At 44.8% G+C, this 144,179-nt stretch overlaps 1 protein-coding gene across 1 annotated transcript; it reads right to left on the bottom strand.

The window, feature by feature from the left end:
- Nucleotides 1-916: 916 nt before the first annotated feature.
- On the bottom strand, nucleotides 917-62,242 carry LOC141147310 (protein mono-ADP-ribosyltransferase PARP14-like). The gene is made up of 11 exons (XM_073634522.1): nucleotides 61,905-62,242; nucleotides 58,277-58,389; nucleotides 50,690-50,735; nucleotides 44,623-44,817; nucleotides 39,508-39,744; nucleotides 34,743-37,003; nucleotides 30,340-30,421; nucleotides 26,401-27,003; nucleotides 17,754-17,896; nucleotides 10,796-10,970; nucleotides 917-1,619 (listed from the first exon to the last, which is right to left on the bottom strand). The coding sequence occupies exons 1-11, from the start codon at nucleotides 62,092-62,094 to the stop codon at nucleotides 1,345-1,347; spliced, it is 4,320 nt and encodes a 1,439-aa protein (XP_073490623.1). The 5' UTR covers nucleotides 62,095-62,242; the 3' UTR covers nucleotides 917-1,344.
- Nucleotides 62,243-144,179: the final 81,937 nt, after the last annotated feature.

Below are 144,179 nucleotides of genomic sequence, written 5' to 3' on the forward strand. Positions count from 1 at the left end.
CCGATGTGATCTGAGAGCGATCCTGTCTCATGTGCTGCATGGACGAGCGATGTTCTGGACAGGAGGGGCGAGCACAACACAGCGCACCTCCACCTGGCATTGCAGCGGCTTCCCCTGTAAGTTGGGGGTGGGGAAGGTTTCAAACTTACAGGCAAATTGTACACAGAGGGGGAAATAGTAGTTTGTGCTTTCGATGTTTGTGGAGGAGGGGGGGATGGGAAGTTATCTGTGCTGGGAAATGTAGTGGGGATTTGGGGGGGATTAAGAGATATTTGCTAGGAGGAATGGGGGTGATTTGTGCTGGGAGGGGGGTTTGGGAGATTTGAGCCAGGAGAGGGTATTGAGGGGGGGGGATTTGTGCTTGGAGGGGAGAATGGGGGGAATGTTTGTGCTAGGAGGAGGGTATTTGTACTGGGAGGGGGATTAGAGGGGTGCTTTGAGCTGGGAGGGGGGTTTGGGAGATTTAAGCCAGGAGGGGGGATCGGGGAATGTTTGTGCTATGAGGAGGGTATTTGTGTTGGGAGGGCTAAATGAAGGGAGGGATTTGTGCTGGGAGGGCGGATTGAAGGGGGGATTTGTGCTGGGGGGGTGTATTTGTGCTAGGAGGGGGGTTTCGGAGATTTTAGGCAGGAGGGGGGGATTGGGGGAATGTTTGTGTTAGGAGGAGGGTATTTGTACTGAGAGGGGGATTAGAGGGGTGGTTTGTGCTGGGAGGGGGGGGGGGGTTGGGATATTTAAGCCAGGAGGGGGGATCAGGGAATCTTTGTGCTATGAGGAGGGTATTTGTGCTGGGAGGGCGGATTGAAGGGGGGGATTTGTGTTGGGAGGGCGGATTCAAGTGGGGGATTTGTACTGGGTTGGAAGATTTAGGAAGAAAGAGGATGTGTTCTAGATGGGCGATTTTTATTTAGGGGGGGGGGGGGTGAGGGAGATTTCTGCTAGGAGGGGGAATTTGGGTGGGATTTGAGCTTGGAGGCAGATTTTGTCATCTTCACCCTGGGATCAATAGCCACATTTGAAAAAAAACAAAACCAACACAGATTATTCACCTCTGTACAGGACACAGAGCCCATGTGAGCTTTATTTATTACACAATACAGATTTATCTTTTGCATTTATCAGGAACTTTGTAAGTTATGTTTGTGTCCTCTAATGATGATTTTCATGTATTTTTAGTAAAACTATTGATATTTTTGCGGGGGGGGGGGGGCCTGACAGGTAGGCTGTACAGGACCCCAAGATGTCTAACAGTCCTGCTAATAAGACCAAATGACACCAAAACAGATATTTTCAGGAGTCTCTGTCCTGGAGATTTGTGTGATCCCCGGACACAGTCATAGATCATCACTGGAAGATGATGTGATATTCGGGGTAGGCCTGGATGTCATTAAATATCAAAAACATTGAAGGATTCTGGACGTCATCCGTCACGCTGTCATACAGGTTGGTGGGGTTGGCTGTATTTTTGGCTGGAGGTGTTTCCATCCCTTGGTGTCCAGCACAGTAGAGTCCGGTGAGAACCCGGGCCAGGTACATGTGTCTCTGTCCATCTACATCAGGTTTGGGGAATGTGTTATTTGCATCTACTGCGAAGTAAGTTCTATTTCCATGAGCAGCCGCTGTTCAAAAAAGAAAGAAAAGTCAAACATTAATATCACTTAAAAGGGAGAATTCCAGAGAAGAGGTGCAGCAGGACAGAAGGTGCGAGTGGAGACTGGAATCCCACCGTGTTAGACAGCATTAAAAATTCAGAATGTTCCATTTTCATGTAGAACATTGGTGGGGAAGAATTGGAAACAATAGATTTCAGTCTGGTATAGTGTCGGTCCTGTGTTGGGAAATGCAGCTCTATGGACTTGGTGTGAATGGGCCTTAGGTTACACCTCACAACACACAGGACATGATAAGGAGGTCTTACTGTACTACACTCGGTGTTAACTCCCGGTATTAGAGAGATAATAAAGCCCAGCTCAGTTATGGATGGAGTGTGGGGATAGTAATAGCCTCTGTCTGGTTTTTAATACCTGATAGGGTAACAAGGTTGTGAGGTCCCGCACTCTTTTATAGGTAGGAATACCAGTTGGGTGTGGGAAACCTTACTGGATCCAGGCAGTACTCAAGTGGCCAAAGGCTAATTTATTGGGGTAGAGTCTTTATAAAGAAAAATAAGAGAGAGCCACAAGATTTTTGATAGTCCAGATGGAGTTTTATTTTCTAATGAACTCTTATGCCGCGTACACACAATCGGAATTTCGGCCCGTAAAAGACCGATGAGAGTTTTTGGTCGGAAAATGCGACCGTGTGTACGCTCCATCGGACTTTTGCTGGCCGAATTCCAGCCAGCAAAAGACTGAGAGCATATTCTCAATTTTTCGGTCGGGAAAAGTTCCTATCCGAAAATGCGATCGTCTGTGGCAATTCCGACGCGCAAAATTCCTACACATGCTCGGAAACAATTCGACGCGTGCTCGGAAGCATTGAATTTCATTTTCTCAACTCGTCGTAGTGTTGTATGTCACTGCGTTCTTGGCGGTCGTAAGTCCAGCGAACTTTTGGCGTGACCGTGTGTATGCAAGGCAAGCTTGAGTGGAATTCCGTCAGAAAAGCCGTCATATCTTTTTCCAACAAGAAGTCCGATCGTGTGTACGCAGCATAACATGTTTTGGGGGTTTAAAGAACCCCTTTATCAAGGCTTTAGACTTTTAGCTGAAGTGAATCTGAATCCAAAACAAAATTAATAAAATATAAATATGCTCCAATCACTGATAACAGGATTTTATCTTGGAGCCAGATTCCCTTTAGCTAAAAGTATAAAGTCTTGATAAAGTGGGTCTTTACACTGCTAAAATGAGTTTGAGTTTTCTTAAAACTCTACAACTCATAAACTCTATCTGGACTATTAGAGGTCTCATGGTGCTCTTTTCTCCTTCCCTAATTCAAAGGTTTTTATTACTGTCTGCACCACTGCAGATTTCCCACCATACCCTCATTTGGTGAAAACCTATGTGTCTGAGGAGTGATAGGGTGTCTTGGGTATCATGCTTGGAAGTGAGACAGAATCCCCCCAACAGGGACTCAGATAAAGACAAAACCTGGTGGAGATATATGTTATGGAATGCATATGGAAGAGTCAGCTATGGTGCCCAGCATGAAGTCATCTACAGAGTTACCTATGTCTAAAAAAAAAAAAGACAACTCCACTGAGTTCAACCAATAGACAAAAATAAATAAATGAAGATCCTGCATCCTCAGAACCTGCAGAAGATCCACAGAAAGGTCTTATACAGCTTAATCCAATTTGCTGCAACAGGGAAAATCCTTTCCGATCCCCTGAGGCTCTCTGCAACTCCCTGGATCATCAGTCTACCATCTTATTTCTTATTGATATTAACAGCCACTAGGGATGGGCCGAACGGACCCCTGTTGGGATTCGGACCAGAACTTCCGAATGTAGTGATCTAATATATTAACATGTATATTGGGTGTATAGATAATGAATAAGTACTCTTCCGCAGCAACCCAATTCTTCCAGAGAGATGCACTTTATTGACTTCCAACACAGAACAAAGTCCAAAGTCCACAGATGACAAAGAAATCCGACAGAGGAGATATAATTCAAAGTCCCATATCTTAGGTCCGAGTGTGCATACACAGACAAGCCTCTCCCAAAACCTATAGACTGAATGCCGTGTTATATTCACCAGGCATTGAATAGCTGAGCAATTTGATTGGCCTTTCAATTCAGGACTTTAGTCTTTCAAACAGACAACAACCCCCAGCCGTGAACAGCTGTAGTCATAAACCACCCCAATTTGCACTCCCGCATATCAACATTAACAAGTCCCCTTTAGATATATGTAATTAGATTAGATTAACATACCACCTGAATACCCTTTGAAATGTTCAAATAGACTAACAGCCCATACCTCACACCCCTAGGTAGACTTGCATGAGATTAGCACATCAAAGGATCTTCAACTGTTATCTTAAAATTGAGTTGGCTTGGACAATTTCTGCTCAACCCATACTCCAATACAATATTATACATTGGCCAATATTATACATTATAAATTGGCCAACATATTACAACATATACCCCCACTTGGGTCGGTTCTATCTACTAGAACTGACCCATAAATCAAACAACAAAAAATATCATTATGATTTAAGGTACTGGATGCTTTACAATGGCTCATATAAAATATGAAGTTGAAACTGGTTACATCTCTCTTCGCCAGCCTCTAAAATATCCCCATGAAACAGTTATTAGATAATATAACTTTTAGACCATGACTGGAAAAGGATTTGGTAAACGTCAGTGGCCCATACAGAGGTTAGGCCTTATTATATCACATCAAGATCTTGAATATTGCGCAAAGACGAGCTGATGTCACAGTCCATTCTTCGGTCTGACTTCATCACATCTCTCACCATCTCACTGAAAGTAAACTTGGTATGCTCTGGGAACTCCAATCCACAAGTCCAGGATTCTCTCATCTCCAGGCTCAAGCTTTTCATTTTTAAAGATGCTTTTACGCAAACACTCTACTTTCATCTTTATAGTAAGAAGAACTATCAATGTACCAGCACTCACTTTCAAGGTCAAAAGGTTTGGATATGGCAGTAAAAACTGTGCTTCAAACTATTTTCTTGCACTTGACATTCATGAGTCCATCTTGCAAGCATTTTACAATTCACATCTGCTTCTTTCCATTTCCACAATTTGAACAAAGATGACCGGGTTGTGTACCTGTCAAGTACCAGAATTTGTTGATTGCCAGCCACAATTTGCTTTTGTAATTTGCTGTAGGCCGACCCCTCATTGCCTTCAATAGAGCAGTTACTTGGATCATTCAGTCCACAATTACACTTGAATGGTATACCAACATATACATATACCCCCACACGATGGTTCAGATAGAATCAACTTGACATCAGTGTTTATCAGATCTTCTATCCAGACAAAGCGGCAGTGGAAATTCTTGCTAGTATCTTCACCATGAAAGGTAGAAAGAATTTTTTCATCCATATATGTCATAGCCTTTAGCATATTATAAACAACTGAATCAACAAAGTTTCAAATCATGACTAGAGTGATGAATTTCACTCACCCCTCTTATAAATTTAGAAAAACCACCCAACATACTAAAATTTATGCTATGCCAAGCCATTGTGCAGCATCTCACCTTAGATGTCAAATATATTGATCAATACGCATTATGTAATATGTACAGTTGTCATGAAAATTATTTTAGGTTTAAATGCTTCTCTTTGGTTTTAAGATAAAGTTCAAGAAATAAAACATAAAGAAAATAAAAAAATGAAAAGCAAAATATATCAGGAAAAGGAAGAAAAATTAAAAATTAGGGCGTTGAAGAAAAAAGAAAAAAAAAAAGGTCCATTGCTTGATGAATTTCGAGAGAGTCCATGAATGCTTTATAATTCCTTGTTGTCTTTTCAGCATTTCTCCCATAATTCTCCCTCACCAGCCAGCAATTTCAGACTGCTATTCACCGTCATTTAAATGTCAATATCTGAAAGACAAAAAAACTCTCCAACAAAACTCATTAGCGAGGTCCTTAAACATTGTTTGAAGTTAAAACAAAACACTATTTACATGTTTACAGTTTGGAGCTAATTCACCCCCACTGCTAGAGAAGTGTCATCTGCATTCAAAAACAGATCTGGAGAATATACATCTTGTACATTCATGACACCCTGTACCCCCTTCAACTGCTGTAATAATTTATCACGTTCCCCTCTCATCTTGTCATACTCAATTTTCAGCTGGTCATATTTCTGTTTTAACTGAGAAAACGGTATCCAAGTCTTGGACCTTTTCTTATTATTATTTTGGTCAGCTCTGTTTTTCATATTAATATCACCTATGTTTGACCCGGAGTGTCCTCTCTGGGTGTTATCATAGGATATTATCTTCTGATCTTTATGCTCAGTATTTGTCCTAAACAATGTGGCTAAATCAATTTTGACAGCCTGCTCATTTGACTTTCTCCATAAATGGTCTGCTCTCAACAATATGTCTTTTAAATCATGAGGATTTGGGGTAACTAATAAAATATTTTGTTTGATATCTTCATGCAATGCATCTAGAAACATACTCATATGTATCAAGCCACCACGCTCAAATGCAAGATTATTACCGACCAATAATTCCATAATAGTTGCTATCCTGTGTGACAATTCATAGGGAGATTCATTTTGCATTTGTTGGATCTTCCCATGAATAGTAACATCAGAACGTACACCATACAAAACACATAATAATTCCAGTAATATGTCCCTTGTCCTCAGAGGCTGAATACAGATTTGTTTAATTCTCATCCAAAGACCACTTCCTACAGAATGTTGCAAAACTCTTTCTAAGTCAGATGGGTTGAGATTGTACATATCTCTGACTTGCTGCACGTCACAAAACCATTTTAAAAATCTGTTTAAATCATGGTATGGAACCATTCCTATTTCTTTAAGAATTGCGTCTAATTCTTTTGGTTTGAATGGCTTCATTACAAGCTGAACTTCACCTGTATTATTATTATTGTTATAAACTGTGGTAGTCACAGTGGGGGCGGCTGGTAATGAATTATCAGATTTAATATGAGGTTCTGTTTGCTGCAGATTGCTGAATCCAAGATTTGATGCATATCTGCATTCCTGAGATCTCTTCTCTAATTCCATAATTCTTAATTTTAATCTCTCATTTTCCTCTGATAATTCATCACAACGTTTAGATTTCTCAATTAAGGCTTCACCAATGGTAACCGCATGCAACTTTAAATTTACAGTCTCAGTGTCTGATTGGTTTTGTAACCTCTCACAAACATTGTTGCTATTATCAACTGCCTTCTGTAACTGGGTAATTTCCTCAACCTTATAATTCAAAGAACTTTCCATTGTTAGACAGCAAGATAACAAGCCCTGTATAATACAACCTTTTCTTTTACTTTCTGAAATTTTGCTATCAAAAACATTTTTCTCTAAAAATTCCTTCATCATCGTCCACGTCTGCTTACATTTTTCTGGAATTTCATAAGGACCGCCATGGCGCTTAATACATTTTACTACCCATCTGTTAACTTTATCAGAACTGACACTAGCTTCACACTGAGTAAGCATTTTGACTATATTACTAATAATTAAAAAAAAGAAAATATTTTACTCACCGCATTAGTTACTCCTTTGGCTTCCACTTCAGGTCTTCTGGTACACGACACAGTCCTTTTTTTGTTGTTGTTTCCGGTCTCCAGAGAATAATTCTGGGGTTCCCAACTTGTTTAAATTTGTAGATCAGACTCTCTTATGTCACAACCAGACATTCCAGACATTAGAGTCACAGCACAGCTCTTGGTTCTTCATCAGACTTCTGTCCACCTCACAGGATTGTTGTCACCACCGACTTCTGTTACTAAGTCCGAAAATGCTCTTCTGGTCACATGAACGGCACCAGTGTAGTGATCGAATATATGTTCAAAGAACGGGTCACGGCACCAGTGTAGTGATATAGTATATTAATAATATTGGGTGTATAGATAATTAATAAGTAAGTATTATTATAATGATGATGATGTAAGTACTCTTCCGCAGCAACCCAATTCTTCCAGAGAGATGCACTTTATTGACTTCCAACACAGAACAAAGTCCAAAGTCCACAGATGACAAAGAAATCCGACAGAGGAGATATAATTCAAAGTCCCATATCTTAGGTCCGAGTGTGCATACACAGACAAGCCTCTCCCAAAACCTATAGACTGAATGCCGTGTTATATTCACCAGGCATTGAATGGCTGAGCAATTTGATTGGCCTTTCAATTCAGGACTTTAGTCTTTCAAACAGACAACAACCCCCAGCCGTGAACAGCTGTAGTCATAAACCACCCCAATTTGCACTCCCGCATATCAACATTAACAAGTCCCCTTTAGATATATGTAATTAGATTAGATTAACATACCACCTGAATACCCTTTGAAATGTTCAAATAGACTAACAGCCCATACCTCACACCCCTAGGTAGACTTGCATGAGATTAGCACATCAAAGGATCTTCAACTGTTATCTTAAAATTGAGTTGGCTTGGACAATTTCTGCTCAACCCATACTCCAATACAATATTATACATTGGCCAATATTATACATTATAAATTGGCCAACATATTACAACACCGAACACCGCGAACGTTCGGATCCGAATAACGATTCCCAATAAAGTCAATGGGACCCGAACGTCAAATATCAAAAGTGCCCATTTTGAAGGATTACATGCAAGTAATTGGGCATACAATGGTTATAGGGGTCCGGGTCCTGGCCTGGGGGACATGGATCAATAAAAAAAAAAAAAGTTTGTGAAAAACGTCATTTTTAAATGAGCAGTGATTTTTTTGATTTTTAAAGTGAAAGCCTAAAAATGAAAAATTCCTTCCAATATAGTGCCTGGGGGTCCCCTTAGTCTACCTGAAAAGTGGCAGATCTGTATCGTGTCTAGAATCTGCTGCAGCAATAATTGCATTTATAAAGCCAAAAAAAAAAAATGACATTTTCCCTGCAAGCTGCCTTTATTTTGCTCAACAACAGCTGGGGCGCCAGTGTGTATGATGAGGCCACAATGTAGTGCACTGGGAACAAGATTAGAGATATTTTGGATACATTCTGGTGTCACTTTGACTTTGTATAGAAGTAACAGGTGCATAAAAATTGGTCTTTGGGTGTCGGTGGTGCCTTCCCACCATAATCCTATAGAGATGATCTTGATGAAAGCAAGAATTGGCCTTGCTGTAAAAAATTGCAATGATATTCGCCTGTCAAACAGGTGCAGAAAAATTACTCTTTGGGTGTCGGGGGCGGATTCCCACCTTAACCCTATAGAGGTGCTCTTGATGAAGGCAAAAAAAATTGCAATGATATGTATATGGTTGGTGTTTTTGCCACGTTTGATGAGCCTGAGACACAGTTTGCAGATAGCAACAGTGCGATCTGCTGCAGATATGCTGAAAAAGGCCCAGACAGCTGAGGTTTGGGGAGTGGGCCAGGAGATAACAGAATGTGATGAATAGGGTGGCTGCTCTCTACTCTTTCTTGATGCCGACCTCCTTGGGGTTGTGCCACCTCACCTTTAGTTTCCTCCTCTGCTCTATCTGGCACCCAAGTTGCATCAGTGACCTCATCATCATCATCATCATCATCTCCATCTCCATCTCCTCCATCTTCATTTTTACCACTGGAGACAACTTGGCAATACGCTGCGGCTTGGGGAACATGAATGCCAATTTGTCTACCAGTGTTCTTCCCTCTCTCTAGGCTCATATTCCTGTCATCCTCAATCTCAGAACCAAGATCTGAATCCAGTAATGGCTGGGCATCATCAAGGGGCAAGTGGCTGACGCTGTGATCAAATAACTCAGCTGACTCCTCAATGACTGATGTTGGGGCTATGGCAGGAATAGATGTGGACAAGGAGGCAGGTTTATCCACTCTGGCAACTGCAGGGGACTGCACACTTGTCTGCTTGTGTGACAGAGGATGAGGAGGATGAGGAAGGTTTAGTAAGCAAGTCCACCACCTCCTCTACATGCTGTGGCTGGATAGCATGGGCATACACACTAAACAGAGGAAATGATGCCCTGCCTGAGGACTGACCATCACGTCCACCTTTGCCTGTGGACACATTTGTTGCTGGCCCCCTTACAGTGCCAAGGGATCGTCTGCCCCTCCTTGTTGTCCTCCCAGACATTGGGAGGGAGGGGGCGGTGCTTATAAGCAAATGTAAAGGAGAAGTTGAAATCTGTACGTAGATGCACTTTAATCAATGTAAAGAGGTGTTTGGTGCACTTTAATTTGAATAATCCCACTACACAGACACACTCCATGGATACAATATAATATACTGCAATATAATGCGCCAAACGTACAGTGACGCACAGAACTATATGGCGTTAAACTGGCAGTAACTAACACAGAAGTAAATGGCGTTAAACTGGCAGTAACGCACAAAACTATATGGCGTTAAACTTGTAGTAACACACACAGAACTATATGACGTTAAACTGGCAGTAACACACGCAAAATGATATGGCGTTAAACTGGCAGTAACGCAAATCAAATAGACGCTATCTGATCTGTCCCTACTCTAGATATACACTAATGTCAAGATTACTGACACGGTCTCACTACACTGAAACTATCTGAGCTGTCCCTACTCTAGCTGCACACTATGCAAAGCTGAATGATGGTCCTCCTCACTACACTCACACTATCCCTAGACTGACACTAAACTAATATTCTACACTGACAACTGAAGCAAAATAGCACAGTATAGCACACTAACTGATAGCACTGAACAGAGTCCTGTTCTATCTCTCTCCACACCAAAATCACACTGAAAATGGCTGCCATTGAAAGAATACTTTTAAACTGTGGGGTAGGAATGAGCCATGATTGGATAAAGTCACGATGACAGTGTCCAATCATGACTCCGACAGTGCTCTGTGCCCTGATTGGCTGAAGCTTTCACTGCTTCAGCCAATCAGGGCTTGCAATGCACTGCTCAACGCCACAATGCAATGGTTGGTTCGGGGGGGGGGGGACGAACAAACAGTCGAACGACCAGTTTGTTCAGCTGTTCGCCGAACAACAAAAGTTCAGCCCGAACTAATGCTCGGCCCGTACTGTTCGCCTATCTCTAACAGCTACTTACATTCTTTGTATTTAGAAAGACATCCAGATTTTTTTTAACCTTACAGAGTTGGCCAGTAATCTTTAATTGTTCCTCCTGAAATCTCTCACCATTTCTCCCTGCGTAGCTCCGGTGGAATCCATATTGATTGACATGTTTGATGGAGGCAAAGTCAGTCCCATGGAAAAGATCTTTCTCATTGGTGGTGGAACTGTTCTTGGAGTCGATGTTCTGCTTCTTTATCTGGTAGTTGAGCCAGAGATTTCTGTTCTGTACACGCAGAATCTGGGAGGACATACAAAGGCTCAGATGTATACAATGTTCTACCAGCTAAACTCCAGAGTGTTCCACCCACTATACAGGACATCTTCTATGAAGAATACAGTTGTGCTCATAAGTTTACATACCCTGGCAGAATTTATGATTTCTTGGCCATTTTTCAGAGAATATGAAATGATAACACGAAAACATTTCTCTCACTCATGGTTAGTGTTTGGCTGAAGCCATTTATTATCAATCAACTGTGTTTACCCTTTTTAACCCTGTCATGACTAAGCCTATTTTTGAAATTTGGTGTTTACAAGTTAAAATCCGTATTTTTTGCTAGAAAATTACTTAGAACCCCCAAACATATATATTTTTTTAGCAGAGAATCTAGAGAATAAAATGGAGATTGTTGCAATATTTTATATCACACGGTGTTTGTGCAGCGGTGTTTTAACGCAAATTTTTGGGAAAAGGGACACTTTCAAGAATTTAAAAAAGATCCAAACAGTAAAGTTAGCCCAATTTTTTTTGTATAATGTGAAAGATGATGTTACGCCGAGTAAATAGATACCAAACATGTCACGCTTTATAATTGCACGCACTTGTGGAATGGCGACAAACTACAGTACCTAAGAATTTCCATAGGCGACGTTTTACATTTTTTTTACGGTTACCAGGTTAGAGTTACAGAGGAGGTCTAGTGCTAGAATTATTGCTCTTGCTCTGACGATCGTGACAATACCTCAAATGTGTGATTTGAACACCATTTACATATGCGGGCGCAACTTCCGTATGCGTTTCCTTTGCTGCGAGAGCTCGCGGAGACAGGGGTGCTTTAAAAAAAAAATTTTTCTTATTTATTTTTATATTTATAAATTGTGTTTAAAAAAAAAAAAAAAAAAAACTTTTTTGATGACTTTTATTGCTGTCACAAGGAATGTAAACATCCCTTGTGACAGTAATAGGTGGTGACAGGTACTCTTTATGGAGACCTCCCATCCCTCCTTTGCACTTCAAACTATTCAGATCGCCAAAAACAGCGATTCTGAATACTGTGTATTTTTTTAAAACCGGCGCCATTGGCAGCCGAACAGGAAGTGACGTCGCTTCCATGTTTACGATTAGGAGGTTGGAACGAAGCCACCCACGGCTTTGTTCCAGCCCGCCCCCAGCCGCCGGAGGTGGTCGATTGGTCATCGGGCCTCCCGATGGAACAGGAGGCCCGGTAAGAGTGGCGGGAGGGGGGATGTCCCCTCCCGCTCCCCCGGTATAACAGCCGAGCGGCTTTTAGCCGCATCGGTTGTTATACTCGGATAGCCGATCGCCCGCTCTAAACAACGGTACCTGGATGATGCCTGCAGCTGCGGGCATCCCGGTATAACCCCGGAAAGCCGAGTACGCACATAGGCAGGAAGGGGTTAAAGCATAATGGCAACAGAAACTACCCAAATGGCCCTGGTCAAAAGTTTACATACCCCAGTTCTTAATACTGTGTATTGTCCCCTTTAACATCAATGACAGCTTGAAGTCTTTTGTGGTATTTGTGGATGAGGCTCTTTATCTTCTCAGATGGTTCCTCTTGGTAAAAAGCCTCCAGTTCCTGTAAATTCTTGGTCTGTCTTGCATGAACGGCACGTTTGAGATCTCCCCAGAGTGGCTCAATGATATTGAGGTCAGGAGACTGAGATGACCACTCCAGAACCTTCACTTTATTCTGCTGTAGCCAATGACAGGTCAACTTGGCCTTGTGTTTTGGATCATTGTCATCTTGGAATGTCCAAATACATCCCATGTGCAACTTCCTGGCTGATAAATGCAAATGTTCCTCCAGTATTTTTTGATAACATACTACATTCATCTTGCCATCAATTTTGACCAAATTTCCTGTGCCTTTGTAGCTCACACATCCCCAAAACATCAGCGATCCACCTCCGTGTTTCACAGTAGGAATGGTGGACCTTTCATCATAGGCCTTGTTGACTCCTCTCCAAATGTAGCATTTATGGTTGTAGCCAAAAAGCTCAATTTTGGTCTCATCACTCCAAATGACTTTGTGCCGGAAGGTTTGAGGCTTGTCTCTGTGCTGTTTGGGGTATTGTAAGCGGGATACTTTGTGACATTTGCGTAGTAATGACTTTCTTCTGGCATCTCGACCATGCAGCCCATCTTTCTTCAAGTACCTCCTTATTGTGCATCTTGAAACAGCCACACCACATGTTTTCAGAGAGTCCTGTATTTCACCTGAAGTTATTTGTGGGTTTTCTTTGCATCCCAAACTATTTTTCTGGCAGTTGTGGCTGAAATTTTAGTTGGTCTACCTGACCGTGGTTTGGTTTCAACAGAACCCCTCATTTTCCACTTCTTGATTAGAGTTTGTACACTGCTGATTGGCATTTTCAATTCCTTGGATATCTTTTTATATCCCTTTCCAGTTTTATACAGTTCAACTACCTTTTCCCGCAGATCCTTTGACAATGCTTTTGCTTTCCCCATGACTCAGAATCCAGAAATATCAGTGCAGCACTGGATGAAAGTTGCAAGGGTCTGTCAGGAGTCCAGAAACTCATTGACCTTTTATACACACACACTAATTACAAGCAAACAGATCACAGGGGAGGATGGTTACCTTGCCACTTAAGGACCGAGCCTCTTTTGAGATTTGTTACAAACTTTTTTTGCTAGAAAATTACTTAGAACCCCCAAACATTATACATTTTTTTTCTAACACCCTAGAGAATAAAATGGCGGTCGTTGCAATACTTTGTCACACCGTATTTGCGCAGCAGTCTTACAAGCGCACCTTTTTTGGAAAAAATACACTTTTTTTAATTAAAAAATAAGACAACAGTAAAGTTAGCTCACTTTTTTTTATATTGTGAAAGTTAATGTTACGCTGAGTAAATTGATACACAACATGTCACGCTTCAAAACTGCGCCTGCTCGTGGAATGGTGACAAACCTTTACCCTTAAAAATCTCCATAAGCGACGTTTAAAAAATTCTACAGGTTGCATATTTTGGGTTACAGAGGAGGTCTAGGGCTAGAATTATTGCTCTCGCTCTACCGATCACGCCAATACCTCACATGTGTGGTTTGAACACCATTTTCATATGCGGGTGCTACTCATGTATGCGCTCGCTTCTGCATGCAAGCTCAGCAGGATGGGGCGCGTTTAAAATTTAAATTTTTTTTTTATTTATTCTATTTTTTATTTTTACACTGTTCTTTGAAAAAAAAAAAAAAAATTAAAACATCCCTCGTAATAGAAAAAAAAGCATGACAGGACCTCTTAAATATGAGACCTGGGGTCAAAAAGACCTCACATCTCATATTTACATTAAAATGCAATAAAAACATTTTTTTGTCATTTAAGAAAAAAAAAATGTCCCTTTAAGTAAGAGCTAAGGGGCGGAAGTGACGTTTTGACGTGGCTTCCACCCTGCAATGATCTGGAGACGGGTGCGGGCCATCTTCCCCTCACTCATCTCCATGCCCAACAAGAAAGAGGGTTCCGATCGCCTCCGCTGCTGCCGACGGCTCCGGGAAGCGGCGGAGGGCACCGGTAAGCGTCGGGAAGGGGGGGGGGACCCTCTCCCACTGCCCATAAAAGTGATCTCGCTGCCAATCCACCACAGAGACCACTATTATCGGAAAACAGACCGCAGGCCGAAAAAAAGGATACCGGGGTCATGGCAGCTGGCTGCTGCCATAACAACGATATTCCTCTTCAAAGTTATTGCCTGTACACACGATCCGAATATCGTACGACAGATCGTACAACCTTTTTTCGCTTAATAGTCGCATGGGGATTGAACAGGTAAAGTCACGAAAATTCTCGTACAACAGAAAAAAAAAAAAAAAAAAAAAAAAATCGGAAGTGATGTCATGGGTTGTAATGTATTTGTGTTGTATTTTCGGACGACAACTATACTGACCAAACGAAAATCGTACGATCTGGTATCGTATGAGGAAACATTTCGTGCTTGTCCGATCGAATAATAAATCGGATGAACTGTCGTGATCGGCTCACCAAAAGTAGCGCACACACGATCCGTAAATCGTACGATTCTTGCTCGGACGACAGTTTTTTCGTACGATATACGGATCGTGTGTACGGACCATTAGGACGTATATCGGCGTGCGGCGGTCCGGAAGTGGTTAATAGCCATTCAAACCCCTTTGTGTCAACTTGTGTGCATGTTATCAGGCCAAAATCACCAGGGTATGTAAACTTTTGATCAGGGTCATTTGGGTTGTTTCTGTTGTGATTATGATATAAAGAGTGAACACAGATGATTGATAATAAATGGCTTCAGCCAAACACTAACCATGAGTGAGAGAAATGTTTGTGTTATTCATATTCTCTGAAAAATGACCAAGAAACCATAAATTCTGCCAGGGTATGTAAACTTATGAGAACTGAACAAGGACAGGCCGAGAGAAATGAAGTTCAATAGCCAGTGCGGCTCTTCTGCTTGATTCCGAGCATGCGTGGCACTTTTGTGCGTCGGAATTGTGTACACGCGCTCAGAATTTCTGACAACAAGTTTTGTTGTCGGAAAATTTGAGAACCTGCTCTCAAAACATTTGTTGGCGGAAATTCCGACAACAAATGTTCTATGGGAGCATACACAGGGTCCAACTTTCCGACAACAAGCTCACATCCAACATTTGTTGTCGGAAAATCCTATCGTGTGTACAGGGCATGTGAGTACATACGATCGGATTTCAAACAAACTTTTCCGTGGATTTCTGTCCAAAGGGTGTTGGCCGTGAACTTGGTATGCATACACACGGCAGGACTTTTTCAGCCAACTTTCACCAAATCACGTGGTTTTTCAGCTCATTACCGCCACCCTTTGGACAACTTCTGTATTGTTGTCTGATCTTGTGCATTGGTTCTGAGCATGCGTGTTTGTACTTTGGACTAAAGTCCGATAGATTTGAGTACACACGATCGGACTAGCCGACGTAGGACTTTTGTTGCAGGAAAGTTTGTCTGTTCGCTCAGCCAACATTTGAGAACCGAAAAAGTTTGTCCGATGGAGCGTACACACGGTCGCATGTTGCCTTAAAACAGGTCATTTGCATGTTTGTTGTCAAAAAGTCAGATCGCGTGTATGGGCCTTTATGGTCTTTGTTGTCTGTGTATACAGCTGACACGAGCTTAAGCCTCGTACACACGATCGGACTTTATACAAACTTTTCCATGGATTTCTGTACAAAGGGCGTTGGCCATGAACTTGTTAAGCATACACACGGCAGGACTTTTTTAGCCAACAAACGCGAACGGAGTGAGGTTTCAACGTACCGACGACACTTCAAAAGAGGACGTTCAATTCTCCGACGCCACCCTTTGGTCAACTTCTGTATTGTTGTCTGATCTTTTGCATTGGTTCTGAGCATGCGTGTTTGTACTTTGTACTAAAGTCCGATGGTTTTGCGTACACACGTTCAGACTTGCCGATGTAGGACTTTTGTTGCCACCAAGTTTTTTTGTTCGCACAGCCAACATTTGTCCGATGAAAACCAAAAAAGTTTGTCCGATGGAGCGTACACACGGTCGGACGTTGCCTTATAACAGCTAATTTGCATGTTTGTTGTCAAAAAGTCCGATCGAGTGTATGAGGCTTTAAGTTAGCAGGTGTTTCAACAACATTTAGAACAGGACGTCAAGCTGCAGGGTGTGTGGATTGCTACAGAAATCCCATGCCAACACCTGACCTGATTTTCCTTCTGCTGTCATCTATTGAGCATGTAACGGTGGACTCTTTATTTTTTTGCGTTATGTAACCAAAGACTCATCAACTGTCTATAAAAACTTGTACACATCTATCATACATTGGAATAACACTTATCTGGGTTTGTTTGTCTATTCTTTCGCAATTGCAGTAATGAGATCATAATTTCGGTCCACCGGCTAACGTTATAATGAAGTATTCCCTCCTACTGTCATAACCAAAGCCAAACCTAAACCCTGATTATGCGTCCTCTTGTGGATTCCTCCAGTCTGTTTGCCCTCTTTGCTGTCCCCTGCTGGAGACGCGGCATACTACATGCACTAGACCAGTGGTTCCTAAACCCAGTCCTCAAGTACCCCCAACGGGCCACGTTTTCAGGTTTTCCTTTACTTTGCACAATAATGAATATCAATGACATGGTATTGCTAAGAGCTATTTTATCTAAGGGAAGTTACCAAAACATGGCCCGTTGGGGGTACTTGAGGACTGAGGCTGAGAACCACTGCACTAGACTACAGGGAGTGGATGTGGCCTACAGGCCTGGCTACTAAGTGTGAGTTTTACCTCCAGCTTATTGCCTAATAATAGTTACTCTTTGACTAAGTATTTGAATACTGAGCTTTGTCTGATTACTTGACTATTTAACTGTGCATCCTGTCTGATTCTGTTCCCATATTGTCTATTGTTTCCCTGAGAGATGACTGAAGTGCCCTCCATTCCTTTGTTTGCAGATGTGTCTCGGGACCTCTGGCAACTTTCTAACAGCTCAGTACTGTACAAATGTTCAGTCTGTATCAGAAGTCACCAGAGGAGCTTCTTCCAGGGGATTTATCTGGCAACATCCAGCAGTGGCATGACCCTGTGACCCTGCTTCTCCAGGTAAGTCAAATATTTTCCCCCTGGTGGCACTGGGGGTCCACTTACTACATGACACTTATTCATCACCAATCTCCAGTGCCATGTTGGTATTTCCAGTCCCCACACAGTGAGCAGACCACTATCTCTCCCACTCGAAATTCTATCACTGACAACAATTACCACAAGGTATTGGAGATGTTACCTTCAGTATTTGGTTACTGCAGGTTCTCTGGAATTTCTGCTGTACAGTTGAGTATTCATCAGTTCCCTGAGCAACATCCACTTCCATCACAAGAGTTTTATCCATCGGCTTCCAGTGTGATGGTAATTTATGAGATTTCCCATCTGAAAGATAAGATCTGCAGTCAGGACCCAAAGAGAAACCCGACAAGTAAAACCTTGGTGCACAATCTCCTATAGACCGCCTGCTATAAGCTAAAGAATATGCCCATTGCCTGCTGTCAATCATGAATATTTTTTTGCCTTGGCTAATCACCGAGAGTGTTATTCCAGAGATTTGAGTTGAGGGGAGAAGATAAATATTTGGGCAACTGTAATCTCGCGTACACATGGTCGGATTTTCCAATGGGAAATGCTCAAGGAGCTTTTTGTTGGAAATTCCGACCGTGTGTAGGCTTCATCGGACATTTTCCGTCGGAATTTCCGACAAACAAAATTTGAGATCTGTTGTCGGAAAATCTGTTGTCGGAAATTCCGATCGTTTGTATACAATTCTGACGCACAAAATTCCACGCATGCTCGGAATCAAGCAAAAGAGCCGCACTGGCTATTGAACTTCATTTTTCTCGGTTTGTTATACATGTTGAATGTCACCGCGTTCTTGACGGAATTTCCGACAAGATTTGTGTGACCGTGTGTATGCAAGACAAGTTTGAACCAACATCCGTCGGAAAAAAAACATGGATTTTGTTGTCGGAATGTGCGATCGTGTGTACGCGGCATAAGGGTCCAGGGCTTACTACACATTCACCTATGGCGCATTGCCGCAAGAGGAAATCCGTGCCAACTGAGCATGCGCCAAAGACCCCTCGGTGCGTCAACCTGCACTTGCGCAGAAGACTTGATGGAAAAGGGCAGGAAAATGCCCAGGACGTGCACGGGAAGTGACCTCAACCTGATGGAAAAAGGTGGGAAAATACCCAGGAGGCGCACAGGAAATTACATCAACCTGATGGAAAAAGGTGGGAAAATCCCCAGGAGGCACACAGGACGTGACCTCAAACTTACCTATATAAGCCCAGCCCAGACACTGCCAAATTGCTGAATTATATTCAGCCCCCCTTGTTCCTGTGCTAGTGTGTGATCTGTCTGAACTTGTTGTGACCTGGAAACCTATCTGACTACTCTTGATTGCTGCTTGCCATTGACCTCGGATTTGTACCTTAACCATTCTACTGCTTTGCCCCTTTTGTGCTCAGCTGCCAGATTGGAACAGACCCCGGCTTGGATTGCGACCATTCTTCTTTGGATTAACCCTTAGGGCAACCCTTCATTGCCCAACTGGACTTCACCTCGGCTCGGATCTCGGACCAAGGCTTGCACGGTGCTCCGCACCCCTGCCACTCGGTGTCCACCAAGTCTCTGTCTCCATCTCCAGAGGCTTTAGGGACCCGAGGTGCAAGGGAGACCTCCCCACTACTTCGGTCTCACATCAGGTACGTGGCCTTCATGACAGAATATTCCAGCCATGTCTGAGACTGTGGGGAGTGTTTCTGCCTTCGAGGCCCTGTGCCAACAAGTGGCCTCTGTGTCTCAGGACCTGGCGTCCATACAAGAGGGGTACTTTCAACTGGAAGGTCAGCTGACTGCAATGGTCAATCCCTCAGTTCTGAGCCCTGTGGAACCACCTGTTATGGCTATGGAGCAGCCCATCTCTACTCCAGCTCCTGAACCACGGGTTCCTATGCCTGAAGGCTTTTCAGGGGTTCGCCACAACTTTCGGGCTTTCAGGAACACCTGTTGGCTATACTTTACCTTACAGCCTAGGACCTTCTGTTCAGAGGATACACAGGTCGGGTTCGTAGTAGCCTTACTTTCAGAAGAACCTCAAGCATGGGCTCATCAGCTATTGGAAAGGGAGAGTCCTATACTGCACTCACTGTGTTCTTTCTTTAAATTCCATGGCAATCCCCTATGATGACCCACATCGAACCACCACGGCTGAAACAGTGTTGACCTCTCTACAACAGGGGAAACGCCCTGTTGAGGACTACTTAATGGAATTCCGCAATTGGGCTGCAGACAATGCATGGAACAACTCTGCCTTGCGCCATCAGTTTAGCTTGGGCCTGTCCGAGCCCCTCAAAGACGAATTAGCAAGAGTGGAGCTCCCTGATACATTGGAACCTACAATTCAGTTGGCTATTCAACTTGATTGCAGACTCAGAGAACGTCGTAGGAAACGATACGGTATGGCCCGTCCCACATGGATGCTCCCACGAGTACTTATGGCTCCGCACCTGAGAACCCCTGAGACCCATACATCAACCCCAATTCATGACGCAGAACCGATGCAACTCGGCTTAGTTTGTGCACCCCTCACACCCGAAGAGCGTCAACGCCGTCGCTTGAACAATTTATGCCTGTATTGTGGTGGAGCGGGTCACTTTCTTCAGGGATTTCCCATTAGGCCGAGTAAGTGGATCGAACCCCCATCTGTTGCACCATACCTTGTTAAATCCTCACATCTCACTCTCTGTGCCTCTCTTTGTAGATACCGGGAAGGATAATCCGAGTAGCAGCCAATATTGACTTTGGGGCTTGCAGCTGCTTTATTGAAATCCACTTCTCCAAAAAGTATGGAATCCCACTATGCAAGAAGCCCCAGCCATTTACCGTTCATCAGGCAGATGGCTCCACACCAACCTTGGGTCCCATAACCCATGAGACCACCCTCATATTGGCCACCACCGAAGCAGACCATCGGGAATATCTTCGGCTGGACGTGATTTCTTCCCCCATTTTTCTGGTTATTTTGGGGTTACCGTGGCTTCGACAGCACCAGCCACAGATTGATTGGTCCACTGAAGTTGCGTCTTTCAGCTCACCCTATTGCTTACACCACCGTTTCCCACAATGAGCCTGTTTGGTGGCTCAACCCCTTTCCACAGATGACAACACTCTTCTCTCCCAGGTTTACAGAGACTTCCTGGACGGTTTCGACAAAAAGGGGGCTTAATCCCTGCCGTCTCGCCGGCCGTATGATTGCCCCATTGAGCTTTTTCCTGGTTCTGCAATACCATTTGGGAGGCTCTTCCCACTCTCTGAGCCTGAATTAGAAGTCCTCCGAAAATACATTGATGACAATCTTAGGAAAGGGTTCATCTGGCCCTCTACCTCTCCTGCTGGCGCTGGACTCTTCTTTGTGGAAAACAAGGACCATTCTTTAAGACCATGTATCGACTACAGAGAATTAAACAGTATCACAATCAAGAATCGATACCCATTGCCTCTAGTCCCTGAGCTCATTCAGAGGTTACTAAGGCTAAGGTCTTCTCTGGACCTATGGGGGGCCTACAATTTAATACGGATAAGAGAGGGCGATGAATGGAAAATGGCCTTTCGTACTAGGTTTCACCATTTTGAGTATTTGGTCATGCCATTTGGGCTGTAACGCCCCAGCAACCTTCCAACACTTGGTGAATGACATCTTTCGGGATTTTCTTGACCTCTTTATAATAGTGCACTTAGATGACATCCTTGTTTTTTCACCTTCCCTCAAGGCACATCAAATCCACATATGAAAAGTCCTTTTTCACCTTTGAGCCCATAAATTCTACGCCAAGCTTAAAAAATGTGAGTTTGAGAAAGATACCATACAATTCCTTGGCCTCATTATTTCAACTTCTGGAATCTCTATGGACCCCCAGAAGGTAATTGCAGTTCTTGAATGGCCAGTACCTTCGGACCATAAGAGCATCCAGAGGTTTGTGGGATTCGCCAATTTTTATAGAAGATTCATCAAAGGCTTCTCATCAATAATTTCACCTACCACACAACTCACCAAGCAAAACAGCCATTTTCTGTGGTCCCCCTCAGCACAAATGGCTTTCGACAAACTCAAGAAGCAATTCACCTCTGCTCCGGTCCTTCGTCATCACGACCCAGCCCTGCCTTACGTTTTGGAGGTCGATGCTTCAGAGATTGCGGTGGGGCAGTCCTTTCTCAGCGCCACGAAACCAAAGCCATCTTGCATCCTGTTGCCTTCTTTTCCAGGAAGTTGTCCCCAGCCGAAAGGCATTATGATATAGGGGACTGGGAACTCCTTGCTTTTAAACTGGCCCTGGAAGAAGTAGCCTCGCACCCTATACTAGTCTACACTGATCATAGGAATTTGGAATACCTCCATACAGCTAAACGTCTCAGACCTAGACAAGTCAGATGGGCTCTCTTCTTCATCCGATTTCAAATGCATATCACGTACCATCCGGGATCCAAGAATTGTAAACCTGATGCTCTATCCCACATGTATCCCACATCAGATAACTCGCCAACAACGAACGCGATATTCCCTGCCTGCAATTTCTTCCTAATTACAGATGACCTCTTGTCCAGGATAAAACAGGCCTCCTGTCTAGACCAACTGCCCTCAGCAGAACATCTGCAAGAAAAGGACGGACTTTTCTTCCACGACCATGCTGTGTTTGTGCCCCTTCAACTGAGATTTCCTGTGCTCAAACTCTGCCATGACAACAAGTTAGCAGGGCATTTCGGGGTGACCAAAACCACCGATCTGCTTTTGTGAACCTTTTGTTGGCCTACCCTCAAGGCAGACTGCCACGCTTACGTCAATTCCTGCCCGGTATGCAATCACAGCAAAACAAAAAAGAATAAATCATGGGGTCTCCTACGTCCCCTGCCTGTTCCCTCCAGACCCTGGGAACAGATCAGCTTGGATTACATAGTAGGAGGAGTAGGAGCTACCACCCTCTGATGGGTTTACATTCATATTTGTTGTTGTGGACCACCTTACAAAAATGGCTAATTTTATTCCTATGATTGCCACTTGTCAGTACTAGGATCCCTTTAGGACCCAGCACAACTCACCTGACACAGCCTTTACCTGGGAAACAACAATGATTGGCCAGCTCACCTTTAAATAACTTGCATCAGCATTCAATCATTGCTCGTGTTAGAGTTTACCTTGTGTTTGATCCAGTTGATATCTGCTCTGTGTATTTCTTGTATGACCCGGCTCGTTTGACCCTGTTTGCTTGCTTCTGATTCGGTACCGTTTGGACTCTGATCTTCCTGTGTATGACCCAGCTTGCCTAGACTACGTTTTGCCTTATTCTACTAGTACCTTCATCTGCAGCGGTGAACTACAAGCACCAGACATCTATCTTCATCTGCAGCGGTGAACTACAAGCACCAGACATCTACCTACATCTACAGCGGTGAACTACAAGTCCCAGCTGACCTGCTCTGCTCAGACCTGCTCATGGTATGTGCTTTTGTTCTTTGAACTCTGCATAATCAGAACACCTGAACTGTCACCTGTTATATGCTCCTAGCCTGACACCACTCCTTCCGCCCCAGAAACAGCTCAGGCTTTTATCAAGATCATACGCCTCCATGGGGTCCCCAGCAATATTGTATCAGATCGTATCAGATCGTGGGGTCTAATTCACCTCTAAATTCTGGAAGGAGCTCTGTCCTGCTCTAGACATCGAGAACCACTACTCTTCAGCCTACCACCCTCAGACCAATGGACAAATGGAGCGCACGAACCAAACTCTTGAACTCTTGAACAGTACCTTTGTTACTTATCCACCTTTGTCCAAGACAATTGGGCGTCCCTACTTCCTTGCACAGAATTTGTGTACAACGCAATACATTCTACCACTAAGCAATCACCGTTCTACGCCAACCTGGGGTACCATCCTTCTTTTTCTCCTGTCCTACCCACTTCCGCTTCGGTCCCGGCTGTCTGGAACAGAGTGGAGTTTCTACACAACAACTTAGAGTTCCTAAAGGATACCATGGCCAAGGCACAGCTGGATTACAGGACCATCTATGATCGAAGGTGGTGGGGAAACCTGGATCTTCAACCGGGAGACAAGGTTTGGCTGTCTACCAGGCATTTAATGTTGGCCTGTCCCTCCAAGAAATTGGGCCCTAAGTTCATTGGGCCCTTCCCTGGCCTGTCCCGATTCAACCCTGTCGTCTACAAACTGAAACTGCTCTCATCTTACCGGATCCACCCTGTCTTCCATGCCTCCCTCCTGAAGCCCGTGGCCCTGAACCCCTTTGGGGAATGTGGGGCCAGTCCTCCGCCTCCCTCTATGATTAAAGGGATTGAGGAGTACGAGGTGGAAGCCATCCTGGACTGCCATAGAAGGGGGCGCGGACGCCAATTTCTGGTACAGTGGAGGGGTTACGGCCCTGAAGAGAAATCTTGGGAACCTGAGTCGCATATACATGCTCCAGATCTTCTTCGGCAGTTCGTTCAGCAAGCTTTATCCTGGACGGGCTTCCGGAGGCTGCCCCTTCGGGGGGGCTCAGTAAGAGTCCAGGGCTTACTACGCATGCACCAATGGCACGCTACATCAAGAGGAAATCCATGCCAACTGAGCATGCACCAAAGACCCCTCAGGTCCCCAACCTGCACATGGAAAAGGGCAGGAAAATGCCCAGGACATGCACAGGAAGGGACCTCAACCTGATGTAAAAAGGCGGGAAAATACCCAGGAGACGCACAGGAAGTGACCTCAAACTTCCCTATATAAGTCCAGCCCAGACACTGCCAAATTGCTGCATTATCTTCAGCCCCCCCTTGTTCCTGTGCTAGTGTGTGATCTGTCTGAATCTGTTGTGACCTGGAAACCTATTTGACTACTCTTAAATGATGCTTGCCATGGACCTCGGATTTGTACCTTAACCATTCTACTTCTTTGCCCCTTTTGTACTCAGCTGCCAGATTGGAACTGACCCCGGCTTGGATCTCGACCATTCTTCTTTGTGTTAACCCTTTTATGCTTCGTTGTCCAACTGGACTTGACCTCGGCTCGGATCTCAGACTAAGTCTTACACGGTGCTCCGCACCCCTGCCACTCGGTGTCCACCAAGTCTCTGTCTCTATCTCCAGAGGCTTTAAGGACCCGGGGTGCAAGGGAGGCCTCCCCACTACTTCGGTCTCACATCAGGTACATGGCCCTTGTGACAGCAACCTTCTAGAAAGGCCTTCCATGCTCGGCTGCTGCCTATAGAGGATTTCACTGAGGAGGGCTCAAGTTCTTGGGGCCCGAGTCAAAGTCCTAGGAATCTACACCAGACCAGTGTTAGGACTTGAAGGATAAGGGAGATGGGTGCCTGCTGGAGCATCTTCAGAGTGTAGGTGGGGTGCAGCGGCAATAACACACACACTGAGAACACTCACGAATTCCAACCACGTGTAGAGAGCTTCAAAGTTTCAGCTAAACTAACAGTGCCTATTAAGAGTGGCAGAGTGCAGCCTGGCCGTCTCATGCCCAAGTGGGAAGATGTCCAGAGAAGCTGCAAACCCTAAGTTTTCCCTCCTTGTCAAGAACCTATCCCTGCCGCTAGTACCATCCCTCACAGACAGGGTACTAGTCCCTACGCTACCCACTCACATAAAGTGCGCCAAGCCTGGGAGCCAGGGCCTTAAAATAGGCTCTGCCTGACACAAGATGGCTGGCAGAGTCATAGGTGGCAGCAACATCCAATTGGATAGCTTCCCCTTGACTTTCTCTCCACCTGCTATGCCACTGCGACCGAGCACCACCTGCAGTGGAGAAAGTAGACTGCACCTGCCCCCACTCCCCCCCTTTAACAGATGCTGTATTTGGCACAATTCAGGGAGGATAAGGCAGAACAGCACTGCCACTCATCCCATTCCCCCCCACCAAGGAGTAAGAGAAGGAATAAGAATAGAGAATACATGGAAGGGAGAGGAAAAGAGGGGGAGGAACAAAGAAAAAGGGAGAGAAAGAATAAGAGAAAGAACAAGAAAGACAGCTAGAGAGAGGGATGGGGGGACAAGAAATTAGGATAGAGAGGGATAAAAGGGAAAGAAAGGAGAACAAAGAGAAAGAGTGGTACATCCTAAAATGTACCATAAGGGGTATTAATACTGTACAAGTGGAAGGGACTCAGGGAGCACTAAATGTCTGTGGGTTAGGGGCACAAATTACTTGTCTTGCCTTTGGAGCTGACAACCTACGCTACGAAAATAATTTTACTGTTAGCAGTCCCGACAACTTGGGAAATTTGATCAAGGGGTCACAGCACTAGAGAGGTCGAGAACCACTGGTCTAGTGTCTTTGGGAGGGCGCTACTGAAGGAATTAGCTTTACCAATAGCTGCTGTTCCTTTTGTTACTAGGAGCCTGAGACATTAGGGCCACCATCAACTTTAATATTACTAGGTGGCTGCAACTTAACCACCATCCGCTTTTGTTGATGACATTGGAAGGTTTGGGATATTTTGCTGTCTGTGGGTATTCTGTACCTCTAATCCTCTCTGCACGGGTGGTTGAGCAAATAAACTTCAGAAAGACTAAAGTGACTGAAACCCAATTCTCTTCCTTGCTGTTGGGTGCAGCTATAGGCCATGACAGTCCACTATTTCCTGTGGAAGTAACACTACAGCTGTCTTGGTTGAGGTGACTCTTTCAAGCAATGCCAGCTGTTGTTTTTAGGTGAATTTATATAATATAATGCATGAACTAACACAGAATCTCCTTTTAGAAGATGCTGCACCCAATATACCATATCTGTCTTGATTATTTCTGATCCTTCTCCCTAGGATGAAGCACATTGCTATGGAATATGTTGGTGCAATTAAATAAACTATAAAAGTCATATTACCATGTTTAACAACACGTTGGATCTGAATTTCTTTTCCATAATTGTCTATGGCCTTTTCTCTTTTTAAACTGACAGTATACTGGCTTCCTCGGATCTGGATATTGATCTGGGCCTTGTCCTCATTTTTTGCCTCTTCCAGCTCCAGGTTTGTCATCTTGTCGAAGGGAATCCTAGTTCCTCCATTACCATATCGCCATTCCACCAGATTCCCAGTGAGCTCCGCTGCCCACTCCCTGTTCCTTCTGTCTTTTACCCGGTTTATAATTGTTTCGATCTCCCCGGACATAGATAGGACATCCCTGGTGAGGCCCACAATCCGGATGGAGGGGTCAGGTGGTTTGTAAATGACAGAAACCTGAAACTTTTTCTGGAGGTCGGAGATCTTCTGCACATCGGCTTCTTCTAATACGGAGATACATTCCTCTGTGATCACCTTCTCTCCCTGCTCATTGTCGATCAGCTGCTGTAGCCAAGCCTTCGTCTTGTCCACATTACTTTTATCTTCGGCACACAAGCTGAACACCACAGGCTCAATGCCGTCCACAAACTGAAAGGCGGTGAGCTTCTGAGCTGGCTTCGGTGCTTTTGGTGATGTAAAATATTCTACAGAGAAAGAAAATAGAAAATGATGTCACAAACTCCTCTAAAAGTGGAAAAATAAATTGTCTACAAATAGTTTGTGATGAAGACCAGGTTTTTGTAACATGGATTTCAGCTCAGTAAGGATGTTCTGTATAAAGTCCATTTGATATTTAATGAAATGCTTCACTGATTACATCAGATGTAATCCCAATCACCGAAAGACCAAATTGTGCCCCTGTGTTTGTTTTCTTTTGTTGGCATTCAATGGTATGGCAATAAATACAAATAATGTGAATATGGAAGCTGGCATCTTCTGCACACCGAAGGGCTTCCATGATGACCTTGGGTTGTGATTGGGATAAGTGAGTTTAGAATAGAAGTGCAAACTGTGATTTCCTATTGCAATAATAGAGTGTTTGCAAAGTCAACACATTTCAGAAGTTGTAACTCCTTCATCAGGGCTTAGGAGAAGGAAGCAAAGATAGATAGTGTATGTGGACTCCATAATCAGTATATAGTTGGATGTTGTTGGGAGTGTTAGGAGTTAGCAGTTGATTCTAACTCATTATTGAAACTACATACACCTTATTTTTGTTTTATTCTTTTAAAGAAGTCTCACCATATATATCTTCTCTTCCCTCAGGAGGCAAAGTGCATGTCGCACTGCTAGACAGAAAAAAAGAACAAAAAGGCAAAGGAGTGGCTGGCTTGCCATTTGACAGTTCTTATATAGATAAGAGTGAGGACAGCTGACACCGCCTCCCCTTGTGAGGCCACGGACCGGTGCATGCTGGGCCGGTTCTGTCACAAGGGATGGTGCCACTAGGTGACGTCGCCAGATGGTCCCTCCCTTACCTATATAAGAACTGTCAAATGGTGGAGGAGGCATTCGCCAGTCAGCCATCAGATTTTTTTCCACTTTTTCAGGTTCTGGCGGTGCGGCGGCATCGTGATTGACAATGGATTTGCATCGGAGGGACAATGTTTTTTTTTTAAATAAAGGAATTGTCAAAAAATGTCTGTGTTTTTATTACTTTTTGACACTTTTTTCAGTGAATGGGTAGGAGTACTACATACCCCATACTCATTCACATGATGAACATTTTTGGGATAAATGGAAATGATGGTGAGCCAGGTCTTTTTTTGGCACCCAACGTGAGGCCCAACCAGGTCTTATTCAACATCAGTACCTGACCAGACAAATGGCCTCAAATTCCCACAGATACCCTCCAAAATCTTATGGAAAGTCTTCTTTCTTCTTTATAATAATAATAATAATAATAAAAAAAGAAAATTATATAGCGCCATAAGACTGGGTTCACACCATTGCGAATTGGATGCATCCAATTCGCAATAGCAGGAGATTTTGACCGGCTCTCTATGGAGCCGGTTCACATATCTCCGCAGCGGGTCCGGTGCGTTTTTTGGTCCGTTCCAGGTCTGAATTCGGCCCAAAATTCGGGCTGAAATCGGACCTGAAAAGGTGAACCAGCACGCACCGGACCCCTGCTGTGAGCCGAGACTTAAAGGTGGCTTCTCAAAGTGCTTTACAAGGAATACACAGGATAACAAAGGAAAAAGGGACAATTAAATTAAAGCTTGTCTAAAGAAATTTTTTTTTTAGATTTGATTTGAATGAGTTTAGAAAAAAATTACTCTCTGATGTTCTTTGGAAGTGAATTCCACAGTTTTGGAGCCTAGTAGGTAAAGCCATCAAGAGTAGGTGAGTTGAGGAGCAGAGGTTACGAGGGGGGGGGGGGAGGTAAGTTGATAAAAGATCAGAGAGATAATGGGGTGTCAAGCCATGAAGAGCCTTATAGGTGAGCAAGAGGATCTTAAAGTCTATGCGAAAACCTGACGCGTAGCCAGTGCAAGGACTCCAGGATCGGGGTAATATGGTCACTTGTACCGGACCTAGACAGGATTCTGGCTGCAGAATTTTTAACATATTGAAGGCGATTAATAGTGGATTTGACCAGGGAGTAAAGCATTTGGAGTAGACAAGTAGGGGGAACACAAATGTATGGATCAGCTTTTCAGCTACAGTGTATGATAGCATAGGACGCAACCCAGCAATGTTTCTTAAGTGGAAAAAATATGTTCTGACAACATTTTGTACATGCATCAAATTTCACCCCTAGAGTTTTCAATTTAAACTGAAGCTCAAGTACAGCGCCATCTATAGATAGGCTATCAGGACTGACCTTACGTAATTGATGGGGGGGGGGGGGACCTATAAGCATGACTTCAGTCTTGTCACAGTTTAATTGAAGGAAATTATGGGCCATCCAAGTTTTTATATCATAAATCAGTTAGATAGGAGAGAAGCAGCCAAAGTAGAATCTGGTTTAGTGTGGATGTATGTCGGAGTGTCGTCAGCATGGGAGGGATAATTGAGTCCATGTGATCTAAGCAGTTGGTCAAGTGGAAACATGTAGATGCTAAAAAGTAAGAGACCCAAGATTGAGCCCTGAGGAACATTACACTCAACTGGACCAACTTCAGACTGGAATCGGCCAAGAGAAACAAAGTGACAGCAATCAGTAAGATATGACTCCATTTCATAGCCAATTCTGAGACTCCAAATATGGTTTCAAGGTGTGGTCTACAGTATCAAAGGCAGAACTACGATCCAGTAGAATAAGAATAGTTAGTGAGCCGGAATCAGAAGCTAACAGAAGGTCAACGGGTTTCTTTACTGTGCAGTTGCCGAAAACCAGATTGAAGGGTTTCAAATAGTTTATTTAAAGTCAGGTGATTATGTAACCGAGATATTACAGCCCACTTAAGGATCTTGGCAAGGAAGAGTAAGTTAGATATTGGGTGAAAGTTGTTTAAATTGTCCAGAGCCATGTTGATTTTTTTTTTGGGTACCAGGTGATGGCAGCAATTTTGAGGATTGTTGGTACAAAACTGGTGCTAAAGGAGTCATTTATGATATTGAGAAAATGGGGCATAGAGAACTAAAACAGGATTTAAATAAATGGGTGGGAATAAGATCAAGTATAAAGGTGGAGGATTTCAAATTAGAGACCGATTTAGTTAGAGATGCTGAGTCAAGTAGAGAGTAGTGGGAGAGAGAAATTTTTGAGGAGAAAAAAAATCCAGGAATGCGTTGCAGAGCTGTGTTGAAGCTGGTTATGTGGATGGACTGTGAGGTTTTAATAATCTGTCAATGGGGCAGAAGAGCTGTCTAGGGTTGCTAAGATTTTTTTCAATAGCATGGGAGAAAAAGTGGGGTACACTGACTTTTGGTCATCTGATATGAAGCTTTCTTTGTACATTATAACATATGTAGAATAGTCTGGCGGCATAAACTCTCTATAGCAGAAATAGATTCATATTACATAAACCTACTTGATCCAGTCCCCGCTGATTGTATGTTGGTGGCCCAGTTAATTGCAGCAACAGTGTTGACTGCCGGTTGACTTGTAGATGCCTATAAATACATAACACAAGAAAATGTCCATTATACAGCAAAAAAAACATTTATGAGATACAACTAATGTGACTTTGAAAGTGAGGTAGCCGGGGTCTAGTAGGATGATGGAGAGGCTTTCTATAATCCTATGTCCCACAAGGATACCTTCTATAAAGAGTCTCTCATAATCCAGGTTTCTTCTGGTAACATTCCAGTTTGTAACCAACAAGTGTATCATCCTGTCTGTGTATCCTGTCCAAGTAAAGCTCGCTGTTTGCTATCACATCACTCATTCTTTGTAAACTGACATTCCCGAAGGGTACAAGGTTCAAAATCCTCACCTCTTTATTGCTATTCAGATGGAACTCTTCCCAACGCAGCTTCAGCACCATCTCCATGCACCCAAAAATGGCTCTGTGCATTCTGGGGATGAGGAGCTGGATAATTCACCACCTCAATGGCCATGTAGGAATATTCAACCTCCAGAGCAGTCATTTTCAGCCAGGGTTCCATGGAGCCTTGGAGCTCCTTCAAATGTTACTAGAAGTTCCCTGAGCTGTGGCTGATTGACCTCCCATATTTGATGTTGACTGCACAGTTCCAAAGCCAACACCACTTTTCAGAGCCAGTTGCATGACACCATTGATCTTTATAACCTTGTGTAAAAGAGGCACTCACCACTGGCCACCAATGTAAAGGACATTTTCCCACTGCCCCCCAACTAATCCATTTTCAAAGGGGTTACTCAAAATCTAAAAATTATTATAAGGGTTCCTCAGTGGTAAAAAGGGGAACTCTAGACTAACAACATCGCCATAAACATGAGATTTCCATTACCTTGATGGTGTCCCTGTCACTAGGATGAAGGACCAAATTAACTTCTTAAAGACTCTGTACTTTGTTTTTGGAACGAAACTGGAAACTCTCAAACGTCACAAATGCCACCATATCTTATGAAAGTCAAGACTGCTGGTTCCAACAGATGGGAATGATATTGACGTCCATTGGTTCAGCTCTGCCAGCGGCAAACAGTTTTCAACACCTTCCCGCCACTGCCTCCCAGCCCTCAAAGAACTTCTAGATGGCGGGAGGAGGGCATTCAGGTCATGTGACCACTGTGATTGGCTGTCACAATGGTCACATGACCGGAAAGCTCCCGATTGCAAGTATGCTTTAAGTGTTTAAGTGGTTGGGATTCAAACTTAGAACCCCAGTGGTGCAATGTACTTTTTAAAACACAAAAAGGAACTCCAGCAAATCTTTTTTGAATATAGTAGGAAAGGGCTAGAACCTCTGGAGTTTGGATCCACACGAAAAATTCCTTTGTATGCCTTTATTATGGCTCAATATAGTTATGTTTTGGAAAATATAATGCATCAACAACTAGCCAAAATTCGAACCATGTATGGGCAGGCTGAATGTATCTGAATCAAACTTGGGTACAACCAGCCTGCTGGATTTTACATACGGTTATCGCTAGTGGCTGGTATAGCCACTAGCAATACTCACGGTCTTCTCCTGGCGGGCTTCCCTCGCTTCCCCACCAGGAGAATACAATAGCTCAGCGGGAGGGATTCCCCTGTTAACACTGTCAACGCCGTGGTTGCAGATAAAAAATGTGCTCAGTGTATGGCCTGCCTAACGCTTGAGCTATCCGTTCTTGCCAGGAACCTTTCCCCTATGCTAGGCAAGTCCCTATCCTGTGGGTTCCTAGCCCTAACTGGCCACTTGCTCAAAGTACGTCCAAATGATGAGGGATCCCTAATTTAAAATCTCCCTCAGTAAGATGTCACCTAAACTCTTGTGGGAATTTGGCATTAAATCTGGCACCAACCTTCCCAGAGAGACTGACGAAGTCTACAAGACTCTGGTCCGCCCGCACCTGGAGTATGCTGTCCAGTTCTGGGCACCAGTCCTCAGGAGGGACGTACTGGAAATGGAGCGAGTACAAAGAAGGGCAACAAAGCTAATAAAGGGTCTGGAGGATCTTAGTTATGAGGAAAGGTTGTGAGCACTGAACTTATTCTCTCTGGAGAAGAGACGCTTGAGAGGGGATATGATTTCAATTTACAAATACTGTACTGGTGACCCCACAATGTACAAATACCGGACTGGTGACCCCACAATAGGGATAAAACTTTTTCGCAGAAGAGAGTTTAATAAGACTTGTGGCCACTCATTACAATTAGAAGAAAAGAGGTTTAACCTTAAACTACGTAGAGGGTTCTTTACTGTAAGAGCGGCAAGGATGTGGAATTCCCTTCCACAGGCGGTGGTCTCAGCGGGGAGCATTGATAGCTTCAAGAAACTATTAGATAATCACCTGAATGACCGCAATATACAGGGATATGTAATACTGACATATAATCACACACATAGGTTGGACTTGATGGACTTGTGTCTTTTTTCAACCTCACCTACTATGTAACTATGTAACTATATATAATAGGACAATTTCCCTCATCATATTCCTTTTTCCTTGTAGCATTGGCACAGTGCCACCTACAGGCAGGAAGAATGTTTGCACTCATCCTCCCCTATTTCCACACTTGCTCCCCCGCCCACTGTACCATCCACAACCCCATACAACTGCCCCTTACCAAATGCCCCCCACCCTTCCCATCTTCCTATCCACCCCACCCCCCCCAATCTTCTACTTTTTTATTGTCTTTTTTTTACCCTTTCCACTATCTAATAATAAGGAAAAATGTGTTCAGCCCAACTAAACACATGAAATATATAAATCCTGACAGCGAATAGCATTTTGTTATATCTATGCACCAAGTGCCAAAAATCTGTCGACCCTTTGTGATAGAGCAGTACATGGAGGATTCTGGCTCTAAAGTCAACCATGAGAAGAGTGAAGTTTTCTGGATGGTTGAGGAGAGTGAACGCTTCGAACTTCCGGATGCCTTCCCAGAACCCCAGCAGGAAATAACAGTGTTGGGCATCAAATCTGGTCCTGGTGACTAAGGTCTTCAAAATTGGGAAAGCAGGTTGGTGGATGCCAATGCCAAGGTAGCTAGCTGAAAGAAATGGAAGCTTTCCTTGAGGGGGTTGACCTGATCAAAACTTACCTGATCCCGAACGTTTTATATGTCAGCTTCATCTGTATCTTTCTGGAATCTCTCTATGCAAGGGTCTACAGCTGGTTTTTCAAACTGTTATGGGGAAATAGGCTGAGCCTGATCAAATGCAATGTAACTTACTTGTCCAGGCCAGCAGGGTGGCCTAGGAATGATCAACCTAATGGTTTTCTGTTCTCTGATATAAAAGTACAATCTTGGTAATATGTTAGCAGAGGCACTGCTGGGATGAGGAGGGGGATATTTTTTTAATCTTGATTTAGGTCTTTTCTGTGATGCTGGGAAAATGGAGGGCTGGTGAAAAGTCTGCAAAAAGTGCTCCTTACAGTGAAAAAAAAATGTCCTTTACATTGGTGGTCAATGGGAAGAATCTCCTTCATACATATAGCTAAAAAGTTCACTGGTGTCAGTGGTTACTTGTCTGAGAGGAAGAAATTGCTCATCAGTCAATGAACCCCTAGCAACTTGAGCACTAGAGATCCACTGAATCCTGGTTGAAAAAGGCTGATATACAGCTTGTAACAGCAGCAGTTTATTATTTTATCTTTCTAAGTTGGGAAATTGTAACATTTTTGTCAGGTTTCCTCTGCTGTCTGGGTCCAGCTGTGGAGATAGTCTTGGTATTCAGTGTGGTCACCACAATCAGAGAATATCTTCAAAAGAAGGTACCGACAGCATGTAAAACTGCTTTGGAAAGGGTTAAAAGATAAGTTAACCTTTTAAAAAAAATTAATAAATGCACAGGTTAAAGAAATTTGCATTATTTTTATTTTTTATTTTTTTAGGAGCCTGGAAAGCATTGAACCAGCGATCAGCAGATCTCTAGTGCCATGCAGGACTCCTGCAGACTGTCAGTGTAATCTGTCTGTACTTATAGTTCATTCATTCACAGAGACACTTTTTTCAAAAAGTGACAGCTGGTACCGGGAACTTCTCCCTGTACTGCTGTCACACAGAGGCCGTGGCTCAACGAGCCGCCGCAGGAGTGGGAACCTGTTACATGTTCTTCCTGATTTTAGGGTGGAACATGTAACACGTTCCCGAAGGTGAACTTAGTCTTTAAAATTTACTGTATGATATAGTTTATAGCTGTCTGTGTCCCTGTTAGGCAGATTCCCCTTACTTACCATCAAACTTGGACAGTAAGCAAAGTGAATTTTCCCAAATGGGGGATGTAAGCAACAATAAAGAAAGACTCAACAAAAGTTTGTGAAGTTCCACATTAGAAGGAAAATGTTAGGATATCTACGTACCGAACTGTCCTCAATGTTTTTCTGAAGCAGCTTGGTCTTCAGTCCTTCCTCCGTCCTCACGGTGTTGTCATTACCTCTATTCACTGGCGCTGGTGGGTTCTGTGTCACTCTTGTGACCGGCTGGGGTGCCATTGCTGTAGATGGCACAGCACCCATTTGGTTACCAAATTTGGCCTTTGCAACTTCAGAGAAAGCTTTGACGGTTTCCTCCTTCATGTCCACAAGATGGATTCTCTGTAAAGTGCTCTGTTGTCCCGGTGTCTCTACATAGTCCCATATGGCTTCCACTATGTTTTCAGCACATAATTTTATGGGAAATCCAAAAATACCAGAACTAACAGCTGGAATTGCTATTGAACTGAGACTCTTCTCAGAGGCCAGCTGTAAACTGGTGGTAATCGCCTTCTGTAGAAGCTGTGCACATTTGGGGGGTGAATGTGATTTCCATCGGGGACCAACTGTATGTATTATTCGATTGCACGGCAAATTCCCTGCATCAGTAATTACTGACTCTCCAGTGGATAATTTACCATATTTTCTGATAATCTGATCGCAGTCATCTTGGAGTTTACGTCCTGCTGCATCCAGAATAGCTTTTGCCAAACCCCCACCATGTTTCAGCTGTTCATTGGCTGCATTAACAATGACATCTACCTTGTGACGGCACATGTTATCTTTATATACAGAGAGGATCATTCCATTTGGAAGAGTTACTTGGTATCGGGATTTACCAAATGGATCATTTTCTACACCAGCCTCCTCTAAGCGTATCACACAATGGTAATTTGTCCTTGCGGTTGTAGCATGAACTTCTTCATTGGCCTTACAAAACTTTTTGGCTCCCGGTTTTTCAATACGCAGAGTATCACTATGAAGTGACTGCAGAATGTCCTTAATGGTATTTGCTGCCTCTTGAACCTTCACCCGTGGTCCTGACAGACATATGCTGTTCTGATTCTTTGTTACATTTACATTTTTCTTTATCTTCTCCAACACCTCCTTCCTTTCCTCCCAGAGGAACGTCATCTTTACTGCAGTTTTAACTGGAATTTCTGTCTCTATAGTAGTGTCCTCCAGAAATTCGCTGATTTGTTGGTAACACTTTAGAACATTTGAAGTCAGGCCGGCGATGACCATGTTGTCCTCCGTTCCAGAAGATGATTTCTCTATCAGGACTGTGATTTTCTCTGCATTAAATACCTGAAGCAGATGTGAGTGGAGACTTCTCCACTCAGGAGATTTTAGAAGATTTTTGTCATTAACTAAAATTTGTCTATGAAGCAGTTTTACCTTAATTAGGTTTTCTGCCACAGTCAAGTCTTCCTTTGAATAAGCCATCAGTTTAACATCACCATCATCAATTTCCAGCATTGCGTTGATGTTGTGACGTACAAAGAGCAGAGAGGACAGGTCCTCATTATCAGGTAATTTCAGGAACTTGATAAGGTGTGGATTCATCTGGATGGGTTTGTTTTCCATTTGTTGTGTGATGTTGAGTATCTCATTTTTGGCGGCGAGCACTTCATCTCTCAGTCCCGATAGACGGGCTTTCTTTGTTGGCACATCATAGTCAATTGTCAGCTCTGGAACCTGGTCCAGGATCTTTTTCTTTAGGCCACTGTTACACATAATCTGATAGAGGGCTGGAGACATGGATATGGTCTCAGTCTTGGTTTGCGTCTTTCTTTCCACCTGTTTGGTGGTTTGCTCTATCAGTTGTCTGAATGTCGGGTCAATTTCTGTAACATCATTGGACAATCCAACCAGGAAAACCTTTTCTCCACCAAAGTCAGGTTTGATGAGTACTCCTTCATAGGTAGAGCTGCTGACATGTTCTTTAATAGCTTCCCAGTCCGACTCATCCATTTTATATTCTATTTCTGTGAACTTTGATACAAAATGTGAGAATTCATTAGAAACCTCTTCCTTCCATCTCGGTACAATCTTTTTCACAGACCTGAGATGGGTGGACAAGGTGGGAGAGAAGATGAGTTGAAGGACAGGATCCTGGCAGTCTTTATCTGGCCATTTGATCTCACAGTGTTTATTCTTCATCTTCACATCTATGTTGTTCTTTAATTCTTCATTACTACAGATATGTTGCAATTTGTATGGACTGATATTAAACTCTATAGGCTTTGGTATTTCTATACAAGGTCCGTCCTTCCCATACAGTGCTATACCCAACAATGGGTAGTAAGGGTATACGGATATCTTTTCCTTGGAAAACACATGATCCTTCTTCAAAACTCTTTTAACATCTGGAAGAGAAGGAAACAAGCAGATGGTTCACAGTGATGTTTCAATCATAACTCATATTATGTATAATGCTTGTATATTCTCTGCATGGTTTTGTGAAGACAGTCCAAAATATATTACTAATTGACTTTACTGCAAATTTGGTTCATTTTGTGTGCACATGTATGTGATTGTGGTGGGGGCAGGTATTGATGTAAATGATGTATGTACTCTATAATGTGCTGCTAAATATGCCGGTCATAAATATACAGTATATACTTCAGCAGTAGAGAGCGCTTGAAGTGAAAGAAACACCAAGGATTTTGTACTATGGTGGCCAAAAAACAAATATTACACATTTTTGATAAGTAAATAAAATGTGCTGTTAAGCCGAGGCCGATCATAAATGATTTAATGGGACGATTGTCACCCTCTTATTGAGATCCACATACTGGAAACATTTCCTACATGGATTAGGAATTTGGTGTTAAGCAAAAATAATTCCGGTCCACCCTATTATGAGCCTTTGGACAAATTCAGGCCATTTAGAGGTATTTCTAAGGCCCCATGTACACTGAGGCTGTTAAAACGGACGTTCAGAGGCAGTTGGACGTTTTTTTCGACTGTCACTGAACTCATCCAATGTTATCCTATGTGACCATCTACACAGTTCCGTTTACAATCGTTTTTAGGCCGTTGTGTTTAACAGCCTTTCTTTGAAGGCAAAAAAATGAGTTCAGGAGCCAAAGATTTCCACATTTAGCCGCGTTTTCATTTATAAGCGTTTTTTAAAGGTGTCCTATTTTTTTGACATTAAAAATCTCAAAAAATGATAGCAAATGATGAAAAACCATTAAAAAAATATTTTAAAAACTTGTAATTGCTTGCAATGATTCATAGACTATTTATATACCCCTAATGAGCCACAATCCAATCCAATACACCACGAGCATTGCTGTTATCTGAAGTATAATTTGAATTTGACCTAATAGATTGTTAGATTTGAACAAGCAACTTGTAGCAGGTGATGTGGCAAGTGGACAATCCACAACTTGTGGCAGGTGATGTAGTAAGTGACTATCCGCAACATGTGGCAGGTGACGTGGCAAGTGACTATCCGCAACATGTGGCAGGTGACGTGGCAAGTGACTATCCGCAACGTGTGGCAGGTGACGTGGCAAGTGACAATCGGCAACGTGTGGCAGGTGACGTGGCAAGTGACAATCGGCAACGTGTGGCAGGTGACGTGGCAAGTGACAATCGGCAACGTGTGGCAGGTGACGTGGCAAGTGACAATCGGCAACGTGTGGCAGGTGACGTGGCAAGAGGACAATCCACAACTTGTGGCAGGTGACGTGGCAAGTGTCAGTCCACAACTTGTGGTAGGTGATGTGGCAAATGACAATCCACAACTGGTGGCAGGTGACGTGGCAAGTGACAATCCACAACTGGTGGCAGGTGACGTGGCAAGTGACAATCCGCAACATGTGGCAGGTGACGTGGCAAGTGACTATCCGCAACTTGTGGCAGGTGACGTGGCAAGTGACAATCCACAGCTTGTGGCTGATGACGTGGCAAGTGACAATCCGCAACTTGTGGCAGGTGACGTGGCAAGTGGACAATACGCAACTTGTGGCAGGTGGACAATCCACAACCTGTGGCAGGTGATGTGGCAAATGACAATCCACAACTTGTGGCAGGCAACGTGGCAAGTGACATGCTAAATACAAGTACACTGCTGCTCTCTCAGCTGCTGCTACTCACTCTGGTCTCACAAAATGGTGGAAATAGTTAAAGCGGGGGTCCACCTATCTATCGTTTGTTTTTTTTTTAGTTCATTCACAAACTTTTCTTCTCAGCATTACATACTCACATATTGTGTGTAATATGTCCGCCTGTGTCAGATTTCGTCGGAAAGAATAACTTATATTATTCACTGCAGGCGGTTTCCATCTTCATTGTGGGCATTTGAAGCCCACAAGCATTTATTTCCTGGATGTGGTGAATGCTGTGCTCCCAGCATTCACCGCTCGTTCCCGCACATGCTCAGTGGCATCCTGGGAAGCCTGAGACTAGCTCACAGGAGTCTGGGAGAGGCTAGAGACACGCCTACTCCCACGGGAGGAGAACCAGGAAGTGCAAAGAAGTATAGAAAAATAAAAAGGTAATTACGGCGATTTAAATTTTTTTAAACAGCATGTCAGCATCTAGGCAAGGAAGAGAATACATACAGATATTGTTCGAAATTTGGGTGGAACCCCGCTTTAATACTTTTTTTTGATCTTGGGGAGGGTCTTATGATGTTATCTTAACTAAATGCTTCTAGACGCAAACGCGGTAAAACGCAGCTAAACGCGGCATGCAAACGCAGCTAAACAGGCATTTTAAACACCGGTTTCAAGGTGTCAAAAAAAATCGTTCAGAGGACTTTGCCTCAGCGTCCTGTGTACATGGAGCCTTAGAGGCACCAATAAGAACTCTGATGTAAGAAGGTTCAATCTGCTCTGTACTCGGTCTGTGAACTCACCTCGTGTGTCATAAAATTTGATCACTGCGGCTCTTTCCTCAGGTACCATCACAATGTCTTCTACTCTTTCTCCTCCCTGTTCTGGGTCCTCAAAGAAAGCTCTCAGATGTGCCTCAGATGTGTTCTCCGGGACATTCTCCACCCTGACACTTCGGGATTCTTCCAGAGGCCTCGCTGTCAGCTTGGTGTGACCCGCTCCGAGCTCAATAGAGAACGTATTGATGAATTTCAGAAGATCTGCAAAAAAAAAAAAAAAAGGATCACGAAAATATAATAACCAATTATACTTCCACTTGAGTTAAAGAAACACTGCAATCAAACAGAAAAGTTCTACATATAAACTAAAGGAACAGAGAGTCCACCTGTTGAGAGTGTCTCATTTTCATCCTGGCATTTATTCTGTACAGCTGGCTGTCCCACTAGATATACACCGGGGTTGCCAATATTTGTGTCTTTTGAATTTTCAAGTGTCTGCATCTCACAGCCTGATGCCTAGGTCAGAAACTATAGCTGACTGGTGGTTATTCTGTGTAGGAGTCCAGGGCTTACTACGCATGCTCCAATGATGCGTTGCCGCAAGAGAAAAACCGTGCCAACTGAGCATGCGCCAAAGATACCTCAGTGCGCCAACCCGCACCTGCGCAGAAGACCTGCCTGGAAAATGGCTAGGAGGCACACAGAAAGTGACCTCAACCCGATGGAAAAAGGCAGGAAAATGCACAGGAGGCGCACAGGAAGTGACCTCAACCTGATGGAAAAAGGCAGGAAAATACACAGGAGGCGCACAGGAAGTGACCTTAACCTGATGGAAAAAAGGTGGGAAAATGCACAGGAGGCGCACAGAAAGTGACCTCAACCTGATGGAAAAAGGCGGGAAAATACACAGGAGGCGCACAGTAAGTGACCTCAAACTTCCCAATATAAGCCCAGCCCTGACACTTCCAAACATGCAGGATTATCTTCAGTCCCCCCTTGTTCCTGTGCTACTGTGTGATCTGTCTGAACTTGTTGTGACCCGAAAACCTAATTGATTACTCTTGATTGCTGCTTGCCATTAACCTTGGATTTGTACCTTGACCATTCTAATTCTTTGCCCCTTTTGTACTCAGCTGCCAGATTGGAACCGACCCCGGCTTGGATCTCGACCATTCTTCTTCTTCTGATTAACCCTTTTGTACTTCGTTGACAGAGTGGACTTGACCTCGGTTAGGATATCGGACTAAGGCTTGCAACAGTGCTCTGCACCCCTGGTAACCCGTGCCACTCAGTGTCCACCAAGTCTCTGTCTCCATCTCCAGAGGCTTCAAGAACCCGAGGTGCAAGGAAGGCCTCCCCACTACTTCGGTCTCACCTCAGGTATGTGGCCCTCATGACATTTTGTCTATAGATGCCCCTGTTTCCCTGTTAAGGCAAGTAGGCACGTGGTTACCCCCAGGTCTTAGAACACAATACTGTAGTTTCTGGCCAGATAGCACCAGAACTGAGCAACTGAGATAAAGAATGGTACTTGCAGTCCTGAGGCTGACCAGGCAGTGGACAGAGGCTAGTAGTGGAATCCAGGTACAGTTCAATTTCAGGGCAGATAGCGGATAAGCTTAGTCCAGTTAACAATCTGAGATCAAGTTCAGGTGGCAGTCTAAAGAGTAATCTGGGTACAGGGCAAAGGTCGGCAAAAGGGAATCCAAAACTCACAAAAGATGTCATTGACAAACTCCTGAAAGACAGCTAGGGCATTACATAGGTCAAATGGCATGACTAGTGTAACACTAACTCTAGGTGGAGCTGCTGGTTTAAGCGGGTCTGTTCCCTTCACTCTCCTTCCCTCTGTTTCACCGGCACCGGGTCTAGGGGTTCTGTTGAGTTTACTCCTGGACCACACACGCACCAACACTGGAGTGCGTTTTCAATGCTTTATTAATCAAAACGACTTAGGAAGTAGCAGGAAAGAGGTAGAAAGGAAACTTGCAGAAGAAACTCAAATATTCTGTGGTAGGGTTCTCTTGACAAAATGTCCTGGTAGAATTCAAGTACTATTTGAAATGCGCTCCCCTAGTGGGACACACTCCTTGCTCGTCTGGATAGGCCTCTCTCACCGGTCTAGCAGCCAGTACGCAGCATGAATCAAAGTCTCTGCCACAGACTTGTTTGGGAATAAAATCCATACAATCCTCTGCCACAGGTTGTATAGATTTACTGTAGTGAAAGTCGGTCACAGTGCTTGAACCTTTAAGCCGAGCCGGCAACACTATGCTGTATAGTTACTTTTGGATACGTCCTCCAACCGAGTCACCAGGCCCCTCTATAGACCAGCACGCTGCATGATCCCTCCAAGACGGGTCCTCCCCTGGGATCTCCTCGGTTGTCCAGCTTTGTCACACAGGACCGACAGCTCAGGACCATTCCTCGGCCGCGGTGGTAGGCCCCAGACAAGCCTCTGGACCCACCCCTGCGCCGCTGTATCGTGGGCCTTCCGAACGGAGGACCACGAGGTAGCTCCCTAAAGCATACCTGTCAGCCAGGAGGGCCAGCAGGTGGCTGTAAAACAAACCCCAAAACATTGCGTCTGTCCCATAAATACCCTCGCCCAGAATGCAACTCGGAGGACCACCTTCACCGAGCTTGTCTCCGAGACAGAGGAGCATCCATACGCTTCAACACGTTGCCTTTCCAACCCTGACCAGTGGCAACAGCGACACCCACCGGTCAGCATGGAAACGCACACAACCTCAGCCAAGCTGGAAGAGAGGCAATCTTAACCTTCCTAACGCACAATTTACTAAATTTACCTACCATGCGGTAGATTGCAAATCTACCAGCGCTACACTAGTTACTCGTAATGTCCTTCCCAAGTGTTGAAGACTTCTTTCAGAAGTCTGTCATTCTTCATCTTTTCAAATATGTATGAGGTTGTGGGCCCAACTCCCAGACCGACAGTTGGTGAGACGGGGAATCTGGAGTAAGTTGGACATAAACAAAAAAGCTTATTCTGACCTGGGCTAGGTACTGGGTTGTCTAGGGAAAGACATTTAGGTCTCCCCAGACTTTTGCCATTTCCAAGTTTGTTGGGACATTAGCAGGGAAGTTGACTTGGGATGCTGCCTTCTCTGAATGTCTCTCGCAGACTTCTGTCTACCATAATGGCAAGTTGCATGGCCTCTTCTAAAGTCTTGGACGAAGAGTAATGCAACAAGGAATCTTTACTGAATCGGCCAACCCCAACCTGAAATGACTCCTAAGAGCCGGGTCATTCAACGGGGGCCAATGATGGAACTCCGAGCAGTACACTTCCACCATACTCCTACCTTGCCATAAAGCTCTAAGACAGGATTCAGCAGGGTGGGTGCAATCAGGGTCATTGTGGAGGAGGCCAAAGGCTTTGAAGAACCCATCCACTGAGGTCAGAACATGATTATTCGGATATAAGCTGAATGTCCAGGACTATGGGTCTCCCTGTAACAGGATTATGATTATCCATACTCACTGGAAAGTCTGATTACACACTTCCTGAGCAAACAAGCAAGCCTGAGAAGAGTCTATGACTGCCCAGGTAGTAGCATTGGGTGAGCTTGTGATTATGTAATGCACAGTCCGATCCCTAGGTCAGGAGCTATAGCTGGCTGGTGTTTCTTCTGCCTATAGCAGCCCCCGTTCCCTTAAGGCAAGCAATCCTACAAGAAGTTGGCTGTGCCCAGGTCTTATAACGCAAAACAATGGCCAGAAGGGCCCAGGACTTAGTGACTTGGACAAGGAAGGATACCTGTAACTCCGAGACTAGTCAGAATTGTTACCCTGCAGCTGATGGGAGAAGTTGGAAAGCTGAATAACAGTATCTAACCAGATGAACATGCAGCCAGATTGTTCCTTAATCCTGGCACTGCCCTCTTGCTGTGCCCACTGAAGCACTTTCCAGAAACACTGGAACATGAGATGAGGTGTACACCAAATAATCTTGTGACTAGAAGATGTAGTACCACTCAGGACAACAAGTGAGGAGAATGATGGAACTTAGACGTTTTATATAACTAAAAATTAATTTAGTGAGTTTTGCACTTTAAATCAATGTACCTGCCTATAATTAATAGTATTTTAACTTTTTTAAGTGGCAAGTGTATCTATACATTGATGCTTTTCCCTCCATTGCTCTTGAGTACTTAGTAGATAAAGATGTCAGTGATTCTGTAGAGCTTGGTCCTTACAGTAGCGCTACCCCCGGAGGGGCCACTGTATCTAACTGGTTCTTCCCCAACAGTGCAGAGGCCACCTGTCCACCTGGAAATGATTTCACTCACTCTGCCTCCAATGAAAAGTCTGGGGGATGTCTTTTTTTCGTATTTATTTCTTGAAGAACCTTGTAACAATAAAGGACGATGGGGTGGGTGTGGGATACTCCAAACATTAAACACAATCAGCAGAGGACACTTCTCTCTTAGTAATAGCAGAACAGTCTACCACTCGTAGCTGGGGACCATGAGGTAGATTTTAGCACAGGTAAGAGCAGACTGGTGTAAGTAGACTGGAACAGTCTGTAGATTCATGGCTGGGGACCATGAGTACATTTTTTAAGCATAGATAAGGTCTCTACTCACAAATCCTGAAGCAGGATAAGTTCATAGGTTCAGTCCCTTGGAGAATAGTCTGGCATCCAGTCCAAAAGGTGCTTCAGGGGCAAACAGCCCCTTGAACCTCACTGACCCATCTCTGATGGAGAAGAGACAGTCTCCCCAGACTATTTAACAGCATCCCAGCCACCATCTGGGCACACCTTCTCAGGGATTGGCCAGGTCCTGCTCAATATTCAAGCTGGTCATTTAAATTCTCCCTCCCTAAACTTCTTCTAGAGGCAGGGGGAAGCAATCAAACTCCCAGCCTGTGAAACCCCAAACAGACCAGACCAAACAATCACTGCTACCCCGATTAGAGAAGGCACCCAAAACAAAATTTAATTAGAAGCCTAACTAAGAGGGCACTACATGGGGCAAATGGCACACAACATTCCCCTACAAGGGCCATTGGATGATAGCATGCAATGGAACTTGTAGGCCCGTATTAGAAGCTGTGGGTCTCCTTCCAGGTAAGTTATCTAAATAATGAGCAAATCACAAAGATTGGACTCACCGATATCACATGTGAAGGTGACAACAGCAGATTGGATCTCCGGAATTATCTCCACATAGAAGTCCGTGTCCTCAATCTTCTCACTGATATTCTTCACCAGGCGGTTTAACAACTCAGGAGTGCAGCTGTCCTGGACGTTCTCGATCAGAACCAGAGAGGACAGGGGGGCCAGAGTCACCTCATCGTCTGGTGTGTCTGTAAAAGAGTAAAACATATTCTTGGAGGAAGTTGTTTCTGTTCTCTTACTCCTGTCCCTGTGACCTCTGCTCCAGTTTCTGATACTTTTAAAGAATATATCTCCATCCCAGGACTGACCCTGAACACACTGGAGGGAATATATCTCCATCCCAGGACTGATCCTGAACACACTGGAGGGAATATATCTCCATCCCAGGACTGACCCTGAACACACTGGAGGGAATATATCTCCATCCCAGGACTGATCCTGAACACACTGGAGGTAATATATCTCCACCCCAGGACTGATCCTGAACACACTGGAGGTAATATATTTCCATCCCAGGACTGACCCTGAACACACTGGAGGTAATATATCTCCATCCCAGAACTGACCATGAACACACTGGAGATAATATATCTCCATCCCAGGACTGACCCTGAGCACACTGGGAGTAATATATCTCAATCCCAGGACTGACCCTGAACACACTGGAGGTAATATATCTCCATCCCAGGACTGACCCTGAACACACTGGAGGTAATATATCTCCATCTCAGGACTGACCCTGAACACACTGGAGGTAATATATCTCCATCCTAGGACTGACCCTGAACACACTGGAGGTAATATATCTCCATCCCAGGACTGACCCTGAACACACTGGAGGTAATATATCTCCATCATAGGACTGACCCTGTACACACTGGAGGGAATATATCTCCATCCCATAACTGACCCTGAACACACTGGAGGTAATATATCTCCATCCCAGGACTGACCCTGAACACACTTTTACCCATCATGAGATGTTTCTATTAGTGACACCTTGGTAATGAGACAACTTTTTATAGGCCATCAGGTGAGTCTGAACCGGCTGATATTAATTTACACTGACAAGTAGGGATGAGCCGAACACCCCCCTGTTCGGTTCGCACCAGAACATGCGAACAGGAAAAAAGTTTGTTCGAACACACGAACACCATTAAAGTCTATGGGACACGAACATGAATAATCAAAAGTGCTAATTTTAAAGGCTAATATGCAAGTTATTGTCATAAAAAGTGTTTGGGGACCCGGGTCCTGCCCCAGGGGACATGGATCAATGCAAAAAAAAGTTTTAAAAACGGCCGTTTTTTCAGGAGCAGTGATTTTAATAATGCTTAAAGTCAAACAATAAAAGTGTAATATCCCTTTAAATTTCGTACCTGGGGGGTGTCTATAGTATGCCTGTAAAGGGGCCCATGTTTCCCGTGTTTAGAACAGTCTGACAGCAAAATGACATTTTGAAGGAAAAAACCCATTTAAAACTACCCGCGGCTATTGCACTGCCGACAATACACATAGAAGTTCATTGATAAAAACGGCATGGGAATTCCCCACAGGGCAACCCCGAACCAAAATTAAAAAAAAAAGACGTGGGAGTCCCCCTAAATTCCATACCAGGCCCTTCAGGTCTGGTATGGATATTAAGGGGAACCCTGGCCAAAATTTTAAAAAAAAATGATGTGGGGTTCCCCCTAAATTCCATACCAGACCCTTCAGGTCTGGTATGGATTTTAAGGGGAACCCCTCGCCAAAAAAAAAAAAAAAACGGCGTGGGGTCCCCCCAAAAATCCATACCAGACCCTTATCCGAGTATGCAACCTGGCAGGCCGCAGGAAAAGAGGGGGGGGCGAGAGTGCGGCCCCCCCCATCCTGAACCGTACCAGGCCACATGCCCTCAACATTGGGAGGGTGCTTTGGGGTAGCCCCCCAAAACACCTTGTCCCCATGTTGATGAGGACAAGGGCCTCTTCCCCACAACCCAGGCCGGTGGTTGTGGGGGTCTGCGGGTGGGGGACTTATCGGAATCTGGAAGCCCCCTTTAACAAGGGGACCCCCAGATCCAGGCCCCCCCGTGTGAAATGGTAAGGGGGTACTTACCCCTACCATTTCACTAAAAAACTGTCAAAAATGTTAAAAATGACAAGAGACAGTTTTTGACAATTCCTTTATTTAAATGCTTCTTCTTTCTTCTATCTTCCTTCATCTTCTGGTTCTTCTGGTTCTTCCTCCAGGGTTCTCGTCCAGCATCTCCTCCGCGGCGTCTTCTATCTTCTCCTCGGGCCGCTCCACACCCATGGCATGGAGGGAGGCTCCCGCTCTTCTTCTCTTCTTCATTTTCTTCTCTGGGCTGCTCCGCACCCATGCTGGCATGGAGGGAGGCTTCCGCTGTGTGACGACGCTCCTCGTCTGACAGTTCTTAAATAACGGGGGGCCTGGCCACCTGGTGACCCCGCCCCCCTCTGACGCACAGTGACTTGACGGGACTTCCCTGTGACGTCACAGGGAATGCCACAGGGAAGTTCCGTCATGTCCCGAGCGTCAGAGGGGGGCGGGGTCACCGGGTGGCCCCGCCCCCCGTTATTTAAGAACCATCAGATGAGGAGACGCCGTCACACAGCGGGAGCCTCCCTCCATGCCAGCATGGGTGCGGAGCGGCCTGGAGAAGAAAATGAAGAAGAGAAGAAGAGAAAAAGAGAAGAAGGAAGAAGAGAAGAGCGGGAGCCTCCCCCCATGCCATGGGTGCGGAGCGGCCCGAGAAGAAGAAGATAGAAGACGCCGCGGAGGAGATGCTGGACGAGAACGCCAGAGGAAGAACCAGAAGAACCAGAAGATGAAGGAAGATAGAAGAAAGAAGAAGCATTTAAATAAAGGAATTGTCAAAAACTGTCTCTTGTCATTTTTAACATTTTTGACAGTTTTTTAGTGAAATGGTAGGGGTAAGTACCCCTTACCATTTCACACGGGGGGGGCGGGATCTGAAGGTCCCCTTGTTAAAGGGGGCTTCCAGATTCCGATAAGCCCCCCGCCCGCAGACCCCCACAACCACCGGCCAGGGTTGTGGGGATGAGGCCCTTGTCCTCATCAACATGGGGACAAGGTGTTTTGGGGGGCTACCCCAAAGCACCCTCCCAATGTTGAGGGCATGTGGCCTGGTACGGTTCAGGAGGGGGGGGTCGCACTCTCGTCCCCCCCTGTTTTCCTGCGGCCTGCCAGGTTGCGTGCTCGGATAAAGGGTCTGGTATGGATTTTTGGGGGGACCCCACGCTGTTTTTTTTTGGTGCGGGGTTCCCCTTAAAATCCATACCAGACCTGAAGGGTCTGGTATGGAATTTAGGGGGAACCCCACGTCATTTTTTAAAAAAATTTTGGCCGGGGTTCCCCTTAATATCCATACCAGACCTGAAGGGCCTGGTATGGAATTTAGGGGGACTCCTACGTCTTTTTTTTAAAATTTTGGTTCAGGGTTCCCCTTTGGGGAATTCCCATGCCGTTTTTATCAATGAACTTCTATGTGTATTGTCGGCAATGCAATAGCCGCGAGTAGTTTTAATTGTGTTTTTTTCTTCGAAATGTAATTTTGCTGTCAGACTGTTCTAAACACGGGAAACATGCGCCCCTTTACAGGCATACTATAGACACCCCCCAGGTACGAAATTTAACCACTTCAATACAAGGCACTTAGACACCTTCCCGCCCAGCCCAATTTTCACCTTTCAGTGCTGTCGCAATTTGAATGACAATTGCGCGGTCTTGCTACACTGTACCCAAACAAATTTTTATCATTTTGTTCCCACAAATAGAGCTTTCTTTTGGTGGTATTTGATCACCTCTGCGGTTTTTATTTTTTGCGCAACAAATAAAAAAAGACTGAAAATTTTGAAAAAAAACAAGTTTTTCTTTGTTTCTGTTAAAACTTTTTGTAAATAAGTATGTTTTCTTCTTCAATGACGGGCACTGATATGGCTGCACTGACGGGCACCAATGAGGTGGCACCGATGAGGTGGCACTGATGAGGTGGCACTGATAATGGGCACTGATAGGCGGCACTGATGGGCACTGATAGGTGGCACTGGTATGCGGCACGGATGGGCACTCATAGGTGGCACGGATGGGCACTTATAGGCAGCACTGATGGGTACTCATAGGTGGCATTGATGGGCACTCATAGGTGGCACTGATAGTTGGCACAGATGGGCACGGATATATGGGCACTGATGGGCACGGATGGGCACTGACAGGTGGCATGAATGGACACTGATGGGTGGCACTGATGGCACTGCTTGTTTGCAGTGATGCCCCTAAGGGTGGCATTGCTGGGCATCACTGCAACATGATGGTGCCAATCAGTGCCCATTTGTGGGCACTGATTGGCACAGATTTGGCACACTGGGCACATGTGGATGGCCATGGGGTACATACCTGGCCATCCACATGTTGCCCCTTCCCTGGTGGTCATAGTGGCGATCCCTTGTGGTCCAGTGTGGTGATCTGCGGGGGGGCTGCGCTGATAAACAATCAGCGCAGACCCCCCCTGCCAGGAGAGCCGCCGATCGGCTCTCCTCTACTCGCGTCTGTCAGACACGAGTGAGGAAGAGCCGATCAACGGCTCTTCCTATTGACAGCGTGATCAGCCGTTATTGGACACGGCTGATCACGTGGTAAAGAGCCTCCGCCGGAGGCTCTTTACCAAGATCGGTGTAGCGGTGTGTCAGCCTGACACACCGCTCCACCGATCGCCGCGATGCGCGCCCCCGGGGGCGCGCTGCGGCATGTTATCCTGCTGGACGTCATATGACGTCCAGTCAGGATAACAGAACCACTTCCCGGACGTCAATCCGCCATAGGGCGGGCGGAAAGTGGTTAAAGGGATATTACACTTTTATTGTTTGACTTTAAGCATCATTAAAATCACTGCTTCCGAAAAAACGGTCGTTTTTAAAGCTTTTTTTTGCATTGATCCATGTCCCCTGGGGCAGGACCTGGGTCCCCAAACACTTTTTATGACAATAACTTGTATATAAGCCTTTAAAATTAGCACTTTTGATTTCTCCCATAGACTTTTAAAGGGTGTTCCGCTGCATTCGAATTTGCCGCGAACACCCCAAATTGTTCGCTGTTCGGCGAACTTGCGAACAGCCAATGTTCGAGTCGAACATGAGTTCGACTTGAACTCGAAGCTCATCCCTACTGTCAAGGGGCAGGATTGCTTTTTAATTGCTGAGAAATTTCAGCTGGTGTCTTGGCTTTCCATGCCTTTTTGCACCTCCCTTTCTTAATGTGTTCTATACTTTTTCCCCGTGTCCTTCCATTTTATTACACAGAACTTCATTTCTGAATGGATTTGTTTTGGTGTCTTTGTATGTATGGATTGGATGGGTTGTTACCGAAATTTCATGTCAATATCACCTTTACCAATATATTTACCTATAAAAATGGTGACGTGTTCAATATCAGACATGTGCAAGTCGTTTCATTCCGAATTATTTATTTTTTGTTTTTTATTCGTAAATTCGAATATTCTAAAATCTGAAATAACTAATAGTAACTAACTATTAAATTATAGGTATTGGAGTTTCCTTTCAAATTTGGCTGTTAGTGAACGTAACGAATACAAATTATCCGAAATATCGAATGTCGTGTCTAAATGAATGGAACGTAACAAATTAATAATAATAAATAATAATAAAAACATATTATTATTAATTAGTTCCGTTCCATTTGTTTAGATGCAGCGTTCATATAATTTGAAACTTCTAATACATTTGTATTCGTTACGTTCACTAACAGCCAACTTAGAAAGGAAATTCCAATACCTATAATTTAATAGTTATTATTAGTTAGTTATTCTTTCGAATTTTCGAATTTAAAAAATTTCCGAATTTACAAATTGACCCTAAAAACGAAAAAAAAATACCCCCCAAAAACAATGAAACGAAAACAAACAAATTTTTCAGCAGTGCACATGTCTATTCAATACTTATTTTACCCGCTGTACATTTTTTTTTCTCATGTTTTTATTGGAGGAGAGATATTAGTGTTGCTCAATAAATGATTTCTTACCTTTGTCTCCAGAGTTTTTCTTCTCCGCCTGGATGGACTGTGAGCCCTGAAAACAGAAATCACTATCAATCATTTCCAGATAATCTCTCAGGTTCTCTATCACAGTTCTTGTTTGTTACAACAGCTAGCCCCTCCCCATTTCTTCCATGTTCCCTCGGTAAGTGTTGGATTTTCCTAATGGCTTAGAAAAGTCATTGTCTTCTTACACTTCAAAAGACTGGAAAGCCTCCTCTGTACTGCAGTTACAGATAAAATTGTGTTGGATCCAGCTTCTGTGTTTTATTAGCCCCGGAAGGATTTACCCCCTTCCTAACCAGGCCATTTTTTGTGATGCGGCACTGCGTCGCTTTAACTGACAATTGCGCGGTCGTGCAACGCTGTACCCAAACATAATGTACGTCCTTTTTTTTTCCACAAATAGAGCTTTCTTTTGGTGGTATTTGATCACCTCTAAACTCTTTTTTGTTTGTTTTGCGCTATAAACAAAAAAAGAGCGACAATTTTGAAAAAAAACAAAACAAAAAAAAAAAAAAAAAAGTGAAAACCAGGTATCCTATATGTTCACGCCCTCTACACGAGAAATACCTCCACCGCGCCAATAGCTCCCTGATTATCCTCAAAAGTATCTACATAAATGTATACATACACTTGTGAGAATAATTAAAAAAATTTTTCACAACACCAGTGACAGTGATTCAATAATAAGTAAATAGGTGAACAAAAAGAATGTTGAGCAAAACAAAAAAACAAACAAAATATTTTGTACTTTTTGCTATAATAAATATCCAAAAATAAAAAAATGTTTTCATCAGTTTAGGCCGATATGTATGCTTCTACATATTTTTAGTAAAAAAAAAAAAAAAAAAAAAAATAAAAAAATCGCAATAAGTGTATATTGATTGATTTTCGCAAAAGTTATAGCATCTACAAAATAGGGAATAGAATTATGGCATTTTGATTATTATTTTTTTTACTAGTAATGGTGTCAATCTGCAATTTTTATCAGGACTGCGACAATGTGGTGGACAGATCGGACACTTTTGACACTTTTTTGGGACCATTGACATTTTTTACAGCGATAGCCACTGATTACTGTGTAAATGTCACTGGCAGGAAAGGGGTTAACACTAGAGGGTGATCAAGGGGTTAAATGTGTTCCCTCACTGTGTGTTCACAGTTAGAGTGGGGGGGATGGGAGTGACTAAAGGAGGAGACATATTTTTGTTCCTACTAAGTAAGGTTGAGCTCCAGCGTGTTCGCACACTCCACGTGGAGAGCCCCCCAGGAAGTCGGCACTGCGCTGCGCTAACCACAGGCAGTGAGACATTTCCCGATCTCTGCAGCCGCACAGCAGGATGAAGTCTCACTGCCTGTGATAAGCGCAGTGCCGACTTCCTGGCGGGCTCGGCACGTGGGCTGTGCGAACACCCCGGAGCTCATCCTTACTACTTAGTAGGAACACACGATCTGTCTCCTCTCCCCTGGCAGAATCGTGATTTGTTTGTTTACACACACACATATCCCCGTTCTTGTTCTGTCACGAGCGATCGCGGGAGGCCAGCGGACATTGCGCCCGCCGGGTATACGCATTGGCTCAGGGGGCGCGCGCCTGCAATAACGTCTTAAAGAGCTGACGTATACCTACGCCGATTTGTGCAGCCGTGCCAACCTGCCGCAGTATAACTGCGGCGGCTGGTCGGCTAGCGGTTAAGGAGTTGAGCTGCCTGTAGATGGTGTCAAGTCAGCAGGTGACCATACTGTCTGAACAGACCAAGTCTAAGGAGGTGTGTCAATGTATAAACAGCATTTGAAACAGAACAACCGCCTCCCCCCTTATATCTCTTCTAGATGTGTCCTCTGTAGGGTTGGAGATCGCGCTGGACTGACTCGGTCGGTTGTGAGTCGATGACGAGGTGATGGTAGTGGAAGGACAGAAGAGTTCTCTTCCAATGCTTTCTGCCTCACTACACCTGGAAGGGGATGGGGAGCCCTTTTTAGGTCTGGGCTGCGGCCTTTGGGTACGGCCTCGAGGTTGTTTCTGCATGTAATGTAATTGGGGGGGGGGGGGGGGGAGGGGGGCCCAATATCCAAAGGAATGCAAAAAAAAAAAAATGAAAAAGGGGGTTATATTTTGTGGTCATTTATTGAAAGCCGGCGCATTTCGGGGGAAAAGACTCCTCCTTCCTCAGGGCTGCCACTGTTTGAAGGTTGGTGAACAGGGAAAGCGGCAGCTGCCAACACAGCGATCCTCGATCAATTCCGATTCTGGTATTACAGACACACCCGTGTGAGATTTTCCCTGTTCACCAACCTACAAACAGGAGCAGCCTAGATCCCTTTACCGGAGATGGCGGCGGCAGCACGCAACAGCCGATTAAAAAATCAGCATGGGTGAGGACACCTCGCGGGATCCCTGGACAGGTAAGAGCCCTGATATTAAAAGTCAGCAGCTACAGGATTTGTACAGGAATTGTAGCTGCTGACTTTTTATTTTTTTTTAGAAGAAGCCGGGACCTCCCCTTTAAAAAGGTTCTAATGGACACACATACGGGTAGTGGTAGATCTTTTAGTTGTTTAAGGCCGGGTCCACATATATGTGGCTGCGGTTTGCAGTCCGGTGCCTTTCTTTTCTCCGGTTCAGGTGCGATTCAGGTGCAAATTATTCCCTGACTTTGAACCAGACCCAAAAGCGCACAGGACCCTTTGAAAAGACCACCCTGCGGCCGCCCCACACATGTGAACCCGATCCATTCAAAGCCGGTCACATTCACATGTTATGCGAATTGAACGCTGTTAAAAATTCATCCAATTGGCATACATGTGAACCTATTCTAAATTATTATTTTTTGTATGTTTTGTAACCTGCACTATATTGGTGGATGTTTGTGGACTGCCAGTTTTAGCCCCTGTGTGGGCGTTATTTATTTGTAACGTTTTTGAAAATTGACAAAAAAAAATTTAAAAAAAAGATACTAAAATAGTTGAGAAAAGGTTGAACTTTGCTGGATCTGATTAGCGGCACAATAGTATATTCCAGTGGTGGCTGGTGCTCAGTTTTCTTGGCTGCTTTTGCACCATGCGACTTACGTGCAGTTCCTGCGCACACAAAAGGCACCGTGTTTTTAAAAGTGTGGCCTAAACATCTAAAAATGCAGCAAGTTTGCCGGTGCAGGAACTGCAGGCAAGTCACATGGTGCAAAAGCAGAATGGACAGACAGGGCCGTATTTCATTGCTTGATGGGCAGAGGTGTGTGCAGCCTATTACATGAAGCATGCACCTTTTTTTTTTTTGCAGGAAACGCAGGCATGGCAGTCCATTCAAATGAGTGGGCTGCTGTGCCTGTGCAAATGTGGGCCGCCAAAACACCTACATGTGAACCAGCCAGGCCCAAAATAAGCCCATCAAGCAGTTAAATACAGACAGTAAGGCCATGTGCTGTAAATTATGCTGTGTGCTCTGTAATAAAAAATACAGCCACAGCCTCACTCAGCCTGGACTGCAGGTACGGTCAGCGTTTTCAGTGGTGGCCCATCCATAGGGGCGACTGGGCGCCGCCCCCCCCCCCCCCCCCCCCCCAAGGCAGCAAAAAAAAAAAAAAATTTTATTACTGGCCCTTAAAAAAAAAAAAAAAAAAGGAAAAAAAAGGTCCTTAAGTGCACTGTGTGACGCCGGACACAGTGCACTTATGGGAAGCGCCACGTCTATGCAATCATGAGATTGCAGACGTCGTGCTGCATTTGCGGGCGTTTAGCCCGCCTCGTGGCGTTTTCTGCAGCGCCGAGTAGCTTCCGCCCGGCCATAGTAATAGATACTACAGGCTACATTTGTGGGGGACAGAGGCTGCATGTGGGGGGGGGGCAGGCAGCATTTTGGGGGGGGAATAGAGGCTGTATTGGGGGGGGGACAGAGGCTGCATTTGGGGGGGGGGACAGAGGCTGCATTTAATGGGACACAGGCATGCTGCATTTGGGGGGGGGCGGAGGCTGCATTTAATGGGACACAGGCATGCTGCATTTGGGGGGGACAGAGGCTGCATTTGGGGGGGGGGACAGAGGCTGCATTTGGGGGGGGGGGACAGAGGCTGCATTTGGGGGGGGGGCAGAGGCTGCATTTGGGGGGGGGACAGAGGCTGCATTTGGGGGGGGGACAGAGGCTGCATTTGGGGGGGGGGGCAGAGGCTGCATTTGGGGGGGGGGGCAGAGGCTGCATTTGGGGGGGGGACAGAGGCTGCATTTGGGGGGGGGGACAGAGGCTGCATTTGGGGGGGGGACAGAGGCTGCATTTGGGGGGGGGACAGAGGCTGCATTTGGGGGGGGGGCAGAGGCTGCATTTGGGGGGGGACAGAGGCTGCATTTGGGAGAACAGAGGCTGCATTTAATGGGACATAGGCATGCTGCATGTAATGGGACACAGGCATGCTGCATTTGGGGGGGGGGGACAGAGGCTGCATTTGGGGAGACAGAGGCTGCATTTGGGGGGACAGAGGCTGCATTTGGGGGGACAGAGGCTGCATTTGATGTGACACAGGCTGTATGTAAGGAGGGACTCCGCTGGGGGCACCTGATGTAAGGACGGACTGCTGGGGACGCCTGATGGCATCTGGTTGAGGGCGACGTGGCTAGTGACACACTCGGGGGTCCCACTGATTCTGCATTATGGTGAGTTGAATGATTTAATTTTATATTACAATTTAATAATAGAAATAATGCGCTTCAATCATCCTGACACCATAACAACCATGGTGCTGGGACGATTGAAGTGCTAACACCAGGTGTTTGGAGTATCTTTATCTGCTGATTGGTAAACTTTCTAGAATACACACATTTCTATTGAAATAGGGATCTGGGCCTGCTGTCCCTCTCTCTGTCCCTCTCTCCCTCTCCCTTCATCCCTCGTTCATCTCAGACGCTAACCACACCACCTTAGAGCCATGCCCACTAATTCGCTGAAGCCACGCCCATTTTTACCAAGTGGGAGGGGTCAAAAAGGAAGGGCGGGGTCTGCCCCCCCCCCCATCCTAAAACTTCACCAGCCGCCACTGGGTCTGACTCCTACTACCGCTCCTCCGATCAGGTACACTGTGCACGCATAGCAAGCGGCGGGGCCAGAGCGTCAGTGAAGCTCAATGACCCCCCCACCAGCGGCCCGCTCCTCGATCGAGAAAATGCAGCACTCTGTACTGCTGCACTGTGCGCACGCCGCTGGTGACAGTGACAGACTGTGTGTAGGGATTTTCAACACCGATGTGCGGGCAGCACACAGGCTTAATGGGCAGCTCTGCTTTGGGCCCCAAACAGTGACAGGGCCCTGGGCAGCTGCCCCGTTTGCCCTGCGGTAAAGACGGCCCTGCTCCAACCAATCCCAGGGAGGGTGGCCCTAGAGGATGCTGGGAGATGGTATTTATTCTTTGGATGCACTGAGCACGGGGGTCTTTCCCAGTAGTGGCCTGCACCAGCCTGGGGAGAGACTGCTACCATGCGGGTTTAGGTGGGCAACCTGAGGGGAGAAAGAGAGAAAGAAAGAGAGAAAGAGAAAGAGAAGCCATGTGGCCTCAGATGGGCGACCTGAAGTAGGAGAGAGAGAGAGAGTGTGAGTGAGTGTGCTGACATGTGGCCTCAGGTGGGAGACCAGAGGGCCTGGATTGCTGACATGTGGCCTCAGGTGGGAGACCAGAGGGCCTGGATTGCTGACATGTGGCCTCAGGTGGGAGACCAGAGGGCCTGGATTGCTGACATGTGGCCTCAGGTGGGAGACCAGAGGGCCTGGATTGCTGACATGTGGCCTCAGGTGGGAGACCAGAGGACATGGATTGCTGACATGTGGCCTCATGTGGGCAACTTGAGGGCCCAAAGTTAGTGAGAGTGACCCTGGGTCTATATAGAGATGGCAGAAGGCTGTCTATTGAAGATCTGGTCTGGTATCACCTGTATAGCGCGTCGCTTGGAAGTTGGATGGAGGCTACCAGTTGTCCCTGGACATTTTGTGAGTACAGACGGCATAAAGGATCTACAAACTTGTGCTTTTAACCCCTTCTGGTGTGCTATATATAGTCAGCTAAGGGTTCAGACAAGGGAACCCTGGCTAGTGTTCTGAAGAGCTTTGTCCATGTGCTGCTCCTGCATAGGACTTTGCACGGCTTCTGCTACCTTTGGACTGCCAGATAAGGGCCCTTTCACACCGAACGCAGTTGAATGCAGTTGGGTGAAGCTGGATGCATTTTGAACGCCAACATAGACAGCCCAAAACCAAGGTACTCCTATGGGCAAAGTTCACAGCGCAGTTACCAACTTCCCACAAAATCACGTACCGGCATGTCATCTTGTTGAAGTTGTTGTACCCGAGTGATGCCTGTAGCTACACACTTCACCCCGGCACCGTTTTTTTTTTTTTAGAGCTGACGGTCGGCTTTCTTGTAATGACAACCAATGCGGCTAAGCAGCAGCTCGACTGTTATTACAAGAAATGGGAAGGGATGCCCCCCTTCTGCCACCTTCCTCCGCTCTGCCTGGGTCCTCTGTCTGCCCGGGAGACCCGAGCCACCAGCCGGCACGTCCACCAGCTGGCCAGAGTCCCGAACATCACTTCCGGTTTACTCGGCAGCCAATGGCGCCCATTAAAAAAAAAAAAAAAAGTATTCAAAAACACCGATCTTGGCGTTTTGAATACAGTGCAGAAGTGCAGTGGAGGGGTTTGGGGTATTTTAGACCCCCGATCCCTCCATAAAGAGTACCTGTCACCGCCTATTACCATCATAAGGGATGGTTACATTGCTTATGACAGTAATAAAAGTGACCTGAATTTTTTTTTTTAAGGGACAGTGTAAAAATTAAAAAAAAAATGAATAAGAAAAAAATATTTTTTTCTAAAGCGTCCCATTCCTCCGAACTCGCGCACCAAATCAAACACACACGTAAGTCGCGCCCACAAATGTAAGCGGTGTTCAAACCACACATGTGAGGTATCGCCGCGATCGTTAGAGTGAGAGCAATAATTCTAGCACCAGACCTCCTCTGTAGCTCTAAACAGGTAACCGGTAATAATTTTTAAAGCGTCACCTATAGAGATTTTTAGGTATCGTAGTTCGTTGCTATTCCACGAGCGTGTGCAATTTTAAAGCGTGACATTTTAGGTATCTATTTATTCGACATAACATCATCTTTCACGTTATATATTAAAAAATTGCGCTAACTTTACTGGGTTTTTTTTTTCATTGAAGTGTATTTTATCAAAAAAAACTGTGACATAAAATATTGCAACGACCACCATTTTATTCTAGAGGGTCTCTGCTAAAAAAAATATGTAGCAAGGTCCCGAGAGAGAGAGAGAGAGAGAGAGAGAGAGAGAGAGAGAGAGAATGTTTGGGGGTTCTAAGTAATTTTCTAGCAAAACATATGGATTTTAACTTGTAAACAACAAATGTCAGAAACAGGCCGGGTCTTGAAGTGGTTCAAAAAAGTAGAGCGTGCTGTAAGAGCCGATCCACACCAGAAACTGCACAGAACTGTGAGAAGTGTGGAAGCCACAATTGTAAATTAGGTTTAGTTATGGTGGAGGGCTGTACTCAGCACAGCACTAATAACACTTACCACTAGAGGGCTCCACTCACTATCCACCCCCACTGACTGAACGTCCAGATTCATCTTCTTCCCTCCTGATAATATCAGTTCATGGGAATCTTTCTGCAGAACCCCATCCCGATCTGCAATGTAAGTAGAATGGAGTGAGGAATGTGAGACAGAAATTCCCCTCCAGTCCTCAGTACTTACCTCCCTCCTCCTTGTAGTGTATGAGGATCTCCCTCCAGTCCTCAGTACTTACCTCCCTCCTCCTTGTAGTGTATGAGGATCTCCTCCAGTCCTCAGTACTTACCTCCCTCCTCCTTGTAGTGTATGAGGATCTCCCTCCAGTCCTCAGTACTTACCTCCCTCCTCCTTGTAGTGTATGAGGATCTCCCTCCAGTCCTCAGTACTTACCTCCCTCCTCCTTGTAGTGTATGAGGATCTCCTCCAGTCCTCAGTACTTACCTCCCTCCTCCTTGTAGTGTATGAGGATCCCCCTCCAGTCCTCAGTACTTACCTCCCTCCTCCTTGTAGTGTATGAGGATCTCCCTCCAGTCCTCAGTACTTACCTCCCTCCTCCTTGTAGTGTATGAGGATCTCCTCCAGTCCTCAGTACTTACCTCCCTCCTCCTTGTAGTGTATGAGGATCTCCCTCCAGTCCTCAGTACTTACCTCCCTCCTCCTTGTAGTGTATGAGGATCCCCCTCCAGTCCTCAGTACTTACCTCCCTCCTCCTTGTAGTGTATGAGGAACCCCTCCAGTCCTCAGTACTTACCTCCCTCCTCCTTGTAGTGTATGAGGATCCCCTCCAGTCCTCAGTACTTACCTCCCTCCTCCTTGTAGTGTATGAGGATCCCCTCCAGTCCTCAGTACTTACCTCCCTCCTCCTTGTAGTGTATGAGGATCACCCTCCAGTCCTCAGTACTTACCTCCCTCCTCCTTGTAGTGTATGAGGATCTCCTCCAGTCCTCAGTACTTACCTCCCTCCTCCTTGTAGTGTATGAGGATCCCCTCCAGTCCTCAGTACTTACCTCCCTCCTCCTTGTAGTGTATGAGGATCTCCTCCAGTCCTCAGTACTTACCTCCCTCCTCCTTGTAGTGTATGAGGATCCCCCTCCAGTCCTCAGTACTTACCTCCCTCCTCCTAGTAGTGTATGAGGATCACCCTCCAGTCCTCAGTACTTACCTCCCTCCTCCTTGTAGTGTATGAGGATCTCCTCCAGTCCTCAGTACTTACCTCCCTCCTCCTTGTAGTGTATGAGGATCTCCTCCAGTCCTCAGTACTTACCTCCCTTCTCCTTGTAGTGTATGAGGATCTCCCTCCAGTCCTCAGTACTTACCTCCCTCCTCCTTGTAGTGTATGAGGATCTCCCTCCAGTCCTCAGTACTTACCTCCCTCCTCCTTGTAGTGTATGAGGATCACCCTCCAGTCCTCAGTACTTACCTCCCTCCTCCTTGTAGTGTATGAGGATCTCCCTCCAGTCCTCAGTACTTACCTCCCTCCTCCTTGTAGTGTATGAGGATCCCCTCCAGTCCTCAGTACTTACCTCCCTCCTCCTTGTAGTGTATGAGGATCTCCTCCAGTCCTCAGTACTTACCTCCCTCCTCCTTGTAGTGTATGAGGATCTCCTCCAGTCCTCAGTACTTACCTCCCTCCTCCTTGTAGTGTATGAGGATCTCCCTCCAGTCCTCAGTACTTACCTCCCTCCTCCTAGTAGTGTATGAGGATCCCCCTCCAGTCCTCAGTACTTACCTCCCTCCTCCTAGTAGTGTATGAGGATCACCCTCCAGTCCTCAGTACTTACCTCCCTCCTCCTTGTAGTGTATGAGGATCTCCTCCAGTCCTCAGTACTTACCTCCCTCCTCCTTGTAGTGTATGAGGATCACCCTCCAGTCCTCAGTACTTACCTCCCTCCTCCTTGTAGTGTATGAGGATCTCCTCCAGTCCTCAGTACTTACCTCCCTCCTCCTTGTAGTGTATGAGGATCTCCCTCCAGTCCTCAGTACTTACCTCCCTCCTCCTTGTAGTGTATGAGGATCTCCCTCCAGTCCTCAGTACTTACCTCCCTCCTCCTTGTAGTGTATGAGGATCTCCCTCCAGTCCTCAGTACTTACCTCCCTCCTCCTTGTAGTGTATGAGGATCTCCCTCCAGTCCTCAGTACTTACCTCCCTCCTCCTTGTAGTGTATGAGGATCTCCTCCAGTCCTCAGTACTTACCCCCCTCCTCCTTGTAGTGTATGAGAATCCCCTCCAGTCCTCAGTACTTACCTCCCTCCTCCTTGTAGTGTATGAGGATCCCCTCCAGTCCTCAGTACTTACCTCCCTCCTCCTTGTAGTGTATGAGAATCCCCTCCAGTCCTCAGTACTTACCTGTCTCCTTCTTGTAGTGTATGAGGATCTCCTCCAGTCCTCAGTACTTACCTCCCTCCTCCTTGTAGTGTATGAGGATCTCCTCCAGTCCTCAGTACTTACCTCCCTCCTCCTTGTAGTGTATGAGGATCTCCTCCAGTCCTCAGTACTTACCTCCCTCCTCCTTGTAGTGTATGAGGATCCCCTCCAGTCCTCAGTACTTACCTCCCTCCTCCTTGTAGTGTATGAGGATCCCCTCCAATCCTCAGTACTTACCTCCCTCCTCCTTGTAGTGTATGAGGATCTCCTCCAGTCCTCAGTACTTACCTCCCTCCTCCTTGTAATGTATGAGGATCCCCTCCAGTCCTCAGTACTTACCTCCCTCCTCCTTGTAGTGTATGAGGATCTCCCTCCAGTCCTCAGTACTTACCTCCCTCCAGCTTGTAGTGTATGAGGATCTCCTCCAGTCCTCAGTACTTACCTCCCTCCTCCTTGTAGTGTATGAGGATCCCCTCCAGTCCTCAGTACTTACCTCCCTCCTCCTTGTAGTGTATAAGGATCTCCCTCCAGTCCTCAGTACTTACCTCCCTCCTCCTTGTAGTGTATGAGGATCCCCTCCAGTCCTCAGTACTTACCTCCCTCCTCCTTGTAGTGTATGAGGATCCCCTCCAGTCCTCAGTACTTACCTTCCTCCTCCTTGTAGTGTATGAGGATCCCCCTCCAGTCCTCAGTACTTACCTCCCTCCTCCTTGTAGTGTATGAGGATCCCCTCCAGTCCTCAGTACTTACCTTCCTCCTCCTTGTAGTGTATGAGGATCCCCCTCCAGTCCTCAGTACTTACCTCCCTCCTCCTTGTAGTGTATGAGGATCCCCTCCAGTCCTCAGTACTTACCTCCCTCCTCCTTGTAGTGTATGAGGATCTCCTCCAGTCCTCAGTACTTACCTCCCTCCTCCTTGTAGTGTATGAGGATCTCCTCCAGTCCTCAGTACTTACCTCCCTCCTCCTTGTAGTGTATGAGGATCTCCTCCAGTCCTCAGTACTTACCTCCCTCCTCCTTGTAGTGTATGAGGATCCCCCTCCAGTCCTCAGTACTTACCTCCCTCCTCCTTGTAGTGTATAAGGATCTCCCTCCAGTCCTCAGTACTTACCTCCCTCCTCCTTGTAGTGTATAAGGATCTCCCTCCAGTCCTCAGTACTTACCTCCCTCCTCCTTGTAGTGTATAAGGATCTCCCTCCAGTCCTCAGTACTTACCTGCTGCCTCCTTGTAGTACAATATAATACCCCCTACCCCTCCAGTACCTACCTCTCTCCTCCTTGAAGTGTATGAGGATGAATCCCCGGCTGCAGTCGGTGTCTCGGATCTCACACTCTCCTCCATTAGATTTGCTCCTCTCCTGGAAATACAGCAGAAGTTCATTCTTTAGTGTTTTTAGTTTCTCGGGGTCCTCCTTCCACTGTAGGGTCACAGGGTAGGGGTACTGGGTGTCCCCCATGGTGAAGGGGTCCCGGGGCAGTGAGGAATGAGTGTTGTTCGGTGTCTCAGATTAAGGTGTCTGACAAATACTCTTTCACTTTCATTTCTTCTTTTCTCCTGACGGTGTCTCGGAATAGACTGAACTCACAACCTGTGACCAGGGGGCGGATCCCGAGTCTCGGGAGGGGCACTGCCAGAAAATAAGGTGTGGCTTACAGAACTGTCACTCAGTCCTAACCTCGTTTAAAACAGCGACACATTTATCATTCCTAAATGTCAACCGTCCCAAAAAAGTGTCAAAAGTGTCTGATCTGCCCGCCACAATGTTGCAGTCCCGCTAAAAATCGCTGATCGCCGCCATTACTAGTAAAAAAAACAAAACAAAAACAATTTGTAGACACTATAACTATATAACTCTTCATATCACAGTTCATGCAGAGAAAACAAAAGTGCATGTGCAGAAAATGATCGCTTTCAGATTCCTCCAATCATCGACAATCCGTGGTGCGCCACACGATTCTCCCAGCCTCTCACCTCTATTAAAGACCCCTACGGGAATCGTGTGGCGCACCACGGATTGTCGATGATTGGAGGAATTTGAAAGCGATCATTTTCTGCACATGCACTTTTGTTTTCTCTGCATGAACTGTGATATGAAGATTTGTTTTTTCCGACTATGTTGGAAATGTATTGCACTTGTTGGACTATGCACTTTAATTCATTTAATTAGCGACTTTCTTGCACTCTTTTGCACTTTATGCGTTTTTTTTATTTATGCGACTTTTTTCATTTTATGCAATTTTTTTACATTTTATGTGATTTCCTTCACTTTTATGCACTTTATGAGTTTTATTGGATTCACTGACTGTATTTTTACACTTTTTGACTTATTCATTCGATTTTTTTCTATCCATGCGACTTTTTTCACTTTATGCAATTTTTTTTCTATTCATGTGATTTTTTTCACTTCTATGCACTTTATGAGTTTTATGGGATCAACTGACTTTATTTTTACACTATTGGTTATATTATCCTGTTAGCCATTTGATGTCACATTGTAGAATTGTCATTAGCTACACATCTCAGTCACATTATATTTGTGATATTTGGTTTATTTTCACACTCAAAATTGTGGCTCTTTTTTTTGTTTATAGTGCAAAAAATAAAAATCGCAGAGGTGATCAAATACCACCAAACGAAAACTCTATTTGTGGGAAAAAAAAGGACTTCAATTTGTCAGTTAAAGCGACGCAGTGCCGAATCGCAAAAAATGGCCTGGTCATTAATCATTAACCACTTACCGACCGGCTCCTGTACATATAAGTCGGCACTTTGAAGGTGGATATCTCGGTAACGGCAGCAGCTGCTGCCACAACCAGAGGTATCCATCTTTTCAGGAGCCGTTGCGTTTCTGACAATGGTGGTCTCTGCGGCGGATTCGCAGCAAGATCACCGTTATCGGTGGCGGGAGAGGTGCCACCCCCCTCCCGACGTTCTCCCTGAGCCGTCGGTAGCGGCGGAGGTGATCAGGACCTGTCATGTCCGTGGTATGGAGATGAGTGAGGGGAAGATGGCCCCCACCCGTCTTCCATACCATAGGAGGGCGGAAGCGACGTCATAACGTCAGCTCCGCCCACACGTCTTAAAGGCATATTTGTTTGTTGTCATTTTTTCAAATGACAGTTTTTTTTTGTTTTTTTTGCATTTAAGTCCAAATATGAGATCTGAGGACTTTTTAACCCCCAGATCTCATATTTAAGAGGTCCTGTCATGCTTTTTTCTATTACAAGGGATGTTTACATTCCTTGTAATAGGAATAAAAGTGATACAATTTTTTTTTTTTTTTTTTAAACTGTGAAAAAATAAATAAAATAAAGTAAAATAAATAATTAAAAAAAATTTTTTTTTTAAAGCGCCCTGTCCCGAGCTCGCGCGTAGAAGCAAACGCATATGTGAGTAGCGCCCACATATGAAAACGGTGGTCAAACCACACATGTGAGGTATCGCCGCGACCGGTAGAGCGAGAGCAATAATTCTAGCCCTAGACCTCCTTTGTAACACAAAACATGCAACCTGTAGAATTTTTTTAAACGTCGCCTATGGAGATTTTTAAGGGTAAAAGTTGGACGCCATTCCACAAGCGGGTGCAATTTTGAAGCGTGACATGTTGGGTATCAATTTACTTGGCGTAACATTATCTTTCACAATATAAAAAAAATTGGGCTAACTTTACTGTTGTCTTATTTTTTTATTCAAAAAAGTGAATTTTTTCCCAAAAAAAGTGCGCTTATAAGACCGCTGTGCAAATACGGTGCGAAAAAAGTATTGCATTGACTGCCATTTTATTCTCTGGGGTGTTAGAAAAAAAACAATATATAATGTTTGGGTGGTTCTAAGTAATTTTCTAGCAAAAAAAAAAAACTTTTAAACATGTAAACACCTAAAATCCAAAACGAGGCTGGTCCTTAAGTGGTTAAAGGGGGCAAATCTCCTGGGGCTGAAGTAGTTAAGATTAAACAAGATGAAAATGTCAATACTAAAAGGGCAGTTTTTTTTCTTCATAAATAATGGCATACATGTATTCTGTGATTTTACACAATCATTATTTTTTGTACTTACTTTAATTCCTATACTTTGGTGCTCTGGTGGGGGGAGGGGCTTCCAAGGAGCAATAGAGATGAGCAGGATCCGGGATGGCAGGCGGCATCGCCATCACTTCACATGACACACGGCCACTGCTTCATGCCTTCTTCCTCCTGAGTGTCTTCACGTTCATGCTGCGCTGGAGACTTGGAGAAGATCATGGAGGGAGGAGGTGGGTGGAGCCAACACTCTCACACTAGGCGCGGAGGAGGAGGAAGAAGGCTCTGAATGCGGCTCCTCGCTCTGCTCCTCCTCAGTAGCGGTTGGGACAATCTTTTCCAGGCTCCAGTGCGGCATGAAGAGAACAGGGTCTCTCTCTGGGTGCCGCTGCTGGCCTTTTGCTGATGTGAGAGAGACTCGGGAGTCAATAATATTTTCAATATTTTTTGGGGGGGTGGGGGGGCAATTGCCCCATTGCCCCTCCTGGATCCACCCTTACATGTGACACTGTTACCATCTCTGGTGGATGATGGGGGGATGTCCATCTAGACTAGTCCCGGTGGCAGTTGGCTAACCCAACGTTGTGTGTATATCTAGCTACTTCACCTCTCCGACACGGACTGGACCCAGGTGTGGGCTGTGAGCGCCTCTTTACCAACTCCTCCAGGTTGTAAGCCCATGGGGTTCTTGGACTACGCCGGGCATTGGGTGGGGTCACTCATTCTGTACAGGGGGTACCTTGGAGACTGGACAGGAGAGAGGCCGTGTGTGTGTTGTAAGTGAATGCACATCCCATGTCACTACATACCCCGCTGTAACTTGTTACATTTAGGAGGGACACCGCTGAGCCCATTCCCTCTCCACCTCTCCAGTGTATCACCTCTACCTCACTCCAAGTGCCAGAATGGGGTCCCACTGAGCACATTGTGCAGACCTCATGCATCCTCTCATTTAACTCCTTACTTTCTGTCTCATACAGTGTGGCTAGGCTACGGGTCTCCACAGGGCTGGCACAAGACATTGTGCTCCCTGGGTCCAAGAATAAAATACGCCCCCCCACCTCCCCCAAAAAAATCACGCCCACCAAAAGGCCCCCACATCCATTATTTTATATCATGATAATTAAAACTAAAATGAAATGTATCAGGAAGTCAGATTTGCATGCAACAGAATTTTGTCTATATGCAAAATTATATGACATACCATTATTATGTTCAATTCCAAGAGGAGGGCTAGAGTAGTATATAGACAGGCTAGGGTAGTATATGGACAGGCTAGGGTAGTATATGGACAGGCTAGGGTGGTATATAGACAGACTAGGGTAGTATACAGACAGGCTAGGGTAGGATCTTGACAGGCTAGAGTGGTATATGGACAAGCTAGGGTGGTATATGGACAGGCTAGGGTAGTATATAGGGCTTTATGTTCGGGTTGAACATGAGTTTGACTCGAACACCGGGTGTTTGCCCGTTCTTCCAAAAACGAACATTATGGGGAATTTGCGGCAAATTAAAGCACAGCGTAATGCCCCATAATACACTGCGAGATCGCAGTGCATTGCTGTATGATGATTGGTCAAAGCATGCAGGTCATGGTGCATGGTGCATTTTTGGCTCTGGGCACCACCACCGGTGCCTAAAGCCCAATTTTCTGCCCCTGTTTAACAGGGGCGTGTAATTAACATGTTTGCTGTAATATTTTGCAGCAGGGCTCGATCCTGCGCTCAACTAGAGCATCTGTGAGGGGTTGCAGTGTTGTGGCACCACCACCACCGCTGCCTAAGGCCCAATTTTTCTGCCCCTGTTTAACAGGGACATGTAATTACAATTCTCGTTATAATATTTCACAGCAGGGCCCGTTCCAGCCCCCACCAAGAGTAACTGTGAGGGCTTACAGTGTTCTGGTACCACCAACACCTAAGGCTCAAACTTCTGCAGAGTATATAGGGCAGGCCGTATAGTATATGATGATAACCCTTCCCTATGTTATCCAAAAAGCTTAAAAATAGATTTTTTATCCTTGTAAACTTACTTTATGTATCTTTATAACATTGTATACTCAATAAACTTCTTTTGACAAGGAAAAATAGATTTTTTGGCTGGAGCTACACTTATAAAATGTACCTGTTCCAAATTACAAACAGATTCAACTTAAGAACAAACCTACAGTCCCTGTCTTGTTTGCACCGCCTGTATACTGCTGTTCAGAGTATATAGGGCCTGGGGGCCCCACGCCTTTTATTTTTTAATTTGGGTGCGGGGTTCCCCTTAATATCCATATAAGACCCAAAGGGCCTGGTAATGGACTGGGGGGTACCCATGCCGTTTGTCTCACTGATTTTCATCCATATTGCCAGGACCCGACATTACATTAAAGCCGCAAGCAGTTTTAAATGACTTTTATTACTTTAGAAATGTCATTTTGTGCAGGGACTGTTCTAAACACGGGAAACACGCGCCACTTTACAGGCATACTATAGACACCCCCCAGGTACGATATGTAAAGGAATATTTCACTTTTATTTTTTCACTTTAAGCATCATTAAAATCACTGCTCCCGAAAAAACGGCCGTTTTTAAAAGTTTTTTTTGCATTGATCCATGTCCCCTGGGGCAGGACCCGGGTCCCTAAACACTTTTTAGGACAATACCATGCAAATTAGCCTTTAAAATGAGCACTTTTGATTTCTCACGTTGAAGTCCCATAGACTTTAACGTTGTTCGAATGTTCGCATAAACTTTCGGTCCGTTCACAGGTTCTGGATGTGAACCGAACCGGGGGGTATTCGGCTCATGCCTAGCCACAACAGATGTATTGCAATACATTGCAATATGGAAAGATGTACATTCTCTAGGCTATATTTATATGGGCATCATGGACTGGTATGCCTTAGAGACAGAGTAACTTCCATACAAAGTGAAGAAGATATTATAACACACAACACAAATATATTTTTCCACCAATAGCTCAGCTGTCCAACTTTCCAAGCAATATATATATATTTTCCTCTTAACTGGCACAGTGGCACTGCAGTGCTATTACCTGTGGTCCTTCGGTGATGTGATAGCACTGGCAGCGTATTCTCTCTCGGCCACAGCAATGCACCTGTGGGAGGAGCCGGCGCCGCGCCGGCCGGATCGGCATAGCGACGTTACACAGGCAGGCTGAGGCAACCAATCACGTTCCGGAACAGCTGAGATGTTGAGCAGAGGCCTGAGCTGCAGTCAGAGCCAATCCGATGATCGGGCCGGGGGTGAGGGAGGGAGGGACGGATGTCTGTATCAATCTGTGATAGGTCGGAACAGACTGAGAGCAGCCCCAGGCCAGCAGACGTAGAGAAAAAACTCCATCGCTGCTGCGGCAACTGTCTTCACTCTTCAACACCTTCTTATGAGGGGGGGGGGCAATTGTCCCCCTTGCCCTATTCTAATCTAACATCTTATTTCAATAAGAAATAAGATGTTAGATTGATGATCCAAAGAGTCGCAGAGAGCCTTAGGGGATCAGAAAGAGAAGCCCGGAGTAATGCCTAAAAGAAAATAAACGTAGGGCTTACATGACTGGGTGAACAGGGGTACAATGGGATTTGTAAAAGTAGATAGGATTGGTGACTAAAGGGGAAGAGGAGGAGTTGGAAGGAAAGTAAGGGATAGGAGGTCCCTCCCCAGCATCAGTGTGAAAATAGGAAGCAGCTTGGAAGCATGTCATCCCTAGAGGAGCTGATGGGACAATTGCAGGCTGCAGCGGCGGTGAAAGGTGAACAATGGCTGCAGGACCAGGTCGCCAAGGTACTGGGGGCGAAGACACCTACAGACAGCACCGGGAGGAGGGAGTCGGCCCGGGTGCAGCGGTCCCGTCCGCCGGATCGATTCTCCCCTGACTCCCCACCCAGAGCGCAGAGACAGGGGAGTAGCCCCCCTCACGTCCCTTCAGAGCCCCTGCGAAAAGAGTGGCGGTTCCGGTGCGGGGGGGCTCTGGGAGGTTACAAAACCTGGAGGCCAGGATCGACAGGAGGGCCCTCCGGGATATCGGGGTCCCATGACGGACCAGCCATGCGGCCCAACACAGAGTTTTCGGGCTCCTCCCCTGGCTCAGTCTCAGCGGGGGCGGGGCTTCGGCGGGGGACGGTCGCAGTCACGGCCGCCGGGCCAGCTTATTCCTCAGCCGGCGGCTCCCAGGGCTCAAGCAGGATGCGGGGGACGAAGGAAACGGCAGGCGCACCGGGTCTGCGTAAGCGAGACAGCACAAAAGGCCCAGGAAAAGCAGCAAGCAAGTAGCCAGGGGGGAGGAGGCGTGGCAAAACGGGATGCAGATCTCCAGCATCCAGGGCAGGATCCCCTGGAGGGCCATCTATTGCAGCGGAGGAGCAGATCGCGGATCGGTCGGAAGGGGAACTTTCCCTGTCAGAGGAGGAAGAACCACGCAGAACCAGGTTAGCGAGGGAGGCGGGACCATCGGCTGGTAGGACGTCTTCCAGGCAGCCCGGTAAGTCCACTGCTACTTTGGGGTATTTAGAGGATGAGGGGATTGAGCAGTTAGAAAGGGGGGGCACGGGGGGTGGGACACGGGGCCCTTCACAGCAGGGGGGTTCCCCCGCTGTTCCACCTCTGGCTACGAGGGTCCATGACCACGCCCCGGCGGAGGGTGGATTGCAGGGGTTCCTGTTGGGTCTGAAGGAACTAGTTAATAGGTTTGAGTCCGGAGTTAGCGGAGCTGTCACGCCCTCAATGGCTTGGGTGGCTCCTAGTGGGGGGGTTCAGCGTCGGGGGAGGTGGTACCACAGTCACTGCCAGAACCATCGACAGGAAATCCGTCGCCCGCGGTGGTGGCTGCTCCTAATACGGATGTGGAACAGGCAGCGGGGGACAAAACAGGGGGGTCAGAGGGGGCAGCTAAAAAACAAGACTTGATTAGGTTGGCAGACGCGTCCCGGTGTGAAGTCTATGTGTGCTTTGAGGGCCCGTTGGGCGCTCATTTGAAACAGGAGGTAAGAGATAAGATTTGGAAGGGGGAATATGTGGAGATATTTTCCCTTCTACCCCTTGAGAAGTTCAACTTGGATAGGGTAAAACTGGAGGACAATAAGAAAGAGGATGAGGAGAAGAGGAGGTACAGGCTCATACCTAGGACGTTTCAGAACTGGCTGCAGGCGTTTGCTATTTTGGCCAGCGTAATAGGGGAGAAAAACCCGGAGCACTGCTCCGCGCTTTTCTGTTATTTGGGTGCGATAGGAGAAGCTCACAGAGTCTACGGGGGAGTGGCATGGTTGAGGTATGACGAGCAGTTTCGTCAGCGGAGGGCGATACGCCCGGCCCTGCAGTGGGATCACAAGGATATCAGTCTATGGATGCGGCTGATGACATCTGCGAGGGCACCTAATCAGTTTTTTTCCAGGTGGGGCCGGTGGGTCAGCTACTCCTGGATAATCAGCCGCAAGGAAAAAGGGAGTCTGTTGGCAATATAACGAGGGCACATGCAAATTCGGGGGAAACTGCAAGTTCAAGCATGAATGCTCGGGCTGCGGAGGAGCCCACCCGGTGTCCCGGTGCTTTAAACAAGGCAAAGGAAGGCCTGGAGAGTCTGCGAACAAAAGGGAGGACGCCGGTGAGGGTGGAAAAGATGCTTCCGTTTCTAGATAGATACCCCAATAGGGAGGCAGCGCAGGTTCTGGGCCAGGGGTCTTTGGAGGGTTTTAGGATACCGGCAAGTCTGGGGGTATTTCCCCCTATGGCCAGGAACTTACGTTCAGCGCTGCAACATCCCGAGGTGGTTTCAGAGAAACTATGGAAGGAAGTTGCTTTAGGGTGGATGGCAGGGCCTTTCTCGGAGTTGCCGATGCCCGAGTTGGTGGTCTCGCCTTTGGGAGTAGTCCCCAAAAAAGAGCCGCTGAAATATCTGCTGATTCACCACCTTTCTTTCCCCAAGGGAGGCTCGGTTAACGATGCTATTGATCCAAAGATGTGCGCAGTTTCATACACATCGTTTGATGCGGCAGTTTTTTGGGTAAGACGTTATGGGTGTGGGGCTAAGATGGAGAAAACAGACATTGAGGCTGCTTTCAGATTACTTCCTGTCCACCCAGACAGTTTTCACCTCCTGGGTTGTCACTGGCAAGAGGAGTATTATGTGGATCGATGCTTGCCAATGGGCTGCTCTATTTCATGTACACTGTTTGAACGTTTCAGTTCATTTGTAGAATGGGTGGTCCGGGACGTCGCGGGGGTAAATTCCATCATCCATTAGCTGGATGATTTTTTGTGTGTAGGCCCGCCTTCATCCGAAGTGTGTACGATGCTATTGACAACGCTGGAACACATAGCGCAATGCTTTGGGATTTCACAATGTATCGGCATTATTGAAGAGAAAAAACAAAAAAACAAAAACCACAAATTATCAATCTTGCCTATATCCTAAAAATTGTGGATGTATATTTAGAAATCAAGATGGTGCACCAATAGATTATGCCCTTCAGCCCAGACTTCCTGGTATGGTATGCAGAGAGGGGTAATAAAGGATCGCAATGTGTGGAGTAAATGAAACTCTCTGTGATAAAGAGAAGATGTCAGATACATAAGGCATCATAGGGTCAATATCAAGGGATCGGTATTACTGAGAATACACATAATAAAGCTGACTAAGGATGGTGAGTAGTAATTAGATAATTAATTGTAAGTACCTTAAAAGGTGAATAGAATCAATAGGTTGTCAAAATCACATCCAGAGGATGGTTAAAAGCAATATAGTCTCTTAGTGGAAGGTTCCAAACAGCGGAAAACAAGCGCGACTGAGCAAGGTGTAATAATGAGCCTGCATGGATCCTGCGTGTCAACTGGCATTGGGAGTCGCTATGTTTCCTATGGCTGGAGAGCTGAAAGGTTAAGGGATGTGCAATTATATTTAATAAAAGAAACTAAAAATATGGAGCTGATTCATCAGAGGGACAATGTAAAAAAACTTACTTGCAAGTATTGCTATATTGCTTTTAACCATCCTCTGGATGTGATTTTGACAACCTATTGATTCTATTCACCTTTTGAGGTACTTACAATTAATTATCTAATTACTACTCACCATCCTTAGTCAGCTTTATTATGTGTATTCTCAGTAATACCGTTCCCTTGATATTGACCCTATGATGCCTTATGTATCCGACATCTTCTCTTTATCACAGAGAGTTTCATTTACTCCACACATTGCGATCCTTTATTACCCCTCTCTGCATACCATACCAGGAAGTCTGGGCTGAAGGGCATAATCTATTGGTGCACCATCTCGATTTCTAAATATACATCCACAATTTTTAGGATATAGATAAGATGGATAATTTGTGGTTTTTTTTTTTTTTCTCTTCAATTATGCCGATACATTATATACTGATATCTACACCATGTAATAATTCATACTCCAAAAAATGCTTTTCTTGTATATTTTTATGTATCTTACTATACTAATTTAATACAACTTGGTTGTTATATCTTTGGACATGAATGTTTATGGTTTATTTTTCATTTTATAGTTGATCAGATGCCACATTATATCTCCTGAAGAAGCTTAAGAAAGCGAAACATGTTGAGAAAGTGGTATCAAGCTCTGTATCACACTTTTATCAAAATTGTTTTGTAAAGATTTATTTATGTTTTGTCTCATGTCTGTTTTTTAAAGGATTTATGAATAAAATATATTTTCCCTTTGCATCATTTCAGGACAGCCACAATAGAGAGATAGTCTCCTCCTCTTCCTCTGGAAACACTGCGCCAGCCCATAAATTCTCTCCTCCCCTGCCGGACTTCAGTGTTTATTGTGTCTATTAGTGTTTCCTCTGGTGGGGAGACACTGTGCAGAGGAACCAGGCCGGGTGCAATCAGGGAGATTGTGGCCTTTCTTTCTAAAAACATCCCTAGGGAAGCAGGGGCTTCCAGGATGAAGAGTGGTGGTACATACCACAGCTGAAGCCACCCCTTCCTTGCCGAGCACGGCATCAGGTCGTGGGGGACCCCTATCGCGTCCACAGGGCCGCAGCATGGAGACAGTCCGCTCTCCCTGTATTTTTTACAGGCCGCAAAATTTGGAACCAGCCGGCCAGACGATGGGTGGAGGAGGTAACCACCTGCAGTCATGTCTGAGGCAGATGCTGCAACTCATACGGACGCTGTCTCCAGCCTTCCAAAGGTAAGAGTTCCCTGGGGAGGGGTCCTCTCTATCTAAGGTGCTCTCCCTCATGTATGGTTCCTTACTTAGAGGGGGGGCACAACCCCTGGGTGGTCAGGGGGTGGGGGGTGAGCGCAGTTCCCTTAAGGTGGATCTGGTACACCCCCAGGGTTGTTTCCACTTAAACATGCTGAAGGTAATATGTGGTTTTTGTATGTAATTTCAGAAATCTACAGAAAAGACAAAGTCCACTCATGTCTCTAAAAGGAAGTGTGCCTCTTGTAGAGACAGTTTAGGGGAAGCATGGACCAAGGTGTTGTGTAAAGAATGCATAGACTCCCTGGTTAAGGAAAGGGAATCTGAACAGCAGTCTTGGTTGGCAGCTTCTGTGAAAGAGCTGTCATCCACATTTTCATCTTTTAAAATGTTTTTTGAGACGTTCAAGCTTCCCTCTAAACCCATTCAGCAGGACACAACCCCGCCTCATGCTCAGGGCTCTGCACCTGCCAGATCTACTAATATAGTTATGGCAGAGGAGATGTCAGGCCCTTCCGGGGTGGAGCTGAGGCAACCGGACAGTGGCACGTCTGACTCCCATGAGGAATCAGAAGGGGAGGACCAGGACGGGGAGTCCAGGAAAATCTCCAGGTATAAATTGTCCCTGGATGAGGTGGAAGATCTCTTAGGGGCAATATATACAACCCTCGGTATACACGAGGATAAAAAACCCCTATCTCTCCATGACCTTATGTATAAGGGCTTGGGAGATCAAAAAAGAAAAGTTTTTCCAGTACAAGACGTTATGGTGGAAACAATTAAAAAGGAGTGGCAGGATCCTGAGAGGAAACCCTTTTTTTCTAGCTCCCTTAAAAGAAGGTTCCCATTTTCAGAGGATCCAGCGTCCATTTGGAATAAAAATCCCAAATTGGACGCCGCCTTCTCTCAGGTCTCTAGACACACAGACCTGGCATTCGAGGATATGGGGGCCTTGTCGGATGTCATGGACAAGAGGATAGACTCACTTCTAAAAAAGACGTGGGACTCAACTGTGGGTAATTTAAAGCCAGAAATGGCTGTTACTGTGGTAGCCCGCAATTTAGAACATTGGCTTTTCCAGATTCAGGAGCATATTGAAGCTGGCACAGCCAAGGAAACTATCCTAGCTTCGTTCCCCACGATTCTGCGAGGAATCACATACATTGCAGACGCCTCCGCAGAATCAGTCCGTATGTCGGCCAGATCAGCGGCGCTGGCAAATTCGTCCAGAAGAGCGCTCTGGCTGAAAACTTGGCCGGGGGACACCGCCTCTAAGTTCAAATTGTGCGGGATACCTCTGACAGGTGATCTACTCTTTGGCCCTGGGTTAGAGACGGTCTTAGACCGTACAGCGGACAAAAAGAAGTCCTTTCCGCTTAAACGGAAAGCCCCAGCTCAGGCAAGGAAGGGGTTTCGTCCGAAAAAAGGCAAGGAATCTCCCAACCAAGGGAAGAAAACTTGGGGCTAAAGAGACAAGGGCAGAGGAGGGGCGATTTTTCGCCCTCCTGAGAAAGCCCGTAAAGATCAATGACTCTCTAGGGATGGTGGGAGGAAGACTGGGGGCCTTCCTTCCACAGTGGGAGACCCTCTTACCCAATTGATTTTTCCTGGGGGTCATAAGAAGGGGGTATCTCTTGGAATTCTCAAAGCCCCCCCCGCAAAGGTTCCTTGTTACGCAGCTTTCCACCTGCACAGCAAAGGCCGAAGCTTTGGTAGATGTCCTGAAGGAACTGGAGATTCAGAACGTAGTTCACAGAGTACCAAAGGGGCAGGAAGAAGAGGGGTTCTATTCCCACGTATTTGTGGTGAAAAAACCCTCAGGGAAATTCAGATTGATTCTGAATTTAAAACCCTTAAACGGGTCAATTTGCTACAAAAGATTCTGCATGGAGTCAATTTTTACGGTCAGGGCCCTGCTGCCACACAACTGTTACATGGTGTCTCTGGACCTCAGAGACGCGTATTTACACGTCCCTATCGCAGAAACCTCCCAAAAGTTTCTCCGGTTAGCAATAGACCTGAAAGGTACGATACTGCATCTACAGTTTCAAGCACTGCCTTTCGGGCTATCCTCCTCGCCCCGCATATTCACCAAGGTACTGGCAGAGGCGTTGGCCTTCCTGCGACTCCAGGGGGTGTCAGTCATAGCCTATCTGGACGACCTGCTCCTATTTGCAGTATCCCCAGAACAGTTGATCAAGGACCTCGATCTAACAAAGCGGGTGCTAACAGGGTTGGGGTGGCTGCTGAACTTAGAAAAGTCCAGTCTCATTCCCTCACAGCGCATTGTGTACCTGGGATACCTGCTGGACACTACGCTTTTGAGAGTTTTCCTTCCAAGGGAAAAGATTCTAAAGCTGGACAGAGCAGTTTTCTCCCTCCAGTGCAACCATCTGGTGTCAAAAAGGTCCATAATGTCAACGTTAGGCCTTCTAACAGAATAGGATATAAATCAGGATATCGCGTGTATGACAATAAGCAGCTGAACACCAGGGTCAATCAATCAAATCCCTTAAATAAAATGTAAAAGATGGTGCAGCGCTGAGTAAACTAAACTAAACATCAAGGGATATTAAATGCAGTTGAAAGAGAAAATCCCCATACAACATAAAATAGAAGCGTATAAGATGTAAATCAGAAAGTCCAGAAAGTCCATGAAAATCCAAAAAAAACTATTAAGAAATTCCACCAAGTGATCATGATATCAAGCTGATATAGGTGACTGATGTGCCCTTCACCGGTATCTGAAATAGCCTCTCACCTGACGACCAGGACCCTTTAATTACAGAGGGTCATGCAAGCCTTCCCTTACGGGTCATATAAATGGATGGTAATCAGAATCAGGGACCAAGGGCTCCGTCACACACCGGGTGGGATAATTCCGGATGTTCCAATGGTGTATATAATAGAAGAGTGACAACATATAGTGCTCTCCGTTTGCAAAACAATTTATTTAAAATGCTAATAAAATACACTTACATAGCTAGCACTTCTCAAGTGCCAGTAAAACAGCAACAAGCGGTAGTGTGTAAACACAGATGGAATGGAGCATGCGCGGTGGCCGCGGGTGACGTCACGACGTCTCGTTCTGGACGCGTTGCGTCCCAGTGGGCGGGGACTTCTTCAGCAGATGAATGGACTACGTGGGCACCCGCGCTTTATAGAGGTAAGTAACCATGGTAATGGAAAACAACCTAAAACGGCGCACTCGCAAAACAGGAAGGAGAATCCGGAAGTGTCTCCATAAGAGACATATACTAAAACGGGACTCATTGTGAGTACACTGATAGAACCAAATTGATTTATACATATAATGGAACACAAAAAAGGGGACACTATATGAACAAACATAATTGCTCACTATACATATTAAAATATGCTTTCCAATTGGATCATAAAAAGAATATATAATTAATATTCAAATGTCATCCGCGGCCATCGACTGCTCTTATAAAAACAAGACGACAACAAATATGTCAGATAGTAAAACATCATTAAATTCATTATAATTGATCAAAATTGATAAAAAGTATTTTTTCATTATAAAATTACCACATATATTACCGATCAGATATAAAACAGTTAGTGTCAAATTCTACATTTAACCCTTCAGGGCAGAGTACTTTTGTCTCATATATCCAATAAGACTCTCTCTTACTCAGTTGTCTAATGAAGTTACCTCCTCTCCAGTGCTTCGTGACCCTTTCTATGCCCCAGAATTTTAGGCCTTCTAACGTCTACTCTTCCAGCGGTGCAGTGGGCAGGATTACATTTTTGTCCCTGCAGTCATATGTACTTAGAGTATGGGACCACAGTCAGAGGGATCTAGACACCTTAGTACAGGTTCCCCATCAAATAAAGAGATCTCTTTGGTGCTGGAGGAAGGAAGTGAACTTGTCACAGGGACGTCTGTGGCTTATCCCAGTCCCGCAGATCGTAACCACGGACGCAAGTGACAAAGGCTGGGGGGCACATCTGGGATCCCTTCTAGCGCAGGGCACATGGAAGGGCAACGAACTGCAAAGATCTTCCAATTGGAAAGAACTGAGGGCAGTGGGCCTAGCCCTCAGATTTTTCAAAAAGGAACTCCAGGGCCACCATATACAGGTACGGTCGGACAACTCATCCACCATGGCCTATATAAACAAGCAGGGAGGCACCAGGAGCGGAAGTCTGCTGGCCCTTGCAAAGGACATTCTAAGCTGGGCCGAGTCCAACACTCTCTCACTCTCAGCGGTTTTTTTGAGAGGGGAGAGGAATATAATCGCAGATTTTCTCAGTCGGAGGAGTCTAAAGGAAGGAGATTGGGCCCTCAACCAGGAGGTCTTCAATCTCATATCCGAGAAATGGGGACCCCCGGAAGTGGATCTTTTCGCTTCAAAATACAACGCGAAAACCCCCTGTTTTTTCTCCCTAAACGCAGGGGAAGGAGCACTGGGGGTGGACGCATTATCTCAGAATTGGCATTTCAGGACATGCTATGCCTTCCCTCCTCCGGTGCTATTACCGGCGGTTCTGAGGAAGTTTCAACTAGAGAGCACCTCTCTTATTCTAGTAGCTCCACATTGGCCGAAAAGGGCATGGTTTTCAATCCTCAGTCGGTTAGCAGCGGAGCCGCCCCTTTTTCTTCCACCGCGAAAGGACCTTCTGTCGCAGGGTCCAGTCCTCTGCCCACAGGTGCAGCAGTGGAAATTAGCGGCCTGGCTACTGAGGAGGGTATATTAAAATCTAAGGGATTTTCAGAGAGCTTAATCTCCACCCTCCTCAACAGTAGGAAAAAGGAGACACGTAGGATTTACAAAAAGGTCTGGCTCCTTTTCAGTAAATGGTACATAGAAAACTCCTTCTCGGTGCAGAGTCCCGTAGCTGTGTTGGAGTTTCTGCAGTGTGGAGCGGACAAGGGTTTATCTGTAGGCACCCTTTAAAGTCAGGTTTCAGCACTCAGTGCTTATCTGGAGAAGTCTCTGGCTACCAATCCATGGGTGGTCAGATTCTTTAGGGAACTGTCAAGACAGAGACCTACCCGAGGTCCACCCTTTCCCGGGTGAGATCTATCTCTGGTTTTACAGAGCCTTACGGGAATTCCCTTTGAGCCATTGGACAAGTGCCTGTTAAGGGAGCTTACCCTAAAAACAGTATTTTTAGTAGCAGTGACAACTGCCAGGAGAGTCAGCGAAATTGAGGCGTTATCAATTAGACCTCCTTTTTGTGTTATTTTACCAGACAGAATAGTCCTTAAGACTGATCCAGCTTTTTTGCCTAAGGTGGCATCAGGCTTTCACAGAAGCCAGGAAATAGTCCTACCCTCGTTTTGTCCCAATCCTTCGGGTGAAAGGGAACTAAAATTTCATTTTTTAGATGTAAGGAGGTGTATCCTACAATACCTAGAGATGACTAAAACAATAAGGAAGTCTGATTCTCTATTTATTTTGTTTTCTGGGGCCAGGAAGGAGCTCAGAGCGCCCCGACGCACGATTGCCAGATGGCTTAGATTAGCTATTGGGCAGGCATATTCTTTAGCAGGGAAGGAGATCCCTAAAGGCATAAAGGCACACTCCACCAGAGCAGTGGCAACTTCCCAGGCAGAGAAAGCTGGAGCAACGCCAGAGCAAATATGCAAGGCAGCGACATGGTCCAGCTACTCCACTTTCGTTAGACATTACAGAGTGGACCTGGTGGCGGCAGGTGAGCAGGCTTTTGGGCGAAAAGTTCTGCAAGCTGTAGTCCCACCCTAATTGGTAAGTGCTCGATTATCCTCTCTATTGTGGCTGTCCTGAAATGACGAAAAGGGAAAATTGAAGTTACGTACCGGTAACGTCTTTTCCTGTAGTCTTTCAGGACAGCCCTAGTTACCCACCCTAAGCTTGGAGGGGTCTTATTAAAGACCAGAACGCAATATGATAATGATATTGATTGGTATGTTATTAATGTGTTCTTGTGTCTCCCCAGCTGGCCGGAGGTGCTCTTAAAAAAACTGAAGTCCGGCAGGGGAGGAGAGAATTTATGGGCTGGCGCAGTGTTTCCAGAGGAAGGGGAGGAGACTATCTCTCTATTGTGGCTGTCCTGAAAGACTACAGGAAAAGACGTTACCGGTACGTAACTTCAATTTTTTTTACTTTACAAATTCCTAATTGGTTTATCAAGCACCGTTCAAGTCCCCTGGCCTCTTTGGCCTCAAGTCCCCTCTTTTTTTCAAACAAGTTATTGGGATGTGGTGCTCTGGTTTGACTCCTCCACTCTATCTCTATAATTCTAGTCTAAAAAGAAACAGCGCCAGCACCGGCCCTTATAGACACTTAGTGTATTGCGGTTTAAACATTTAAGCCTGTGATCAGGCAGTATTTATTTGTAACTCACAGCGTGCGTTCGCCTCGGCGATGACGCCTCCTCCTCACTGACCGTGCTAAGTAACAGATCGCGCACAGGTTACCTTAAAAACATCCACACCTGAATCAGGAGTTTCACCTGATGTCTGTAAGGGGTTGAGGGGGCGGGTCGCGAAGGGGGTGTGTTTTTTTCAAGGCGGTGCCATGTGTAAGTCTTAGAGACATCCACACAGTTGATCTGTTTCACAGATGGTGCTAAGGGCGGAACTCTAAGGGCACCAATCAGGATTCTCACCTGATGTCTGTAACGAAGTTGGCTCATAAAGAGTGTTGCAGCCACAGCCACATCACACTAACAACACAGCATCGCTGGGCACGTAAGAGGTGTATCACAGGCATTTCCAGCACAGGAAATATGATTGTTATCAGCAGTTAAATACTGATTATATGATAACACTTGTCTTGTAAATTTTTATTAAGGCAACTAAGAAATAATTTGTTACCTCTGTTTTTTTGTACCTTGTATTATGACTTCCAAAGCTACTTTGAAGGTACCTAAGGTGCCACCCCCAGGCACTGAGAAACCCAGTCATGCTGCCATGCTGTCATCTCCTCCGGAGATACCTGACATGGCAAGCCAGGGTGAGTCATTGGAAGCTAGCGGTGGTGCAACTGCTTTACACACTCCTGCCCCTGTATACGTGACTGAAGATGCATTTTCCTCAGCCCTGCAGGGCCTAGAAGGAAGATTAGTGGCTCTAATCACATCCTCCATCCAGGTGGATAGGAAGCATTCTAGATCCCTCTCCCCCACCTTAAATTCTTTAACAGTGGAGGGTCCAAGGGAATTGTGGGAACAAGATGAGGTATCTCCCTCAGATAATTTAGAGGAAAGACAAGCCGGTTATTCCTCTGATGAGGAAACAATACTTGATGTGTCAGTTTCACAAGCTGAAGTTCAGAACCTTACCAAAATGGTTCGCTCTGCTTTCATGTTACCCCTAACAGAGCTAGCTGAAGGTCCGGTTTCCTCCCTGGGTTCCCTCAAGCCTTTGCAACAATTGCATGCATTTCCCGTCCACGCTTTACTAGAAAAGCTTATTTATACCGAATGGAGCGGGAAAATGCTTATCTGGATGATCCCAAAGAGATTCTCAGTTCTCTATCCTATGGAGGAAAAGTTCACAAAAAAATGGAAAGTTCCTGCAGTCGATGCTGCGATTTCCAATGTGAATAGGAGTTTAACTTGTCCAGTGGACAATGCGCTTATGCTTAAAGATCCAACAGATAAGAAGTTGGAAGGCCTGTTAAAATCCTCTTTTTCCTTAGCAGGGAGCATGACTCAACCTGCAATTGCAGCTATAGGCATCTGTCAGTCCTTAAAGGACCAGTTCACAGATGGTCTTAACGAGCTCCCTGCACAACAGGCCCAGGAATTGGCAGAGCTACCAGAGGCATTATGCTTTGCCATAGATGTTTTGAAGGATTCTATTCATCAGGCTTCTTGCCTTGCGCTTGTGCTAGTTCACATGCGAAGAACCCTTTGGTTTTTGGTCAGCCTTGCAAGAATCTTTTAACCAGTTTTCCTTTTAAGGGAGATTTACTATTTGGACTATTTTGATGAAAGTTTGGATAAGTATATCCAGACAATCTCTAGCGGAAAGAGTACTCTTTTGCCAGTTAAAAGAAGATATAGACGTCCTTCATTTAAGTGCACCTTTTCTCCTGCGCCAGGTACATCCACCTCTAAGCATGGGCTACGGCCTCCACCGTCAGACTCTAGAGGAAGACCTCAGAGTCAAACCCAGAAACTCAGGCACAAAGGAAGACCTGGGGCCGCAAGCCTGCAAAGCAGAATACCAAGGCCTCGTCATGAAGAGGCGTCTCCCCTCACCAAGGTGGGGGGAAGGCTTCTGGGGTACTCAGAAGTCTGGCAAAGGGAGATTCAGGACAAATGGACTCTCTCCACAGTCTCTCTAGGATACAGCTAGAGTTTCGAGAGATTCCACCATCTCGTTTTTGGAGGTCGAACATTCCCAGAGATCCAGGGAAAAAGCAATCCCTGTTGCAAGCATTAGACCGATTGTTGGCTCAAGGGGTGATCATACAGATTCCCAAACAAGAGCAGGATTTGGGGTTCTACTCAAACCTGTTTACGGTACCAAAGCCAAATGGGGATATCGGACCAATTCTAGATCTACGGAATCTAAATCAGTTCCTGAAGATCCGCTCCTTTCACATGGAGTCGATCAGATCGGTTATTTCCATCCTACAAGGAGGAGAACTTTTGGCATCCATAGACATCAGAGATGCATATCTGCATGTCCCTATATTCCCTCCTCACCAGAAATGTCTGCGATTCGAGGTAGAACAAAGGCATTTTCAGTTTGTAGCCTTGCCCTTCCGGCTAGCTACAGCACCTCGGGTATTCACAAAGGTACTAGCCTTTAACCTGCCCTTAACCTCTAGCAAGGTTAAGGGCACAGGGCATAACTGTCTTGGCTTACCTAGATGATCAATTGTTAATAGACCAGTCGGTGGCCCGCTTGAAGCAGGATGTAGCCATTACAAGCAGTTACCTGGAGAATCTGGGTTGCATTCTCAACCTGAAGAAATCCTCCTTAAAGCCATTAAAAAGGCTGGAGTATCTGGGCCTGATCATAGACACTGCCCAGAAAAGGGTGTTCTTGCCTTTCGCAAAGATCAGCTCCATACAGGAGCTGGTGCGGATGGTCAGGTCAAAGAGAAACCCCCCAATACGTCTTTGCATGAGGTTATTAGGAAAGATGGTAGCTTCATTCGAAGCAGTCCCCTGTGCCCAATTCCATTCAAGACTGTTTCAAAAGAGTATCCTGTCTGCTTGGAACAAGACGATTCAAGCTTTAGATTTACCAATGAGGCTGTCCCCAAGAGTGTCTCAAAGCCTCAGTTGGTGGTTACTAAGTCGGAACCTGCTGAAGGGAAAGTCCTTCAGACCAATTGTTTGGAAAGTAGTCACGACAGATTCCAGCCTTTCAGGCTGGGGAGCAGTACTAGAGAAGACGACTTTCCAGGGACAGTGGTCAAGAACCGAAAGAGCCTTGCCCATAAACATCCTGGAGATTCGGGCAGTGTATCTGGCTCTGAGAACCTGGACTTCCAGGTTAAAGAATTGTCCTGTCAGGATCCAATCGGACAATGCCACGACCATGGCATATATCAATCATCAAGGGGGCACCAAGAGTCTCTCAGCTCAGAGAGAGGTGAACCAGATTATAACTTGGGCAGAAAAGAATGTCCCATGCCTATCGGCAGTTTTCGTTCTGGGAGTAGAGAATTGGCAGGCGGACTACTTAAGTCGCCAGCAATTGTCCCCGGGGGAATGGTCTCTTCATCCCGAGATTTTTCATGCGATTTGCCAAAGATGGGGGACTCCGGACGTAGACCTTCTAGCGTCCAGGTTCAACATGAAGCTAGTCAATTTTGTATCCAGAACAAGGGACCCACTCGCATATGGAACAGATGCGTTGGTGACCCCATGGGATCAGTTTTCACTGATCTATGCATTTCCCCCGATTCAGTTGCTACCTCGACTTCTTCGCAGGATCAGACTGGAAGGAAAGTCAGTAATACTGGTAGCACCAGCATGGCCCAGAAGGTCATGGTATGCAGAGATCGTAAAGATGACAGTGGAGGGTCCATGGCTCCTCCCACTAAGGCCAGACCTGCTAGCACAGGGGCCGATGTTCCATCCTACTTTATGAACGCTAAGTTTAACGGCCTGGCTATTGAGACCCACATTCTAAAGAAGCGTGGGCTTTCCAGGGCAGTTATTTCTACTTTAATTAATGCTAGGAAGCCAGCTTCTAGAGCTATATATTATAGAGTCTGGAAAGCTTATGTTTCCTGGTGTGAATCCAAAGGTTGGCACCCACGAAGATATATTATAGGCAGAATTCTTGCCTTCCTACAAGTAGGTGTAGAGATGAAGTTGGCCCTGAGTACTATTAAGGGCCAAGTCTCAGCCTTATCAATTTTATTTCAAAGACCACTTGCTACGCATTCTTTAGTCCGGGGTTTCATGCAAGGAGTGATGCGGATTAATCTGCCAGTTAAATCACCCTTAAGCCCTTGGGACTTGAATTTAGTTTTGTCGGTGTTACAAAAAACGCCATTTGAACCATTACAGCATGTAATGTAAAAAAACTGGAAGGCAGATTATCTCAACCACCAGCAGATCTGCCCGGGGAATGGTCACTACACCCAGAGGTGTTCCAGGAAATTTGCCAACGTTGGGGATGACCAGAGGTCGACCTACTGGTGGTATCCAGGTTCAACAACAAGCTACAGCAGTTTGTTTCTCAAACAAAAGATCCCCTTGCAATTGGAGCAGTTTATGCTTTCCCTCCGATCCCTCTCCTCCCACGCTTATTGTGCAGAATTCGGAAAGAGGGGGTTCCAGTCATTCTGGTGGCACCAGCCTGGCCCAGAAGGCCTTGGTTCCCGGAGATTGTGAGACTGACAATAGACGGGCCATGGACGCTTTCACGTCGCCCCGATCTACTGTCTCAAGGTCCTATATTCCACCGCAATTTAGAGTCTCTAAATTTGATGGCATGCCTATTGAAGCCAGGGTGAAGGACTGCGGCATCTCGGGATCAGTTGTGTCTACCCTAGTGAATGCTAGAAAAGCTGTCACTAGAAAAATCTATCATAAAGTCTGGAAGACTTATATTGCTTGGTGTGAAGCCAAAAAGTGGCATCCACGAAAATACGTGATTAGGAGATTTCTCTCTTTTCTACAGTCAGCCGTGGAAATAAAATTGGCTTTGAATACAATCAGAGGTCAAGTTTTGGCCCTATCAGTATTCTTCCAAAGACCTTTAGCCTCCCATTCACTGATCCGAACCTTTATGCAGGGGGCAACTCGCTTGCTTTTTGCCATTAGGTCACCTAGGTGTCCTTGGGACTTGAACTTGGTGTTGTCTGTATCACAGAAACAACCATTTGAACCTATTAAGGAAATTCCATTAGGCTTGCTGTCGCGCAAGCTAGCCTTCCTAATGGCTATCACCTCAGCTAGAAGAGTGTCGGAGTTGGAGGCCCTTTCATGCCGGGAACCGTACTTGATCCTTCACCACGACAGAGTCGTGTTATGACCTGTTCCAACCTTTTTGCCAAAAGTGATGTTGGCCTTTCATTTAAATCAGGACATTATTTTGCCTTCTTTTTTTTCTCCGCCTCGTTCGGCGGAAGAGAGATGACTGCATTCTTTGGACGTTGTCCGAGCAGTCAAGGTTTATTTGTCTAGATCTGTGGAAATCCGAGTATCAGACTCCTTTTTTGTTTTACCAAAAGGACCCAAGAAAGGTCAGTCAGCCTCCAAAGCTTCTATTGCCAATTGGGTCTGTCAGTTAATTATTTAGGCCTACGGTCTGAAGCGTAAGGCTCCTCCCTTTTTAGGGTGAGAGCTCATTCTATCAGGGGTGTAAGAACCTCCTGGGCTTTTCGCTATCAGGTATCTGTGGCTCAGATTTGTAAGGCTGCTACCTGGTCTTCAGAGCATACGTTCATGTTCATCAAGTGGATGTTCAAGCAGCTGAGGATTTGGCTTCCATCCGCAGTGTTCTGCAGGCTGCCATATAAATTCTGATGGCTAGCGTTTGGCAGGGTGTCTCCCTCCCCTCAAGGCTATTGCTCTGGAATGTCCCAGCAGGTAATGAATATTATGATAATGAAGTATAACCCAGCAGGTAATGAATATTAGCCTGACTGTGTCCCATGATGTACTCAAAGAAAAGGCTTTTACAGGTAAGTATGATGAAAAAATCCTATTTTTAGGCTGGAATCAAAACTGCCCCCAACAATAGACCTCCCCAGGCAGCAGGCCTGGGAGGCACAAGCCTTGGACACAGTTTCCTCTCATGGCTCTTGTCCATGAGGCAAGAAAGTTTGTAGATGGCACCCCAAATGTTTATATTCTTTCCCAGCATACACCACTGGCGATAAACCACCTAGCATTTACCCAGGAAGACATACATGTTCAGAATTGTCCTATCTTCTCACACTGTTGCCAATGACCCTTCCTAACAGCAGGCAGAAGCAGATAATAAACAGAAATGTAGTGGTGCTTTTCTCTCCTTCTGTGTGTAGCATTTATTAAAACATATTGGTGAAATTAAAAACAATAAATATGCACTCACATTTAAAAGATGTTAAAAAGTGCATCAATAAATCTCCAGCAGGTGGTGACCTTCCAGGTGGACAATGGAGAGTAAGCCCCTCCACGTGGCTGTGATGTAAAGTGCTTGGAAGTTGACCAGAAGGAGCCAGCAGAGGCAGCAGACTGAGTGCATATTTATTGTTTTTCATTTCACCAATATGTATTAATAAATGTTACACTCAGGTAGTGGCGCTTTTCTGTCCTCCTTTCTGTTTATACATGGTCTGCTGGTGAAAGCCTCCCCAGATCCTGCTTGGAAGAGAGACTGCTGATGCTGCCATAATGTGAACTTCATGCCACAGTGTTTTCATATGGACTTTCTGAAAGACAGAAAGAACTATTTACATGTCGTTTATCATTCCTTGCCTATAGTGTTTTTTTTTTTTGCCAGTTGTACCAGTGCTCATGCCCCCCCCCCTTTTTTTTTTTTTGCACCTGGGTACGTCTAGGGTGATAATGTCCTTTACAAATCTCTTAAGTTACAGAAGCAAATAATAAACCTGAGTTTAGGGGGAAGAGAAATGACCAGAAACAGGGTAACTGCAACTTTAAGTTTACTAAATAGGTGAAGAGAGGACCAGAATGGCAGTACACAGTAGAGTACATAAACAGCTTCTTGTGTATTTTCCTATCATAAGGAACTCTAGGCGAGGTTTAATAACACAGGCGAGCAGCTGAAGGGATCTCAGGGCTGGTAGCACAAGCCAGTGGCTGTGGGAGCACCAGGTTTGCTAACACAGGCATACAGCTGGAGATGCAGAGCCAACTGACTTGAAGCACGGTACTCTGGTGGCAATTAGAGTAATGCTCTCCAAAGTGTCTGTGTCTTCTGTAGAAGTTTTGCGCTACAAGGCTGCCTGCATGCCAGGACTTACAGTGCCACCTCCAAAATCAATGTCTCTGAGCACTTGAGGACAGAAAACAGAGAAATCTATCTCTCCTGGGTGTCTCCCGAAGTCCAGGGAATCATTGGAACACAGGGGGATTATGGGAATTCAAGGGATTGTAGGCAGAAAAAAGGACACCAAAGCATGGCGAGCAGAGGGGCTACGGAACTATATCAAGCCATGCTCAGGCTGAATACAGCCCAGTAACAGCACTAAATGCAAGTTTGGATCAGGGCAGGGGTCCTACACAATGCTAGAGTTTGTGTCTTCTGGAAAGCAGTTCCATTCCCATAGGCCTCATTGAAAAGGTTGTGAGCACTGTTCATTTCGTCGACCAAAATGACTAAAACATTTTAGTCGACTAAATGAATACTATTTTTAGTTGATTAAAATATGACTAAAACAATTTAGATGACTAAAATATGACTAAAATGGCTTTTTGGTCAAAAGACTAATGCCCTGTACACATGGACAGACTTTCTGACGGAAAATGTGCAATCGGAGCGTGTTATCGGAAATTCAGACCATATGTGGGCTCCATCGGAATTTCCGACACACAAAGTTTGAGAGCTGGCTATAAAATTTTCCGACAACAAAATCCATTCGCGGAAATTCCGATCGTGTGTAGACCATTCCGACACACAAAGTGCCACGCATGCTTAGAATAAATTTTGAGACGGAACAGCTCGGTCTGGTAAAATTAGCGTTTGGAAAGGATACAGCACTTTCGTCAGGCTGCAATTTTTAAATTGTTTATAACAGCGCACTCTCTTCTTCTTTATAATATGAGAAGAATGAAGTAGTTTTGCTGCTCATATTCACACACACTTCTCACTGACTTCTTTCTTTATTATTTCTCGTGATCTCATGAATATAATATCTTTATTCGTCACATCTCCCGAATAATTTTTTTCTTTTTATGTTTTTATATTTTTAATTATCTTGTTTTTTTTGTTTTTTTTGAATTAAGATCTCCTGTTTATTTTTTATTTTTTTGGTGATCTCCATAATTTATTTTTGTGGGTTTTGTGTGTCAAGTTACCACAACACAATTATTATCTTGTATTTTTTAACTTCAAGGAGGTTGTTTGGTGTTGATCTGAAAAGCGCGAATCGTCTCTAAGAGCCCTTTGACTCTTAGCGTCGGCGGTAAAGCACCGCTATTGTAAGCGGCGCTTTACCGTCGGTATGCGGCCGCTAGTGGGGCGGTTTTACCCCCTGCTAGCAGCCGAGAAATGGTTAAAAACCACCGCAAAGCGCCTCTGCAGAGGCGCTTTGCCGGCGGTATAGCCGCGCCGTCCCATTGATTTCAATGGGCAGGAGCGGTAAAGGAGCGGTATACACTCCGCTCCTTCACCGCTCCGAAGATGCTGCTAGCAGGACTTTTTTTTACCATCCTGCCAGCGCATCCCTCCAGTGTGAAAGCCCTCAGGGCTTTCACACTGGAATTAAGGCAGCGGCAGTTTCGGGTCGGTTTGCAAGCGCTGTTATTAGCGCAATAGCGCCTGCAAACCGCCCCAGTGTGAAAGGGCTCTTACCAAACTTCTACTAACACGAGATAAACACCAGATTAGCAGAAGGAGCCCAAAGGGTGGCGCACTTGGTATTCAACTGCCCTTTTATAGTCCCATCGTACTTCTTGTACGTCACCGCGTTCTTGTCGTTCGGAATTTCTGACCAACTTTGTGCCACCGTGTGTATGCAAAACAAGTTTGAGCCAACATTCGTCAGAAAAAATCCACAGTTTTGTTGGAATGTCTGATCGTGTGTATGAGGCATTAAGACTAAAACTAAATTGAAATTGTGATATTAGGGGTGGAGTATAATGTAATATTAGGGGTGGAGTATAATGTAATATTAGGGGTGGAGTATAATGTAATATTAGTGGGGTGGAGTATAATATAATATTAGGGGTGGAGTATAATATAATATTAGGGGTGGAGTATAATATAATATTAGGGGTGGAGTATAATGTAATATTAGGGGTGGAGTATAATATAATATAATATTAGGGGTGGAGTATAGTATAATATAATATTAGGGGTATAGTATAGTATAATATTAGGGGTGGAGTATAGTATAATCTTGGGGGTGGAGTATAATGTAATATTAGGGGTGGAGTATAATGTAATATTAGGGGTGGAGTATAATGTAGTATTAGGGGTGGAGTATAATATTAGGGGTGGAGTATAATGTGATATTAGGGGTGGAGTCTAATGTAATATTAGGGGGAAGTATAATGTAATATTAGGGGTGGAGTATAATAGGGGTGGAGTCTAATGTAATATTAGAGGTGGAGTCTAATGTAATATTAGGGGTGGAGTCTAATGTAATATTAGGGGTGGAGTCTAATGTAATATTAGGGGTGGAGTCTAATGTAATATTAGGGGTGGAGTATAATATAATATTAGGGGTGGAGTCACTGTAATCCTTGCACCAGCCCAGCGCAGGGGTTGCAGTTCATTTTGGCCAAATTCATATTTTTACAATGACACATTTTGGGTGCGTTTTTACATTTTAAATTTGAGGGGGGGGGCGGGTTGCCAGATATGGGATCCGCCCCGGGTGCCAAATGTTCTAGGTACGCCCCTGTTGGGGGTATTTGGAAAATGGTGGATGATGATGATGATGATGTGTATTTGTAGCGCCAGCAGAAAGGTTCCTAGTCAGTAAAATCAGATTGTAAGATTGGGGCCGGTATGTGGCCCCTGTGATTAGTCATGTGATCTGCGCTGTTATTTGTCAGATTTTACCAGTGTTGGTATTTTATCCCTGGAAATGAAGCCGGTTTGGAGGAAGTGGGGGGTGCGCAGTGACAGAGGTCTCAGCAGAGTGGATGACATGTATAATAGAGGTGGTTGAAGTATGAGGGGGAAGGCGGGGGAGGTTCTCATCCAGACTGCACTGACTGTTTATTCTCTCCTCTCCTGCACAGCTCTAGTCGCCTTCATCGTGGATCCCAAGGTTTTTGAATTAAGAGGAAACATTGAGCCGGTTTGTTTCCAGCTGTGTGCGGAAAGTCAGGACGCCGTGGATAAGACGAAAGTCTGGCTCAGTGATCTGATAATGAAGGAGAAGTACGAGAACATCATCACAGATGACTGGATCCAGGACTTTGATGAGAAGGAACGTGAGGCCTTATTCCAGCTTCAGAAGACCTCCCAAGTTGGTCTTATCATTGACTTGCCCAATTTCACAGTCAAAGTGCTGGGCCTGTCCAAAGATGTCCTGGAGGTCAGTAATAAAATCCAAGACATGATAAAGAGTGTGCGAGATGAGAAGACGAGAGAGCGGGAGGCGGAGCTGTGCAGTAATCTGGTGGAATGGGGATACCTCAGCGGAAACAAATTTACTCCTTTTGACAAAATAACAAACATGGAGCTGGAGAAGGCCAAGACCGAGGACAGACAAAGTATACCTATCTATATTAATGGGGCAAAATACACAGTGATTGTAGAACTGAAAACTGCAAGAGATCCCAGAGGGAACACCCTGAAGCTTCAACGTCATTCTAAACATGGTAATTAATATTTTATATCAGATATAAGTCATTACATTCCTGGAAAATCCCAGAAGTTGGGCAGCCAATCTACAGAAAGGACAAGCTCTTGAGTCTTTTCCGGGGCTTTTTTTCTCAGAAAATAGGTACAGGAACTCAATCACGACAATCCAACCCCCCTCCCCCCCCCGGCCCTTACACACACACCCTCCAAACCTGCATCAAATAGTGGGTGGGGTCAAATTTTACTAACAGTGGTAGGGTCTTAATAGGGTCATCAAATACCAGGAGGGCATTATGTACAGAGTGCAGAGTTCAGGGAGGTGGTTACACACAAACTGCAGAGTTCAGGGTGTGCTACGTAAATAGTGCAGAGTTCAGGTGTGTGCTACACAAAGTGTGAAGAATTCAGCCTTCTTCCACAGTTTCTTACCTCTGTGTCCCCCCATCCACATCTCACGTTTACCCCTCTTCAGCTCTGACCTCTGCATTCAACCCCCTCTACTGCCCTCATCTTCTCCCCATCTCCTTAAAAGCTCCACCATCTTCCACATGTCTTATTTTTGTTGCTCTATTAAGCATAAGCACCCATCCAGCTCTAGTACCACCCAGCATACCATAGTTGGCTCCACCTCTCTCACTTGCGGGGAGATCATCCAGTGGTGATGTTGGCATTTGCACTGCACCCCGTGTACTTGCATCTCCTTTGTCCCCATCCTTCACTCAGTGGGAGCCACTCGAGAGATCTGATCTGTGGGAGCTGTTGGGGAACGAACTGTCACTTGTAAGCATAGAAGCCGGACTTTTGTGTTTTCAAATAATAGTGGTCAGCAGGGAGCAGAGGTCCTGAGCCAGAGGTGGTGGAACTGAGTTCCACCAAGTTCCAGCTGAAAAAAAGCCCTGGTCTTTTCTATTACTATTACCTTTTCAGGCTATTTAGTAATGCCTGTGGCTCTTTAGTCAGACTGACTCAGTAGCATAGTATGGACAAGGCCACTGAGGTAAAAGCATTGTGCCCTTGAGTTAGGGGGCCCAATACTTGCCTTCTCCAGGGTGCTGGCAACCCACACTATGCCACTGCAGCCACCAGAAGGTTGTCAAAATTGACAGCCAATCACAGGCAGTGGAGGCATTCCCCGCCCTGAAGCATGCCCCTTGCATACATGTGGCTGTGGGGTGGGGAATGCCTCTGACGCCTAGACTCATGTCCAAACTGAACACGCCTGAGATCATCCCTACCCAGGAGAGCGCCCCAGACACTGCCAACACGCGCTACACCACTGGACTGATTATCTATCTCAGTACTGCACTCAGCATGTAATCCAATCTGAATACCTTCATAACTCTGTACTGAAACCTTCCCACAATGCTTTGTTGGGGTCTTTTTATCTTCTCTCTATCTTGACATTGTCATGGGATTTTTAATAATCATATACCGTATTTATCGGCGTATAACACGCACTTTTTTCCCCCCTGAAAATCGGAGGGAAATCGTGTGTGCATGTTATACGCCGATTCCTGCTACCACAGACTGGAAGGAGGGGGAGAGCACCACCAAATTACACAAAGCCACCATCCCACACACAGTCCCGCCCCCCTGGCCCGCCATTGGACCACTGTTCTGTCTATCATATGAGCACAGCAGTACTGTGAGTGACTGAGAACCGGGTACACAGGAGAGATTGCCGATCTGTGTAATCCAAGACTGGCGAGGCTGCAATGATCGGCAAAGGCGAGGCTGTAGATGGGCACTAAACAGGCTGCAATGATTGGCATATTAGAGGCTGCAGATGGGCACTGACCCTTATTTTTGCTTCAAAGTTCTTTTGTTTTAATTTAAGTTTTTTGTCCTGAAACTTCCCTCTTAAAGTTAAGGTGTGTTTTATACACCGATAAATACGGTAATTACCATTTAAGCCTTGGCCTTTGTTTGTTGGACCCTCTCACCCTAATACACTCCTGCAGACACAGATGATGTCAGTGACACAGTGCAGCCCCCAACTTTTATAGTGGAGTGGAGTCCATTATAATGAATGAAATATAAGGTGACAATTTATTAATTTACTTGAGTTGTAGCCCCCCCCCCTTATAATCTTCAGCTGATTGTAGTATACAGTATATGGCACACAATGGACATTAATATACAGGGAGGGTGTGTAAGCAGAGGACAGATATCACTACTGAATGTTTCTATTACAGGAAAATTATATGTCCCCCAACACTGGGATCCAATGAACAATGACAATGTGAAGGTGGTCCCGTTGGGTGTTGGGAGTCAGGAGTACAAAGATGTGGAGAAACAATTCAGGAGATCCTGCCAAATGCGAATTATCAAGGTAATTCATCTTTTTAATTTACTAAAGTAGCCAAAAGAGGTAGATGATATAACAGGGGTTTGGGGGTACACTCTACATTATTTGGGGGGGGGATTTTTCATGGGACTCATTTTGAGATTATTTGGTCCTGTTCAATGAATATTTCTTATATTCTGTGATAGGATGTCGTACATCTGGCTGATTGTATCTTCACATTCCTTGCAATTCATTCGGCTTATTCTAACATTTGTGTCCTGAGCAGATCGAGAAGATCCAGAACCGCCACCTGTGGATAAACTACCAGATAAAGAAGCAAAGTATTGATGACAAGAATGGCTCCACCACTAACGAGAAGCAACTCTTCCATGGTTTGGACTCCAATACTGTGAACAGTGTGAACCACAATGGATTTTACAGGAGCTACGCTGGAAGGAATGGTGAGTGACCACATCGGCTGATAGATCTGGTAGGGGCCCCTGTGCTCACAGAGTAAGGATGAGCTCCGGCGTGTTCATAAGCTGTACATGCCAAGCCCACCAGGAAGTCGGCACGGCGCTAATCACAGGCAGTGAGACTTTTCCCCATCTCTGCAGCCGCACATCAGGACAATGTCTCACTGCCTGTGATTAGCTCTGTGTAGTGCCGAGTTCCTGGTGGGCTCTACACGTGGGCTGTGGGAACACGCCTGAGCTCATCCTTATCACCGAGGTATAAAGGTGATAAATGGGGTCCTCCATATCCAGGTAGTCCATTGCTGTTAGTAAACCCTATGTCCAAGTAGCCCATTTTCACCATGTGTGGACCCTCCGTACCACCCCTCATGTGTCAGGTACCAGAGCCACTGACAGTGTGGATGTTGTGTCTCTATCACACCGAGGTGTAAACTATGAGAATTCCTTGACAGATAGACACCAAAGAGCTACAAAGTCCTCAAGCTGGTGGTGGGAATCAGGACTGCTGGGACCTCGAAGGGAACGTACCCTGAAAGCTTGTCCTGAAAAATTATATGTTAGTGCAAATAAAAAAAGTAACACTTATGCCGCGTGCACGCGGTTGGGATTTTGGTCGGAAAAAGATATGGGTTTTGCAAAGGGATTCCGCTCAAGCTTGGCTTGCATACACACGGGTCACACATAAGTTCGCTGAACTTTCAACCGTCAAGAACGCGGTGATGTACAACACTACGACAAGCTGAGAAAATGAAGTTCAATGCTTCCAAGCATGCGTCTAATTGTTTTCAAGCATGTGTAGGAATTTTGCTTGTCGGAATTGCATACAGACGATCGCATTTTCGGATAGGAACTTTTTCCGATTGAAAAATCGAGAACCTGCACTCAATCTTTTGCTGGCTGGAATTCGGCCAGCAAAGGTCCGATGGAGCGTACACACGGTCACATTTTCCGACCAAAAAGCTCTCATCGTTCTTTTGCTGGCCGAATTTCCGATCGTGTGTACGCGGCATTACAGTACTTAATTGTCTCTGTCACAAGTGCACCAATACGGCTACAATCACCTCAAAGCTGAGAGAGCAGTTAGATGATCAGAGGAGGTGCAGATAAAGGAGTTCAAATGCCGTCCAGACTAGAGCTGTACATGACGGAAACATTCACGTAGTTTTAGATTCATTCGTTAAAGCGGAGTTCAGTGTGCCCATCAAACGCAGCCACTGTACCCATCAATTGCCGCCAGTGTGCCCCATCAGATGTTGCCAGTGTGCCGATCAATTGCCGCTACTGTGCCCCATCAGATGCTGCCCGGCACTTACCTGTCTCGGAGCGGCTCAGCGGCGGTCTGCTGCACGTCCTCCATGTCTTCCGTCCTCTCTCAGGCATCCAATGACAGCGCCTGACGTTTCAGCCAATCAGGTGACCAGTAACAGACCCGGCAAATTGATTGGCTGAGAGGCGGTTCAGTGTTAGCAAAGCTAATTCCTTTGCTTTGCTAACACACAGCTGAGTGATCAGCAAATGCCTAGCATGGCGCCCGCTGATCACCGTTTTGGGCGCCTATTAGAGCCTATGGCTCTAATCAGGCGCTTAAAAACACCCCCGCCACTGTAATTCGGGTGCCCTGTACCCGAAAATGGGCTGGACACCTGAATAGGGGGTGTCAGCGGCAACGCATGAAAGCAATGCAATCCATGAATCTATCTTTGGTGCTTAGAGCGGTGCAGGAGAGAGGGGAAGGCGCTCCTGCGCCCTTTATGGACGCACCGGCACTGGTCTTGACCACCGTGCTGCAAATCAGTTTCAGGGTCTTGGCAATCTTCTTATAGCCTAGGCCATCTTTATGTAGAGCAACAATTCTTTTATTCTGATCCTCAGAGAGTTCTTTGCCATGAGGTGCCATGTTGTACTTCCAGTGACCAGTATGAGAGAGTGAGAGCGATAACACCAAATTTATCCACTTCAGCCCCGGAAGGATTTACCCCTCTTCTTGACCAGAGCACTTTTTGTGATTTGGCACTGCGTCGCTTTAATTGACAATTGCGCGGTCGTGCGACGTTGCACCCAAACAAAATTGACGTCCTTTTTTTCCCCACAAATAGAGCTTTCTTTTGGTGGTATTTGATCACCTCTGCGGTTTTTATTTTTTGCGCTATAAACAGAAAAAAAGCGACAATTTTGAAAAAAAAAGCAATATTTTTTACTTTTTGCTATAATAAATATCCCCAAAAAATATCTAAAAAAATGTTCTTCCTCAGTTTAGGCCGATATTTTTCTACATATTATTGGTAAAAAAAATCGCAATAACCGTATATTGATTGGTTTGCGCAAAAGTTATAACTTCTACAAAATAGGGGATAGATTTCTGGCATTTTTTTAATTCATTTTTTTTATTAGTAGTAATGGCGGCGATCTGCGATTTTTTTTTTTTATCAGGACTGCGACATTATGGCGGACACATCGGACACTTTTGACATAATTTTGGGACCATTATCATATATACAGCGATTAGAGCTATAAAAATTCACCGATTACTGTGTAAATGACACTGGCAGGGAAGGGGTAACACAAGGGGGTGATCAAGGGGTTAATTGTGTCCTAGGGAGTGATTCTAACTGTTGGGGGGAGGGGACAGTAGATCCCTGTCATGTCACAAGGCAGAACAGGGAAATGCCTCGTTTACACAGGAATCTCCCCGTTCTGCCTCTCAATCTCACGATCGCGGGCCGCCAGCGAACATCGAGTCCGCGGGACCAGCGGCGCCCGCAAGGCGGCACATTCAAAGGGACTTACCTGTACGCCCATTTGCCTGCCTGTGCCATTCTGCCATCGTATATGTGTGTGCGGCGGTCGGCAAGTGATTAACACACCTGCTCCCCATTCACACCTCAGACCTTGTAACACTAACAGGTCATGACACCGGGGAGGGAAAATGACTAATTTGGCCCAGAGCCATCTAGGCCCCATGCACACCTGCCACAAGTTGTGGATTGTCCACCTGCCTCATCAATTGCCTTGTCACCTGCCACAAGTTGTGGATTGTCCACCTGCCTCATCAATTGCCTTGTCACCTGCCACAAGTTGTGGATTGTCCACCTGCCATGCCACTTGCCACGTCACCTGCCACAAGTTGGATTGTCATTTGCCATGTCACCTGCCACAAGTTGTGGATTGTCCACCTGCCATGCCACTTGCCACGTCACCTGCCACAAGTTGGATTGTCACTTGCCACGTCACCTGCCACAAGTTGTGGATTGTCATTTGCCACGTCACCTGCCACAAGTTGCTTGTTCAAATCTAACAACATATGGGTCAAATTCCAATTGGATTGGATCGTGGGCTCATTAGGGGTATATAAATGGTCTACGAATCATTGCAAGCAATTACAATTGTTTAAAATATTTTTTTAATGGTTTTTCATAACTTTCCATAACTTTTGAGATTTTTAATGTAAAAAAAATAGGGCACCTTTAAAAACGCAAACGCAGCTCAATGCGATACCGGCGTTTAGCGTCTGAAACGTGGAAAACTTTTGCGTCTGAACCCATTTTTTTGCTTCTGGAAAAACGAGGTTAAAAGCAACTGCCTAAAAACCTCAATAAACGTGACTGTGTACGTGGACACATAGGATAACATTTAAATGAGTTCAGGGGCAGTTGAAAAAAGTGTCCAGCTGCCTCTGAACGTGCGTTTAACAGCGTCTCGTGTACATGGGGCCTAAGGCAGGGCAAAAAGGGCAGCTGCCCTGGGCCCTGTCATTGTTGTGGGGCCCAAAGCAGCTGCCTCATATTTGGCAACTATCCTGGTTTAAATTCCCTTGTCCCTTGAAGTTTTAGTCCTGTGCCGTGTCCCAATATCTCAGTGTGAAGTTCTGTTATTCTATTGCTGCCCAGCTCTGCCCTATTGTTGTGTACAGATGACTCTCCTGCAGACCCTGTGTTTATATGTAAATACCCGACATTCACATGTATATCATGCCCCCCTGAGGTCATATCCACCATCACCTATACTGAATGCTGCCCACTGGGGAGGTAAAGGGGCATGCTTGAAAGTCCTGCCAACAAATGATCATTAACCCTAACATCAGCCTGTTCTGCAAAGGTAAGCAGATTGGTGTGTGTGAGGGGGGGGAGGGTCGTGTGGGGTGTGCAGAGGTAGGCAGAGAAGGAATTACAGTTTGGGGTGCTCAGGTGAGCAAGGAGGGGATGTATAGAGGAAAGGAAGGTGGGTGCAAAGATGAGGAGAGGAGGCAGGTAGAGTTAAAGGGGAGGTGGATTGGAGTGTAGAGGATGGGGGAGTTTTGGGGTGCAGAGGTTAGCAGGGGTTTTAGGATGTAAAGGTGTACTGACAGGGTGGATAAAGATGGAGGTCACGTGTAGGACAGCCCATTTATTTCAATGGGTTACTCCAGTGGTCTCCAACCTTTTTGGCACCGAGGACCGGCATTGTGGAATAAAAGCGTGCCAAGGCCCAGGTGGGGTCTATGCGGCTTTTCGCTGGCAATTTGTCGGGGAAATGGCTGGTGTTGTCGCTTCAATCATCACAGCACCATGGCTGATATGGTGTCAGGACGATTGAAGCTCATTATTTCTGTCATTACATTGTAATATGAAATGAAATAGTTCAACTCACCATAATCCACAATCTGCCATCAGATGCAGAGCGTTACTTGCCACCTTGCCTGCCACCAGATTTAGTTTTACACTTTACACGTCGCCTGCCTCCAAATGCTGTTTGTCACTTGCCACGTCACCTTCCACCAGATATGGTTTGTAATTTGCCATGTCACCTGCCACCAGATGTGGATTGTCACCTGCCACCAGATGTGGATTGACGCTTGCCACATTGCCTGCCATCAGATGTCGTTTGTCACTTGCCACGTTACCTTACACCAGATGTGGATTCTTGCTTGCCACATCGTCTGCCACCAGACTTGGTTTCCCACCTGCCACCAAATTTGGTTTGCCATGGTGGCAGCACATGCCAGTGAGAGAGAACAGCGGTGATGCGGGGCCGGCGGTGAGAGATGAGCTCATCTGTCTGCTGCCCTGCCTCACCTCCAGTAGTGTAGCGGCTCTGCTGTGTGGGCAGAAGAGCGGTGATCTGGGCGGGCGGTGAGAGATGTCATCTCTCGGCTTGCCCACCGTCGCACATCAGACAGTGCAGCCTTCACAGCCCGGCTGCAAATAAGCCACTGTCCGGCAGTGGGCCATGGCTCGGGGGTTGGGGAACACTGGGCTACTTTATGCGCTAGAATAACACCGTTTTCAAAATCACACAGTTGCACAGCACATGTCAGCAGATGCCTAAGAGCCCTTGCACACTGGGGCGGTTTGCAGGCGCTATTGCGCTAATAATAGTGCCTGCAAACCGCCCTGAAAGTGCCGCTCCTTGCATTCCAGTGTGCAAGCCCCGAGGGCTTGCACACTGGAGCGATGCGCTGGCAGGACGGTAAAAAAAGTCCTGCCAGCAGCATCTTCGGAGCGGTGAAGGAGCGGTGTGTATACCGCTCCTTTACCGCTCCTGCCCATTGAAATCAATGGGACGGCGCGGCTATAACGCCGGCAATGCGCCTCTGCAGAGGCGCTTTGCGGTGGTATTTAACCCCTTCTCGGCCGCTAGCGGGGGGTAAAACCGCCCCGCTAGCGGCCGCATACCGGCGGTAAAACGCCGCTAATAATAGCGGCGTTTTACCACCGACGCCGCCCCCGCCCCAGTGTGCAAGGGCTCTAAGGGTGTCATTAACAATTAATGGCTCTGCTTTGTATCTGATAAAGAGCAGCACATTTCTGTCGTGTCAGATAAATGATTTTGCGTGCGTTCCCGACACACACAAATGTGAACGCAGGCTAAATGTCTCAGTGGTCAGTGTAAATCTTCTCATTACATTGGTGGTCGGTAGGGATGAGCCGAACACCCCCCGGTTCGGATCGCACCAGGACCTGCGAATGGACTGAAAATTTGCACAAACGTTAAAACCCCATTGACATCTATGGGACTCGAACGTTCGAAATCAAAAGTGCTCATTTTAAAGGCTAATTTTTATGGTATTGTCATAAAAAGTGTTTGGGGACCCGGGTCCTACCCCAGGGGACATGTATCAATGCAAAAAAAACTTTTAAAAATGGCCGGTTTTTCGGGAGCAGTGATTTTAATGATGCTTAACCTCCCTGGCGGTATGATTATTTCGGATTTTAGGTGCTAAAAGCGGTACAATTATTTTGCATGTAAATTTGGCGTTTTATATTGTAGGTCTGTAATTCTTAACAATAACACACTTAAATCTGTCCAAACAAGAGTCTAGTAGATATCCCGGATATGATAAAGTTTGAAACACAAAAACATAAATTTTAATATAATAAATAAAAATAAATAATTAAAAAAAAAAAAAAAATAATAATAATAAAATTAATTTCCCCACGATTCACTATCGCTCAATTCTGCAAGTGTTCTAATTTACTATCGCTGTTTTCTAGCTGGTCTAAAGCCACTTTTGACATAAAGGGACACTTTTTGGTTGCTATGGACAATCTCCAGTTTCCAGGCAGAAAGAACAGTATATGTAATAAAAAACTGCATGCAGGGCACTGGACAAAGCGCTGGGGACAAAAGGGATGTGAAATAATTTCATTATTACATAGATTACAGTACTGTATGTGTTATGATTTTTACATTTTTTTTAATTTGCCGCCAGGCTCCGCCCCAGTGCGTCGCGACGCTCGCAGGGAACGGAGCCTGGCACAGAGAGGCTTCGGGAGGAGGACGGAGCCCACGGACACTGCGGGGGACATCGCAGGAACCCGGGGACAAGGTAAGTGTACCGCTCCAGGATCCTGCGATGTAATCCCGAGTGTGGCTCGGGGTTACCGCTAATGGTGCTGAATTTTAACCCCGAGCCACACTCAGGAAAACCGCCAGGGAGGCTACAGTGAAAAAAATAAAAGTGAAATATTCCTTTAAATATCGTACCTGGGGGGTGTCTATAGTATGCCTGTAAAGTGGTGCGTGTTTCCTGTGTTTAGAACAATCCCTGCACAAAATGTAATTTTTAAAGGAAAAAAAGTCATTTAAAACTGCTTGCGGGTTTAATGTCATGTCGGGTCATGGCAATATGGATGAAGATCAGTGAGACAAACAGCATGGGTACCCCCCAGTCCATTACCAGGCCTTTTGGGTCCTGTATGGATATTAAGGGGAACCCCGCACCCAAATTAAAAAAAAAAAGGTGTGGGGCCACCAGGTCCTATATACTCTGAACAGCAGTATACAGGCAGCGCAAACAAGACAGGGACTGTAGGTTTGTTGTTAAGTAGAATCTGTTTGTAATTTTGAACTGGTACATTTTTAAAGTGTAGCTCCAGCCAAAAAAATCTATTTTAAGCTTTTTGGAAAACATAGGGAAGGGTTATCACCCCTGTGACATTTGTTTTGCTGTCTGTGCTCCTCTTCAGAAGATTTCACCTCACTTTCTGTCCCAATGACAAATGCTTTTTGAAAATTTGGGGTTTTTAGTGAAACAAGGATTGGTGATAAAGCATCAGTGGAAAGGAGAATGTTTTTCCCATATTAACTCTTACAGGAGAGAATTTCCCTTCCTAGGGGTAGATTTCATCTCACTTCCTGTTGTCTCCTTCCGTTTGCAAGTAGGAGTCATTTCTAAGTTGGATGTTTGAAAGTAGGGGCCTGCCCTATATACTCAGCAGAAATTTGGGCCTTAGGTGTTGTTGTGGCCACAACACTGTAAGCCCTCACAGTTACTCTTGGTGGGCACAGGAACGGGCCCTGCTGTGAAATATTAGATCAAGAATTGTAATTACATGCCCCTGTTGAACAGGGGCTGAAAAATTAGGCCTTAGGCACTGGTGCTGGTGCCACAACACTGCAACCCCTCACAGACACTCTAGTTGGAACGCAGGAACAAGCCCTGCTTCAAAGAATTGCATCAAAAATTGTAATCACACGCCCCTGTTAAACAGGGGCTGAAAAATTGGGCCTTAGGCACTGGTGGTGGCGCCCAGAACCAAAAATGTTCTTACAAGCTATCAGCGTGATCATTGAGGAGGAAGAGGATAATTACTCAGGATAGTCATGTAGCATCAGCATTAGCAGTCTTTGAAGGGATCTGACATTTCAAAAAAAATTATTCGGTTACATCAGCATCAGGTGCTTGGTAGCTGGTGGTGATCCAAGACTGATTCATTTTTATGAAGGTCAGTCGATCGACCGAGTCGGTGGACAGACGCACCCTGTGTTCGGTTACAAAGCCTCCAGCAGCACTGAATGTGCGTTCCGAAAGAATGCTGGATGCAGGACAGGCCAGTAGCTCAATTGCATACTGTGCAAGCTCTGGCCAGTGATCCATCCTCAAGACCCAGTAACCCAGAGGATTTTCGGTGGGAAAGGTGTCCAAGTCAGATCTTGCCCCTAGGTATTCCTGCACCATGTAAAACAGACGCTGGCGATGGTTGCTGGAACCGATCATACCTTGGGGCTGCGGACCAAAAAATTGTCTGAACGCATCGGTCAGACGGCCACCTTGTCCACCGCTCCTTCTTTGACTGACCGAAGCCTCAGCAACACATTGTCCAGAAACAGGAGTTTGTAACCTCCCAGTCTCTGGGAACGCGTTGCACAGACCTTTCTGCAAGGCCTCCCGAAGATGTTTCATCCTCTGCTCCCTCTGCGTTGGCAAGATAAGGTCCGCAACCTTACCCTTGTAATGTGGATCAAGGAGGGTTACCAGCCAGTATTGGTCCTTCTCCTTGATACCACGAATACGAGGATCCTTCCGCAGGCTTTGCAGGATAAGGGAGGCCATGCAGTGTAGTTTTGCTGAGGCATTCGGTCCAGAGTCCTCTGGGTCACTAAGGACGACATGGTCCGCAGCCACCTCCTCCCAGCCATGTACAAGTCCATGGGTTCATTGGGACTGTAAATGATCCCTTAAAGACTACTGCTGATGCTGAGTGCCAGGCTCCACCTCCATACTGACACAATCTTCCTCCTCCTCCACACTGACACAATCTTCCTCCTCCTCCTCCTTGTCCTCTGCCTGTGTGATCGGCGGGCACGCAGGAACACTGTCTGGCAGTAATGGGAGTAAGTCACACGTGTGCAAGTCACAAGCAATACAAAATATTTTACAGCGCACACATACAAGAATGACATTTCCTGCAGGGCTAGTTAAAAACACCTGAACATATTCAAAAAATACGGGGGTTTGGTCACACTATATGGTCATATAGTGCTAAGCCCACTTACTGCGACAAAGTACCCCGAATTAGTGGGTCCTACACTAGTAATAGGATGGAAGATCCTCTGTCTCAACCATGGGAGCTGAACTCCTCTATGTGGGAGAACTGAAAGGGATACATCCTAATCACTGTTGGCCACTAAATAGGAGGTAATGAGGAGGGGGAGGGATGCTCCAGCCCAAAAACCTGGTCAGGGCCTATTACAACATACAAGAACATATTTTGGGGGGCACACCATACAATGCATTTAAATTCAAGATGGTGCTGCTGTAAGACCTATAAACAGTACAAAATATTTTACAGCGCACACATACAAGAATGACATTTCCTGCAGGGCTAGTTAAAAACACCTGAACACCTGAACATATTCAAAAACTAATAATAAATAGTGTGACCAAACCCCTGTATTTTTTGAATATGTTCAGGTGTTCAGATGTTTTTAACTAGCCCTGCAGGAAATGTCATTCTTGTATGTGTGCGCTGTAAAATATTTTGTACTGTTTATAGGTCTTACAGCAGCACCATCTTGAATTTAAATGCATTGTATGGTGTGCCCCCCAAATATGTTCTTGCAAGTCACAAGCAAGTCTCAAGTCTTAATCTTCAAGTCACAAGCAAGTCCCAAGCTACTGTGGCAAAAAGCAAGCAAGTCGAGTCCCTCCTAGAAGTCAAGCAAGTTAAGTCATTTATTTTGGTCAAGTCACAAATTAAGTCAAAATACTGATCTACCCTGAAGCCGGGACTTGGGGGGAGCTTTCTTTTGTGGGGGGGGCGGCTTTTGCCTAGGCCAAGACACACCACTGGTGGTGCCAAGTCATTGCAAGTCAAATAGCCCAAGTCAAAGTCAAGTCGAGTCATTTATTTAATTTTGTCAAGCAAGTCGCAAGTCCTCAAACAGGTGACTCGAGTCCCCCATCTCTGCTGTCTGGATAAAGGGGGCCTTGAGAGCTAAGGAAGTCCTCCTCTTCCTGCCTCTGATCTGCCTCAAGTGCCCTGTCCATTATTCCACGCAGCGTGTGCTCCAATAGGTGGACAAGAGAGACAGTGTCACTGGTGCATGCACTGTCACTGCTCACCATCCTCGTGGCCTCCTCAAATGGTAACAGGATAGTGCATGCATCCCTGATCATGGCCCACTGGCGTGGGGGAAAAAAACCAAGCTCCCCGACCCTGTCCTGGTGCCATAGTCGCATAGGTACTCATTGATGGCCCTCTGCTGCGTGTGCAGCCGCTGCAGCATGGCCAATGTTGAGTTCCACCTGGTGGGCATGTCACAGATTAGGCGGTTCTTGGGCAGGTTAAACTCCTTTTGGAGGTCCGTCAGCCGAGCACTGGCATTATATGACCGGCGGAAATGCACACAGACTTTCCTGGCCTGCCTCAGGACATCCTGTAAGCCAGGCTACCTGCCCAAGAACCGCTGCACCACCAAGTTAAGGACGTGAGCCAAACAGGGCACATGGGTCATTTGTCCCTGTCGGAGGGCGGATAGGAGGTTGGTGCCATTGTCGCAAACCACCATTTCTGCCTTAAGTTGGCATGGCATCAACCACCTCTGAACCTGCCCCTGCAGAGCTGACAGAACCTCTGCCCTAGTGTGGCTCCTGTCCCCCAAGCACACCAGCTCAAGTACCGCTGGTTCCGAGGACAAAGCACAGGAAGAGGCCATGGAGGAAGAAGAAGAGGAGGGGGTGGAGGAGAGAGGTGTGTCAGAATCACTAGTAGTGGCATTTTGGAGGCGTGGTGGCGGAACAAACTCCAACACTACTGCACCTTGTCCTGCATCCTTCCCAGCTGCCAGAAGAGTCACCCAATGTGCCGTGAAACCTAGGTAACTTCCCTGTCCATGCCTGCTGGACCATGAGTCAGCGGTAAGGTGCAGCTAGCAAACTCAACTGCCTGCCTGTAGTATTATTAGTATGAAAACACCACCAATCTTCTACAGGTAGCTTTAGCTGAACACTGTGCAGAGGTCGCACTACACTAACTTGTAACTTTAGCTAAACACTGTGCAGAGGTCGCACTACACTAACGTGTAAGTAATATAGCTGCCTGCAGCAGTGATAGGATCAGGCAAACAACACCAACCTTCTACAGGTAGCTTTAGCTGAACACTGTGCAGAGGTCGCACTACACTAACTTGTAGCTTTAGCTGAACACTGTGCAGAGGTCGCACTACACTAACGTGTAAATAATGTAGCTGCCTGCGGTAGTGATAGGATCAGGAAAACACCACCAACCTTCTACAGGTAGCTTTAGCTGAATACTGTGCAGAGGTCGCACTACACTAACTTGTAGCTTTAGCTGAACACTGTGCAGAGATCGCACTACACTAACTTGTAGCTTTAGCTGAACACTGTGCAGAGGTCACACTACACTAACTTGTAGCTTTAGCTGTACACTGTGCAGAGGTCGCACTACACTAACATGTAAATAATGTAGCTGCCTGCGTTAGTGATAGGATCAGGAAAACACCACCAACCTTCTACAGGTAGCTTTAGCTGAACACTGTGCAGAGCTCGCAAAAAAATAACTTGTGGGTTTAGCTGAACACTGTGAGGAGGACGCACTACACTAACTTGTAGCTTTAGCTGAACACTGTGCACTACACTAACTTGTAGCTTTAGCTGAACACTGTGAGGAGGACGCACTACACTAACTTGTAGCTTTAGCTGAACACTAAGCAGAGGTCGCACTACACTAACTTGTAGTTTTAGCTGAACACTGTGAGGAGGACGCACTACACTAACTTGTAGCTTTAGCTGAACACTGCAGAAGTCGCACTACACTAACTTGTAGCTTTAGCTGAACACTGTGCAGAGGTCGCATTACACTAACTTGTAGCTTTAGCTGAACACTGTGCAGAGGTCTCACTACACTAACTTGTAGCTTTAGCTGAACACTGTGCAGAGGTCGCACTACACTAAAAAATAATGTAGATGCCTGCGGTAGTGAACACCACTAATCTTCTACAGGTAGCTTTAGCTGAACACTGTGCAGAGGTCAAACTACAATAACTGTAAATACTGTAGCTAATAGGACTAATAGGATCAGAAGAACACCAGCAATTTTCTTCAAATACTGTAACAACACCTGCCTGCCTGTCAGTAGGAAGATAATAACAGGAACGGATATAGCTAAACTATAGACTAAAATCTGGTTCACTTCTCTCTGAGCTGCACGACTCCTGGTGCCTCCTTGATGATTGATATAAGCCACTGCTGTGGCATTGTCGGACTGGATCCTGACAGGGCGACCCTGTAGCCTGAGAGTCCAGGCCCTTAGGGCTAGATACGCCGCACGGATCTCCAGAATGTCGATGGGTAAGGTCTTCTCGATTTTGGACCATTCCCCCTGGACCGCAGACTGTTCCAGAACTGCTCCCCAACCCGAAAGACTGGCATCAGTTGTTACCACTGTCCAGGTAACCAGTAAAAAGGATTTCCCTTTCTGCAGGCTTTCGGGTATTAACCACCAACTGAGGCTCTGACACACTGTAGGAGACAGGTGCATCGGAAAATCTAATACCTGAACCTTCTTGTTCCAAGCAGACAGGATACTGTGTTGCAGCAGTCTTGAATGAAACTGAGCATAGGGAACTGCTTCGAATGAAGCCACCATCTTTCCCAGCAGCCTCATACAAAGATGGACAGAAGGACCCTTTTTGGTCCTGACTACCTGAATCAGCTCTCTTAAGGCACTGATCTTTGGCTGAGGTAAAAATACCTTCTCTTGGCTTGTATCTATGACCAAGCCCAAATACTCTAGTCTTCTCACTGGTTTTAAGAAAGACTTTTCTCAGGTTGAGAATCCAACCTAGGTATTCCAAGTAGTTGACTGTGGTCACCAAGTTCCAGCTCAAACAGGCTACCGACCAGCCTATCAAGAGCAGGCCGTCTAGGTATACTATGACAGTTATACCTTGGGCCCTTAATCTGGCCAGAGGAGGAGCCAAGATCTTTGTAAAACCCGAGGTGCAGTGGCTAGCCCGAAAGGCAGGGCTACAAACTGAAAATGGCGTTTTTCTATTTCGAAGCGCAAGTACTTTTGATGAGCAGGGAAAATGGGTAGATGCAGATACGCATCCTTGATGTCTATTGATGCCAGAAATAATCCTCCTTGTAGGATGGAGACTACTGACCGAATTGATTCCATGCGAAAAGATCGAATCTTTAGGAATCGGTTTAGATCCTTTAGATCCAGGATGGGTCTGACATCTCCATTTGTTTTTCGAACTGTGAAAAGGTTGGAATAAAATCCCAATCCCTGTTCTTCCGTGGGAACCACCACGATGACCTTTTGCGACAATAGTCGCTCCAATGCTAGAAGGAGCGACTGCTTTTTCTCTGGATCTCTGTGGACATTTGATCTGAGAAAACGAGGAGAGGGGAATTCTTGGAACTCCAGTTTGTAACCTAGAGTTACCGTGCAGATTACCCATCTATCCTGGAAATCCTCCTGCCAGAGCTTTGAGAACTGTAGCAGTCTTCCCCCCACCCGAGCGAGTGGGGACGCTCCTTCATAAAGAGGCTTTAGCGTCTTGTCTAGTAGGCTTCTTCCCCCAGGACTTCTTTTGTCCCTGGGGTCGACTCTGAAATTTATTTCTTGAACCTGACGGAGGAGGCCGTCGCGACTGCCTGGAGGCTGATGCTCCTGGCACTGGGGAAAGAGCCCGTTTAAAAGAGGGACGCTTACTCCTTTTCTTAACCACTTCAGCCCCGGAAGGATTTACCCCCTTCCTGACCAGAGCACTTTTTACAATTTGGCACTGCGTCGCTTTAACTGCTAATTGCGCGGTCATGCAATGCTGTAACCAAACGAAATTTGCGTCCTTTTCTTCCCACAAATAGAGCTTTCTTTTGATGGTATTTGATCACCTCTGCTGTTTTTATTTTTTGCGCTATAAACGGAAAAAGACCGAAAATTTTGAAAAGAAATGATATTTTCTACTTTTTGTTATAAAAAAAATCCAATAAACTCAATTTTAGTCATACATTTAGGCCAAAATGTATTCGGCCACATGTCTTTGGTAAAAAAAATGTCAATAAGCGTATATTTATTGATTTGCGCAAAAGTTATACCGTCTACAAACTAGGGTACATTTTCTGGAATTTACACAGCTTTTAGTTTATGACTGCCTATGTCATTTCATGAGGTGCTAAAATGGCAGGGCAGTACAAAACCCCCCCAAATGACCCCATTTTGGAAAGTAGACACCCCAAGGAAATTGCTGAGAGGCATGTTGAACTCATTGAATATTTATTTTTTTTGTCCCAAGTGATTGAATAATGACTAAAAAATAAATAAAAAAAAAAAAAAATTACAAAAAGTTGTCACTAAATGATATATTGCTCACACAAGCCATGGGCATATGTGGAATTTCACCCCAAAATACATTCAGCTGCTTCTCCTGAGTATGGGGATACCACATGTGTGGGACTTTTTGGGAGCCTAGCTGCGTACGGGGCCCCGAAAACCAAGCACCGCCTTCAGGATTTCAAAGGGCATAAATTTTTGATTTCACTCCTCACTACCTATCACAGTTTTGAAGGCCATAAAATGCCAAGATGGCACAAAACCCCCCCAAATGACCCCATTTTGGAAAGTAGACACCCCAAGCTATTTGCTGAGAGGCATGTTGAGTCCATGGAATATTTTATTTTTTGACACAAGTTGCGGGAAAGTGACAATTTTTTTTTTTTTTTGCACAAAGTTGTCACTAAATGATATATTGCTCAAACATGCCATGGGCATATGTGGAATTACACCCCAAAATACATTATGCTGCTTCTCCTGAGTACGGGGATACCACATGTGTGGGACTTTTTGGGAGCCTAGCCGCGTACGGGGCCCCGAAAACCAAGCACCGCCTTCAGGATTTCTAAGGGCATACATTTTTGATTTCACTCCTCACTACCTATCACAGTTTTGAAGGCCATAAAATGCCAAGATGGCACAAAACCCCCCCAAATGACCCCATTTTGGAAAGTAGACACCCCAAGCTATTTGCTGAGAGGCATGGTGAGTCCATGGAATATTTTATATTTTGACACAAGTTGCGGGAAAGTGACAATTTTTTTTTTTTTTTTTTGCACAAAGTTGTCACTAAATGATATATTGCTCACACAGGCCATGGGCATATGTGGAATTACACCCCAAAATACATTCTGCTGCTTCTCCTGAGTATGGGGATACCACATGAGTGGCACTTTTTGGGAGCCTAGCTTCATACGGGGCCCCGAAATCCAATCACCGCCTTCAGGATTTCTAAGGGCGTTAATTTTTGATTTCACTCCTCACTACCCATCACAGTTTCGAAGGCCATAAAATGCCAAGATAGCACAAAACCCCCCAAAATGACCCCATTTTGGAAAGTAGACACCCCAAGCTATTTGCTGAGAGGCATGGCGAGTATTTTGCAGCTCTCGTTTGTTTTTGAAAATGAAGAAAGACAAGAAAAACGTATTTTTTTTTTTCTTTTTTCAATTTTCAAAAGTTTGTGACAAAAAGTGAGGTCTGCAAAATACTCACTATACCTCTCAGCAAATAGCTTGGGGTGTCTATTTTCCAAAATGGGGTCATTTGGGGGGGGTTTATGCCATCTGGGCATTCCATGGCCTCCGAAACTGTGATAGGCAGTGAAGAGTGAAATCAAAAATTTACGCCCTTAGAAAGCCTGAAGGCGGTGCTTGGTTTTCGGGGTCCCGTACGCGGCTAGGCTCCCAAAAAGTCTCACACATGGGGTATCCCCGTATTCAGGAGAAGCAACAGAATGTATTTTGGGGTGTAACTTCACATATTCCCATGGCATGTTTGAGCAATATATCATTTAGTGACAACTTTGTGCAAAAAAAAAAAAAAAAAAAAAATTTGTCTTTTTCCCGCAACTTGTGTCACAATATAAAATATTCCATGGACTCGACATGCCTCTCAGCAAATAGCTTGGGGTGTCTACTTTCCAAAATGGGGTCATTTGGGGGGGTTTTGAACTGTCCTGGCATTTTATGCACAACATTTAGAAGCTTATGTCACACATCACCCACTCTTCTAACCACTTGAAGACAAAGCCCTTTCTGACACTTTTTGTTTACATGAAAAAATTATTTTTTTTGCAAGAAAATTACTTTGAACCCCCAAACATTATATATTTTTTTAAAGCAAATGCCCTACAGATTAAAATGGTGGGTGTTTCATTTTTTTTTTTCACACAGTATTTGCGCAGCGATTTTTCAAACGCATTTTTTGGGGAAAAAACACACTTTTTAACATTTTAATGCACTAAAACACACTATATTGCCCAAATGTTTGATGAAATAAAAAAGATGATCTTAGGCCGAGTACATGGATACCAAACATGACATGCTTTAAAATTGCGCACAAACGTGCAGTGGCGACAAACTAAATACATTTTTAAAAGTCTTTAAAAGCCTTTACAGGTTACCACTTTAGATTTACAGAGGAGGTCTACTGCTAAAATTACTGCCCTCGATTTGACCTTTGCGGTGATACCTCACATGCATGGTGCAATTGCTGTTTACATTTGACGCCAGACCGACGCTTGCGTTCGCCTTTGTGCGAGAGCAGGGGGGGACAGGGGTGCTTTTTTTTTTTTTTTTTTTTTTTTTTTCTTATTATTTTTTTGCTTTTTTATCTTATTTTTAAACTGTTCCTTTCATTTTTTTTTTTTTTTAATCATTTTTATTGTTATCTCAGGGAATGTAAATATCCCCTATGATAGCAATAGGTAGTGACAGGTACTCTTTTTTGAAAAAATTGGGGTCTATTAGACCCTAGATCTCTCCTCTGCCCTCAAAGCATCTGACCACACCAAGATCGGTGTGATAAAATGCTTTCCCAATTTCCCAATGGCGCTGTTTACATCCGGCGAAATCTAAGTCATGAAATGCTCGTAGCTTCCGGATTCTTAGGCCATAGAGATGTTTGGAGCCATTCTGGTCTCTGATCAGCTCTATGGTCAGCTGGCTGAATCACCGGCTGCATTCTCAGGTTCCCTGTTGGTACAGGAGAGCCAGAGAAAAACATGGAAGACGGTGGGGGGGGGGGGTCATTCCCTCCCACTGCTTGTAAAAGCAGTCTAGAGGCTAATTAGCCGCTAGGATTGCTTTTACATGAAAGCCGACCGCTGGCTGAAAAGAATGATACCAAGATGATACCTAAACCTGCAGGCATCATTCTGGTATAACCACTCAAAGTCCAGCAACATACCAGTACGTTGCTGGTCCTTGTTGGGCATATATTGTAAACTTTTTTTTCATGCAGCCTGTGGGCTGAACGAAAAAAAGATATTGATCGGTGGGTATGCCCACCATTAGAATACCTCCCTTCATCCACCCACTTCTAATGATGGGCATACATGCACCATTTATATATGCCGAAGCATGGGGGCATCCTCCCGCAAAAGGCAGGAGCAAATTGCTCCTCCACCCACTGCCCCCACGCTTCGGCATATATGCTGAAGTATGTAACTGTGGTGGTGAAATCACCTCCGACAGCGCTGGAGTCACGGCTTTATGTATCGTGGGAGCAAACGCTGTTGCTGTCAAGATAAATAAATCCGCGCTGCAACTGAATGGCGTACCTGCTAAGCAAATGATGGTTAACAAAAAACAAAGTAACATTACAGTATAACAGTAATACTTACCATACCTGCAAAGCAAATACAAAAAAAAAAAAAAACATAGTAAAAAATAAAACATTTAACGCAACCTGTGCCTACCTAAAATATATATATGCCGAAGCATGGGGGCATCCTCCCACAAAAGGCAGGAGCAAATCGCTCCTCCACCCACTGCTGCCCCCACGCTTCGGCATATATGCTGAAGTATGTAACTGTGGTGGTGAAATCACCTCCGACAGCGCTGGAGTCACGGCTTTATGTATCGTGGGAGCAAACGCTGTTGCTGTCAAGATAAATAAATCCGCGCTGCAGCTGAATGGCGTACCTGAAAACAAAAAAATGGTTAAAACACATTAAACTATAAAAAAATTACATACCTGAAAAGCAAACATGATAAAACATAACAATAAAACATTGCAGAATAGAATACAGTAAAAAAGAGAAGAACAATAGAGAGAAAATAGAGAGAGAGAGAACAATAAAAACGACAACTATTTTTGGTTTTTTTATTTTATATTTTTTTTGTGTATTTTTTTTTTTTTACTTTTTTTTTTTTTTTTTTTACATTTTTTTTTTTTTATAACTGTAACTTTTAAAACTGTAACGGTTCCAGGTTTGGGTCTCTCAAAATGCGATGGCATCTTGGGAGACCCTGTGAAAGTGTGTCCTAGTCTGTGCAGTGCTGTACCCTACGCTAAAACTCAACTAGTGTATGGTAGCGTTCAAAACATTCACCAATGCAAAGACCAGGATTGCCAGGACAGGAGGGACAATAATACCGGGTGTCACGCCTAAATCCGCGCTTGCTGCAGACACGACATTTTCTTTGGGGGGCTCGTTGGGTAGGGGTACTCTCGAGGACATAAGGAAAATGCCTCTCATGCAGCCGACTGCATTTGGTTGAGGAAGGTGAGGTGGAGCACCGTCTGGAAACAGAAGGGCTCTGACGATCTCTTCCTGGAATTTAAGGAAGGATCCAGTCCGTCCTGAAGCTCTGTATAGCACATGAGCGTTCAGCAAAGCCAATTGAAATAAGTATACAGACACTTTTTTGTACCAGCGTCTGGCCTTACGGGCAATTAGGTACGGCGCCAACAACTGGTCGTTGAGGTCCACCCCTCCCATATTTTGGTTATATTCGTGGACACAGAGGGGTTTCTCCACAACACCAGTCGCCGTAGTAATTTGGGTCGTCGTGTCTGCATGAAGGGAGGTAAGAACGAAAACATTCTTATTGTCCCTCCACTTCATAGCGAGCAAATTATTACACTGCAAGCAGGCTCTCTCCCCCAGCCTAAGACGGGAATCTACAAGCCGCTGAGGAAAGCCCCGGCGATTAGGTCGCACGGTGCCACATGCTCCAATTTGATGATCAAAAAGGTGACTAAAAAGTGGCACGCTCGTGTAATAATTGTCCACGTACAAGTGGTACCCCTTTCCGAATAAGGGTGACACCAAGTCCCACACTATCTTGCCAGCGCTTCCTATGTAGTCAGGGCAGTTGATCGGCTCTACGTGACTATCTTTGCCCTCGTAAACCATAAATCTACATGTATAGCCTGTGGCCCTGTCACAGAGCTTATACATCTTGACCCCGTATCTGGCACGCTTGCTGGGAAGGTACTGTTTGAATGACAAGCGGCCAGAAAATTTAATCAGGGACTCATCAACGCAGACAACTTGATGGGGGTAAACAAGTCTGCAAAACGTTGGTTGAAGTGGTTTACGAGGGGCCGAATTTTGTAGAGCCGATCGTATCCAGGGTCTCCACGAGGACGACAGAGTTCATTGTCGTTGAAGTGCATGAACCGCAAAATCTGCTCGTATCGTGCCCTGGCCATGGAGGCAGAGAACACGGGCATATGGTGAATTGGGTCAGTGGACCAATATGACCGCAACTCACTCTTTTTGGTTATGCCCATGTTGAGGGAAAGGCCCAGAAAGACCTTAAATTCGGAGACCGTAATTGGTCTCCAATCTCTGGCAAGGGAGGACTGGGGAATAGTGGCGATGTGTTGACCAGCGTACAAATTGCTTTGGTCCACAATAGATCTATAGAGATCTTCGGTGAAAAACAGTGAATAAAAATCCAGTGGCGTAAAATCAACTGTTTCCACCTGAATTCCGGGTTGGCCAGTGAATGGGGGCAATACGGGTGCTGCAGAAGTGGTGGGTACCCAATTCGGATTGGCCAATGCAGCAGGAAGGGCACTATGGGCACGACGGGCCTGTCTTTGTCTTCTTGGTGGCAGCGGGACATTACTTGTGCTTGCCACCTCACCAGCTTGAACTGCACTTATGGGACTCGCCACGTCACCACGTGATACTGCAGTGCTGGATGTACGACCAGGGTGTACTAGGCCGCTGGTGCTTGCCAGTTCACCAGAAGGAGTAGCGGCACTAGTACTGCTCTGCTCCATACGAGGGACCTGCGGTTCTTGCACTTCAAGGACAGAAGAAGAAGTTCGGGGTCTGGTACGCCTGACCCTAGCAGGGACCACAACTCCGTCGTCAGAGCTATCTGTCATGGAGCCGCTGTCCTCTACAGGTTCGTATTCTGAGCCTGAACTTGACAGATGAGTGACTTCCTCTTCACTATCTGTCATACTCAGAAACGTGTAGGCCTCTTCACTAGTGTACCTTCGATTTGCCATTTTGGCCTCTAAATTTAGGGGTACACTAGTGAGACTCACAGGCAAAAAAGCTCCTGACTGTCAGCGATTGATTCAAAAAGCTACCAAAAAACTGTTAGCGATCGCAGGGATCAGACCTGACTCTGCGACCGCTGCAGTTATGTGTGCTTAGTGTTTTGTGACAGTTATCGATTGATACTGCACTTGGGTGGGCTGGGCTGGGCTGGGCCGAGGAGCAAAACGCAGGTGCTAGCAGGTATCTGGGCTGATCCCGCTAACACTGCGTTTTTTTGGGGGACCCTAAACTGCTGGGGAGTATAGATCTGATCGGATCAGATATCGATCCGCTCAGATACTATAGCACTAAGGGAGGTGTATGCTGCGTGCGTGGGTGTTAGCGGTACTGGCGCTAACCTGACGCTGCCTGGGGCGACGCAGACCTTATCTGATCCTAAAAACTTAACTTCTATCACCGCCGGGCAATTAGGGGGTTAAACCTTTATAAGGTAATAAACGGCGGGTGCCCTAAAACTATAATAAACTGTAATAAACTATAATAAACTACAAAAAACAAACCAACTAACCAGCGTCACCCGTAACAATTATATGGTGATCACTGGTGAAAGGGTTAACTAGGGGGCAATCAAGGGGTTAAAACCTTTAGAAGGTAGTATATGGGGGTCCCTGTCGCTATAAAACACTGACAGCGAACCTATATACTTACCTCCCTAACTAGCGTCACCTGTGTCACTAATACAGCGATCAGAAAAACGATCGCTTAGTGACACTGGCGACGGGGGGGGGGGGGTCACGGGGTTAAAACTTTATTAGGGGGGGTTAGGGGGGTACCCTGGACCTAAGGGGGGTACCCTAGACCTAAAGGGGGCTAACCTAACTGCCCTAACACTTATAACTGACACAAACTGACACCAATGCAATAATCAGAAAAAAAAAAAAACCTGCTATTGGTGTCAGTATGTGTGGGGGTACAGGGGGGTGATCGGGGGGTGACTGGGGGGTGACAGGGGGGTGACAAGTGTGCCTGCGTGTTCTACTGAATGTGTAGTGTTGGTGCACTTACTTGGATGTCTTCTCTCCTCGGCGCCGGACGAAAAGACCGACTAGAGGAGAGATGACATCACTTCCTTGGCTTCTGTTTACATTCACAGAAGCCGAGGAAGCACATCATTGGCCAGGAGCGATCGCGAGGGGGGAGCCACGAATGAGTGGCCTCCCCCTCACCTCCGATCGACCCTGACCTCGATCCGACCGCCGCTGGCACCGGGGGGGGGTCCGATCGGACCCCCCACCCGCGGGCAGGCAAGGACGTACCTGTAAGTCCTTTTGCCTGCCCGTGCCATTCTGCCGACGTATATAGTCGTGCGGCGGTCGGCAAGTGGTTAACAGGTAAGAGAGTGCTTTTCCCACTAGAGATCTTTTGGATATAGTTGTCCAAATCCTCTCCAAACAGTCTAGCACCACGAAATGGAAATCCAGCCAGAAGCTTCTTACATGGTGCTTCGGCTGACCAATTTTTCAACCATAAGATTCTACGCATATGCACCAACCCAAGCGAAAGGCGAGAGGTTTGGATGATAGAATCTCTGATAGCATCAACAGCAAAACTTAAGGCCGCTGGAAGGTTGGCCAACCCCCGGGCCTGCTGTTCAGGTAGAACTTTGAGGACCTGTTTAATGGTCTTAAACATGGTCTCTCAAGTATTGACAGACCCCGATCGCTGCCACTGCAGGTTGAGCTACTGAACCCGCTAAGGAAAAAATATTTTTTAACAGGGATTCCATCTTTTTATCAATTGGATCCCTGAGCATCTGAGCATTGTCGACAGGACAAGTCAGACTTTTATTTACGGAGGAAATGGCGGCGTCAACTGCCGGTATACCCCACATCTTTCTAAACTTTTCCTCCATAGGATAAAGTGTTGAAAACTTTTTAGGCGGAAAAAAAACATTTATCTGGGTGATCCCACTCAGAATAAATGAGCTTTTCTAGTAAATTATGAACAGGAAAAGCATGTGTTGTTTGAGGAGGCTTCAGTGAACCCAAAGAAGAGGAGGGTTCTTTAACTGATTCAGATACGGGCAACTTAAATGTGGAACGGACCAACCCAGCAAGGATCTGTACTAACACATTCTCATCCTGAGAAGCTGAAGAGGGTCCCTCTCCACTTGATTCCTCATAAGAGGAATCATCAGTCCCATCCCGATCCTCTGAAAGGGATTCCTCTCCTTTTACCCAGAGTTCCTCTGCTTGAGGGTCCTGGGTAACAGAGGAAGACCTAGTGCGTTTTCTTCCACTGAGTGAAGATGCGATTAAGGCCATTAATCTTTCCTCTAATCTATTAATGTTTGAGGAAGAAAGCTCTTGCATAATGTATACAGGGTCTGAAGTGCCAGAAGCAGATGCAGCCCCTGACCCCGACGGCTCTCCCTGGCCAGCCATCCCAGGTCCTTCAGGGGGGGAAGGTGCTGCAGAAGGGGGGTCCTCAGAGCCTGAGGGAGATCCCCTAGAGCCTCTGTTTTTTTGGGGTATTTGTACCTCTTCTACCCATAGTGCAAAGCAACAAGGTGGAGGTATTACACAAATGAAACACTGACTGCTGAGCGATGTAGTACAGCAACTGCCGCTGCTACCAATGCCCAGTCTAGTGTTTCTAAGTAAATGCTGCCTGGGAGAATGCCTGTGTCCCACCTTACATGGGACCGTCAGCTCTGTGTCCCTCCATAGGCTGTGTGCACCTGGAAAAATGTGCTCTTTATAGCCTGTGCAGCCAGCGATGTGGGCGTCTAAGCCCACCGGATGTCACGCTAATGCTCCGCACCCCCTCCTCCAACCACCCCTCCCGCCCCCCTCCTCGGTTTTTACAAAAACGTGCATTTTTCCGCGCGAGCTGATCCTCCGGGACAAGCATGGAGGGGAGGCTGGGGTGGATGAGGAAAAGAGAGAGGCCGGCAGATGAGGAACCTGCCAATAGTAGTGGCGGTAGCGCAATATACTACCGCTTTTCAAGCCACCCCGGCCCCCCTAAACCTCGGGGGGAATATCCCTGAGGAAAGAGCCCCCATCCCATCCTACCTGGAGCTTGGCTGGAGGAGCGTACAGCGTAGACACTGAGACAGACAGATCAAGCATGAGAAGGTATGTACTCTTGGCAGCCCCCAGTGGCGATAATAGGCATAGCATACATTTACTTAAAGGAGAAACCTAAGAGAATTAAAAAAATTCTGAGGAATCTCCCTTACCTTATCCAGCTGCAGGGTTCTGTTATACAGATCCAATCTTCACCTCTCACGGTGGGCTCCGTTTGGAAAACCTTCAGAGACAGGGGCCCCCTAGAAAAGGAGGATCTGCAGTTCTGGGCCCGTAAAGCACCCCACCAGGGATATGGCTAGAAAAACCAAATACTGGATCCCGGGGTCCAGATCTCTAAAAAGAGAAGCGTTACAGGTAAAACCTTGTTTCTTCTGACACGAGGCCCGGATCCAATTCGGCCTAGAAAGGACACCTTGAAATGGATCCGGTTCGCATGGCTTGCCCCAGTATAGGATATAGGATATTCCCTTTGGAGCTCAGCACAGCACATCTTTACACGTGACCAACACCTAAGACACTGGCGAAAAAAACTGAGGTATCCCCAGTAAGGGGAGGGGTTATATAGGGGGTTGAACTTCCTGTCTAGGGTGTGACCAGTGTCCAATCACCTTGTGATACCCATATAACCCATCAGTAATTACTGAGGCTCTGTGTCCCGTGATGTACGAGAAAGAAATACAAGGTTGAGGGATCATCCTCAGCATTCAGACTTTATAAAGAATGCAACAAGAAATGTACGGGTGCAATTAGGATGGCTAAGATAGAACATGAAAGACACATAGCGGAGGAGAGCAAAAAAAAATCCCAAGAAATTCTTTAAGTATGTGAACAGTAAAAAAGGGAGGACAGACCATATTGGCCCCATAAAGAATGAGGAAGGACATCTGGTTACAAAGGATGGGGAGATGGCAAAGGTATTGAATTTATTCTTCTCCTCTGTCTTCACGAGTGAATCGGGGGGGTTGAGTAACCAAAACTGCAGTGTTTATCCTCATGACACAACACAGGAAGCACCTCCATGGTTAACAGAGGACAGAATTAAAATTAGACTTGAGAAACTTAACATTAATAAATCACCGGGACCAGATGGCTTGCATCCGAGGGTACTTAGGGAACTCAGTCAAGTAATTGCCAGACCATTGTTCCTAATTTTTACAGAGAGTCTACTGACTGGAATGGTACCAGCTGATTGGAGAAAAGCCAATGTAGCACCAATATTTAAACAGGGCTAAAAATACATCCCTGGGAATTACAGACCAGTTAGCCTAACATCAATAGTATGTAAACTCTTGGAGGGGATGATAAGGGACTATATACAAGATTTTAGTAATAAGAACGGTATCATTAGCAGTAATCAGCATGGATTCATGAAGAATCGTTCTTGCCAAACCAATCTACTAACCTTCTATGAGGAGGTGAGTTGCCATCTAGATAAAGGAAGTCCCATAGACGTGGTGTATCTGGATTTTGCAAAAGCATTTGACACAGTTCCCCATAAACGTTTACTGTACAAAATAAGGTCCGTTGGCATAGACCATAGGGTGAGTACATGGATTGAAAACTGGCTACAAGGGTGAGTTCAGAGGGTGGTGATAAATGGGGAGTACTCAGAATGGTCAGGGGTGGGTAGTGAGGTCCCCCAGGGTTCTGTGCTGGGACCAAGCCTATTTAATTTGTTCATAAACGATCTGGAGGATGGGATAAACAGTTCAATCTCTGTATTTGTGGACGATACTAAGCTAAGCAGGGCAATAACTTCTCCGCAGGATATGGAAACCTCGCAAAAAGATCTGAACAAATTAATGGGGGGAGGGGCAACTACATGGCAAACGAGGTTCAATGTAGAAAAATGTAAAATAATGCATTTGGGTGGCAAAAATATGAATGCAATCTATAGACTGGGGGGAGAACCTCTGGGGGGATCTAGGATGGAAAAAGACCTGGGGGTCCTAGTAGATGATAGGCTCAGCAATGACATGCAATGCCAAGCTGCTGCTAACAAAGCAAACAGAATATTGGCATTAAAAAGGGGATCAACTCCAGAGATAAAACGATAATTCTCCCACTCTACAAGACTCTGGTCCAGCCGCACCTGGAGTATGCTGTCCAGTTCTGGGCACCAGTCCTCTGGAAGGATGTGCTGGAAATGGAGCGAGTACAAAGAAGGGCAACAAAGCTAATAAAGGGTCTGGAGTATCTTAGTTATGAGGAATGGTTGTGAGCTCTGAACTTATTCTCTCTGGAGAAGAGACGCTTGAGAGGGGATATGATTTCAATTTACAAATACCGGACTGGTGACCCCACAATAGGGAGAAAACTTTTTCACAGAAAAGAGTTTAACAAGACTCGTGGCCACTCATTACAATTAGAAGAAAAGAGGTTTAACCTTAAACTACGTAGAGGGTTCTTTACTGTAAGAGCGGCAAGAATGTGGAATTCCCTTCCACAGGCGGTGGTCTCAGCGGGGAGCTTCGATAGCTTCAAGAAACTATTAGATAAGCACCTGAATGACCTCAACATACAGGGATATACAATCATGTAATACTGACATATAATCACACACATAGGTTGGACTTGTGTCTTTTTTCAACCTCGCCTACTATGTAACTATGTAATTGCATACAGATGATCAAAATTTCCGATTGGAACTCTTTCCAACCGAAAAATAGAGAACTTCCTCTCAGTCTTTTGCTGGTGGGAGTTCCGCCAGCAAAAGTTTGATGGAGCATACACATGGGCGCAATTTCTGACCAAAAGCTCTCATTGGACTTTTGCTGGCCGAATTTCCGATCGTGTGTACGGGGCATAAGAATTCTGTCCCAGACACCTGTTTAAACATATTAATACCATGTACTGTATATCTGTGTATGTCATATACATGTGATGTTATACCCGATTAGAGAAAATAATCGTTCTTTTTGTTTCTTTGTACAGCGGATTGTTATGGAAAAGGAACGTACTTTGCAGTGAACGCCAATTATTCTGCACAGGACACATACTCCCGTCCGGATGGGAATGGATACAAGTACATGTACCTGGCCCGCGTGGTCACAGGGGTATCGTGTGTCGGAAAACAGGGGATGATTGCCCCCCCTCCTAAGAATCCCGCAAACCCCACCGACCTGTATGACAGCACCACTGACAATATCACAAGCCCCTCAATCTATGTGATATTCCATGACATCCAGGCCTATCCCGAATATCTCATCACCTTCACTAAGTGACCTGCTGACCCGAACAGTTATTGGGGTTCAGGGGTTCCCATCATCTGCACTCATTACTTAGAGAGTTACTTTACAGAAAACATGAAAAGGTGAACACTGGATGACCTGCCCACCTTACCTTATTATAATTTGGACCTCACGTTTCTTTATAGTATTGCATCCACTGCTAATACACCCTATGCCCATGTTTTTGGGCTAGCTTTATACACATTTATACTTGGAGCGCTGTAGCACGTTCTCTATTTATTTACTTTTTGGATTAGCGCAGCACAATCCTCACTCGCTAGTTTACTGTATCAATAGGGGCCAGTTAGGACCCTATCCGGTGCAAGCGGCTTTTCCCTTGTCAGTATATTTCTTACATGGTAGCGCGGGAATAAAATACTTTAGATTGTCTATTATGCATATTTAGTTACGCTCCATTCGTTTAGATACGACATTCGTTATTTCTGATAATTCGTAACTTCAGATAAATTCATATTCGTTACATTCACTAACAGCCACATTTAAAAGGAAATTCCAATACCTATAATTGAATCGTCATTATTGCAGATTTTCGAGTTTTGGGGTTTTTGAATGCATTTTGTTCTTATTTTCGGATTTTCGTTCTTTTGAGTTTTCGGATTTCCATTCTTATTTTTCTAATTTTGCGTACTCCTATGAGGTCGGCATGGTTCACCTAGCCCAGTGATGGGGAACCTCGGCCCCCCAGATGTTTTAGGACTATATTTCCCATGATGCTCAGGCTCTCTGCAGTATAGTTGAGCATCATAGGAAATGTAGTTCCAAAACATCTGGGGTGCAGAGGTTCACCATCACTGACCTAGCCGAAAGGGCTGGCGGACCCCTCTCCTCATGGCCAGCTGGAGCTGACCACTGAGAACTAGGTGGGGGGGGGGGGATCTACTGAAGAGACACCCCCCTCACAAGTCAAGGGAGGAAGGAACCTGATGGCCACACATCCTCCCCCTGGATGTCAGAACAAGCCCCAGGACTCACAACCTCCATACAGTGAGAAAAAAACACACAAAAAGTGCCAAACGTGAGGATTAAAAATAATTTACTTAAATAAGTGGCCGTGCAATAGTGCACTGGCCGGGCCCCGAGGCCTGGTAACAAAAATTGCACCGGACTAAAAACCCTAAAAAGCGCTGTGCAGAATACGTTTTGGTGACCGTTATCACACTGTGGGGTCCCACAGCCAAGTGTTACTAAGAGCCATAGGTGGGCGCAGGGGGTGTGCCTGGGTACACCCCAATCACTCTGTGCACTGCAGATTCCCCCTACTGCCCGGGCTTCACCCCCGCAGTGCTGCTGGCCTCCCTCCTCTCCAACTGCTGCGGGGGGATGTTTCAGGATGGAGAGAGAAGGAAGGGGCTAGTTAGAGTGGAGTCCCCCCAAATGAGGAACTTCCCCTTATCTGTCTCCCCCCACCCCTTCAGCACCTTTCAGAGGGGAGGGGGGAACGGGTTCCTGTTTTCGTCAGGTACCCTTCCCCTCTTCTGAGAGACTGTGCCATCCCTCGAAAGTTCCTTCCCCTCCTTCTTCCTCCACCACCGGGCCAGTTAGAAAGTGCAGCATGCTTCGTGCATGCGCAGTAGGGAACTGGCTGTAAAGCTCAAAGGCTACACTGCCGCTTTCATCTGCCAGGAATGGCAGCGAGAGCCGATCTGATAATCAGCTGGGGAGCCGACATCGGGGGCACCCTGGACAGGTAAGTGTCCTTATATTAAAAGTCAGCAGCTGCAAGATTTGTAGATGTTGACTTTAAATTTTTTTGTGGGGGGAGCGGAACTCCTCCTTGATATGATATTTACCGGCCCCTTCCTTTTCTAAATGAACACAGTGAACACGCTGTATTCTTTCGTAACTGAAGCATAGTAAACTGTGTTTACTATGCTTTAGTTTGAACAGGAAGCCGCCCAGCACAGAGCACTTCCTACTCATTTGGTAAATTGGATGGACTTTTTTTCACCCAGATCAGCTATGTAACTATGTGACTTCACCGAGCCTGGGACCTGTCATTCACTGTCCCGTGTAGGCTGCAGAGAAAGGTGTGTGTTTGAGTTTTGGGGTTCACACCCATAATGTAATAGGCTGCGCACACCTATGCTAAGAACACCCATAGGGCGACCACTCCCAGGGGGCACAGACACTGCGGACTCTCGGTCTTCCCAACCCATGGGGGCAGACAAGGTAGATCCCCTCAAATCAGGAGGAACTTCACCCACACAGTTTTCTTGGGGGGAATTACTCCCGTGCCCCGACAGCCTGCGGGCGCCCACCCGTTTCTGTGCCAGCCGGTACTAACCTTCAGAGCCCCCAGCAAAGGTACTATACAGGCTCCCGGTGGGCCAGAATGAAAGTACAGCACCCCTACTGGACACTGATAGGAACAGATACTACACTTGATCTTAGCCGAGAAGCGATCAGACCAGATCCGATTGGTCAGCACCATCACAGTAAATCAATCTAGTCTGTCCTGGAGGGCTGCTAGGAGAAAAAGGGAGAAGAGCCCGGACTGTGGCGGGATCCCCAACAGCTCAGCATCACCGGCGATAAGTACAGCAACAACACAAGTACAAGTAACCAAGGCGCTGGATCACATATAGATTGCAACGTTTATTAAAGCAGCACTTGCTCAACTTACACTGAGGTCTCGGGACACAGCTGAAGAGGTGAGGAGACGATCGTAGGAAACAGGAGCAAAAAGCGGAGGAAGAACTGAACTGGGTGGTGGTGAGCTGAAGAAACCGCCAGCCAGAGGCGGCTCTCTAATTAGGCAAATTAGGCGGTCGCCTAAGGCCTCGCACTCACAGGGGCCTCGCGGTCGCCTAATTTGCCTGTTCTCAATCACTGAAGTTGACGCCGGCGGCTCCGCCTACCCCCACTGGGACTCTGTGGATTAGGAGCTGACAGACAAATCAGATACTGCCCGCAGCCTGAGGAATAGCGGCCTCATCACGGAGCGTCCCAGTCCGTGGGGCCTCATGTGTAAGTTTTTCCTAAGGCCTCACAAAGCCTAGAGCCGCCTCTGCCACCAGCCACTTGTCAGCAAGTGTGCAGCGATCTCTACCCCATAAAATGAGACTCGAGCCGCTACAGGGATGGACTGTCACCAGGGGCGGACTGACCATTAAGCCACTCGGGCACTGCCCGAGGGCCCTGAGCCACTAGGGGGCCCCATAAGTGGTCAGTCCGCCCCTGACTGTCACCACTGCCAGAGCGCTCGATGCTGCAGAGATAAGTGCGGGATCCACTGAACAGCAGTGCTATAGCAAAAAGCCACATAGCCGGGTAATGGAGTGCCAGACTGCCAGAGGATCAGTCCTCAATCCGCATGTGTGGGGTATCCTCGGACACACTGGACTTGATTTACTAACACTAGAAAGTGCAAAATCTGGTGACGCTCTGCATGGGAGCCAATCAGCTGCTAACTTCGGCTTGTTCAATGAAGCTTTGACAATTAAAACCTGGAAGCTGATTGGATCCCATGCAGAGCTGCACCAGATTTTGCACTCTCCGGTTTTAGTAAATCAACCCCAATATGTAGACCCAATGCCGGGAGGTGGAGTGGGTAGGCGTTACGCGTTTCATGGCACCACCCCTTTGGCACCGCCCCTTTGTCATCAGTTTTTAAACCGACAGAAGGGGGAGATTTAAAATATGTAAAAAAAAAATGATGACAGCTGCATGGAACAATTAAAAGGGTAAAATAGTCAACAGACTGAGCTCACAAAGGACTACAAATAACAGCATCAGAAAAAAAAGCATAATAAAAGTACAAAACGAGTGGCAAAAACAGAATGTTTGCAAAAGGAAGTACTAAGAAAAGTACAACAGCCAACACTGTGAGAACCAGCAATGCAATACATACATTGTCATAAAAAAAGATATTTCTGTTTGTTGCAAACTCAGTTAGTAACAGTGTAAGAGGACTTTATATCAATCTTAAAATGTCACTAAACCCACATCAAAAAAAGATGAATAAATAATGTATTCCATGCTGTTCATCCTCACTCATCACTCTGAGATTCCTTTTCTGTATTCTGAAAAAATCCTAGTTGATCCTGCTGCTCTCTATATCTCCCCCTCCTGTCCATGTCCCCACTGCAGTTGGGGATTTTGCAGAGCAGTGTTGGCAGCTCTGCACATGCTCAGTTTTCAGTGAGTTTCTATGCTGAGCTTTTCCTCCCTTATCACATCTGAGCAGCCCTTGTGACTAGAGAGTCACCCATGTGGGCGTATACACGACACGTATACAATGACAGCCCACTCTCCCTCCCTCCTCCTCCTCCTGACAGCCCACTAACCAGCTAGATGCAATGTGGATTAATGGAGGCTTCACCTCCCTGTTACTCTAAGACACAGGCTGGAGGGGCGTGGCAACAGCCTGTGAGTGGCAGAAATCCACCCACACCGTGTTATTGCCAAAAAATAATAAAGATTTGATTTCAAATATAGATTTGTATGACTATTTAAAACAGTTTATTGATATCAATTATTTATTTTTACTCTGTATTTCCAAGGCTGTTTTTTTTTAATTTTTTCTTAACATGTGACCAGCAGCAGAGAACTGTCACAGGACATGTGACCAGCAGCAGAGGACTGTCACAGGACATGTGACCAGCAGCAGAGCTCCTCCTACTTATGTATCCCTGCAGACAGGCTGGGAGAGAGCCGGGTCATGTGACCGCTGGATATCAATTAGGAAAAAGTTTTTTTTTTTTTTTTTTTTAAATCAAACTAATTATAGAGCCGTCATCCAGATACACAAATAGAAGAGAGAACGTACATTACACGGTGTGTATTTAGTATCACTTTAATGCAATTATGTAGAACTTTGAAACTAGAGTGTAAAAACTTGGAGAACATCACAGAAGAGATCTCAAAGATTCATAACAATAAATAATAATAATAAATAATAGCAATAAATTAAGGGCCAGTTCACACCAGATGCAGCTCCATTCGCTTTTTTTCTGCACTAAAAGTGCTTTCCATGTATTCCAATGGCTCTAGTTCACACCAGTGCAGTCAGTTCCAGTCAGTTTCTGATCCCTTTCTGCACTGGTGTGAACTAGAGCCATTGGAATACATGGAAAGCACTTTTAGTGCAGAAAAAAAGCGCATGGAACTGCATCTGGTGTGAACTAGTACTAAAAAAAACAACTCATCTCTCCCGTAGATGTTTTTTACATATATTGAGAATAAGGCCCATTTTATTTCTAGAGAAATAAAACAATTTTTTGACAGAAAAAAAAAATATCTATTTCTCGTAAATGCCTTACCACTGTTATCACTAAAGGCCAGTTCACACCATAGAAACGCAGTCCGGATGCGTTCCAGGTGCTTTTCTTTACCACCTGCGCATTTTTGATGCGATCCAGTGTGTTTTTTTTTTTTATGCAGTCCAGTGCATTTTCCCCCCTCTTTTTTCCTAACCTTTAAATAAGGCTTGATTCACATCTATGTATTGTTGCTTTTGAGCGTTTCTGCAGTGCTTTTTTTTATACTGTATACAGTGTTAAAAAAAAAAACGCAAAACGCGGCAAAAACGCGGTAAAATTGTGGTACTTGCGTTTTTGGATGAGGGTCCATTGAATTCTATTACATGCAAAACGCTGCATTTTGCATGAAAAAAAAACGCAGAGGCACAAAAATGCATTGATGTGAACATGTTCCATAGTAACCCGTGTTAACAAATTCCCATGCATTTCTGCAAAAGGCATCAAAAAACGCGCTAGTGTGAATGGAGCCTAAGGACATGTGAGTTCCAGTGAATTTTTGGTGCATCCCATATGGAAGAAAAATATGTTTCCAATATATTTATTTAAAAAATTATATATTTTAAATATATTTACAATATATTGGCCTACGCTAATATCATTTTTACACGTAGTCCAAAAAATGTAAAGAAAAATATATTTTCCAAAGGCATATATTTGAAAATATATATATTTTTTAATATATTTTCCAGATATTTGTGAACATCTAAAAAAAAAAAATGCATTTAAACATATATTTTTAAATATACTTGTAAATGCATTGCAAAAATATAATTTAAATGTATTTTCCAAAGATATATATTAGAAAATATATTTTTTAAATATGTTTTTCTGAAAATGTTTAATGTCTAATAAAGACATTTCAACACATATTTTTTCTGATATTTTTGTAATATTGACTTGGAGAAAAAAAACATAGATAACATTCTGAATACATTTATAAGAGACCCACTCCCATTTAATATGGTTTGTTTTACTCTTTAAAAAAAAAAAATAAATAAATAAAAAACAAAGATTCAAATAAAATATATATATTTTTTTTTAAAGATTTCAAGCACATAATCCATTTAATACAGAGCAGATAAACCTCTGGCATTCACCTTCCATTCCCAAAGAATTTTTGTACAAGTCATTCTGAATTGAGAAGGATCGTCGGCTGACCAGCAAAACGTCTTCAAGAAAAATACAGGAAGTCCATTTCCCTTGATTTATTGATCTGAATGAACGAGAACTTCAGAGACCTCCACAGTCCAAGGATCTTGTCTGCTTACAGGAGGTACCAGAGAAACTCCACACTCTGGATATAAATCTTCAATCTTCTGTTTAATCCATCAATCAATCGTTACCCTATTATTACCAAACTCGCTCCTCCATGTCTTTATGGACCTTGCTTTGTACACTGGTGGGCAGTCATATTGGAACAGGAAGGGGCCGTCCCCAAACTCCTCCCACAAATTTGGGAGCATGAAATTGTCCAAAATGTCTTGGTATGCTGACGTCTTAAGAGTTCCCTTCACTGGAAATAAGGGGCCAAGCCCAACCCCTGAAAAACAACCCCCACATCATAATTCCCCACCCCCCCCTACACCATAATCCCCCCTCCCCCCACACCATAACCCCCCCTCCACCAAATTATTTAGTCTAGTGTACAAAGCAAGGTCCATAAAGACATGGATGAGCGAGTTTGGGGTGAAGAAACTTGACTGGCCTGCACAGAGTCCTGACCTCAACCCGATAGAACACCTTTGGGATGAATTTGTGTGGAGACTGCGAGCCAGGCCTTCTCATCCAACATCAGTGCCTGACCTCACAAATGCTCTTCTGGAAGAATGGTCAAACTTTCTCATAGACACCCTCCTAAACCTTGTGGGCGGCCTTCCCAGAAGAGTTGAAGCTGTTATAGCGTCAAAGGGTGGGCCAACTCAATATTGAACCCTACAGACTAAGACTGGGATGTCATTAAAGTTTATGTGTGTGTAAAGGCAGGTGTCCCAATACTTTTGGCAATATAGTGTATATATTGTATATTCTTTTTATACGAAGTCCAGTCCGTTGTTTGGACTTGGTACCTGCCGAAGGGTAATTCCAGAAGCCAATTAAAAGGAATCGGGATATTAAAGTTCCCCCCCAGCACAAAATTAAAAGTCAGCAGCTACACAAACTGTACACACACACTGTACACACACTGCACACACACTGTACATACACTGTACACACACTGTACACACACTCTACACACACTCTACACACACTCTACACACACTGCACACACACTGTACACACACTGTACACACACTGTACATACACTGTACACACACTGTACACACACTGTACACACACTCTACACACACTGCACACACACTGCACACACACTGCACACACACTGTACACACACTGTACACACACTGCATACACACTGTACACACACTCTACACACACTGCACACACACTGTACACACACTGTACACATACTGTACACATACTGTACACACACTGTACACACACTGCATACACACTGCACACACACTGCACACACACTGTACACACGCTGTACACACACTGTACACACACTGTACACACACTGTACACATACTGTACACACACTGTACACACACTGTACACACACTGCATACACACTGCATACACACTGTACACATACTGTACACACACTGTACACACACTGTACACATACTCTACACACACTGTACACACACTGTACACATACTGTACACACACTCTACACACACTGTACACACACTGTACACACACTGTACACACTGTACACACACTACACACACTGTACACACTGTACACACTGTACACACACTACACACACACTGTACACACTGTACACACACTACACACACACTGTACACACACTGCACACACACTGTACACACACTGTACACGTGCACACACTACACACACACTGTACACACACTGTACACATACTGTACACACACTACACACACACTGTACACACACTGTACACACACTGTACAAATACTATACACACACTGCACACACACTGTACACACTGCACACATACTGTACACACTGTACACACTGTACACATACTGTACACACACTGTACACACACTACACACACACTGTACACATACTGTACACACACTGTACAAATACTATACACACACTGCACACACACTGTACAAATACTATACACACACTGCACACACACTGTACACACTGCACACATACTGTACACACACTGTACACATACTGTACACACACTGTACACATACTGTACACACACTGCACACACACTGTACACATACTGTACACACACTGTACACACACTGTACACACTGCACACACACTATACATATACTGCACACACACTGCACACACACTATACACATACTGTACATACTGTACACACACTGTACATATACTGTACACACACTGCACACACACTGTACACACACTGTACACACTGCACACACACTGTACATATACTGTACACACACTGCACACACACTGTACACATACTGTACACACACTGTACACACACTGTACATATACTGTACACACACTGCACACACACTGTACACATACTGTACACATACTGCACACACACTGTACACACACTGTACACATACTGCACACACACTGTACACACACTGCACACACACTGTACACACTGCACACACACTGTACACACACTGTACACACTGCACACACACTGTACACATACTGTACACACACTGTACACACTGTACACACACTGCACACACACTGTACACACACTGCACACACACTGTACACACACTGTACACATACTGTACACACTGTACACACACTGCACACACACTGTACACACACTGTACACACACTACACACACACTGTACACACACTGCACACACACTGCACACACACTGTACACGTGCACACACTACACACACACTGTACACACACTGTACACATACTGTACACACACTACACACACACTGTACACATACTGTACACACTGTACAAATACTATACACACACTGCACACATACTGTACACACTGTACACACACTGTACACATACTGTACACACACTGTACACACACTACACACACACTGTACACATACTGTACACACACTGTACAAATACTATACACACACTGCACACACACTGTACACACTGCACACATACTGTACACACACTGTACACATACTGTACACACACTGCACACACACTGTACACATACTGTACACACTGCACACACACTATACATATACTGCACACACACACTATACACATACTGTACATACTGTACACACACTGTACATATACTGTACACACACTGCACACACACTGTACACACACTGTACACACTGCACACACACTGTACATATACTGTACACACACTGCACACACACTGCACACACACTGTACACATACTGTACACACACTGTACACACACTGTACATATACTGTACACACACACTGTACACATACTGCACACACACTGTACACACACTGTACACATACTGCACACACACTGTACACACACTGCACACACACTGCACACACTGCACACACACTGTACACACACTGTACACACTGCACACACACTGTACACACACTGTACACACACTGTACACATACTGTACACACTGTACACACACTGCACACACACTGTACACACACTGTACACACACTGTACACATACTGTACACATACTGCACACACACTGTACACACACTGCAAACACACTGCACACACACTGTACACACTGCACACACACTGTACACACTGCACACACACTGTACACACACTGCACACACACTGTACACATACTGTAACTGCTGACTTTGAATACTAGGACACTTACCTGTCCTGGAATCCAGCGATGTTGGCCCCCCAGGCTATGTTTCCATCGGCTCTCGGGTGCTGCCACTGCCTATGAGGGCCAATTAACACCACATGCAGTCCAGTGCATTTTTTTTCTGCATGGAAAGTAGGTTATATGGTTTTCAATGGCATAGTTCATGCCAGTGCGTTCCAGTTCCAGTGCGTTCCAGAAAAAAAAGTAGAACGTGCGAATTCTCCTGCACTGGAACATTGTAAAACCCATCAAAAATGCACTGGAACGCACTGGAACGTACCGGAATGCACCGGAACACACAACACTGGAACACACACCTTATTTAAGGTTAAGAAAAAAAGAGGGGGAAAAATGCACTGGAATGCATCAAAAACACGCATGCAGAAAAGCATCGGGAACGCATCTGCCACAGCGAGATCTCTCGGAAGTGGGGACAGGAACCTGCTCCCCTCCCCCGAAAGGTGCCAAATGTGGCAATGGAGGGGGGGGAGAGGCAGATAAGTGGAGCTTCCACTTTTGGGTGGAACTCCGCTTTAAGTGTCATATCCCTGTCCAAGCTGCACTGCTGCCATGTGTCAATAATATGGCTGGGCTGGAGGATAAATATGTAAGTGATGAGAGCTGCATTCTTGTGTGTGTATATACAGTATATATGTATATATATATATACTATGTATGTGTGTGTATATACAGTATATATATATATATATATATATACTATGTGTGTGTGTGTATATATATATATATATATATATATATATATATATATATATATATATATACACACACTGATCAGCCATAATATTATGACCACTGACAGGTAAAGGGAATATCTTGTTACAATGCCATCTGAAAATTGCTGGGATATATTAGGCAGCAAGTGAACATGTTGTCTATGAAGTTGATGTGAAAGCAAAAAAAAATGGGCATTGCAGTTTGATGTGTATGGGACTCTGAAGCCCATGGTGACCCGTGTCCACAGCCAAAAGCTTCTACAATGATCACATGAACATCAGAACTGGACTACAGAGCAATGGAAGAAGGTGGTCTGGTCTGATGAACCATGTTTTCTTTTACATCATGTGGATGGCTGGGTGGGTGTGCGTCACTTACCTGGGGAAGGGATGGGACCAGGATGCGTTATAAGAAGGCAAGCTGACAGGGGCTGGGTGATGCTTTGCGCAATGTTCTGCTGGGAAACCTTGTGTCCTGCCATTCATGTGGATGTTACTTTGGTGTCTGTAAAAATGGCTTTCTATTGCAAAAGCTTTTAAATAATGATTGTGAGACGTATTTCTTAATTATTTCTGAGTCAGCTTAAATCAAACTGTGTGTTTTATTATACACACAAAAATAGGAAAATAATACTTACAAAAATAGTACAATAGTACAAAATAAAAGTGGCTTCATATATGATCAAAAGTTTCAAGTATTGTTCGTTTGTTTCAAAGATCTGAAAAGAGTTCCTAAAAATGACATGTATCAGACCATGCGGTCTATGTCTTCTTGGCTTTTAAAGATGGCCGATTAACTCTTTGTATGTTGAAGAAAGTCTGTGTGCTGTAGAATGGATGTTATCTGGTTGCAGGCAAGATGGCAAAGAGACCTTTCTTCATGACGCCTTATCCTTTTAAGAACTCACATCCTTTGTTTGAAAAATGCGCCCAAAAATATCCACTCCCTGAACACTCCTTCTCCTCCCTTCCAAGGGTGGGGGTCAAGAGAGACGGATATGAAACATCTGGTTTAACTTTAAACTATACCAGGTTACAGGATGTGGGTGAGGGGCGACCAGACTGCATCTTTCAAAAAAAAAATATCAGTTACATAGGAATACCCCTTAGAAACATATATATATAATTTACAATGTCCATCAAATGTCTAAAACTCAAACTTAGTTCAAATGTCACATCTGTAAATCATTAACTCAAAAACTTTCATTCACACTAAATAAAAGGGAACTCTGCAGAGCTATATTTTTTAAAACCAATATAAATTTTGAATATTAAGAATATAACAATCACCTCTGAAATATGAATAATAACCATATTTCATATTTTAATCCATTCATTTATGTCACAAACACTCTGTCTTTGATCTAATATTTCCAGATGTATTTTCATTTGTAACTGAGTTTGCAATTCCAAAACCCATTCTTCTTTTAAGCTTATTTTGTAATAAATCATCTCCTTTTCTGATTTCATTTCTAATTCAATAATACAATTTTTTTCATTCTAAACATCAAACATAACTGGAATATAATGAATAACATAATAATAATAACTACAGGATGTGATAAAATATTTACTGCTGCTGAAGTTATTGAAGATTTTCCCCAAATTGATACACTATTACTGAATTTTTTCCACCAATTACTTCCTGAAAGTTCTGACCAATTGATGTGATATTTCTTGCAAATGACCTTGTTCATATTTAAACAATATTTCTGCATTCTGAAGTTCCTTAGCTAGAGCTATCAATAAACCTTTATCCTTATGAATTACATTTGCCCATTCTTCCCAAGGAAATTCATCTATCTGAGATATATTATATTGTGTGGGAAGAGCACTTATATTTTTCATAAGCATATTTGTTAAATTGTTCTCAACCCATTAACACTTATTGCTACAATGTCTCCTTCTATACAATACAAGCCTTGATTTAGGTTTTCTGTATTTGTACAAGAAGATAAAAAAGTTTTAACCCTTTCTGTATCTGACATGATCTGAAAACAAACCTTCTTTTTATCTACAAGAGTAATTAATTCAGAAATTGTTTCAACTTTTTCTATTCTTGCTGAACATGTATGATTATGATAACAAGAATGAAATATACTTTTGTCTTGATTAGTTAACAGATAACTTTAGACTGGAATTGTAAACATGATGACAGATCTAATTGTTCTAATTCAGAATTTTCATTGTTAAATGCAAAATCTGTATACTGTAATTTATAGTATAATAATTGTGTATTACTGACCGGTAATCCCAATACAGTAATTGGAACCAATATTTGTTCTTTCCCTGCTATTGGAATCATAGAAGAACTATAACATGCATCCTGTTTGCATCCTATTCATTTATTTACCCATAAATCTGTATGATTTATAGCATATACATATTCTCTGGGTAAATTCTGTAAAATGCCAAGAGGAGTTATTCCACTCTGAAATGCTTGCGCAATTATTTTAAAATTAGTGGAATATTCAGTTTGGATCTCTAAGCAGGCTCTGGCTTTATGATAATGTTATTCACTTATCATTAAATTAAGAGTAATATTTTGAAGATGTAAAATAGGTGGACCCATTATATTAGCTGTTTTAATAACCATATTTTCTAAAATCTCATTGACATGTTTTTGTATTTTAATTCCGTTACTCCCCACTAAACCAGCTGTTTCAAGATCAGACTTTAAAGTATTAATATCCATACTATTTCTTATACTCCCAATTGTGCCAATCCCTCCTAAAATACCTTCAACAATACCACGCTTATTTCTATTATTCTACTATTAATTCCAAACCATCTTTCAATGCCCAATTCCATATTAACCAAATGTCCTTGACATTGTGGAAACCTTGTAGAGATGTTCCATTCTGAAACATTAAAGTTCCACAATATAATGACAAACTTTCCCTCTCTCAAAAGAGTTCTGGATTGGAAATGGTTAATCTGAAATGGATTCGCTGGGACACATTTCTTATTAATACATGGAGTTTTCCTTGGAGACATTACAACAACACTTGCCTTCGCACATTTCTCCGGATAATTTCCTATTGATATGCAACATTTATATATACCAGTATCATTCAAAGATACTCTCATTTGTTGATAAACAAATGTATTATAGATCCAATTCACACTACCAAATATTCCTTTATGAATTATAATAGTAGAACTGTGAAGAAAGCTACCTAAAAACTCACTGTTCCTTTTTCAAGTTAACAATGAATTTTGAGGTAAATATATTTCTATTTTACATTACAAATGCAAACTCTCTTTGCCTTCAACGATTTTTAAAGATAGTGGAAAGATATTAATTTCTGGAACAATCATATCAACCACAGAAATACTCATTTTAACCCTTATTTGAGTTAATTTTCTTGTTACTTTAAAATCCCATGTTCTTACAACGTCCCCTTTATCATCTCCAATTATATTTAAATGTTCTGGATCTCATATTTTTACGTCACTTTGAAAAGGCTAATAAAATTGATCTAAGGGATAAAGTATTTTCCCAGATATGGACATAGTATTAGTAACATCTCCAGACCAAATTATTGAATCATTACCCTTTAAATATATAGATCAGAAACTCCTTCACAATATATTACATTCAAAAGTTCTGGTTTTGCTGTTTAATCTATAAGATCCCTGCATTTTAACATAATTTGTTTTAAATTCTATTTTAACGTTGACCTCAATGTTATTGCTATGAATAAAATACAATTGCATACAGCAATCATATCCCTGTTCTAGGCCTACATATCCATACAAATCTTCTGCTGTATTAATATCAACATATTCAAAATTTCTCTCCTGTATTAAGATCAATATCTTTATCACTCTTGTCCTTTGTATTGATATTAATGTCTTTATCACTTTTATCATCTATATTGATATCAGTGTCTAGATCTCTTTTGTTTCTGAATAATGTAATGACTTTGTTGTGTAAATCTTCAATCCTGTTAACCTCTGCATAGCTGGAACAGTTTGTGATATATTTTACCAAAGATAAAATTGTCACTAGAGAAAAAATGAATCCTGTGATGACGATAAGTCTTATCTCTTTAAAACGTTTCTTTTGTTGTGCTGAAATCTTTTCTTCTTTTTGGAATCCATGATTCCTCCAGGTTAAATTTTTATAATTCATTCCTAGGAAAAAGAAAAGCAGCATCATTTATCTCGGAATATTAAATTTGTTGTACCCACATTTTTATTTCTACGTGCATTTTTCACTGAATTGAGAGGTCTTTGAACTAGTACCATTACCCCTTAAACATCCAAGATGTCAAATGGACCTTCCCAATTACTTTGCCACGGTCTACTTTTTTTGTTTCAATAAACCTTTCTTGTTCTTGGTCATCAATCTTGATAGACCGCTTATCTTGTACAAAAGATAATTTTGGTTTAATAAAAAAAAAATAGCAAAATGTTACAAGAACAATATCAATTGTAGAATATAAAAAAAATAGATTATTCTTAAAATGAAGATTAAATCAGATATGTGTGTATGGATGTAACAGCAGTTCTCATGCTGTATGTGTGTCTCGTGTTTTGCTGGAGTGAATGTCTTTGTGGAATGTGTGCCCTGCAGAAACCGACTGTCTCCACTCCTGTTACAAGCTTTCGACTCGTAAAAAACGACCCCCGCCTTTTTCTTATTAAGGCTGGCGTAAAGGTTCCTTTTTGTCTTCTAGTTCTACAGAACTTCGCGGGGCTTTCAATGACCATTTTTTCCCTCCCACCTTTCTAAAAAGGTGGGTGTCACTCATTCTACCACATTCCCGAGGTGTGGGCTAAGAGTGCTATGTATAAAACCATTTTAAACATATACAATATAGGTCAAATACTACATATATCTCAGTATATAGATTATTCATTTAAAACGCAACGTTCTTAATAATCTCCTAATCAATAAATATTGTAATATAAAGCACTTATATTCTTAGCTAACATACTGAAACTTTTTATCATGAGTTGACCTCCTTTCTCAAACTTAGAAATGTGTGGAGGGACCATTTTTTCATACAAATAACTGCATGTGGCAAAATACTGTTCAAACTGTCCTGTATCATCTATAACCATCTTGTTTCCTCTATTGATGAAACAAAAGCCCAATGTAGGAAATGTGAATGACTGCTCAAAATCAAACAGGCAATTGTTCTCCTCTGATCCTGTGGCCCAGACACAGGTCTAACATTTTACTTTTCTTTGTTAGAGAGAAACGATACGACCTCGTCTCGGATCTATCCCAACTTGCTTACTATAGGATGAGCTAGCAACAGCACTATCATCCTAAAAAACACTGTGCAGATAGTAATATACCAAACTGTAGAGACACTGTTGTGCAAAAAGAGCACAAAACACTAAAAAGATTCAATGCATGTTGATGTGATGATATGTAATTTTCTGAATGACATTCAATTCATTCTAAATGACACCCTAATATGCCTTCTCAAATCACAAGCATTGCAGTACAATACAATGAGCAACAGCACATTCCTTCCTGTTATTAATTCAAAAGAAGAATGCTTTGTAACTGAAAAAAACTGTACCTGCAGACTGTGAATGATATGATAAATGAAATCTCTGTTCTATTCCCAAGATTTTGCATGATGATTTTACCTATAAAATTGGATCCTCTGTCACTACTGAAGTTTGCTGGTATACCCCAAACTGGAAAAACATGATTAATCAACATCCTAGCAGTTATCATATCATCATCATTAGTGAATCCCACCTGTAGGTGTTGTGGTATAACAGGACGCAAAAACCATCTAAGTCATGACACAAGATCCCGTTTTCACAAACAAAGAAAGATCTTATGACACCCGGAGAAAAACACAAAAAGAAATCACCCCTTCATGTTTCTCTACAAATTAAGGATTCTGTGTGTCTATTTTATTTACAACATTAATTTAAACCGTATCAGAGTGAATCACTAATTCTCCATACCAATCTGCTTCCTTTGCTAATTTAATGTGTCTGCTGTTCTATTGCCTACAGCTAACTCTTGGTTGTCTTAAACAAAATGTATTTGATTGCTAATTGAGTACAAAGCTGTTAATTATCCCCCTTTTCAGGTGAACTAAACCTCTCAATGTTCCACCTGAACAAAACAAAAATAAAAAAACATAATAATCATAACAAGGAAAAATTAATAAAAAAAATAATAATCCAGAGGATTATCCTAGAAAATACTAAAAATATCTCAAGGTCCTCTATATAATATTCCAAACATAAAAGCCAAATCTCTGAAGCTCAAACCTTATTCATAGCAAAGAAACATTAACCAGAAAATCCTTACCTTCCATGCAGTTCATTTAAGGACTGCTAACATTGTTTTTCACAGTGCTATATGCTACATAATGATACCTTTTCTGTCTTTATGGTCTATTTTCAGTTTGTAATCTCTGCATTTGGGTCTTAAAAGGGAAATACGTTTGATTATTATGGCCTCTATACTTCAAATGACTACACCAGCGCACAGAATACACTTCATAACATCTTGGCATCGTTTTCGGATAGTAAAACCTCTTTTGCATATCATTATTATTAGTCATCAAACAAAACCTGGGTATGAGACCCTCTCGTTTGCAAACAAAACTTTTAAGAGTTTCCCTTTTTGCATAAACCTTTCTTTGAACATATGATGATGAAAATTTACATTTCTGTTTAATAGTACTATTATTCAAATCAACAGACTTCACGCTTTCATTGTCTGAGGAAATACTAGCACTAGACTCATCAGAAGTCTCCACTGTCTCAACTCCTGAATCAACATCGTTAACACTCGCATCTGACTTTGTCACGTTCAAGAGCCTCCATCTGTGTTGAGCACTGAGCATGTGCAGAAGACTGAGCTTCCAATAATTGCTTCCTAAGTAAACTTATAATATTCTCATGTTCAACCTCTTTCTGAGTCAAAAAAGCAATCTCTTTGTCTTTTTCTTTAGACAATTCCAATAGTGCATTCATTTTCTGTTCCAATTCACCTTTCTCAGTCAGTAATTGTTCAATAAATTCTCCTGGGTTTGCGTAATTTCTGAAACATCATAAACCATTGTATTAAAAACCTTAACCAACTTCATTACATTACGTAATTTTTTCTTTGTTTTAGCTAATGAGAATCTAACCTTATCAATTTCATCATTTACCTGAAAACATTGATCATACATTGACTTCCATAAAACAATGGCTAAATCTTTAAACTCCAATGTACTTTAATTAGCTAAGAAATCTACAAAATCCATATTTTGCTACTCACCGAATATAATACTATTTCCGTTTTCCGCTGAACTCGACTAAAACCGTCTGTCAAGACTTCTGTATGTCTGAAATTCTCCGGTCTTTCACAATCATCAATATCATCAATCGATCAATTTTTCCTATAGGTTCTTTTCAATCGTTCCAAAGTTTCTTTCCGTACTCACTCACTTTTCCCCTCTTTTCAATGAAGAAAGTTGATTTTTTTCCTCATTAATGTACACACAGCACCCCATATTGTACACACAGCCCCCCATATTGTACACACAGCACCCCATATTGTACACACAGCCCCCCATATTGTACACACAGCACCCCATATTGTACACACAGCCCCCTATATTGTACACACAGCCCCCTATATTGTACACACAGCCCCCCATATTGTACACACGGCCCCCCCATATTGTACACACGGCCCCCCATATTGTACACACGGCACCCCATATTGTACACAAAGCACCCCATATTGTACACACAGCACCCCATATTGACAGAAAAACACAGAATTGTTGACATTTTTGCAGATTTATTAAAAAAGAAAATCTGAAATATCACATGGTCCTATTCAGACCCTTTGCTCAGTATTTAGTAGAAGCCCCTTTTGATGAGTCTTTTTGGGAAAGATACAACAAGTTTTTCACACCTGGATTTGGAGATCCTCTCCAGTTCTGTCAGGTTGGATGGTAAACGTTGGTGGACGGACATTTTTAGGTCTCTCCAGAGATGCTCAATTGGGTTTAAGTCAGGGCTCTGGCTGGGCCGTTCAAGAACAGTCACGGAGTTGTTGTGAAGCCACTCCTTCATTATTTTAGCTGTGTGCTTAGGGTCATTGTCTTGTTGGAAAGTAAACCTTCGGCCCAGTCTGAGGTCCTGAGCACTCTGGAGAAGGTTTTCGTCCAGGATATCCCTGTACTGGGCCGCATTCATCTTTCCCTCGATTGCAACCAGTCGTCCTGTCCCTGCAGCTGAAAAACACCCCCACAGCATGATGCTGCCACCACCATGCTTCACTGTTGGGACTGTATTGGACAGGTGATGAGCAGTGCCTGGTTTTCTCCACACATACCGCCTAGAATTAAGGCCAAAAAGTTCTATCTTGGTTTCATCAGACCAGAGAATCTTATTTCTCACCATCTTGGAGTCCTTCAGGTGTTTTTTAGCAAACTCCATGCGGGCTTTCATGTGTCTTGCACTGAGGAGAGGCTTCCGTTGGGCCACTCTGCCATAAAGTCCCGACTGGTGGAGGGCTGCAGTGATGGTTGACTTTCTACAACTTTCTCCCATCTCCCGACTGCATCTTTGGAGCTCAGCCACAGTGATCTTTGGGTTCTTCTTTACCTCTCTCACCAAGGCTCTTCTCCCCCGATAGCTCAGTGTGGCCGGACGGCCAGCTCTAGGAAGGGTTCTGGTCGTCCCAAACGTCTTCCATTTAAGGATTATGGAGGCCACTGTGCTCTTAGGAACCTTAAGTGCAGCAGACATTTTTTTTGTAACCTTGGCCAGATCTGTGCCTTGCCACAATTCTGTCTCTGAGCTCTTCAGGCAGTTCCTTTGACCTCATGATTCTCATTTGCTCTGACATGCACTGTGAGTTGTAAGGTCTTATATAGACAGGTGTGTGGCTTTCCTAATCAAGTCCAATCAGTATAATCAAACACAGCTGGACTCAAATGAAGGTGTAGAACCATCTCAAGGATGATCAGAAGAAATGGACAGCACCTGAGTTATATATATGAGTGTCACAGCAAAGGGTCTGAATACTTAGGATCATGTGATATTTCAGTTTTTCTTTTTTAATAAATCTGCAAAAATGTCAACAATTCTGTGTTTTTTTGTCAATATGGGGTGCTGTGTGTACAATATGAGGTGCTGTGTGTACAATATGGGGCGCTGTGTGTACAATATGGGGCGCTGTGTGTACAATATGGGGTGCTGTGTGTACAATATGGGGGGCTGTGTGTACAATATGGGGTGCTGTGTGTACTATATGGGGTGCTGTGTGTACAATATGGGGGGAGCTGTGTGTACAATATGGGGTGCTGTGTGTACAATATGAGGTGCTGTGTGTACAATATGGGGTGCTGTGTGTACAATATGGGGTGCTGTGTGTATAATATGGGGGGCTGTGTGTACAATATGGGGTGCTGTGTGTACAATATGGGGTGCTGTGTGTACAATATGGGGAGCTGTGTGTACAATATGGGGTGCTGTGTGTACAATATGGGGTGTTGTATGTACAATATGGGGTGCTGTGTGTATAATATGGGGTGCTGTGTATACAATATGGGGTGCTGTGTGTATAATATGGGGTGTTGTGTATACAATATGGGGTGCTGTGTGTATAATATGGGGGGCTGTGTGTACAATATGGGGTGCTGTGTGTACAATATGGGGTGCTGTGTGTACATTAATGAGAAAAAAAATGAACTTAAATGATTTTAGCAAATGGCTGCAATATAACAAAGAGTGAAAAATTTAAGGGGATCTGAATACTTTCTGTCCCCACTGTATGTTTTTTAATGTGTCTATGTCTTTAATAAGTTTTATAACTAAAAAATTGTAAACCTTTTTTAAATATGCCTTTAAAGTCCATTTCCCAATGGTTTCAACTACAGTGTTACATGACCGCGCAATTATCATTCAAAGTGTGACAGCGCTGAAAGCTGAAAATGGGCCTGGGCAGGAAGGGAGTAAAAGTGCCCAGTAGGCAAGTGGTAATGAACTTTACTGAAATTCCTCTCAACATACAAAACACAGTTCAGAACGTTCCATCCCTGACTATCTATGATAGGTTGTGGCTGCCCAGGCATACCTTACAAAGGTGAGAGTCTACAACTTGATGTGGCAGTTCTCCTTTAAGTCGGTGCCTTTGGGCGGATTACAGATCTCGGCAGTCCTCTTTCGTAGAACGGGGTGTCACAGCATCTTAGCAGGTACAGTAGGTCTGAAGAACAACCTTGGTAGTTGTTGGTTGTAAAGGGTTACATCTTCCTCCGTGAGCCTCTTGCTTCTTTTCCCATGTGACCAGAGCAGTGTGAGCAGAGCCCTCCTCCTTTTTATGTGAGCACAGGAAGGGGCAAAAGCACAGGAAACAGCAGAGCTAGCATTAACCCTTCCCTGGCCTGGGCAGACTAGCTAGATCATCTAACACAGAGCCCACATTTGTAGACAACCTGCCTACACAGGCACCAGACAACAATGTCCAAGAGAAGGAGACAGACACATGAATAGCAGGATGTCATTTCTTCACCTATAAGGCTATCCCTGCCCTTCACCATCATGTGGAAGTCAATGTTTCAACAGTGCTGGACCACATGACCACAGACACGTGGCCCAGGAAGTGTGGGCCAGGATGCGATATATCATTCATGGCCCAGTGGGTGACCCTGCTGGCAGCTAGGAAAGATGCAGGACAGGACACCCTGCTGGGGCATGTTTGGCAGCTCTGTACCCTTACAGTTGGTGGTGATGGTGCCAGAGCCCCCCACCCCCGCCATGCTGGTTTTGTGAGATATTGCCATTATGGGGTCCTAAATCATGCCTGATGCCAGAGAATGGGAGGAGACTTAATTATAGACTGCATGGTGGTGAGAGGCTGTAAAAAAAAAAAGAGTAAAGAAAAAAGGGAACACCAACACTTATACATATAAAATACCATCACACCCACCTATGATCATCAATGAACCCTTCCACCTACTGCAGGTGTGATAATGGAGCTCCTACTAAGACCCCCTACCTGGCTTGTGGGAGGAGATGAGACATCCAGAGATGTATAGAGAGAAAACCCATAAAATCACCTACAGTGAGGGAAAAAAGTATTTGATTGGCTGCTGATTTTGTACGTTCGCCCACTGAGAAAGAAACGATCAGTCTACAATTTTAATGGTAGTTTTATTATAACAATGAGAGACAGAATAACAACAAAAATATCCAGAAAAAAAGAATTTCAAAAAAGTTATACATTTTTTTGCTTTTTTTTGAGTGAAATAAGTATTTGATCCCCTATCAATCAGCAAGATTTCTGGCTCCCAGGTTTCTATACAGGTAACAAGCTGAGATTAGGAGCACTCCCTGTATAAAAGACACCTGTTCACAGAAGCAATCAATCAGATTCCAATCTCTCCACCATGGCTAAGACCAAAGAGCTGTCCAAGATGTCGGGGACAAGATTGTAGACCTACACAAGGCTGGAATGGGCTACAAGACCATCGCCAAGCAGCTTGGTGAGAGGGTGACAACAGTTGGTGGGATTATTCACAAATGGAAGAAACACAAAATAACGATCGATCTCCCTCGGTCTGGGGCTCCATACAAGATCTCACCTCGTGGAATTTCCATGATCATGAGAACGGTGAGGAATCAGCCGAGAACTACACGGGAGAATCTTGTCAATGATCTCAGTTGGGACCAGAAATCCTCCTTATACTAATAAAACAATTATGGTCGGTGTATTTGAAATAAGTTGATGTTGTCAACTGATTATCCAAGACCCTGATATTTAGATCGAGGAAATGTACCTCCTCAGCACCAGCCTCATGTGTAATCCAGGAGGTGGATAAACGAGACAGGAAGAGTATACTTATGCCGAGAATAGAAAGTGCAGATTTGAATCCTTCTTTTGGTTCTATATCTACTTTCTCCCCTAAGTTTTTGTGTTTTTACCTCCTACTCAACTCAGAGAGAGAGATCTCGAAGCTGGAGACCCAATGGATATATTGTATTAAATCATATAAACCATTCGGTCTCAGTGTAGAGTAGGATGTGAACGCTTTCATTAATAACAGTTAAGCACTTCTCTCTTTTCCAGTCTCTTATTATGAATTTCTTTTTCATCAAATGTACGTATTTTATATATTTTTATTTATGAATGGTTTATATACAGAATTTTTTTTATTTAGTAATGCATCTTTCCAACCACATCCCTTGATATCAGCGATGGCGAATATTTTTTATAGATTTTCTATTATATTGTTCAAAGTTTAATATTTGTCATTTATGGCCCATTTTCTGATGTCTCCAAATTATGGCGTTTTTGTAACATCTGCATGAGTGTTTACCTTTTGGCAGCAAGGTTCATAAAGACATGGATGAGCAAGTTTGGGCTGGAGGAACTTGACTGGCCTGCACAGAGTCCTGACCTCAACCTGATAGAACACGTTTGGGATGAATTAGAGCAGAGACTGCGAGCCAGGCCTTCTCGTCCAGCATCAGTGCCTGACCTCACAAATGCGCTTCTGGAAGAATGGTCAAACATTCCCATAGACATACTCCTAAACCTTGTGGACAGCCTTCCCAGAAGAGTTGAAGCTGTTATAGTGGCAAACTCAATATTGAACCCTACGGACTAAGACTGGGATGCCATTAAAGTTCATGTACGTGTAAAGGCAGGCATCCCAATACTTTTGGTAAAAAAATTCAGTTTTTTTGGATAGCACAGGGAAGGGTTAATACCCCTGTAATGTTTGTTTTGCTGTCTGTGCCCCGCTTCAGAAGATTTCACCTCACTCTCAACAATTTTGGGTTGTCATGGAAACAAGGATTGGTGATAAAGCTTCAGTGGAGACACCTTTTTCCCATGATAACTCTTACAGGAGAGAATTTTCCTTCCTAGGGGGAGCTTTCCTCTCACTTCCTGTTGTCTCCCTCCGTTTGTAAGTAGGAGTCGCATGTAAGTCGAATGTTTGTAACTCGGGGACCGCCTGTACTCCAGTATAAATAGATATAAGTATCCTCATTTGAATGACAATGGCCTTAGAAGAGACAAGGTCCCTTTAACCAGAGATTGCAACTTGAGTCCTGTGATGTTTAAAGTCCCTGATATGGTGGTGTCCATTGTCTTCTGCTAGCAATAGTGGGGCCCATGAACAGCAGTGAATACTGGTAATTCAACAAAGTTAAACATATAGGCTGTGGTACTCAAAGCAAAGATCTCCTGGTACCGAGGTGTAAAGATGTCTGCATGCAGTGTCCCTGGAGCAGGCATGACCAAAGTCCAGCCCGTGTTCCGGTTTTGAACGGCCCACCTGGTTATTCGGACATATATATGTTTTGTGGCACCCAATGATCTCCCAGCGCTGGGGCCACAAAAGATATTTATGCTGGCTGCCTTGGAGGGGACAGGGAGGAGGTGGGACAAGTGCCTTACACACTTGAGTATTTCCTGTTTACACGGCAGTCTCTGTAATAGGAAGTCCCGTCTCCTGCACTGCTATTGGACATTTGTTCTGTCCATCATAGGAGGCAGGACTTTCTATTAAAGAGGCCACCGAGAAAAAAGGAGTTTTTCCTGTATGTAATCTTTTGACGCTCGTCCCGCCCCCTCCCTGTGCCCTCCGAGGCTGCAGATGGATGAGGCATCAATCAGGCTGCACTGTTGGCAATGGTGGGTGCTGCATTCCTGGCAATGGTGGGGGCTGCTTTCCTGGCAATAGTGGGTGCTGCTTTCCTGGCAATGGTGGGGCTGCATTCCTGGCAATGGTGGGTGCTGCATTCCTGGCAATGGTGGGTGCTGCTTTCCTGGTAATGGTGGAGCTGCACTGATGGCAATGGTGGAGCTGCATTCATGGCAATGGGGGTGCTGCATTCCTGGCAATGGTGGCTGCTAAATAAAGAGACAAAAAGTGTAGCGCTATACTGTATCCGTTGGCAACATCAAAAAGAGCTAAGGTGACAAACAGTGTGTATCAGGA

The sequence above is a fragment of the Aquarana catesbeiana genome, linkage group LG06, assembly GCF_042186555.1.
Source record: "Aquarana catesbeiana isolate 2022-GZ linkage group LG06, ASM4218655v1, whole genome shotgun sequence".
Taxonomy (NCBI): domain Eukaryota; kingdom Metazoa; phylum Chordata; class Amphibia; order Anura; family Ranidae; genus Aquarana; species Aquarana catesbeiana.

Coding starts and splice junctions, on each gene's coding strand:
- LOC141147310 (XM_073634522.1), bottom strand. CDS start 62,094: ATGGGGGACACCCAGTACCCCTACCCTGTGACCCTACAGTGGAAGGAG. Junction 39,745..44,622: donor CACCTTCACATGTGATATCG/GTGAGTCCAATC, acceptor TTTTTTTTGCAG/ATCTTCTGAAATTCATCAAT. Junction 27,004..30,339: donor ATCAGCGGGGACTGGATCAA/GTAGGTTTATGT, acceptor CTTTCTCTGTAG/AATATTTTACATCACCAAAA.